Genomic DNA, 143,358 nt, shown 5'->3' with positions numbered 1-143,358 from the left:
CCAGCTGACAAGATTTTAGAATCCTCCAATTGCCCTCCCAAATTCCCATCAACAGTGGAAATCCATGGAATAACAGCATCCTTTTCATTGGGAATTTTGAATCCTCCAGCTCCCTTTCCAAATTCCCATGAAAGCCATGGAATAACAGCATTCCAGACATCAGGAATTCTGAATCCTCCCATTTCCCTCCCAAATTCCCACGAAATAATGGAATTCCAGGCATCAGGAATCTTGAACCCTACAGCTCTCCTCCCAAATTCTTATGCAAGAATGTCATTCCAGCCATTGGGAATTTTGAATTCTCCAGCTCCTCTCCCAAATTCCCATGGAATAACAGCATTCTGAGCATTGGGAATTTCAAATTCTCCAGTTCTCCTTCCAAATTCCCAGCAAATTCCCATTGAATAACGACATTCTGGACATCAGGAATATTGAATCATCCAGCTCCCCTCCCAAATTCCCATGGAATAACAACATTCTGGGCATCGGGAATTTTGAATCCTTCCATTCCCCTCACAAGCACTCATGGAATGAGAGCTTCAGGAATACAGGTAACACAGAATGTAGATGATTCGCTACTTTCTGGAGAGCAAGAATCCATTGTGAAATTGAGCACTATTCAATTAATGAATTTTCTAGGAAAGAATGGACTAAGGGTATCCAAATCTAAATTTCAATTTGTTCAACAAGAAGTAAAATATTTTGGACACATAATTAGTCATGGTACCAGAAAATTGAGTACCAAAAGGATAGAAGGAATTCTAAATGTACAACCTCCCCAAAAAAAGAGGGAGGTCAGACAATTATGAGGCTTAATTGGATATTATAGACTATGGATTGAGGAATACACACAAAGTGTCAAATTTTTATATGAAAAGTTTACTGAATCAGAACTTATTCATTAGACTTAAAAATATAATAAAAATTTAGAAAATTTGAAGCAAAAATTTATTTGAGCCCCAGTTTTATCCCTTCCTTCTCTAGAAAAGGATTTTCACCTGTATGTTAATGTGGAGAAAGGAATTGCCTACAGGGTCTTGGCCAAAGAGTGGGTGGCAATCCATAAACCAGTAGCCAAATTAATGGACCCTGTGTCCCAGGGATGGCCAGCATGCCTTCAATCAATTGCTGCAGCAGCCGTCCTAGTAACAGAGAGCCAAAAACTTACCTTTGGGGGAAATCTGATAGTATACGCTCCACACTCCATCCAGACTGTTATTAAACAATGAGCAGCTGAATGGCTAACAGACTCCCGCATTATCCAGTATGAGAGCACCCTCATTCTTTCCACCAATGTAACTGTCACCCTGAAAACTCAGCTTCTGAGCTTGCTGACATAGTTTTCTAAAGACTTTCCCAGAACAGTAACTGTAAACATAGAGATAGGCATACATTCTTTCTGTTACACGTCTTGTGATGGGCATCTCTCATGGCCAGTGCAGTGGGAAAGTGTTATCCTGACCATCCAATCCCCGGCCGTGGTCAGAAACCTATAAATGCTGGGAGAAGAAATAAACTCTCTCTTTCTTTCACCACACCTCAACCTGTGTCCGTGTGATCTATTCATCTTCAGCGGCAACATGTAACCTTGAAAACAACCATACATACCAATCCTGCACAGTTTTGATATGGAACTCCCCCAAAACAGGATCTCATGCACAACTGTATAGATATTACGAATTTACAAACAAAAATTTGAGAAGATCTCCTGAAGAGTCCATTAGATAAAGGAGAAATTCTGTTTATTGTTGGATCATCCAGAGTGGTAAATGGAAAGAGGTGCTCTGGCTACTCCATCATAAATGAGAAACAACTATGTGTGCTAGAAAAAGGAAAATTATCACCTTCCTGGCCTGCCCAGGTAGGCGAGTTATACGCCTTGGAAAAGGCATTGCACAGACTGGATGGAGCTACTGGAACAATTTATACAGATTCTAAATATACGTATGGAGTAGCCCACACATTCGGGAAAATCTGCGCTGAAAGAGGGTTTCTGACATCAAAAGGCAAAGACATTCTATGCAAAGAACTGATACTAAAAATTCTGGAAGCACTTAAGTTACCTGAAGAAATTGCAATAGTACATGTTCCAGGTCATCAAAAAGGGAATTCCAGAGAAGCCAGAGGAAACATCCTGGCAGTCCACGCTGCGAAAGAGGCTGCTCTTGAAGGAGAAGTGAAAGTATACTGTTTCCATCAATAAGATACGCCTGAGAGCATACCAAACACCCTTCCTCTCCCTATTTTTAAAGACAGTGAAAAACAAAAGCTCTTATTGCTGGGTGGGAAAGAAGATCCAGAGGGACGATGGCATCTCCCTGATGGCCGCCAGATGTTAAACAAGGAACTTACTAGGGAAATATTATGGAACCTCCACCAATCCACACATTGGGGACCTAAAGCTTTAGCAGACCACGTCCTTCGAACTTTCAGATGCCAGAAAATCTATGAATTAGTTAACCAAGTTACCAAAGGTTGTATAATACGCCAAAAAGTCAACAGGAAATTAACGAGGAAAACGAGACCTGGGGGAATCAAAATAGCAGTTAGACCCTTCCAATGTATTCAAATTGATTTCACAGAAATGCCCCAGGTCCAAAGATGGAAGTATTTATTAGTAATTGTAGATCACCTTACCCACTGGGTTGAAGCGTTTCCAACTGTCAGTGCCACTGCTCGAACAGTGAGTTAGGCAATCCTGGAACAGATAGTCCCAAGATATGGAATTATAAATAGAATTGATTCTGATCAAGGTACCCATTTTACATCATTAGTATTGCAACAAGTAGTTCATCAATTAGGAATAACTTGGAAACTACATACCCCCGGGCATCCTTAAAGTTCAGGGAGGGTAGAGCGCATGAACCAGACCGTCAAAACAACATTAACCAAATGAATGTTAGAAACTAAGTGGGCCTGGACAAAGTGCCTACCTCTTGCCCTTCTTAGAATCTGGACCCAACCCAGAGCACACTTAGGCTGCTTGCCTTATGAAACGTTATATGGATTACCCTACTTAATCACCCCACATGAAGTAACTGCTAAAGAATGTGGGAATGTAAACGTGCAAAAATATATTCAGGTGATTTCCCAGAATCTAAAAGACTTAAGGGAAAGAGATCTCTTATCCCAGAATCCTCCTTTAGACTTGAGTCTACATAACATCTCCCCTGGAGACTGGGTACTTATGAAATCATGGAAAGAACAGTCACTGACTCCATCATGGGAAGGTCCATTCCAAGTTTAATTAACCACAGAGACGGCCATCCAGCCACAAGAGAAAGGTTGGACCCATGCCAGATGAGTGAAAGGTCCAGTAACAGCACCGCAGGATGATGAAAAGCCACCATGAACCACTGTCTCCAACAACTCTCCTCTATTTCTCTTACAATTAACCTTTGTTATCCCTGTAGTTATTTTATCAGTTGTTGTTGTCTTACTGTTTTGTAATAGAGTATCTAACAATTATTATTCTTATTATTTAGAGAGTTATTAAAAAATCTAAAATCTCATTTCTCCATCAGTAAAAGCATCATTTTCCAGTGTAACAAACTTTCCTCTCCAACAACCGTCTCTTTTCTAAATTTCTTCAGGTGAATCAACATGAATAAAACCAAGGCCAGCTTCAGGTGGGCCTTGCCTGCGTCTAGGTACACTCCCATGACCACCAAGGGGTCTGAACCCAGAAGAAGGACCAGAGAACCTGAGAGGTCTATCTAAGAGTACCATGGTACTTCGACCTTCCCATTGACCCCTGAGTGAGAGAAGAGGAAGTGTGCCCTATTCCTCATACTCTTCCTCTGTATCCTGTGGCTCCCCCTTGCCAGAGCCCACGTCAAATGCTACCAATGCTATCATACAGTGTACCTGACCAAAGGGAACTCCTGCCTTATAAAGAACTCATTCCAAGCACAAACTTGTGTGAATCCCTCTTGTTATAACATAACAGCACTGAGTACATGCTCAGAATCAGGCACAAAATACTGGATTGGCAGAAATATTGGAAATTCGAAACCAAAAAGAAATGGAGAATTTCCTGATCAAGAAAATTGGCTATGTTTCAACTTTAATTATATAATCAAAAAGGAAGATTTGTTGAAAAGAAGAACTTAATGAACTTGGTTTGATCCAAGAAGTTGTAATAACTGAAAAGGAAAACCAAAAAGAAGACAACCCATTAGCTACTGATAAAAATTTATTGATCGATTTAGGACAACAAATTATCAGAAATCTAAATATAACAAATTGTTGGGTTTGTGGAGGGACTTTAACATCAGAAACCTGGCCTTGGCAAGGGATCAGTATTGGACCCCTCGAACTACTTAAACTAGACAATACCCCCTCCCAAACTCCGAGAGATCAAGAGAATTGGCTATTGAAAGATGCCATTCTTGGGGAAGAATGGATTTGGAGAAAGGGAAAAAGATACACTGAGGAAGTTGGAGAAACTGTTAGTAAAAGATACTTAGTAACTGAAGATCACAAAATTTGGTGGATACCAAGAGAACCAGATACTTTTCAGTCAAATAAAAGAATTAAAGCCAATAACTGTATGTTACATCCCAATGAACAACTTTATCAATGCTGGGACCCTAAAAGTCAGCCTTATTCAGTGTTAAAATATGTTCTCTGGAGAGTGGTGGAAGAAAGTCTTAATTATTTTTGGAATATCCCTAGTTAGTCTCTTGCTTCTCCCCTGCTTAATCCCATGTTTTACTCGTTTAATTATCTCAGTTGTACAAAGTATGCCCACTATTCAAAATCTTCAAACAAATCAGCCATCTACCCAGACTACCCAGAAAATCATGAATCTCCACCAACTAAAAAAGAGAGAAAGAATATAAAGGTCCAGCAAGTTTACACCAAAATTAAACAACTGAATACCAACAAAGAAGAGTTATCGACATTTACATGAATGCAAAAGCCAGTGATTGAAATAAGAGAAAAAGGGGGGAATTGTCATCTAGAAAACCCCTCAATTGGCTTTTGCATGTGGGATTGTTTGAAGCTGCTGTTTAGAAGCTGGTCATTGCAGAATTGTACTGGTTGGGTTTTTTTGTGTGTTCCAATTAAATGTTTGATAGTTCTGCCAACGAGATTGTCAATTGTCATAAACATTATCCTGATTTTTGTGGTCCCTTGCTCATTTATTTGTTGCTATTGATACATTATTTGTAAGTTTAATAATCCTTTTTAAGTTTGTCACTTTTGAGGGCTTCAAAGCAAATCCCCTCACCAGCAACATGCAGAATTGTACAAAAGATTTTTAACCTGCTCCAGAAGACTTGTAGCTTGACACCGCGGCAACAGTGCATATCAGTGAAGAACTTTCCCCCCAAAAACCTCAGTTACCCCAATGACAGCAAACTGTTGAAGGAGAACGCTTTACGAGCACCAGTCAACAGAAACTGTAGGGGTGGGACTGCCAGCAATAAGATGAGGGGACAGAGATTATAAAAGGAGCTATGAGATTTGAAGAACTGTCCTTTTAACTGTGGATTAGCTGCAGCAGAGGACCTGACACTGCAGACTATGGCCTACACCTCTTTTAGAGATATTTATAGAAATTTGAGTGCAGATTAGCTGCATTCACTGCAGTGCTGCTGAGTTCTTGCCTTGGGGCCAAATTGCCAGTTCGACGAGAAGATTCCTCAATCCTCAGACCCAGGCCCTTTTTGTTTTTTTTTCTTCTCTTTCCTTTCTTTTTTACTCCCTCATCCATTATCCCTTCCTTCCCCTTGTTTTTTTTCCCTTAATAAACACCCTAGTTTATTTGAACCCCAAAGCTGTGTTTTTTTCCTGACAACTTTTTGTTGCATTGGCCGGGAAATCCTTTTTGGCCATTTTACCTTTTTCCTTCTATCTTGGATTTTTGGGCCATAATCGGATTACACTGAGGAAGAGAGGACCTTCCCCAATGCAGGATCTCGGGTGAGTGAGACCGAATCCCATATGTAAGGGACCTTAAGTCAGGGAAAACCCATTTAAAGGACTATCTCCTTTTATTTTAGTTTTAAAGGGTGAACTCACAGTGGGACCTGTGTGCCAAGTGAGAGATCCATTCCTCCCCACGGGGCTCTGAGAGGGAGGGGATCAAAAGCTGTCACTCTTTAACAGGAGGAGGGACCATTTTGAGGGTGGGGGCGGTGTGAGCCCAATTTTAAAGTTATGAGTGTGCCCCTAAATGTGTGAAGTCTAGAACTCGCTCACCACTCTTAGAGTATTGCAGATATTGTATATTGTATTATATATTATATTATAAATATTATTGTGGAATACTAGATTCTTATATTATCTACTTGAACCTTTTATTTTATTATTTAAAGTATATTTAATTTGGACAGCTGTTAATTACTGGTGGGCAGTGCCACTATTTGTTGGGGTTAGGTGTCCTTTTTTAGTTCTTTTAGTTACCTGTGGAATTTTTACCCATTAGTTTTGGGGACAACCTAACTGTGGGTTCTTGGTGGGTGTTTGACAAAAGACAAAGAGTTTGGCCAGGCCCAGGGAGGGAAGGGGGCAGGAGACAAAGGAGGGTGGGGACAGTTTGGTGGGCTGTCTTCAGCTTCAGAGAAGGACACTTTGGGCGCAGAGCTGTTAGGGGTGGAGAGAAGGGAATTTCGCCATCACCCAGACAGAGCTGCTGCTTCTTCTTCTCCTTCTTCCCTCTTTGTTGGTGGCCTCGCACCCCATCCTGCCGGGATCTGTGTCAGTGCCAGCCAACGCTGTGGAGCTGCTGATACACCTCAGCCACCAGCCCGGGATCTCTGCTCATCCCTGCTGTTCCAGCCGAGTGTTCCTCAGAGCCCTGCAGGAGCATCGGGACTGCCAGCCCAAGGGGGTTTGTGAAACAAAGCCTCTCCTCCATCCCGTCTCAGCCGAGAAAGCTGTCACGGGGTCCCTGGTTCTGTTTTCTTGCTAATGCTGTAGTTATTGTTGTTTGTTTGCCTTGTTATACATACTAGTAAAGAACTGTTATTCCTATCCCCAGATCTCTGCCTGAAAGCCCCTTGATTTCAAAATTATAATAATTCGGAGGGAGGGGGTCTACATTCTTTCATTCCAAGGGAGGCTCCTGTCCTCCTTAGCAGACACCTGTCTTCTAAAACCAATACACTACTGTAAGTTACCCAAAGGTTGTATATGTGTATATATGTATATCCTGTTTTTGATTGGATTTTTATGGCCAGCTTTAGCCAGTACCTTTATTCTTTCAGTTGCTCCAGATAGTATAATTTATTGGATTATCATATTATCATGTGCTGTTCTTTTTAATACTAAAATACCAATTTTGTATTTGGTAATAATATTAATTATTCTTCTTTTAATTTTTGTATTTTAATAATTTAGAGTGTCCAGTATCTTAGGTGGGCAGAGCTGATAGTAAAAGGTTTTAAAATCTTAGGAAATTTGGGGACTTAGAAAGAAAGTTAGGTTTGCCAAGCCCAGGAAGAATAGGTCCTAGGAAATGTTAGGCCTTGTGCTTGCTAAAGATCAGGTGAAACTGCGCCTGTGTAATCAATATGTGATAAATGATACAATTGTTAGATGTGATTAGATATAATTATTGTTTAAAGAACATGAGAAACAATGTGAGGGGGCTGGGGGGGATCACGTGAAATTCATGCTTGGGTAAAAACAATGCTTACAATAGAACAATGTAAGTTTAGTAATTAATATGTAAGTTATATAATGATAGAGCATAAAAAAATGTCCAGCTCAAAACCAAATCGGGTCAGATTTGGGTATGTGTTGAAAGACCCCCGAGCTATTCACCAGTCTTCACAGAAGTAATTGTGAATGCCGTTTATTTCTATCTTTAGCAAACCTTTTATAGGGTTCTACAGGGTCTGCAGGCAGAGCAAGCTACTATTGGCTAACACACACAGTTTACATTTTTTCTCCTACACACAAGGATATTGTTTTACTTTACTCTCTCTTCTGCATGAAGGTTTCAAGGACTTTAGCCCTTAATATTATGACTGATTTCAAAGGCTGGTTTGTGCATACAGACCTTTACTAATATATAAAATATAGCAACAGGTCTGTGTACCCCTGACACCCAGAGCTCTTCCATAAAGCACCTTCATATAATCATTCGTGACTATGTGTGTTCATGAAGGCTAACATTGGGACCCAAAATTCAGGGATTGGGACCCCAAAATCTGGGATTGAGGACATGAAATTTTTCAGATGTTTCTTAGGGAAAACAAGGAAAAGTGGGAAGCCCCAGCCAGGCCGGACTCCCTGGACCCCTGGGGAGTGAGAGCCCCCCAGAAATGGGATCCTGAAATATTGAGAGATCCCAAATTTTTCTCCTTCCTAAAAAATGGGAGATCCCAAAAAATGGGGTCCTGAAAAGTCAGGAATCCCAAAAAATGGGATTCCAAAAAATTGGGAATCCCAAAAAACTGAGATCCCAAAAAATGGGATCCAAAATATTGGGGAATCCTGAAAAATGAGATCCCAGAAAAATGGGAGATCCCAAAAAACAGAGAATCCCAAAAACTGGGATCCCAAAATTCTCTCCTTCCCAAAAAATGGATCCCAGAAAAAAGAGGTATCCCAAAAAATGGAATTCCCAAAAATGGGATCCCAAAAAACCAGGAATCCCAAAATACGTAGAATCCCAAAAAATAAGAGATCCCAGAAAACAGGAGATCTCTAAAAATTGGGAAATCCCAAAAAATGGGATCCAAAATTTAAAAATGGGATCCCAAAAATTCAGGAATCCCAAAATACGTAGAATCCCAAAAAATAAGAGATCCCAGAAAACAGGAGATCTCTAAAAATTGGGAAATCCCAAAAAATGGGATCCAAAATTTAACCCCATCCAAAAAAACTGGCATCTGAAAATATGGGACACCCCAAAAAAATGGGTCATGAAAAATCTGGAATCCCAAAAAACTGAGATCCCAAAAAATGGGAAATCCCAAAAACCAGGATCCTGAAAAATGAGGCATCCTCAAAAAAATGTGATCTAAAAAAATGGGATCCCAAATTTCTCTCCTTCCTAAAAATTGGGGAATTCTGAAAAATGAGATCCCAGAAAAATGAAAGATCCCAAAAACTGGGATCCCAAAAAATGGGATCTTGAAAAATTTGGAATCATAAATTTCTTTCCTTCCCCAAAAAAAGGTGGATCCTGAAAAATGGGCTATCACAAAAAAAGGGGAATCCCCCCAAAAATGGGAGATCCCAAAAAATGGGATCCCAAATTTCTCTCCTTCCCCAGAGAAATGGAATCCTGAAAAATGGGGAATCCCAAAAAATGGGATCCCCATAAATGAGAGATCCCAAAAAATGGCATCCCAAATTTAACCCCATCACAAAAAACTGGAATCCCAGAAAATGGGATCCCAAATTTTTCTCCTTCCTAAAAAAAATGGGATCCCAAAAAATCGGAGATCCCCAAAAATGGAAGATCCCAAAAAATGGGATCTAAAAAAATGGGATCCCAAAAAGTGAGAGATCCCAAGAAATGGGATCCTGAAAAATCAGGAATCCCAAAGAAACTGAGATCCCCAAAAATGGGAGATCCCAAATTTCTCTCCTTCCCCCCAAAAAAGGGAGATCCCAAAAAATGAGAGATCCAAAAAAAATGGGACCCAAAAAATGGTATCCCAAAATTCTCTCCTTACCAAAAAAATGGGATCCCAGAAAAATGAGAGATCCCAAAGAAATGGGATCCAAAAAAGTGGGGAATCCAAAAAAATGGGGAATCCCCCAAAAAATGGAAGATCCCAAAAATTTGGAATCCCAAAAAACAGGAGTTCCCAAAAAATTGCATCCTAAAAAAATAGAATCCCAAAAAACTGAGATCCAAAAAAACTGAAGATCCAAAAAATATGTGAGATCCCAAAAAATGGGATCTTAAAAAAAATGGAAGATCCCAAAAAATGGGATCCTGAAAAACTGGGATCCCAAAAAATGGGAGATCCCAAAAAACAGGATCCCAAAAATTGGGAATCCCCCAAAACTGAGATCCCAGATTTCTCCCCATTCCTGAAATTCTGTGATCCCAAATTTCATTTCCGGAATTCCACAGCGCCTCTCCGGCCTCAAGGGAGACACCGGAGCCAAGGGGAAGAAGTTGAGCACCAAAATTCCAACCAAATTCCAATCAAATTCCCAAATTTCCAGGGTTGGGAAACCCCAAATCCCATTAGGAACCCTGAAATTCATCCCAGAATCCCCAAAATTCCCTCAGAAATCCCAAAATTCCCTCAGAAATCCCCAAATTCCTTCTGGGAATCCCCAAATTCCTCCTGCAAATCCCAAAATTCCCCCTGGAATTCCCAAAATTCCTCACTGGGAACCCCAAAATTCCCTCAGAAATCCCAAAATTCCTCCCAGAATTCTTAAAATTCCCTCTGAAATCCTCCCAAATTCCCCCTGGAATCCCCAAAATCCTCCCCAGAATTCCCAAAATTCCTCCCAAATTCCCCCTGGAATCCCCAAAATCCCTTCCAGAAACCCCAAAATTCCATCGGGAATCCCAAAATCCTCCCTGAAATCCCCAAAATTCCTTCTGGGAATCCCCAAAATTCCTTCCCAGAATACCCAAATCCCCATGGTAACCCTGAAATTCCTCCCAGAATTCCCAAAATTCCCCCTGAAATCCCTGTAATTCTTCCTGGAACCCCCAAAATTCCAAAATCCCAAAAATTCCTTCCCAGAATCCCTAAAATTCCTCCCGCAAATCCCAATATCTCTCCCCAGGAACCCCAAAAGTCCCTCAGGAACCCCAAAATTCCTCCTGGAATCCCCAAAATCCCTCCCCAGAATCCCAAAAATTCCTTCCAGGAAAGCCCAAAATTCCTTTGGGAACCCCGAAATTCCTTCCAGGAATCTCCAAAATTCCTTTGGGAACCCCAAAATTCCTCCTGAAATCCCAAAATTTCTCCCGAATTCCCCCTGGAATCCTTCCTAAAATCCCCAAAATTCCTTCGGAACCCCCAAAATCCCTTCCAGAAACCCACAAATTCTCCCTGGAATTTCCAAAATTGCTCCAGGAATTCAGTTTTTTTAATCTAATTCCCCCCTTTTTCCCCAAAAGTTCCATTTTTTTCCCCAAAAAATCACATTTTTTCCCCAAATCCCATTTTTTTTCCTAAATTCCTGATTTCTCTGCATTCCAGGCTCACCCCAGGCCCCTCGGCTTCCCTCAAATACCAACCCCCCCCCCCCCCCAATCCCCATTTTTTCCCCCCAAAAATCCCGCTTTTTCCCCCAAAATTCCCAGGTTTTTTCCCCAGTTCCCGATTTTTTCCTAAATTCCCGGTTTTTCGCATCATTCCAGAGCCAACTGAGGCTGATTTGTTCCCCCCTAAACCTCCAAAATCCCCATTTTTTCCCCAAAATTCCCATATTTTCCCCCCAAATTCCCAGGTTTTTTCCCCAAAATCCCATATTTTTTTTTCCGAATTCCTGTTTTTTTCTCCCCTTTCCAGGGCCATCCGGGGCTGTTGGGCACACCCGGGGAACCGGGGACAAAAGGGAGCACCGGAACCAAGGGGACACAGTGAGAAAAAATGGGAATTTTGGGGGAAAAATGGGAATTCTGGGGGGGGAAATGGGAAAAAATGGGAATTTTGAGAGCAGAAATGGAGAAAAATGGGAAAAAACGGGAAAACTAGGAAAAATGGGAAAAAAATGGCGAAAAATTGAAAAAATGAGGAGAAAATGGGAGAAAATTGGGATTTTGGGGGGAAAACCAGGATTTTTGGGTGGAAAATCAGGGATTTTGGGGGGAAATGGGAAAAATGGGAAAAAACGGGGGGAAAATGGGAATTTAGGGGAGAAAAAGGGAAAAATAGGGAAAGATGGGGAAAACCAGGGATTTTGGGGGAAAAATGATAATTTTGGGGGGGAAAATGGGAAAAGATGGGAAGAAAGGAAAAAAATGGGGGAAAATGGGAATTTTGGTGGAAAAAAGTGGGGTTTTGGGAAGAAAAATGGGGATTGGGGAGGATTTGGAGGGAAAATGGGAGTTTGGGTGAGAAATTTGGGGGGAAAATGGGAATTTGGGGGGGAAATGGGATTGGGGAGGGAAATAGGATTTGGGGGAAAAAACCAGGAATTTGGAGGAAAGAACAGGAATTTTGGGTGGGAAAATGTGGCTTTGGGGGGAAAATGGGAATTTGGGGTGGGAAATGTGGGAATTTGGGGAATTCGGGAGGTGGGAAATGGGAATTTGGGGGGAAAATCTGGAATATGGGGTGGGAAAAGGGAATTTTGGGATTTTGGGATGGGAAAAGTGGGAATTTGGGGTTAGGATTTGGGATTTTTGGGGATTTTGGAGTGGGAAAAGCAGGAATTTGGCATTGGAATTTTGGAGTTTTGGGGATTTGGGGGTGGGAAAAGCAGGAAATTTGGATTCCTGGATGGATTCAGGGTCAAAATTCACGATTTTCTGCCTTTTCCCGCAGCCCCCGGGTGGCTTGGGGTGGCTCCTCCTGGAATTCTTGCGGCCAGAGATACTCCCAATCCCAGATTTCCACCTGGAACTGGCCTGAATTCCCAAAAATTCCAGAAATTCGGGAATCGAGCTGGGACCCATCTGTTTCCTGGGATAAAACCCCCCATATTCCCACTTTTCCCAAAAAAATTCCCGGGATTTCACACACACACCCCCCCACATTCCCAGTTTATTCCTATTTTTCCTCTCAAATTACGGATTTTTTTCGCATTTTCCCTCCAAATTCCTGGTTTTCCCCCTGAATTCCTGATTTTCCCCCCAAATTCCCCCCAAATTCCTGAGTTTTTTTCCCATTTCCCGCCCAAATTCCCAATTTTTCCCTGAAATTCCCAATTAGTGACTCCAAAAAATGTCCCCATGTTCCCCTGACATCCCCCAATGTCCCCAAATGTCCCCAAGTGTCCCCAATGTCCCCATGCCCCAAATGTCCCCCTGATGTCCTGGTGTCCCCCCAGGGTCCCCGATGTCCCCCATGTCCCCAGTGTCCCCAGTGATGTCCCCAGTTTCAGGAGGCCACCATGGACAGCACGGAGATTGCGGTGTCCCCAGTGTCCCCATGGGGTGTCCCCAATGCCTCCAGGAGGTGTCCCCAATGTCCCCAATGATGTCCCCAATGTCCCCAGTGATGTTCCCATGCAGTGTCAGGGTGTGCCCAGGATGTCCCAGATGTCCCCAAGAGGTGTCTCTGATGTCCCCAATGATGTCCCCAATTTCAGGAGGCCACCATGGACAGCACGGAGATTGCAGTGTCCCCATGAGGTGTCCCCAATGTCCCCAGGGTGTCCCCAGGGCTGTCAGGGTGTCCCCAGTGTCCCCAGGAGGTGTCCCCAATGTCCCCAGGGTGTCCCCAGGGCTGTCAGGGTGTCCCCAATGTCCCCAATGTCCCCAGGGTGTCCCCAGGGCTGTCAGGGTGTCCCCAATATCCCCAGTGTCCCCAGTTTCAGGAGGCCATCATGGACGGCACGGAGATGGCAGTGTCCCCTCACTCGCTGCACTCGGAGCTGATGTGTCCCATCTGCCTGGACATGCTCAAGAACACCATGAGCACCAAGGAGTGTCTGTACCGCTTCTGCTCCAACTGTATCATCACCACGCCCTGGAGCGGGTGTGTGTCACCTGTGTGTGTCACCCGTGTCACCTCTGTGTGTCACCTGTGTGAGTCACCTGTGTGTCATCTGTGTGTGTCACCTGTGTCACCTGGGTGTGTCAACTGCATGTGTCACCTCTGTGTCATCTGGGTGTCACCTGTGTGTGTCACCTGTGTGTCACCTGTGTGCCACCTGTGTGCATCACCTGTGTCAGCTGCATGTGTCACCTGTGTGTGTCACCTGTGTGTCACCTGGGTGTGTCACCTGTGATAAACAGAGACCCTTTTGTTCGACTAAACATGTAGATATGATGTTCTGTAATGCTATGTTCTGTAAAATCAGGATTATATTGAAGGTTGCTACTGACGTTTGTATAATTATTATGGCCTTGCCGAGATTCCTTGAATTCCAGAAAGTTACTGAGCTAAGCCTCTAAAGAGAACAGTGAAGAAAGGTCAAGAAGACCTTATCAAGAAGATAAGACTTCCGATCTTCCTCTTACGACCACTAGAAGGCAGAGAAAGACCCCCTAAACCAATAGAGACGCATGTGCAGAAACACCCGAGAAAGGACACGTCATTGGAGAGCCGGACTGATTAAAAGGGGACGCACAGGAAATGGAAGCATGGCAGCGGCGAAGCAGGATCGCTTCCCGGCCATCCAGCGCTGTATTTTGCTTATTGCTTGCTTGCTATAATTAATAAAATTCTCTTTAATTAAGTCATATCACTCTGAGTGAATTTATAACAATTTGGTGCCGTGGCTCGGATGTAATCTGTAGGACGGATTCTTGGCACTTCTGGGAGGCGCCCCGCTATTTAGCGGCCCGGGGGGGAGCCGGTTCCTGCCTCGATTGCACCGACGAACCTAAAATTAAGGCAATAAGCAAAAGGGAGACTGGTCGACCCTTTAAATTCTGTGCACAGAGTCCGGACGAAGACGCGGGACCCGTGAGTATAACGGGGAGCTGTTCGGTCGGGGTCGGGGGGGACCCCGGAGTGTGGCGAAGTGTGTGTGTGTGCATGAGAGGGGGAGTGGTAGCCGGATTCCCCGAGCAAGAGCGGACCCTCTATCAGTGCGGTTCCCATTAGCCCGTGAGGGCTTGGGCCACGAACGAGGGGAAGCGAAAGGAATTGTGTGATTTGAAGGCACTCCGGAAGAATGGGACAGGGGAAGAGCAAGCCTCCTGTACCTGTTAAACTACCACCGGTACCTAAAGATAGTCCATTGGGTTTTATACTAGATAATTGGAAGTATTTCCCGGGGACAGAAAATAAAGATAGGGCAAAAATGATTCACTATTGTGTAGAAATATGGGGAGGAAAGGAAATTTCAATGAATGTATTTTGGCCAATATTTGGATCAACCTAAGATTGGGTTAAACAAAAGTTAAATTCCTGGGTAAACACAAAGATCCCCTTTAGTTCAGAAGAAAGTGCTTATGCAAAGATCTGGGTAGAAAATCCCGAGGTTTTTATATTTAAATTGACAGAGAATTCGGGGGAGGGGAAGGGAAAGAAAACGAAAGCCCGAAAAGAAGACACTTTGATAATACCCCCCCCTCCATTTGTACCTCCACAACCACGAGCGCCTCCCCCTCCCCCTCCGAATCCCAGGGAGGAGGATTTAGACATGCCAGACATGCCAGAGGTGGGGCCTGTTACCAGGAATAGAGCCAGAAGGAAACAGGAGAACCTATTCCCATTAAGAGAGATGCCAATGGGTGGCCCCCAAGCTGGAATAGGGTTTATATCTGTCCCTCTTAGTTCAGGGGATGTCAGAGACTTCAAAAAGGAGATGGGGCATTTGCTGGAAGATCCATTGGGGGTTGCAGAAAGAGTTGATCAATTCTTAGGACCCAATATATACACATGGGAGGAATTACAATCTATCCTGAATATTTTATTTACGGCAGAAGAGAAAAACATGATTAGAAGAGAAGGCATGCGCATCTGGGATGCTTAGCATGTCCAGGGACCACTGGCAGATGTAAAATGGCCCCTCCAAAATCCCCATTGGGATCATCAGAATCCAGCCCATAGAGTACACATGCGAGATTTGAGGACTATTATAATTCAAGGAATTAGGGAGGCAGTCCCAAGGGGTCATAATATCAATAAAGCATTTAATGAGAGACAAAAGAAAGATGAAACTCCTACGGAATGGTTGGAAAGGCTAAGAAAGAATTTTCAACTATATTCCAGAATGGATCCAGATACCCAATTAGGGCAAGCACTGCTTAAAGCACAATTTGTAGCAAAATCCTGGGAGGATATTCGGAGGAAGATAGAAAAATTGGATGGGTGGCAAGACAGGGGTTTGGATGAGCTTTTGAGGGAGGCCCAAAAAGTGTATGTTAGGAGAGAAGAGGAGGCTCAGAAGCGGCAAATTAAGATGATGGTGGCTGCTGTAAGAGAAAGTAGAGATCAAACCTGGAAAGGGAAACAACAGAGACCAATCAGAGATTCAAAGGAAAGGCAGAACACTAAAGCTTGTTTTTACTGCGGAAAGAAAGGACACTTTAAGAGAGAATGTAGGGTGAGGATCCAGGATGAAAAGATGTTTAAAGAAGACTAGGGGGGTCAGGGGCTCTTTATTATAGGGACCAAAAAACACCAGAAAGAGCCCTTGATAAAGTTAAAAGTGGGTTCCCAGCACCAAGAAATAACATTCTTGGTAGATACTGGAGCTGAGAGATCAACCATTCAGTTTTTACCTAAAGGATGTAGTATATCCAAAGAAACTGCCACAGTAGTGGGTGCAAAGGGGGAACCCTTTGAAGTGGGGGTTATTAAAGATGTGATGATAGAATCAGAATCAAAAATCGGGTTGGGAAATTTTTTGTTTGTACCAGAAGCAGATTATAATTTGCTGGGACGGGATTTAATTATGGAATTGGGAATACATTTAGATATAGTTGATAAGGAGTGGAGGATAAGACTATGCCCTTTAAGAGTAGAAGATGAAGACAAAATAAACCCAGAAGTGTGGTATACACCTGAGAGTGTGGGGCAGTTGAAGATAACCCCATTCTCGGTCACTATTAAAAACCCAGAAATCCCAGTTAGAATAAAACAATATCCCTTGTCACTTGAGGGACGAAGAGGGTTGAAACCAGAAATTGACAGATTGTTAAGTAAGGGACTATTAGAACCATGTATGTCACCTTTTAACACACCCATACTGCCAGTAAAGAAGCCAGATGGGACTTATCATTTGGTGCAAGATTTAAGAGAAATTAATAAACGCACAGTGGCACGATTCCCCGTAGTTGCAAACCCGTATACGTTATTAAGCAAACTGGGACCTGACAGTTTACGGTATAGTGTTATAGATTTAAAAGATGCATTCTGGGCCTGCCCTCTTGATGAGGCTAGTCGAGATTATTTTGCATTTGAATGGGAAGATCCAGACACGGGGAGGAGACAACAACTGAGATGGACAGTACTGCTCCAGGGGTTCACAGAATCTCCCAATTTGTTCCGGCAAGCATTAGAGCAGATTTTACAGGATTATCAGACAGACCCAGGAGTGACCTTGATACAATACGTGGATGACTTGTTTTTAGCTGGGAAAGAGGAAGAAGACGTAAGGAGAGAGAGTATTAAGTTGTTAAATTTCCTGGGTTTAAAGGGATTGAAAGTATCTAAGGCAAAGCTCCAATTTGTGGAAGAAGTAAAATATTTAGGCCATTACCTTAGAAAAGGGGAGAAAAAGATAGACCCTGAAAGAGTACAAGGAATTTTGTCACTACCGATTCCTAAAAATAAAAGACAGATACGTCAAATCTTGGGATTAACAGGGTATTGTAGACAGTGGATTGAAAATTATAGCAGCAAAGTTAAATTTTTATATCATAAATTGACACAGGAGGGATTAATAAAATGGAGTTTAGAAGATACAGAAAAATTCCGGGAACTACAAGAAAGTTTAATTCATGCTCCTGTCTTGAGTCTCCCAGATTTGAGAAGACCCTTTTACTTGTTTGTAAATGTGGAAAATGGAATTGCCTTTGGAGTCCTAACTCAGGAGTGGGCAGGGAGAAAGAAGCCAATAGGGTATTTATCAAAGATCTTGGACCCTGTGAGTAAAGGCTGGCCAGCCTGTCTACAAGTAGTAGCAGGATGTGCCCTACTGGTGGAGGAAGCTGGGAAAATCACCTTTAATAGCAATTTGAAGGTAATGTCCCCCCATAACATTCGGGGTGTGTTACAACAAAAGGCGGAAAAATGGATTTTAGATGCTAGACCTTTAAAATATGAAGGAATTTTAGTTGAGGCCCCAAACTTAATATTAGAAACCACAACTGTACAAAACCCGGCTGCCTTTTTGTATGGAGAACCTGAAGGTGAACCTTTGACACACGACTGTATAACCACAATTGAGGAACAAACCAAAATTAGACCTGATCTGGAAGAAGAGGAATTAGAAAGCGGAGAAAAGCTGTTTGTGGATGGGTCCTCCAGAGTAATAGAAGGAAGGAGGAAAACAGGCTATGCTATAATACGAGGACCTGATTTGCAAGTTCTAGAATCAAGTCCATTAGACCTGACCAATCTTGGTCAGCCCAAGCCTGTGAATTGTATGCAGTATTAAGGGCATTGAAATTACTAGAAGGAAAGGAGGGGACAATATATACAGATTCCAGATATAGTTATGGGGTGGTGCATACGTTTGGTAAACTGTGGGAAGAAAGAGGCTTAATAAACTCTCAAGGGAAAGATTTAGTTCATCAAAAACTCGTAATTGCAGTATTAAAGGCCCTGAGAAGGCCCAAGAGGTTGGCAGTGGTTTATTTGAAAGGACACCAGAAGGGAATAGACTTAAGGAGTAGAGGAAACAATGCTGCTGATCAGGAGGCAAAATGGGCGGCATTACGAACAATGGTCCTAAAAGAAAAGGGGGGGCATGAAGAAATTCTGGAACATAAGGATAGTGACTTAAGAAGTAGATTTACTGAAGAAGAGAGGTTAAAACTCCCAGAGACAGGAGCAATAGAAAACTTAGAAGGGAGATGGTTCCTTCCAGACGGCCGGGAAGTATTACCAAAAGCCATAGCCCAAAGAATATTAGAAAAAATACTTCAAAGGACACATTGGGGAGCACAGGGACTAATAGACTATTTTGCGGCAAAGTATATGAGCACAGGTATTTGAGACTTAGCTAAGCAAATTACTAGAAGCTGCCTCTCATGTTTAAAAACAAATAGGAAAAATCTCAGAAAATTACCTTATGGAGGGAGACCCTTGGCAAAAAGACCCTTTGCAAATATTCAGATTGACTTCACAGAACTACCAAAGGTAGGAAGACTTAAATACCTCCTGGTCCTAGTGGATCATCTCACCCATTTCGTAGAAGCTTTCCCAACATCTAGGGAAACTTCACAAACAGTTGTAAAGGTGCTGTTGGAAGAAATAAATCCCAGATATGGGGTACCAGAGACAATAGACTCTGACAAAGGTCCCCATTTTACATCAAAAATAACTCAAGAGGTATCGGAAGCATTAGGAATAAAGTGGGAACAACACACCCCTTGGCACCCTCAAAGTTCTGGGAGAGTAGAAAGGATGAATGGAGAAATAAAAAAGCAACTTACTAAGCTAGTGATGGAAACAAAACTATCATGGGTTAAATGTGTTCCACTAGCCCTTCTGAATATTCGAACCCAGCCAAGGGCAGATTTGGGAATTTCCCCTTTTGAGATGTTATATGGTATGCCCTATAATATAGAGGAAGTTCAAACACATCCAAATGTGAGTGATCAATACATCAATAAGTACTTAATAAAATTAATGAAATTCAAGAAGGCATTGTGGGAAAAAGGAATGCTAGCTCAAAGACCACCATTGGATTTTATATTACACCAGGTACAACCCGGAGAGTGGGTGCTGATAAGAAGTTGGAAAGAGAATCCTCTAACACTGAAGTGGGAGGGACCGTATCAGGTCCTACTAACAACTGACTCTGCAGTTCGAACAGCTGAGAAGGGATGGACACATGCCAGTCGAATAAAGGGACCTGTGGAACCACCAAAAACTAATAACTGGGAAGTGGCTAGCCCGGCTGGGGACCTGAGACTTAAGATAACCCAAACAAAATAACATCCAAGAACTATTAACCTGCTTAGAAACTTATGAATAGTAAATTCCATAAAGGTTTTTATATAGACTATAAGATACATCCATCTAGTGGTGAGGAAATATATAATAGAAGTGTTAAAATAGGCTGTGCTTTATGCCAGAATTGTTATCCTTTTGTTTGTTTTAAATGTATAATATGTGAAGAGCACTGGTGGACCCACTGTCATAGAGGCTACCCACCAAGAGGGGTGTGTAGATTTTGCTACACTGCCCAGAGGAGACTCACTAATTGGGCCCTAGTTACCAGAATACGAGCAGGAGAGTTTGAAACGGGATCAGATAAGTGGTGGTATATATATTCAAAAGGAGTAAACCCCTTGTATTATTGTTACCATCCAAACGAACCTGCGCCTTTTGTAGCAAATATAGTAGCTGGGTTGTGCAGACGGTGGCTCCAAGAATTGAGATGCAATACCCCTTTAGTAAAGCATAAAAATTGGGAACAGTACATACAAAGAATCAATAAAAGAGGGAGTAATTTCCCTCCTGAAGAGTACTCTTGCTGCCGAGAAGATGGTGCACCCCGTTCCCGCGGCAACCGGGTCGACGACGGGAGAGGCAGAGGAGTAATAAACTGTGGAGGGAAACACTCCAATATACATGGGACCAAAAATGCCACAAGAGTGGGAATAAGACAACCCAGCGAAATAATTTCTGGGGAATCCAAATTGACACTTCACAAAGGAAAAGCCTCTATAATAGCAGGGGAAGCAAATGCTCATTTAATAAGTCAGTAATATTTATAATCTTAATCAGCACATTTAACATTTGTATAAGTAAGACTCACGAACCCTTTAATTGGTCTTTAATCCGATGGGAAGACCAGGTTATTATTCAATCACAGATCACCTCTGGAGCCTCTAGCTTTCAAGTTACACTAGACTCTCTCATTAAGTGGAAGGGTACTAGTCGTATCCCCCCCGGCCGTAAGGTACTATATATGTGCCCAGCTTCTAATCCAGGCAGAGGGTATTGTAATTACCCTGGGGAATTTTACTGTAGATATTGGGGCTGTGAGACAATTTCCATGGGGTGGAAAGTACAGAACCCAGATAAGTATCTAAGGGTTGAAAGGGGTCCACACGGATGTATAAAGCCCTGGATAGGCCCCTCAGGGGAAGTAACATATGTTGGGAATTGCAAATTTCACTACATCAATATCACACAATCCCAAGACCCTGGGTGGTTATTGGGACGAACCTGGGGTCTCAGGGTATGGGAACCCGGAAAGGATCGGGGAGTGCACATTCTTATAAAGAAAGAGATGGTTCCCCATTGTCATGGGGTTACTTTACCTTTAAGAAAGTTAAAGTTGCTGGGGACTGCTGGGAGTCTTTTCTCATGACCAATTATCGGTCATTGCTGAGAATTGACAGCAGTTTTAGTCATTGAAAAGTGGAATTAACTTGTGAACCCCACCTTAAAGTGTACAACCAGAACTCTGAGGTTCTCTTTGTTTTCTGGCTGTGAAAGGTAGCAGAGCTTCGGCCTCTTGCTCTGCCCGGCCACGTGGCCGGGCGGGGGCCGGGCTGGGCCTGCCGTTCTCCCGGCCGGGAGATGGGGCCTGCGGGAGCTTGCTCCGAGCCAAGCTAGGCCAGGCCGGTTCCTGGCTTGGCTGCAGGTTTTGCCGTGATGGAATTTACCAGAAAACTGACGAGTAAAGAAGAAGAAGAGCTCTAAGCCTGCTGCAAGCAGAGACGGTGACTATGCTCTCCAGAGCAGCTATGAGGAACTTTCCATCGCAGACGGCTCCAGCTCCTGTTCAGCAGAGATCACCCAACCATCTACAAAAGCTTGAGCAAGATTTTAACTCTTTCTTATCCAGGTGAGACTTGCGGATTAATCTTTTTATCCAGAGAGAGAAAAGGAGAGTGATCAACATGAAAAGAGACTTTATAAACTACTAGTGGCAAGAAAGAAAAGAAACTTCAAGAAAGGTAGAGAATTAAGAAGATGCTTTAATTAAGCTGAAATATCTTTCTGTTAAAACTATGGGGATGGACAATAAAGTCCTGAAAAGAACTCCTTTAATTCATGATAGAGTATGGGGAGGAATAGAGTGTTCAAAGTGTAAATTTGAGAAAAAGTAGAGTAATTATGGTATAGTGAAGTGCTGGGAGATTTGAAGCCTTGAGAGGCAATGAGAAAACTGTTTTCTAGTAAAGCTCACAAAAACAGATGAAGAATACTTTTTGCCTTTGAATATCTTATCCTTAAAATGCTATCCCCAAACTAATGACCTATAACACATTTCAGAGTGATGTGGAATAGGAGGGGTGGGCTCTGATAACAGCAGCTCTGAGCAGCTGATATCAGAGAAATGGGAAACTATAACAAAAATAGTTTTCTTGTGAGAAACTCCATAAATTAACAGAAAGGAACTTCTGTTTCTCTACAGAGACTGATAAAAGACTATAGAAGGAATTAAGAATTGTTTAAACCATCAAAAATTCTAAAGTTCTTGTCTCTGTTGTCATGTGAACAAAAGAATAGTAAGCAGTGAGAAATGAAAAAGTTTTTTCTAAAAGTTTATTCTGGTGTTCTTATTCTTGTAGTTTGTCAATAAACTTTCTTTATTCCTTTTAAGTTTTATGCCTGGTTTGCTCTTGTTTTAATCCATATCTCACAGCAAAAAAATAAATAATTCTTTTTTTTCCCCTTTTTGTTAATTACTGGTTCAAAACCACGACACCCATGATTCGGGATCTGTTGGACCAAATCCAGTGGTGTGGGGAGCAGTAGACCCCAAAGTAAGAGATCAAAATAACCATTCAGAAAAACTAAAAAATAACACCCAAGTAACAACCACGGTAGAGACACCCCAAGAATATGGAAATGAAGCTCTTTGGAAAATTTTGCAAGCTACCTTTAAAGTATTAAATGATACACACCCAAATTTAACTAGAGAATGTTGGTTATGCTATAACATTAACCCACCCTTTTATGAGGCCATAGGCTCCATAGCTGAACCAAAAAGAGTAAACGGCACCAGTCCTGCTGCCTGCTTATGGAAATCGGGAAGGGAAGACACTCCAGGAATAACATTATCTCGAGTCACGGGAAAAGGGAAATGTGTGGGAAATGTGCCCCCAGATAAGAATCATTTATGTCAGACAAAAATACAGATTAATGACCCTCGCAAGCCAGCTCAGTGGCTGATTCCAGCACCTAATACTAAATGGGTTTGTAACACTTTAGGAGCAACCCCATGTGTTTCTATAACAGCCTTAAATGAAACCTATGAATTTTGCATACAGGTTATAATAGTTCCCCGGATTATTTATCATTCTGAAGAATATATGTATACACAATACCAAAACCCAGAACACCATTTAGTGAGGCGAGAACCCCTCACAGCACTAACAGTAGCTGTATTGCTAGGTATAGGAGGGGCTGGATTAGGAACAGGTGTAGCATCCTTAGTTAATCAACACCAGGGGCTTAGAGACCTTAGAATTTCAGTAGATGAGGATTTAAGGAGAATTGATAAATCTATAAAAGACCTCACAGACTCTCTAGACTCACTGGCTGAAGTGGCCTTGCAAAATAGAAGAGGATTAAACTTATTATTTTTACAACAAGGAGGCCTGTGTGCTGCACTTAAGGAAGAATATTGTGTATATGTAAATAAAAGCAGGATAGTAAGAGAAACCATGGCCAAATTACAAGAAGGACTGGAAAAAAGAAAGAGAGAACAAGAAATGCAACAGAGTTGGTACAAATCCTGGTTTAATTATTCTCCCTGGCAAACAGCTTTACTATCTACCATAGCAGGGCCGCTAATTTTACTAATCTTAGGACTTACTTTTGGCCCTTGCATTATTAATAAAATTATTAACATTGTAAAAAGCAGGTTAGAAGCAGCTTACCTTATGTTAATACAAACCAGATATGAAGCCTTAAATGGGGAAGAAACAGAAGATTATTTAGAACTAAGTAAAAAGGAACTACAAAGATTTAGAGAACAAAAGTAGGGAATAGAAAAAGGGGGGTTGTGATAAACAGAGACCCTTTTGTTTGACTAAACATGCAGATATGATGTTCTGTAATGCTATGTTCTGTAAAATCAGGATTATATTGAAGGTTGCTACTGATGTTTGTATAATTATTATGGCCTTGTCGAGATTCCTTGAATTCCAGAAAGTTACTGAGCTAAGCCTCTAAAGAGAACAGTGAAGAAAGGTCAAGAAGACCTTATCAAGAAGATAAGACTTCCGATCTTCCTCTTACGACCACTAGAAGGCAGAGAAAGACCCCCTAAACCAATAGAGACGCATGTGCAGAAACACCCGAGAAAGGACACGTCATCGGAGAGCCGGACTGATTAAAAGGGGACGCACGGGAAACGGAAGCACGGCAGCGGCGAAGCGCGATCGCTTCCTGGCCGTCCAGCGCTGTATTTTGCTTATTGCTTGCTTGCTATAATTAATAAAATTCTCTTTAATTAAGTCATATCACTCTCTTTGAGTGAATTTATAACATCACCTGTGTCACCTGTGTGTGTCACCTGTGTGTGTCACCTGTGTGAGTCATCTGTGTGTGTCACCTGGGTGTGTCACCTGTGTGTCACCTGGGTGTGTCATCTGTGTCACCTCTGTGTGTCACCTATGTGTCACCTGTGTGCCACCTGCATGTGTCACCTGTGTGTGTCACCTGTGTGTCACCTGGGTGTGTCACCTGTGTCACCTGTGTGTGTCACCTGGGTGTGTCACCTGTGTGTATCACCTGGGTGTCACCTGGGTGTCCCCCCACAGATATCCCACTGTGAGAAGAGCCTCAGCTGGAGCTCGGCCGCTGGTCTCAGCCCCGATCCCGCCCCCTGAGCCTGGGGCTGAGCCCGGGCAGCGCCGGGCTGGGGCTCCGTGTTCCAAGTGCTCGCAGGCAGGATTTGGGCTCTGTCCCTGGGGCCCAAAATGCAGGATTTGGGCTCCGTGTTCAAGGCCTGGGCAAGTCTCATTTTGCACTCCCAAAACAATGGGCTGAAGTTGCTGTTTCACAGCCCTCAGCCCGGCCAGACGGGTCCAGGACTTTGTCCCTGAGCCCTCCATACCTTCACCTCCACCAAAAAAGCCCACGGGACTTAACACTCCGATTCTGAGAGCAGAAAAATGCCCAATTTATTAATCTCAGTTCACAGGGTTGTGGATTTCACCGTGGACATCCCCACGGGTGCTGACAGGGAACGGATCTCTCACACATCTGATTCTGCCCTGAGAACTGCTTCGGACTAGCAACAAACCACACGTGGGTTTAAAAGGTTGGAAGCCTCCCCTGGAATGAAGGCACGTGTCGCCCATCCGCATTACCTTATCATTCTGCCAGTGTGCTATCCTGTTATCCCAACGCCGGCTCTGCGGGGCCGCCTCCAGCTCACCCAGTGACCCTGCTCATGGCTCCAGGTGCTCCCGAGGCACCGGGAACACACCCGGAGCTGCTCAGCCCCATGGAACTAAAGGGCTGAAGATGCCCAGGCCCGAGCAGGGGATGATCCAGGGGCTCCTCCCGTGTCCTGAACTCAGGCTGAGGCAGCTCCCCAGGGATGCCCACACTTCCTGCGCTGCCCGGCCCTCTCTTTGGGAGGAGGAGCTCAAGTCCCGGCGCTCGGGGTGCTGTTAACGAGATGTCAGCTTTTCTATGGATGATACGTGTTGCAGGCAGTCGATTAGTTTTATTTACACAATTAGTTGGTTTGTTCCTGTTGTCCCCCTGTGGTTCTGTGTTGGTTTCACCTACTTGTCAATTACTGTAAACCATAGCCCCTTTTTCCAGATTGTTCCCCATACATCACCCTGATCCTGCCCCCGAGCCCTATCAATCTATGTAAACCCAACCCTTTGTTCCAGCAAGTTCCCTGCCTTTCATCCCTTACTCGAAGCCCCATTGGCATTATGACTGCCGCCCCTCCCACGTGTTATCCCTAGTGGTCCCCAACATTGTAAACCCTCCTCCCAACTCCTCCCCTGAAATACCCTGATTGGTTCCTGAGTTTGTACCCTCCCCACCTTAAATTGTGGTGCACAGAGGTGCTCCTCGCTCAGTTTGTCCTACCTTTGACCTTTCCAGTCCCTTCCCCGTTCACTGTTCCTGTTTCCTACAATAAATCCGGTTTCTGGGAAGATTCTTGGACTCTGAGCCTCCTCCATTCCTCCACCGAGCACCCACGACGTGCTGAGACCGCAGAGCCTGAGGGCTTAAGAGCTCTGAAGGTTCGGTCTGGGACAAACAGCTCCCAGATCGTTCCCCACTCCTAACGCTGCCAGCGGTCAGTGAGGCAGGGCTAGCCGGAGCAGGAAAGGCCACGGCAGGGGCAGCGTTAGATATGGACACACACTAAAAGGAGCCCTTTACTTGTGACTTAATGCTATGGACTAGACACAAGTTACAAAACCATGGTTGAGGGAGACTGAGGAAAAGAAAAATAGAAGTGCGCTTGATTTAAAGGAGAATTTCTCATATTAAGATTAAGAATCAAATCTTTCCTGAAGCAGGAAATGCTGAAGCCTCTTGCCTATCGCTCTTCCAAATACCTGGTAAAAGCTAAGCATCATGTTAAATCAGAACTCTGAACTTCTGTAATGAGCAGCAAACCTCAACCCTGTTATGTTGCTCTTTCTCTGCTGATGCAAGCCTTGGAAGCTGCAAAGCAGAAAAGTATTTTTGCTGCTGTAATATAAACTACACGTGAGCATAGATGTACACCTAAGCATCACAAGGAGTACGATTCCTGGTTTGCCTGATTCATCATCCCAAAGAAACTGAGAGGGACAACAAGCTCATTAAGACAGTGTGAAACCTGGCAGCTGGACCACACTGGGGAAATATTCCCAAATATTTTAGCTCCTGACTTGTGGTCACACTGGGGAAGTCAACACACCGCAGTCGCACAAGCTTGCTAACCTTGCTGCTGCTTTACACAGCAGCAATTCAGACAGTCTGCATTGCCTTTGGTCACTGAGATGGACTATGAAAACACAGCTGACCTAATTTTTTTCCCTTCCTCCCCGATACCTCTCCAAAAGGAGGTCACCAGTGCCTAGACAGCAACTTCACACCAGGTCACATGAGAAAATACAGCCTTGGATAGGAATCAGGTTTGTGTACAACAGAAGAGAATAATGCTAAGTGAATGATTCCCAAAAAGGGATTAGAGGATTACTTTTAATGATCTGCATAGAAATGATTTGCTGCACACTACCAAGTCTCTCTCATTCTTGGGCAGCTCTTGTCATTTTACTAATGTTTGTGCTCATGTGAGCACTCAGATTTTGACACGTAATGACTCGATGCTCGGCTAAAACAGCTTAGTTCATGACATTGTCAGTATACAAATCCTCCTCTTCCATACACAGAGGATGAGGTGCCAAACACAAGGATTTGTGATACGCACTCAAAGACATCCCTCAGTCCTGCAAGAGGGAAAGATGAAGAGTGAGGAATAACTGGATGCCTATAACTCTAGGGAAATTTGACATCCCAGTGATTCAGAAGATCACTGCCGCCCGGGCTAAGCAATAATTGTTTTCTTGTACACAAACACCGACTCGTTTTCTGTTTAACACACATGAGGTTTATTCAAATTTCCCAAAGTTCTTCGAGCACTTTGCTAGAGAACATGAACACCTGGCTTGATCTCCCTCCATGCCTTCCCCAGCTGGGATTTGTAGTCCTGGGAGAGAGAGCCAGGTGCCGGTTTCTGTTCAGCAAGAGGGGGACTCTTGTGCTAAAAGAGATTTCAGCCTTGTACAGAATCTATTTGCTTTTCATCTATTCTCTGTGACCATTAGCGAGCCACAGCTCACAGACAAAGAAGGCAAAAAAACAGAATCTGGAAGTGAAGAGACGTAGCACGCAAAGCATTAGGCAGCTTTATGCATTTAGAGCCACCAGAAGGGGAACTAATTGCCTGCTCTTTTCATACATTTCTTAAATATTTACTTTGGTTGGGTGTTTGAGTATCCACAAGAAAGATGATTATGCTTGCAGCTGAGGGAGAAGAAAGGCGAGAAGGCCATGCTTTCCAAATGCACAAACCATAAATTTAGTATGTACAACAGGCACATACTGTAAATCTCCCATGTCTTCATTGAATTTTTCAGTCTCATGTTGTGTGCTACTTTGCAGTTCTTGTAAGTGGAAATTCAAAGATTATTTTCATCTCTTTACTGTAGCACTAACCTCAGATCAAAGTCCCTCAAAATTTCACAGAAATGCTGGTTTTAAGATTTTTGTGTTGTATTAACATCTGTAGAAAAACACCCACCTAACTTTTTTTATGAAGACTTCTTCCTTTGTCTTGTGTTGGAGAAGCCACCTGTCATCTGCCAAGTCTAAAAGGGACTTGGTTAACAAGCTAAAATATCCTGTTGCACTCAAAAAAGAAGTGGATGTTTGAGACCTTGGTAATGACAGGAGCTGGCAGCTTGTCATCTCAAATCCTTGCCACCAAAAATACTCCCCAAACCTAGAGAATTTTAATATTTCTTCTAATTCAGCCTTGGAATTTGACAACTGATCTATACCATTATCAGCAAGTGACATTCCATTCAGTTATACTGCTTGGTTGACTCGCGAGAGAGAAAAAGAAAAACTGCAGTAAGGGTTGAGGGTTCTTGAAATCGAGCCTGTAAGAGCAATGTTCATAAACCACCGATGAGCAAGCATTGTGAGACAGCTTCTCTGAACAGTATTTGGCAGTTTGACACTCACAAGCTTTGGTTTGAATGTGGAGGCAACATCTGAACACCAACAGTTTCAAACCTACACGGAACAGAGAAATAGAGAATCTGCAGAACAGGGCAAAAGAGAGCAAATTGCAAGGAGGAGAGGTCTCTAGATGTACTACCAAAGCAACGTGTCCAGCTTTCATCTTTCAAGAGTGTCCCTCAGAAATAAATCCATCAGCGGAAAATGCATAGGTAATTATTTATTCTGAACCAAAACACTGGGATTTTACCCCTGTCATCCTTCAAGTAAGCTTGTTCCTGAGCCAAGAGCAGACACTTGGGAATGTGTCCATCCTTTCATTCTCTTTGACACTGGCAGAACAGCAGAGTTCTCAGCAAGGACCTGTAGCCTATTCTGACTTCACTCCAGCAAAAACTTCATTATCCTGAGATTATTCCTATCACTCATGTAATATTTCAAAGAATTAATGAATCTGCTCCTGAGAATTTCCTGTGAATCCTTAAGTGTTTTGATGCACATTCGGCTTTTAAATTAAATAACTGATTATCATTAAATTAGACTATCAGACTGAGCATCACACATAACATACTAAAGCCTACCCTTAGTCTTTCCTACTCCCAAATGTATGAAAATCTCAAATTGGTAGATTTGTTGAGCTCTGTTACCAAAACAACATGCCAATACCCCTTCTAACCAAAATATTTGCCCAAATGCTAGATATTAACTAAGATATTAAAAAAGTTCCCTCCTTAATTATTCAGAAAATTTCTTGTGCAGTATTTTAACAGGTTAACTACTAAGGACGGCTATAATTTGTTAATGACTTACAGAAGTAGAATTGTCAATGCAAAAATTCAAATAGTTCAGTTGATAAAAATGCCAAGATACACCCATCCCATTCATCTATTGGAATAGTCTCAAGTTTTAAATTACAGGCAGCTGTCATCTAAAATAATGATGAAGTGCCATAATTTACTTGCCTGCACTTAACTGAAGCTGAGTCTGTTCAGATCAGTAAGCTGACTTGCCCTAAATCTAAAATACATTCTTACAAGTTGCTTTCCTTTCCTTCCTAGCAATCATCTACTGAACTCAGCATTCATAGATTCTCTTCTGGTTTCAGCTAAATGCCACCCCTGGAAATAGAGCTTTCTCCTTTCAGAGAAAGCAGACAGTGCTCACTAGTTTGTCTAAGTCAAAGACAGAAGTTTATTTTTAGCTAAAAAGAAGAAATCTTTGCCCAAATACTTTACTTTTGTGGGCAATACTTGAGGATTAATCATGACACGTTATTGACTCTGGTCCATTTTTGAAGACTCTTCATGTTACATTCTTTGGACTTTACATCAGCAAGATGAGGAGTTCCCATAAAGCCATTTAAGGAAGGCAGCTAAATAAAATCAGGCTGGTTGCATCATCCATGTAGTATTGGACCACACAACAGTATAAAAACAATCAAGGTAAGATGTGAGAAGAGGATACTATTTCCCTGAAGCCTGCCAGGACAGATAACAGAGTTTATGCCAACTTTATGTCACTGTTACGACAGCTGCGGGATGACAAATGATTCACGGTCCAGAACAAAATAAGGAGGGGTTGGGCAAATGCTACCCTGACAAAAACTCTGGACGAAGAAAACTAGTGCATAAAAACCACTGCAACATCTTGGAGCCTGCTCCAGTGAGGGTTTGTGTTGAAACAACTTTTGACTTCATTTCTTGTCTGATTCTGAGTGCTAATGCCAGATTTACTGTATGACTCGCTCTGAGGCCGTATGCAGAGAGATCTTAACCAGACTGAATGCATAAATATCCAAGCCTATTTCCTTTCATTCAACACCAGTGTCTTTCATGTCAGTAAGCATGAGAAATTTAGCACACAGGTTTATTCATCAAAGGCTCACAGAATAAATCAGCTGTGAAAGGACCTCTAAAAGGCATTTAGTCCAATGCCAGCCCTCAAAGAAATACTACCTAGCTGAGAAAGCTCAGGGCCTCTCCAACCCAGGTTTGATCTCCAAGGATTGAGGCTTTGAGTTTTCTGTCAGTGTCTGCTTTCCCTCAGATGAAAAAGTTCTGCCTTGTACTCTCCCATATTACAATTTTCAGAACTTTCTATTCCAAATTTTGTGGTCATTATCCAGTAATTTCAAATAAATTCAGCACAGAGTGACAGAAACTGATCGCTGGTCAGATCTCACAACTTGAATTTACTAGTCATGGTAAATTTACAACTTACTAGTCATAGTAGCTAGAAAACGATAGATTTAACAGTATGCTTTGGAAAGATTATTCATTACATTTAAAAACCAAACAGTAGTAGCTATTGTTGCTCAAAGACTCAGCAAACCCTGGGATTTAAGGTGCACAGAAGGTTGATACATATGAGTATGAAGAGCAGCAGGTTACTGTAAATCAAAAAGACTTTTTTAAAGTGTAGAAATCAGAACTGTCTTCTTACCTTGCCATATTTTATCAAGAGCTGGATGTCGAGGCCTCCGCAGACTCATCTCTTTCCACCTGTTGACCTCAATTCCTGGCACACAACAACGGTGCTTGCAAACCAGCACCCAAATTGCTCCACATCTATTTTTATCATCTCACAGTTCATTCACTTAATTTTCAAAACCTTGGCAAATAATCTGTACCAGCTCTAAGATATGATCTGAAAACCACAATATTCTCTTTTTGTTCAAAGACTTGCTGTGGATACAATGGGGGGGGGGGGGGAATAGAAACAGAACTTATGTATTCCATAACTTTCCATAAGATCAAGTTTGAATCATTAAGACATCCTGCCACAATTAAGTGTATTACTTGGCAATTAAGTGCTTTTAGATCATAGTTTGCTATTTTTTGTATAGGTGGGGTGTTCTCTTCCAAGTGTTCTCCCACAGTTGTACAGAAATTAAAAAAGTCCACGTGACTACTTTTGATAGTTACACAGGTGAACATTTTCCCGGGCTGAGTGGCCTCCAGCTACTGCAAGGGACTCCAGTGATTAGTTGTTAGAAATTGGTTATAAGGAATGAGCTTTTGTGTTCAGAGCTCCTTCAGCACGTTGGCATTTGTCAAACCTTTGATTATTAATAGGGTCAGAATTTCATTCCAAATACAACCGGGGAATTTGTGCCTCGGGCTTTGGCAGGACAAGATTTCACACGCTGAATTTCAAGGAAAAGGCCCATGTAAGGCTAATCAGAACAAACCTGAATGAGAAAGAAGTCTGAAAGAAAGCCATACCCATGTGCTAGTTCCCCTGGGGGTTTTCCTGAGAAAGTGATTAATACTTCTCTACTCATATGGAAAAAACACTGTTAAAAACCACTTTTCCCTTGCTCGAGTCAGAAAACGAGAACTGAAATCAAAGCATATTAGTGACAATAAAATATTAATGCTCTGGATTTCTTATGCAAACTTTTTCAACACTGCATTATTAATGACACCTAATTGTAGTGGAGATTGCTGCAGGACAAGCTAATTTTACTACACACTTTATATTTTTAACTATGAAATGCTTTCTTGTAAGACCCCTCCCCCCTCCAGGATCCTAGTAGAATTTCATCATGTCTTCTAAAAGTCAGTTGTTAGTACTGATTCAAAAGTTTTCACAAGAGCCAGTAACTTATGAAAGTATTGTGAAATGTGACAATTTTTGTACAATTTTCTTTGACGATAGAAAGAACAATTTATTTTAAATTGTTCTTGCACAGACTGCATTCAAAGAGTGCTATACTCAGTCTCAGTATTTTACCACAGCAAGAAATTTCTTAAAGTTAGTATTGCCCACACGTAGACACACATCTTTGGTTTAGGCTGACGTGGGCAGCACTGAACCACTCCAAGCTGCTGAAGCAGACCCTGAAAGCCAAGGGCCACCGGAGCAGCAGTACAGTTTAAACATGCCACCTTCCTCCTACAAGATCAAAAGGGACTGGAAGATCACGCAGGAGATCCTTTACCCCATGTCTGTGGCATGTAGGGACTGTCAGCTTCTTTCAGTGGCACAGCAACAAAGAGAGCACCTGAAGAGCAATATCATATTTATTTCAGGAAATTACATCCCCAAGAATGGGATCACTGAGCTACAATTAAGACAGATTTTAAATCAGAAGAATTTTACTCTCAGATACAAATTTTTCATGAGAGCCTCAAAACATCCAGCCCTCATCCCCTGCCTGGAGCCCCCGGGTCCTGATTCTAAATGACCATATCCCTTCTTTTAAAGGAGGACACATCTCCTGGAGCAAAAAATACATTCTTCTATTTGATAAAAAAATAAATCTTCTGAGGCACTTCAACCAAGAAAAAGACACCTCTGTAACTGTGTCTCCTTACTACAACCTTGGCACAATAAGTTTGTTTGACTCATCAACAAACAACAGCTTCAAATATCTGTGACTGGCAAGAAGAACAAGCAGGAAATAAATATATCCAGGGAAATCATGGCACAAACAGCCCTGCAAAACCAGGGAAATGAAGAAGGTACCGTATTGTAATGAGTCTTTTTCATTGCAGATCACTCAGTTTTTACTGGAATTTTACCATTCTCTGATGTGAGGCATAACTAGAAACAGTTGTAGATGAATGTTCAATTTCAGCAGGAATACAAACTTGTTCAACAGAACCTGACTTGTTTCATTATGCAGATTAATAATGGCTCTTTAATGCAGTGTGCTATGATGGATTTTTATTAAGCAGCTCCCTGTTTATTTCACATTGTTCCAAGAAAAAGAATAAATTCACTCAGGCTATTCTCAACCCAGTGGATTCATGACACACATCTTCATCTACTGCCGGTTGCTTTTCTCTTTCCAGTGTTCCAGTCATAACACTGTGGTGCATTTAGTTATAAAACAGAAGACTCAGTTCTCTTTAATTTGAAAACTCAGTCATTTGAACAGGATTTTCTTTGTTTGCTGAGAATGGGAACAGCCATGTAATCTCTTGTAACATCAGCCTCCGTGTTCCTTATTCCTACAGTGGATTTGCTTTCCCTTATGGCACTTCGGCAACACAAAAGCCGCTTTGAAGTAAAATACTAAATTATATATTATGGCTCTCGTCATTCAAGAGCACTACAATAATTATCTCTATTAAATAACTGGAAAGTACAACAGGCAAACCTAAGTGAAGCAAAAAAAAATATGGAGTCCAAGATAAAGCTGTTGGTTTTACCCCCATTATTCCCTGCATTATTCGTTCCTAGTAGGAAACTCCACGAGAAAAAAACCTGCTACCTATTACACTGATAATTAGTTGCTAAATACTCACATGACTAATAGCAACCAACTTAAAGAGAAATCATACATATTTGTGTTGTTAAACCCTAGCACGTCTGTGAGCCTAATGGAAAGGATACCTAGATTTAATAAAAAATGGCAGTTCTAAAAGAAAAAACAGTACAGAACTGAAAAAAAATCTGGCCTTTATTTTAATGAGAAAATAAGGGAAAAAATCAAACAAAGAATATATGAATAATACAGTCCTTGAAGTATATTTAAAATTTTCCTATTATTCCTATGAGAAACAGTACATTTTAGACCCTGAGTTCAAAATACGACTAAGACCATGACAAACTTTATTACAACCTTCCTTTTAACCATGTAAAAACTCCATTATTTAGGCATTCTAGAATTATTGGCTTTGTTGAAGAAAAATACCCAACAGCAGTAAGCAATTATGCAGATGCATTTGTACTATAGAAGTTAAAGGTTTATTATGCTTTCAGATTAATAAAATAATGCCCCTGTACAGAGCTAGCCAATTCCTTTACAAGTTTGCATTTCACATTTAATCTAGTCCCATAATTTAATCGTGATAGGTCTTGTGCATTATACCAGGGCTGAAAAAGTATAATGATCGGAAATCAGGCTTTTTATGCATGAGATAATTACAGTGTCACCAGCTAGCCCCACAATGTAGACAGGAATAGGTGAACCAATTATTTTTTTTTAAATGTTTTTATTTTATGCAACTCTTCCATGCTCCTAGGTAAATATAAGACATAATAGAGACTACCACGTTTATATGAATTTAAACCTCAGCTACTTGCCATCTCTGAGGAGAACCCACTTTGAATTTGATTGAAGTGTGGCAATGCTTTTTTAGGATCTGTACCCATCCTTTCCATCCAAGACAGCGACCTAAGTGGGATAACAAGGACACTCCCCATCGTAGATGTATGAGAATAAGGTTGAGTCTCTGTTACCACTGAAGATGAATAGATCACATGGACACAGGTTGAGGTGTGGTGAAAGAAAGAGCAGAGTTTATTTTTCCTCCCAGGATTTATAGGCTTCTAACCATGGCCAGGGATTGGATGGCCAGGATAACACTTTCTCACTGCACTGGCCATGAGAGATGCCCATCACAAGACGTGTAACAGAAAGAATGTACACATATCTATGTTTATAGTTACTATCCTGGAAAAGTCCTTAGAAAACCATGTCAGCAAGCTCAGAAGCTGAGTTTTCAGGGTGACATCTCACCCTTTTTGGTTTAACAAAAAGAAAAAAAAAAAAAGAAAAATGAACAAAGAAACTAGCAACATTATAAACAATCAAAAGGATAAATAATAGGAAAATGCAATACTCCATACAATCAGAAGGCTGTAATTTCAGGGTGATATCTCACCCTTTCATTATTACAAAAAAAAACCCCAAAAAACCCCAAAAAAACAGAAAAACAACAAAAAACCAAAAAAATAAATTAAACAAATGTCCAGCATCAACACCTGCTTGCGGATGGCTCTCAATTTGGTCACGGAGGCAGAATCCATGGCCAAATTCAGAGGTGCCTGGGAAAACCTATGAAATGCTATGACAGCAGCCTGTAATTCCATCAATTGGGCTGATCCAGCCTCATGACTCTCTAAAAAAGAAACCAAAAAAAGCAAAACAGCGACATCAATGGAAAGATTAATGTAATAAACTTGAGGAGCAGAAACTGCTCGCAGAACCTCCTCCAGCACCTATGTGCCTCTGGGGTCAGTGTCAGAGGTGACTTAAATCAGAGTCCCCCTTTAATAGACCAAACAAGGGAGACGGTTGTGTCATGGTCAATCCCATATAAGGACACAACCATGTAAAAGTCCATTAATATCTGGACTTCATTCATGCAGTGTCTGCACTGAATTAAAAAATAATAATTGCACCTCCAGATGAGGGACTGTTTTTCCCAAAATTATTTTGACCCTCAAATAATTTCAAGGAGGTTGTTTCTGGAGTCACTTGCAGCTCCATATCATCGGCAAATGCCGGCAAATTTTCACAAGCCTTACGGCAAAATCTCCATTGACTACTACTCTGTGTAGTCTCGGCATTAATGATAGCTGGCACCAGAAAGGCAAATTTTGGTCTGTCATCGGCATGCAAAGGAATTGTAAAAAGCAATCCTTCAGATCCATGATGAGGACTGATCATCAATGAGCCAATCAGCAGGAAGCATGGCAGGTGAAGGCATGCTAGCCTGCACCATCCCCATGCTTTCCATCATAGCATGAACTGTCTGGAGGTCTTGCAATAACCTCCATTTCCCAGACTTCTTCTTGATACAGGAAACAGGAATGTCCCAGGGACTGGTTGAAACTCCAGATCACTGTGATCCAACTGTACTTGCATCAAGTCACTGAGGATGTCTAGTCTATCATGAGAGAAGAAAACAGAATCTGCTGAACAGTCAGTCTCAAGTTCTTCTTTGCGTAGAATGTGTCAGCATTGGGTCCAAGGGTCACTCCGGGGCCCGTCAGCAAACCGGACAATCATGATGTCCATGCCAGTGTCAAGAAGCCCGCGGAAGCTAATCTCTGACAGCATCTCACCAAGGATGGACAGGGTGCAGACCCGTTCAGGATGATCCCTGGCTGTCAGGACAGCAGTCCAGTGACCCAGGGAGGTCCAGGGAACCCGCAGCCACCCTCTCCCCGCAGCCGGTTCTCAGCTCTGTGAACACAAGACTCAAAAGGCACAAGGTGAGCAAACCCGGGTCCCACAGGGACAGGAACAGGATGGGTGAGTGTGGAACCCATGGCAGAAATGCACCCCAGGAAATCTGAATCAACGTCCCCTAGGTGAGCAATGATGCCCTGAGCAGTGGTACTCAACCAAGTCCACAAGAAGAGCACTCATGCCCTCACCCACCGGACCAAAGCATTTGGAAGCATGTGGAAAGCCTGATACGCTCAGCTGCACCATCATCTGACAGGAGGACAAAGTCCACAGGCCAGCTGAAGAAGCTCCAACAGCCTGGGACCCCTGGCCCGTCAAGGCCACCAGCTTCTGTCCCGTGGCAGCACCACCGGAGCCAGTGGTAAACAGCGCAGGACCTTGGTCTGCCACAGCCATAGGAGGCGACGGGGGAGGGCCGGCTCCAGCCGCAGGCTCGGGCGATGCCCAGGAACCCAAGACGGGCTGGGTTGGAGCCAGATCGGCACGGCCCGCCTGCAGTGCCGGGAGGGACCGAGGCGCCGGTAGAGGCACAGCCTGCGAAGCCGCGGCACCGTCCTGCTCCGCTGCCAGGGGACAACCCAGGCTCACAGGAGAGGAATCCCGCAGCATGGGGCTGGCAGAACCACTCGCAGCACCCACCCCCATGCCCCACAAATCTGGCGTGGGGGGGGCAGCGCTCGGAACCACCCCTAACAGCGGTTTCTCAGGGGCGAAAGGCCCAAAAAGCAGCGCCGGCCACTCCTGCACTGGAACAGCGTGCACGGCCACTGGCACGGGGCCCGGGCCTGGCCCGTCCCCCACGGGGCAGGACATGGCCCAGCCACAGCAGGGACATGGGACCGACCCTGAGGTATCCCCCAGGGCTGACACCGCCCCCTGTTCAGGCACCCCCTCATCGGTCTGCACCGGGAGGGCACACAAAGGCGGCAACCCCGCCCCGGGCTTCCACTGCCGGGGCGCTGGCCAAGGCGGGGTCATGCCCACCAGTCCCGCGGCACCCTCGACAGCCCGTTGGCAAGGATCCAACCCCGCCTCAGGCCTACACCGCCAGGGTGTGGGCCGAGGCGGCGTTATGCCCACCGGTCCCGCAGCGGCCCCGTTCAACCCGCCAGGGGCCGCGGCGATCCCAGGGGAGCCGACCTTGGGACCCGACCTCAGAACGCCACCGCACCTTCGCCAGATCCCCAGCAGCCGGACCAGCCGGGGCTCATAACCGACCAGCAGAGCCTCGAGCAGGGAATCACCTAAAGCGTCCCAAGCTGACTGCGAAAAAATCGCTTCAACCACAGGGAAAAACCCCTCAATTCTCCCATACTCACACAATCGCTGAAAGTCAGTGTAATATATATACTTATGAATTAAAAATTCGTAGAAGTCTAAATAAATATATTTGTAATAATATAAAGTAAAACAGTGTGACAAAAAGTCCTTTCCCAGATCTAGTTGCGAATTCCCATCCAGGAGAAAACAATGTTAGCCGGTGCCCAGACAAAAACCCTAGCCTGCGCCCATCAACTGAAAAGAATAGGCAGGACACGGGCCATCAGGCTGACAAAGGAACTGGCTCGGAGCCGGACCTGAACACGAACACGCCCTGCAGACCACTGTTGGGAAACAAACGGGCTGACAAAAAGACAAGCTCAGAGGAGATATTCATCGCCAGACCTGAACACCCCACCTGTCAGACCGCTGTTGGGGAAGCAATCAGAAGGGACAAAGGGAAAAAGCACAGCAGAGATATTCATCGGCTCCGGCCTGGATCCCACCACTCCGTCCTGATGGCCCGAATCGAAATGAAATCAAGAAATATTCAGAATCTCTTTACATATGAGGAGATTCTGTCCAGACACCTGTTAACTCTATTTTCCAGTGCCAGGAAATCCATTCACCCGACAATCAAGGACCCTTGGTGAATGGTGCCTGCTTGGAATTCTAGCCTCAGGACACAAAATCCCTATAAAAACCCAGGCTTGAGAACCCTCAAGCGTGGATTTGGGAACTCCTATACCTTTGGTGTAGACCCTGTCCACCCAGCGCTGTGCTGCCCCCATTTTATTGTGGTTTTTCTCGCTGTTTGTTCTTTGTTGTTTTATAATAAATTTCTCTTTTTATTTAACCTGAATTTGCCTTTGCATTTATAACATCAGCATCCAAAACATCAATCCCTCTCTGATCAAACACCACATGCCATAGTTCCATAACCAGGCACTCCATAAGAGAAAGCCCAAAACCATCCATAGCCACAGGCTAGATAGTACCCTGTAACACACATGCAAGACACGTCGGGGTCACCAGATATTACCGCTGAAGATGAATAGATCACATGGACACAGGTTGAGGTGTGGTGAAAGAAAGAGCAGAGTTTATTTTTCCTCCCAGGATTTATAGGCTTCTAACCATGGCCAGGGATTGGATGGCCAGGATTACACTTTCTCACTGCAATGGCCATGAGAGATGCCCATCACAAGACGTGTAACAGAAAGAATGTACACATGTCTATGTTTACAGTTACTGTAACCCTGGGAAAGTCCTTAGAAAACCATGTCAGCAAGCTCAGAAGCTGAGTTTTCAGGGTGACAAGTCTCTGCTTCCTTTTCCTTCCTGGCTCAACCAAAACAGCTCAGCTGAGCTGTGCAAAGATGGTGGCTGCAGGGAAAAGGTCGCAAAGCCAGCACAGCTCAGATAAGGGAATAAAATAACAAGAATCCAAGACTACATATTTGCCATGAAAGACAAGAAAATATTTCATTTTGTGCTTTAGTCATGGGCAAGAAAGAATATAGGTCCTGTCAGACACCCCTCAGACAGAAGAGAAATACTAGGAACTGATTTCATTTCTGTTGTGTAATTTATTTTCTCAGCAAACAGATTATTTTTTTTGGTATTTACTCAATATAGAACATTTCCACTAAAGCAATTTCTTTTTCAAGTATCAATCTGAAAAAGCCTTTCTACTGGTTTATAAGTACGAAATAAACACTACCTTAATGTTTAACTCTTTCTGTCTTCTCTCCTTTAACTTAGGAGAATTAAAGCAGATAGAAATTCACCCTTATTTGATGTTGCCAAAACAAGTTCTGCAACACAGCATCAATTTCGTTGCATGCACAGACATTATCACCCTTCTGCCTAAAACTTCAGCTGAAAAATGGTGCTAAACCAGCAACACAACTTGCATCCTTTTCAGGGAGGAACTGTAATGAATATTAAGCATTACTAAATATCAGTGCAGAACAAAATTGTAACCATGAAGGATTTTATACTCCTCACGGTCTACTTCAGACTTAGAAGTCACTCATCACAAATCAGGAAGATGTAATGTGGTTCTGCTAAAATACATTACATGAAGAAAATGAGCTGATTTCCCTTACTGACTCACCAGTCTCCATTTCTGTCATAGACAAACTAGAGAGGTCTGGGTTTGCTTCAATGTATCTGAATAATTCTAAATTGATTTACAGTGAGACATAAATGGGTAAATACAATAGCCAGCATTCATTAAAGCTGTAGTTTTAGAGAGACTAACAAGTCTTATTAATGCATATTCTCTTTCTGAGAGGCACTATCAACCACGAGACAAATCTTTTCAAGCACCATAGGTTGACTGTATTCCATCACACAGCCAATACCATGAAAACTGGCATGCCAGAAACTCACACCCTGTAGTTAAATACCTAATTTGGGCCCCTGAATCTGGCACCTTTATAAAGGGAAGAACCAACCCAGTAACTGCTGAATGAGCTGTTCTAGAGAGTTTTTGAGCAGATGGTGGGCACGATATATTAATAAAGGCCTGTCTGCACAAACCAGCCTCTGGAATAAGTCGTAATATTAAGGGCTAAAATCCTTGAAACTTGCCTGCAGAAGAGAGAGTAAAGCAAAACAATATTCTTGTGTACAAGGGAAAAAATGTAAACTTGTGTGTACTAGCCAATAGTAGCTTGCTCTGCCCGCAGACCCTGTAGAACCCTATAAAAGGTGCGTTGATAATAGAAATAAACGGTGTTCACGATTACTTCTGTGAAGAGTGGTGAATAGCTGGCGGTCTCCCAATAAGCTGTGAATAAGCCTCTAACCTGGTGGCCCTGCTTGGAGCCTGCCACTTCCAGCAAGTTCCAAGCAGCTAACAGAAAAGTAAAACATGGCTGTAGGAACTATTAAAGTGCCGCGGCAATGGAAAGCCCGGAGCACCGTGACTTCTCTGGAGAAACAGCCCTGAGAAGGGCTGGGCCGAAGCGCGTGCGAGCAGGAGGGGAAAGCTTTTAAACCTTTGCCTTACCTTCCTCCTGTGCTAAAATGTAAGGCTTCTCCTGAGAAAATGCTGAGCTACAAACAATTCTCTATTCCTCAACAAAGCTACTCAGGTGCTCAACTTAGAGTAAAACTAAATGTGGTCAGAAATTTTGCATCAAAGCCCATTTGCAGAGAAACCCCACCATATGTGAGCAAATATTTATTAGCACCAGTTCACTCTACAGATTGCTCTTTTTCATCCCAGAGAGAATGTTAGAACCATTTGCTCTTGACAGGACTCCTTGGATGGCCCCTGGACCTGGCTCCTCACCATGCCTTACCTGGGCTGTTCAAGCAGCACCTCCTGACTTTACCACCCTGTCCAGACTTTGGGCACAGCTGGTGCCACAGTCCCCCCTGGTGCCACAGTCCCCCCTGGTGCCACGGTACCCTCTGGTACCATGGTCCTCTCCTGGCTCGTGGCGTGTCCCTGCTGCTGGAGGAGCCCTGCTCATGCTGCTGCCTGTGTTCAACAAGGCCGGTGCTACTTCGCAGCCAAAGAGGGACTAAAGTCACTGCTTTTGGCAGTTCATTGGAATGAGTTCAACACTTCCTCATCTCTATCACAGATAAAAACCCACATACTCCTAAAACCCACATACCAGCATTATAAACTCACCTCATCTATAGAGGTGAGGAGGCCTGAGTGAACAGAAGGTCGGCTTTCAAGCACATTTTTAATTTAGTGGAAGCACTCAGTCGTTCACAAGCCTTATTTGTCAAACTGGACTGTGCGATGCTATTCTCTTGCTCGTGTTAAAGAGGAGCCAGGGAGAAATTAGCTAAGAAACCTGAAACAGTTGAAGCTCAGGCCTGGCACACAAATGGAGCAGGGTGGCACCTGCCCGTTTTGCCTGCATCCCTTTTCCTGACAGACAAAAGGCAGACGTGGCTCCACTGGGGGCACCATGGAAAGGGTTCTGATCTGAGCTCCCGTCTAGATTGAGATCAGAACATGGATTATCTGGAAGCCCTGGCACATGGCAGTTTGAAATCCATGGAGAATGCTGGAGACAATTTCTCAATGTCCTTTTCCATGTAGAACAATGAGTGTCAGTGTGGGAAGAGCTCACTCACATGCCATTGCCTCTTGAAGATGCCACCTCCTGTAATGGTTAACAGTTCTGTTGTTGTGGTGTGTTTTGTTTGAATGGTTTCTCCAATTATTCCCCTAAGTCATTGGTTTGCTCCTAGTTTGTATCCTCCTACCCACCTATCAATCCTGCCTCAAGCCTAGCCCTTGTTTTCTCATATTCCCTGCCTGTCATTACACCCATTTGTCAGTCTTCCCTTAGGCCAGCCTCCTACCTGAACCACCCCTTTGGAAATCCCCTAATCTCCAATGCCCCATTGGCCCATGTGACCCACTCTGCTCCCCTTGTTTCCCCTATTGTATTGTTGAATGGAACCTTCCACTCCACCCATGGCTTCTTCCTATTGGTTAAAATTTTGTACCCTCCCTCTGGACTCCCCTATATAAAAACCCACACACAGTTGTGGTTTTGGTCTTCAGTCCCTGGACCCTTCAGTGGAGTAGAAGCCTTTGGAACCCATACTGGAGGTCTCCTCCTCATCCTTGCCTCCACCATGCGCCTAGCAATATCCTTGTGGTATAGAGCATTTGCTCTGAGCCACACCTTGGGTCACCCCATTCCCGAGTGTCACAATCCGCTAACACAAGTGGAAGTTGTGAGAGGTTCATTTGAGCTCAGTGTGCAAAAAGGACACCAGGGGATTTCAGTTTAAATCACAACAGCAATAATGCACCTTTATTTTAGTGCCAGCAACATGGGTTATGTGATAGATGAGAGGGGGGGAGAGGGAGAGATAGAGGGAGAGAGGGGTAAAGACTCATTGTAAAGGGAGAAAAGAGGGGGTTATAGCTACCAATGGATGAGACAGGGTCGATGGTGTCTTCTTCTGTGGGGAGATCTCTCTCAAAGAAAATAACTTGGAAAAGTCACTTTTATAGTCTGTTTCAAAGCAAGGGGCAGCTGGCCAAGAGGTGGGGAAATTCCTAGGCTATTGTGATGAGACCCCTTGCTCTGGGAAGCAGGTGTAAGGTACAGAACAGGCAGGTCCTTACAAATCCCTGCTCACCAGCAGGAATGAAGGCAGTGTACCTTGACAGCACAACAAGCACACCTGCAAACAATCATCTGGTAAGCTTCCACCTCAACCAGGCCAGAACCCCTGCACAAAGTGATGTGGTTAGATAGAGAAAAACCAACCGGAAGATCTCGCGATGTATGGGAAGGTAGGGCCCCTTCCTCTCCAAGTACGCTCACCAATAGCAATGTAGTAATGACGCAAGCATGCCATGGTTATATAAAGTCACGCAAACAGGAAATAAACGCTTTTCGCCATCCACCACATTGGTGTGCGACAGGCCTGTACGTTTTGCTGTCATGTCTTTCTCGAACTGGGTCGCCTTGCCTCAGCTGAGGCAACATAGTGGTGCCGAAACCCGGGACCGCTCCCCAGCACACAGGTACGAGCGGCCAGGATATCAGGAGACTCACTGGACACCGAAAGATGGCCAGAGTGGCAGGACCGACTTCGGCGGGGAGGACGCTCCAGTACCACCAGGATGGAAGCTCTTGGCAAGGTAGTTTCACAACTGCATAAGCAGTGGGGGATTGATTGCAAAGCAAAAAATTTTGAATGCACGGTTTCCAGATTATTAAAATTAGGTGCCATTGATCGTCCTGTAGACATTCTCCACCCAGAGTGTTGGGACAGATGCACTAAGGCACTTGCAGAAGATGTATTGTGCTTTAGATCCAGCAAGTGTCTTAAGAGCTGGGCGAGGGTTATGCAAGCATTGTGAAAGGCGCTCCAAGAGCAAGAAACTTGGAAGGTAGCCCAATGCTGTCTAAAGGTTACACCACAAGTGAGGGTTGGAGTAGCTACTCAGACCACGTTCACTGATTGCCCCACTAATTCTAACTGGCCATCCAGTAACAACAACCGCCCCGAGTTGTCGTCCTGATCTCCCAGCCCTACCCCTGGTTTGGCCGTAGAACATAATCAACAGTCAAAAAATACCGATGCCATGGAACCTCAAAGCACGCTTAATACCGCAGGCCCTAAAGATATTAGGGAAAGACCCCCACCATACGCGCTGCAAAATGGTGCCGGAGAAAGGAGTGAGGGGCAGGGCGAAGAGTGCATAACATGCACAGACATGCGCAATTGGGAGCTTAAGGGGAAGTGGGAGGATAATGCAGATGGCAAAGGGGAGGAGAGCCCACGGTCCAATCAGGAAGCACGCCCTAAAACATTCCGTTATAAGGAAAATAACCCTCTGGAAGGAAGGCGGAGAAAAGGAGGGGAGAAACCCGCCCATGGGAAAGGGAGAGGGAGGAGTCCCACCAAAAAGCATCGTAGTCCGGAAGCCCACTGCCATTCGACTTCCGCCTCTGATTCTGAAGGGGACTGGGGCCACCGACGGCGCGCATGGGAGGTAGAGTGGTACACATTCAGACGTACATCTAGCTCAAGCTCTGACTCAGACTCAGACTTTGAAAATATGTAAATAAGCTTTGATAAACCGAAAAGATCTGTAGCCCCATGTCCGCAAAAATCCACACCGCTTACAGACTGGAAAGAGATTCAAATGGCGTGTGCCGAATGGGCTTCTCCTGCAGTGTTAGCATTCCCAGTAAGAGAAGCGAATGGCCAAAAGACCTATTCCCCAGTTAACCCCAAGGACGTACAAGCAATTGTTAAAGCAATTTCTGAAAAAGGAATAAACTCTGCTATGGTTTCTACCTTAATTGATGGTGTCTTTGGTAATGACAACATGCTGCCTTTTGATATTAAACAACCATGCAGAATGATCTTTGATGGCGTGGGGATGATAGTGTTTAAACAGGAGTGGGAGGACAATTGCTCAAATGAGCTAGCAAAAGTAGCTGGGGACAACCATCCGCTACAGGGGTCCAGCTTACAGCAACTGACAGGCAAAGATCCAACAATGATCATGCCCCAAGCTCAGGCCCAAAACGTGAGAGCTCCAGAAGTCGTGGCCACAACTCGTGCAGCCAGAGAGGCTATTTGTACTGCAGAGTAGTTGCCAAACCTGCCCCATGGTCTACCATAAGACAAAGCGAGAACGAAAGCTTTACTCAATTTGTAGACTGGATCCAAGCTGCCGTAGACTCTTCCAACCTGCCGGCAGAGGCCAAAGGCCCAGTTGTCGCTGACTGCCTGCGCCAACAATGCAACTTAGCCACCAAAAAAACTTTGCACTCGATGCCACCTAACTCAAGTATTGCAGCAATGATTAAACATGTGACAAGAGAGGAACACCTAGCTCCAATCCATGCTACAGTGACCGCTGCTGTGGCTGAGGTAATGGCCGTTCAGAACCACCACGACCGTAACCGGCCGACCTCTGTCCCCCACCCCAAGGTAAACCAAGAGGACCGTGTTGGGCCTGCGGAAAGAAGGGACACATTGCCAGAGAATGTAGATCTAAGAAGCAGGGAAATGGGCAGGGGAGGAGACCAATGGGTTGCGTGAGGCCCCCTCCTAGTTGGGACATCCGGCGGCCCACCTATGCAAACCCCAAATGGGGCGAACACCTTCCGAACCCATTGCCTCCCCAAGAGGCAACCAACTTTATGGCCCAGCCAATGCCCCCACAAGAATCAGCCATGCCCATGGGACAACAAGGCAACGCGGGTAACGAAACCTTTGGGTGGCCCTGGCAGTGGAATGCAACAGCCCCCCGGTAGTATGGGGAATCTGCCAACAGCTCATTCGCCGTTCCATGATAGGCCCCTGGAAAAACTCATCGAGCCGCCTCACAATCAGCGTCCCTTTCTTGATAGACACAGGCGCCAATGTAACTGTTATCCCACAAACGTATTGGCCTCCAAGCTGGGAGGTAGAAGAAGCTCCAACCGTAGGTGGAGTTGGAGGTGTCTCCATCGCCAAAAGGAGCTTAGAACTCATAGCAATAACCTTGCATATGGAAGAAGGGCCTGAAAAGACTGTAGACCTTCATGTCTATGTCCTATCAAACGCCCCACCTCTATTAGGATGAGATGCCCTATCCCAGCTAAGAATCAGGGTGACAAATTTACCCTAAGGGCCACTGCAGCATACCCACCACCCCCAAGCAAGTTAACCTGGAAGTCGTCTGACCCAGTGTGGGTCAAGCAGTGGCCCATCCCAGAGCCTTGAATGTCAATCCTTTTACAATTACTCCAGCGAGAATTAAAAAGAGGACACATTGAACCATCCACCTCTCCATGGAACACACCAGTGTTCGTAATACCTAAGCGCAGCGGCGAAGGCTTTCGTCTGCTCCACAACCTGCGTGCTGTCAACAAAAAAATTCAACCCATGGGTCCGGTACAAACACAGCTACCTGCTAACTCTTTTGTCCCAACAGATCAACCGTGTGCAGTACTTGATATTAAAGACTGCTTCTTTTCCATTCCACTACATGGCCAGGACAAAGAGCGATTTGCCTTTTCTGTGGTATTCCCTAACGGTCAACAGCCTAATTTGCGCTTCCACTGGACAGTCCTTCCCTAGGGGATGGTTAACTCTCCTACCATATGCCAAATCATTGTAAGCCGAGCCCTAGCGCCTATTCGATCTGCAAACCCGGAAGCCACCATCATCCAATATATGGATGACATCCTTGTTGCAGTGCCAACGCCGGATCATGTAGACAATCTTGTGTTAGCCATTTCTGAGGTTCTAAAGACCAATGGCTTTGAAATAGCAGAAGCAAAAATAAAGAAAGGTCCTTCGGTCACATTCCTAGGCGTAAAAATCGCCAGCTCCTATGTGACACCCCCAACAGTCAAGATTCACCGCGACCTCAAGACGCTGCACGATGCACAACAGCTAGTAGGATCCTTGCAATGGCTACGCAATGTCATCCTCATCCCACCTGAAGTCATGTCTCCGTTGTACGCGATCCTCCAAGGCAAGCATCCATGGGAGCGTAAGACCCTCTCAAACAAAGCCATGCACTCGCTCTATTTTGTTGAACGACAGTTGTCCACGACAGTTCTTTCTAGATGGAACTCAAGTCTATCTCTAGACCTATATGTACATTTTACCAGAGAGGGGGGAGTAGGAGCATTGGCACAAGGACCTCCCGATAAAGCACAACCGGTACAATGGGTAACTCTTGGAAGAGCCTCAAGTGCGTTTACCCCGGGAGTGGAATGTCTCAGAAACCTCATCATGAAGGGCAGAAGGCTTGCCCTGAGCTAGCTAGGTTTCGAGCCTGCAAAAATATATTTGCCCTTCCGGAAGCAGATCCCAACATCGTCGGTAGCAATCTCAGAACATCTTGCTCTGGTCCTTTTTGGATTTGCAGGAGAGCTCTGCAAAAACCTCCGTGGACTCAGCTGCTAGCGATAGCAGACGTCGGCCTCCCACAGAAGGTCATGGACCGACCGCTCCCTGGGCCAACTGTTTACACTGACGCATCCTCAACCACCTCTGCCACAGCCGTGGTGTGGCGAACACAAGAACAATGGCAATGTGTGAAAATGTCTGTCCAACTTCTAGAAGCCTCGGTGGTGGTGTTGGCATGCGGGCTGTTCCAGTCAGAGCACCTTAACATCATAACAGACTCCATGTTCGTTGCCAGGCTCTGTCAAGCGATGTCTGGACCAGGCATTTCAGCATCCTCTGCTGCTGCAATGATAGAAGAAGCACTTTCCTCACATCGAGGCACCGTATCTGTGATACATGTCAACAGCCATAACCCCATTAAGGGATTTTTTCAAATCGGCAACGACAAGGCGGATGCTGCAGCAAAGGGGCTTTGGACTTTACAAGACACACGGCAACTGCATGAGTCACTCCATGTTGGAGCCAAAGCACTTGTCAAGAAATGCAACATCTCAATAGCGGACGCCAGGCACAGAGTGGCCACTTGTCCCCACTGTCAGAAAGCGCCTTTGTGGTCCAGCGGGATCAGGCCTAGAGGCTTCAAGGCCTCCAAGATTTGGCAAACAGACTTTACTCTCTGCCAAATATTAAAACCTCGAGCTTGGCTCGCTGTAACAGTTGACACATATGGTGGCATGATCGTTGCGACCCAACACGCGAAGACGAATTCTAAGGCGATGATTCAGCACTGGCTAACAGCTATGGCATGGCTCGGCATTCCAAAACAAATCAAAACGGACAATGACACAAACTTTATTTCCAAGTCAACTGAAGAGTTTGCTACTAAGTGGAACATTACCCTAAAGCAGGGCATTCCATACAGTAGCACGGGTCAAGCCATCGTGGAAAGAGCGTACCAAACCTTAAAATCTAAGTTAGAAACCTTAGCCAAAGCAGAAGGGTTTACCAATAACATCCCTCCACCAGAATAGCCACGCTTGCTAGCCACCGCCATGCTAGTGTTGAATCAATTTCCCAGGGAAGATCAAGCACCAGCCCCTTCCCAAAAGCACTGGGCCACTGAAGCACTGAAAGAAGGTCCACCAGTTAATATCTGGAATTAATTGGGAGATTGGGAACCAGGATGGAAATTAGTCCTAATGGGTTGGGGGTATGCAGCAGTAGAAAAAGACAACATTATTAAATGGCGTCCCTTAAAATCAATAAAGCCTGTATTGTGTAACTTAACTAATGAAACCTTGGAGTTTCTTTTGACAGGTTTACTGCTGTAATCCTCCTTGTTGACCCCGCTTCTTGCCCTCAACATGGACACTGACAATTCTACAAAAACGTCTGTGCTTTTGTGTTTTCCTGTTTCTAAGCCTGCTGTTGGACAGGGAGAACCGGATGCGCATCCCTACCGACCATGCACCTGGACACTTCGCAATCCTGTAGACAGTAGAGTAATTGCGCAAACTGTGTCTAACGCTCCTAGTTTCATTGTTCACATTAGTGAAATATTTAACTCCGATGGAATAGGAATTGATCCTAGTCAGGGAAAACCTTTTGCTTACGTTAATTGGGGAACATACTGATGCTCCAGTGTCAATCCCGGTAAAAGCTATTGCACCTACCCCAGGTACGGGTTTTGTGGGTATTGGGGCTGTGAAACCATCGTTACCAGTAACCAGTGGGCACCAGCAACAAGAGACAGTTTTCTAGATGTGAGTTTCTGGCCCAAAGACTGCAAGCGGCGCATGTTTGGTAAGAGTGGAATGATTGCTATTAAAGGAAGCTGTTCTCACCTAAATGTAACAGTCCTGCAACCTCAAGACACCAGCTGGTCACTAGGACGAAAGTGGTCAGTATTCCTCCATAGCTGGGATACAGACCCAAACACAATCGTTCAAATTATCAGAACTTCACCACTGCACCATACCGCTCTCGGGCCCAACCGAGTTGTAGCCCAACAATACAATCATATAAACAGCAATCCCACGCCCAGCCTCACTAGTGTTACACCAGCATTTCATAGTGCGCTTGAACTAACCTCTCACGCTCTTTTTCACCGTATGCTAAATGCCGCGTTTTTGTCGTTGAATGCAACAAAGCCAGACCTTACCCATTCTTGTTGGCTTTGCTATGACGCCAACCCGCCCTTTTATGAAGGAGTAGCCCTTAATGCCATGTTCAGCTACTCCAAAGAGAGCAACCCCAAGCGATGCTTATGGAACACCCCTCTCAAGGGAATTACATTAGAGCAAGTTTCTGGTAAAGGTATTTGTATAGGCAACCAATGCCATAAAGAAATTTGTAACACTTCTGTTATTCTGGATAAGACCCAGTCCTGAGTAGTTCCAGCAACCTCAGGAATCTGGGCCTGTAGCTCCACAGGTATTACCCCATGTATTTCCATCAAACATTTTAATGAAGCTAACGATTTTTGTGTTCAAGTGGTTGTTATCCCTGGGATCCTGTATTTTCCCGAAGATGAATTGCTTTACTGCCAAGAAGGAGGTTTTCCACGCCAAAGACGATAACTCATCACCGCCGTCAGCCTTGCGGTACTTCCAGGCCTAGGAGCGACGGGCACAGCGACAGGTGTCTCAGCACTGGTGACTCACAACCAAGGTCTAGCCCAACTGCAAACAACTGTTGATGAAGACTTACACAGAATCCAAGAGTCTAACTTGGAGCGATCCCTCAATTCCCTTGCTGAGGTTGTGCTGCAAAATAAACGTGGACTAGATATCCTACTTATGCACCAAGGGGGTCTGTGTGCTGCCTTAGACAAAAAGTGTTGCTTTTGCGCTAATTATTCTGGACCAATTAAGCAATCCATGGCAGAGCTTCAGCGAAGACTTGAACAACATAGGAGACAACGCTCCCAGCAAAGCTGGTTTGACTCGATATTTAACCAGTCCCCCTGGATTGTCATACTTATATCCACTTTAGCAGGACCAGTTATAGTTATTGTGCTTGCGCTCATACTTGGTCCCTGTCTCCTTAACAAGTTAGCCCAGTTTGTTAAAACCCACTTAAGCAAAATTGACATTTTGTACCTAGAACAAAGACAGTTAGCCTGATTTAGCATAATAGTTCGTTTAGAGTGCTGTTATAAGAAAGCTAATACGCCGTAGTTACATTTAACGTTCACTACTAACAAGTTTGCAGTTTGTTGCTAATACAAAAGTAACACAGTTATAAAGTTTTGTTCATGGAGAGGGGGGAGATGATGTGGTTAGATAGAGAGAAACTGACCAGAAGATCTCGCGATGTACAGGAAGGTAGGGCCCCTTCCTCTCCAGGTACGCTAACCAATAGCAATGTAGTAGTGACGCAAGCATACCGTGGTTATATAAAGTCACGCAAACAGGAAATAAACGCTTTTCACCATCCACCACATTGGTGTGCGTGTGTGATTAGCCCGACAGGCCTGTACGTTTTGCCGTCGTGTCTTTCTCGAACTGGGTCGCCTTGCCTCAGCCGAGGCAACAACAAAGTCCCTTGGTGTCTTAGTCTCTGTTCTTGCGTTGTGGGGCAGACGAGGGAAACTTTGGACTTTCTCTTACACCCTACTAACCCCAGATGACACCAATGAACCCAAATTACCACAAATAACCCCAAATTACTCTGAAGGACCCCTCTGACCCCTCACCTGACCCCAAATGACCCCAATGACCCCACACCTGGCCCCACAGGGCGCAGACATTTACCCCCTGCTGAGCTCAGTCCTAAACAGCCCCAAATCCTTCAAAAATCCCCTAAAGTTCAAACCTGGGAACTTCCTGGAAAAGCAGGGTTGGTTCCAGTGCAAGGAGGCCTTTGTGCCCTTCTTGGCTGGTGGGCACCCCAAAACCATGAAAAATCCCATAAATCCTTGGGGTGGGGCCCTAAATCCTTCTGGAATCCCAAAAATCCCCAAATTCCTTTGGGGTGGGGCCCTAAATTCTTTTGGAATCCCAAAAATCACATAAATCCTTTGTGGAGGGGCTCTACATCCTTTTGGGATCCCCTAAATCCCATAAATCCTCGGGGTGGGTACTCCAGACCCATTTGGGACCCCCACCCCTGAAACCCCCAGACCATTTTGGGACCCCAATCCCAAAGCTCCCAGACCCTTTAGGGACCCCCCCAGACTCTGAAGCTCCCAGACCCTTTAGAATCCCCTAGGCCTTTTTGGGCTCCCCAACCCCTGAAACCCCCAGCCCCTTTTGGGACCCCCAGACCATTTAGAGATCCCCAGCCCTTTTGGGACCCCCAGACCCTTTTGGGACTCTCGACCCTTTGGGCTGGGGCGATGCTGATGCCCCCTCCCCACAGGGCAGCGGCTGTGCCTGGGGGAGGCGCTGGCGCGGGCAGAGCTGTTCCTGTTCCTGACCTCGCTGCTGCAGCGCCTGCGGCCGCGACCCCCAGCACCCCCCAAGGAGCTGCCCACGGCCCCCCTTGAGAGTGGCTTTGCCAATACCATGACCCGCTTCCAGCTCCACCTGCTGCCCCAATGAGACACCCCCCAAATTCCAGACCACTCCCAAAATTCAGGAACCACCCCGGGACCAGGACCGTTCCCCATGGATGGAAAATCTCCCCCTAGATCCTCCCCAGATTCCACTCCCAACATCCCCCTCACTTCCAGCTCAGGATGGTGCCCCGATGAGACCCTTCCCCAAATCCCACCCCCAAGATGCCTCCCCATCGCTGGAAAATCCCCCCAAATTCACCTCAAACCCCGCCCTAAAATCGGGAATCCCCCCTGAGAGCCCTCCCCAGATTCAGGATGCCTCCCCAAAATGCCCCTCCCCATCAATGGAAATTCCCCCAAAACCCAAAAAATCCTCCCCAAATCCCCTTCCCAAAATCAGAACCTCTCCCAGGACCCCTGAATTTCCTCCAAAACCACCAAGTTTCTCCCCCAAAATCCCCCAATTTCTCCCAAATCCCCCTAAAAACCCCAAAACCCCCATACCCCCCCGAAAGTCCCAAATCCTCCCAAGACTCAACATCCCCCCACAAAACTCCAAATTTCCCCCAAAAAATCCCAAATTTTTCCCCAAAACCCCCAAATTTCTCAAAACCCCCAAAACTCTTCCCACTCCACAAATTTTCCCCCCAAACCACCAAAACCTCCCAGAATCCCAAATCCCCCCCCAAGACCCTCAAATTACACCTCAAATCGCCAAAATTCAACCCCCCAAGACTCCCAAATTCCTCCCCATAAATACAGGGGGTGCTCCTAAACAACCAAATCCCCTCTCCCCAAAATTCCCCTCTGGACTCCAAATTCCCCCCCAAAACCCCAAATTTTCCCCCCAAAACCCTTTTTTTTCCCCCCAAAACTCTGAATCCTCCCCCTAAAAAACCCAGAGTTCTCCCCAAAACCCCAAATTTCTCCCCCAAGCACCCAAATGTTAAAAAAAAATCCTAAAATTCCTGCCCTAAAACCCCAAAATTCCTCCCAGGACCCCTGAAGTTTCCCCCCAAAACCCCAAATTTCCCTCCAAACCCCCAAATTCCCCCCAAAAACTGGGAGAACCTCCCAAAAAACTAGCAACCCCTCTTCAAAACCCCCCCAAAATCACAACTCCCTCCCCAAGAATAAACAAAAAAGCTGAGAATGTGTATTTTTTTATTTCACATGTTTCACACCTTGGGCAGGGGTGTAGGGGGGGGAATCCCAGAATTCTCAGGATTTTTCACATTCTTTTGGAGAGAGGGGGTCTTCCCAACTTTTCCAGCAGCCCCCCAGGCAACCGCTCCCCAAAATTCCTGCCCCTCATCCCCCCAGATTAAGTGCACATAAATAAAAAAGAGGAAAAAAAGAAAAAAAAAAAGGGAAAAAAGTAAAAAAGAAAAAGAACAGAAAAAAAAGACACCCTCACCCCAATTTGGGGGTAGGGGGACGAAGGTCAAATTGTGGGAGGCGTCGAACCCCCAGAAAAAAATTGAGGGACCGCTAAAAAAATTGGAGGAACCACCACAAAAAAGCTCATTTTGAAAAATGAAAACCATTAAATAAATGGCAAAGAGGCAAAAAAACTGAAAAATTTGGGGAGGAACCCCCCAAAAATGTGTCAAAAATGCGGAACTCCCCCTTGAATCCAAGGGATTTGGGGGAATTTTTTCCCAAAAGCTGTGGGTTTTTGAGGGTGACAGGGGAGGAGCAACCCCCTCCAAATTCCTGGGGGTGTCCTCGAGATCCAGCAAAGGCATCTGGTCCTGGAGGGGGACAAAAAGGCCATTTTAGAAAAATTAAGGGAATTTAGGGGGATTTGGGCAAATTTTAGGGAATTTTGGGATTTTTTGAGGTCTAGGGGGGGGTCTTGATTTTACAGGGTCTTGCATTCTGGGGCCGCATGATCATGTCCAGGGAGGCCACAGCTACCAGAAACAGGCATGAGACACCAATGAGATGGGATTCTGCTCAGGAAACCATTTATTCAGCTCAGGAACAAACTCAGATCCAGAGACAGCCCAAAACAGAGGCAGGGAGATGGGGTTTGAGAACCAGGGTGGAGTTCAAGGTCAGGGACCACTGGGAACACAGCAAGGGAGAAACCCAAGGGGCCCAAACCCAATCAGAAATCCCTGGGTTGCCACCCCACGAGGAGTACAGGGTGGAGTTTCTTCCTGGGCTCACAGGGCCCATCCTCCAAGGCAGAGGGATGGAATTCCGTTTTGCCCATGGCACTCACTTTAACAATGTTCATTTGAACCTCAATCCTTGCCTCCCTGGGCAGGGGCACCTCACACAAAAACTCGCTCAGTAACAGGCTCCCCCTCCCTTCATCATCCCCAAACTTTGGGTGTCTCATTCCAGACCCCACCCCACCTCCCCAGTCCCAACCTCAACCCATCCCATCCCTGCTGGATATCAAGACCCCCTTCCCAAGCCCGATTTCCCCCATTTCACACCTCCCAAACTCCATCCCACCCATCCTGCCTCACCCAATGCCCATCTCACCCCTCCTGATCTGCATCCAACTTCACCCAATCCCCTTCCAACCCCATTCCACCTGATGCCTTCAGAAGGCTGACCTAGAACAGAGGCTGGACAGAGTTAAGAATAAAGTTTATTAAAAGGCCTTAAAGGACACACCTTGGGCAGTACAAGAGTCCGGCCAGGGCTACACCCAAGATGGACCAAAAATGGTCACAAAAATGGACAAATGATCATGAGGTCTCACACTTTTAGAAGTTTAGGTCCAACCGCATATTGGGGTTCATTGTCCAATGACAGCTTCAGATGATGAAGTCCCATCCTTCTTGTTTTCTCTCTTCAGTCCACCCTTGGTTATGCTTTTGGGCCTGGAACTTGTAATGACTGTCCTTGGTATCAAGCTAGAAAAGGAATTGTTTTGTCTACCTACACTGTGAAGAGAGCTCACTAACACTTAATATGAAGTTCAAAACTACAAACCAAGACAGTGCAGAATATGAAAAATATGAAAGCTAAAACTAAAGACATCACACCCTGAGGGGCTGTGGAATCCAGTAATTTTGGGTGGGACTGAGTAGAATTCAGTGGCATTGAGTGGTTTAGAGGTGACAGATCAAAGCCTCTAGACTCTTTGAGTGGCAAGAAATGGAGACAACTCCACCAAAATACCCCCAAAATCCCCAAATACTCCCAAGTATCTCCTTGAATACCAGATTCCCTTAAAGCACTACTGAAAAGTGAGGCTTTAGATGCCTTTGATGAATTCATAGATTTTGCCCCAATTTTGTCTGTTTTACAGGAATGCTGATGAATCAAAAGATAGAACCAAACCAGAATGACCACCAGCCCAGTGTGTTCCCAACACAGATCACTGGGAACGTGGGTCATCAGGGCTCTGCCCAATGTGAGTCCTCTGATGGGGGATGGAACTGGAGCAGTGCACAAAGCTTTTCCTGCACTTGAGGCACTCGCAGGGCTTCCCTTACTGGTGCCTCCGTTGGTGTTTGGTCAAGTTAGAGCTCCTGGAGAAGCTCTTCCCACACTGGGGACACTCGCAGGGCCTCTCCACAGTGTGGATGCGCTGGTAGATGATGAGGGTGGAGTTTTGCTTGAAGCCCTTCCTGCAGTCAGGGCAGTGGAAGTGCCTCTCATCCGTGTGAATCCGTTGGTGGACGAGGAGATTGGAGCTGGTCTGAAACTCCATCCCACATTCAGGACACTCGTAGGGCCTCTCCCCAGTGTGGATGCATTTGTGGGTATTGAGGCGGGAGCTCTGGCTGAAGCTCTTCCCACATTCCCCACACTCATAGGGCCTCTCCCCAGTGTGGATGCGCCAGTGGGTGACAAGGGTGGAGTTGTGCTTGAAGCCCTCCCCACAGTCAGGGCAGCAAAAGGGCTTCTCATCCGTGTGAATCGGCTGGTGCACGAGGAGTTGGGAGCTGCTGTGAAACCTCTTTCCACACTCACCACACTCGTAGGGCCTCTCCCCAGTGTGGATGCGCTGGTGGGTGACAAGTTTGGAGTTGCAGTAGAAGCCCTTCCCACATTCCCCACACTCGTAGGCCCATTCCCCAGTGTGGATCATCTGGTGGTGGATCAGGAATGAGCTCCGGCTGAAGCTCTTCCCACACTCCAAGCACTTGTAGCGCTTCTCCCCATCCTGAAGCCGCTCATGGACCACCAGCTCAGAGCCCCGGCTGGATCTCCGGCTGCCTTCCCAGCACAGGGTGGGTCTTTCCTCCTCAGAGCACCCTGGAATGGGTTTGGAGCCCCTCCTCCTATGAGATCTCTGAAGCTTTTCTTCCCTGTTGGTCTTCTGCGCTGTGGAGCTGCTCAAACTGGCCTCTTCCACGAGGTTCCGCGATGGGGCTTTGTCCTCCCTGGTCTCCATCCTCAGCTCCTTGTCTGGGGGAGGAAGGACGAGGAGAGGATGGGATTTGCCTCCGTGCCAGATGGAAGGGGAAGGAGATTCCCCCAGTGCGTCCCCGGCAGGATGGCGTCGGCAGCGGGGTTGTCCTGCAGCCGGGGGCCACGCTGGGCTGGGAGATGGAGCAGGAGAGAGGGGGAAAGGGGCACTGACTTCCTCCTCATCTGCCTGGGTGTCCCAGAGCATCTTCTTCTTCCTCACAGCGTCCTTCTCCGTTCAGCCAAGGTTTGGGAATGGGAAATCCTGGTTTGGGGAAAAAATACAATGCATGAGCACGATGGGTTAGGGGTTTCCTTCTCTCCAAGTCCATCCTCTAGAAGTCACCAGCTATCCATAAAAAGCACCCAAACACCAAGATTCAGCCATGAAAATGCCTCCCAGGAGTTCCCCATCTCTGGCCTCTCCTTTTTGGTGTTTACGGGTTCCCCCTTGTCCTCCCCAGGCTGCTGGGAGTGCCAGAAATCCCAAAAGTTCCCTGTCTCCATCTCCCTACTTAGGGATGCTGGGACTCCCCAATGTCCCCCCAAGGGGCATTTTCTGCTCAGCTTTGGAGTTCTTTATTCTCCACACATCCCCCCCAAAAAATCCCAACCCAGGGGACCCCCCAGGATATCTGGGCAAAGCTCCCCCTGTTAGCGTTCAGGAACACACATAATCGTGAATGATTATAAGAATGTGCTTCATTGAAGAGCTCTGGGTGTCAGCGGTACACATACCCAAATCTGACCCATCTTGGTTTTGAACTGAACATGTTTTATACTCTATCATTATACAACTTACATATTCATTGTTTAACTTACATTGTTCTGTTGTATGCATTGTTTTTACCCAAGCATGGATTTCTTGTGATCCCCCCCAGCCCCCTAACATTGTTCCTCATGTTCTTTAAACAATAATTATATCTAATCACATCTAACAATTGTATCATTTATCATCTACTGACTACACAGGTGCAGTTTGACCTGATCTTTAGCAAGTACAAGGCCTAACATTTCCCAGGGCTTGGTAAACCTAACTTGCTTTCTAAGTCCCCAAATTTTCTAAGATTTTAAGACCTTTTATACTATCACCCCTCCCCGGTCACCTGTGGGATGTGGGGTGATGATCCCATGGGTGGGGGCTGTGGATTCAGGGAGTGCTTCATCTGGTGGTTCCTTCTCCTTTCCCTGATCCTCTTTTGTCCCTCCTCTTCCTCCTGCTTCTTGTCTTCCATTCCTCTTCCTTCTCCTCCCTAACTCCACCTCCTTCTCCTACTTCCATCTCTTCGCTCTCCTTCATCCCTCCTCTTCCATTCCTCCTCCCCCAGGAGCAGCGAAACCCTCAGTGCCCATTCCTGAGCCCCTCACAGCCCACAGGAGGAGCGGGGATGGAGCCGAGACAGGTGGGGATGTGTGGAGGCCGAAGAACCAGTTAACCTCGAATTCCTAGCTCTCCCCTGGAGAGCTTCTCCCTAGGCGAGACATTTTATCTCATTAAGAGAATAAGTGTCACTCCCAGAGGCCTTTGAGTTGAACATGTTAATTTGTTACACCCCATTGGTTTCCCTCCCTATCAATCCACCCCAATACATCTATCCCAGTTTCCCCCGCCCTTCTCCTTCCCTATAAATACCCCAGTTTTTCCCCAGTTCAGAAAGCTGCTGTCACTGGCTCCCTTCACTGAAGGCCCTGCTATAATAAAGGCTGTTTCTCAGTGGAATGCCATACAGCTCTCTAGTCTCTCTCTCTGTGTCGCCTGCACGCTGCCGCTGAGCTGAAATCACTCACCGGGCAGAGGATGTGCCTGTGCCCCTGGGCAGTCCTTTCCAGGACGGCTTCTTCAGGGTAGTCGCGGCACTCCTGCCATCAACCCCGCCGCAGCAGGGATGGGCAGCGCGGGGCTCTCCACTGCTCCCACCCGCTGGGGGCAGGGGGAACCTGGCCCAGGGAAAAGGAGAGGGAAACTGGGAAAATTGGGGGCTGCAGATCCAACCTGGGGCTGGCTGGGGACCCTGGCTGGGGACTGCCAGCCCTTGGGGCTCCTCTGGGGAGATCCAGTGGGGGGAACGCAGAGAGGGCAGGGGGATCCCAGGAATGGCAGCACTGGCAGGGACTGGGGAAACTGGAACCTTAGTGGGGTAAATGGGAATCATTGGGAATGAGCACAAGCATGCTGATGGTAGCTGGGATATACTGGGAGCATCTGTGACCATACTGGGGGGACTAAAATCACACTGGGAACAACGGGAACTGTGCCGGGGACAACTGGGAGTGAGTGGGAGTGACTGGGTCTGCACTGGGGGCAGCTGGGCATGACTGACACCATGCTGGGAGGGGCTGGGATCATCTGGGGAGGGACTGGGACTATACTGGGGGCAACTGGGTGCAACTGGAATCACACTGGGAGGAACAGGGAACAACTGGAACCATCCCAAGGGCAACTAGAATCCTACTGGGATCACAGTGGGAGCAGCTGAGCCATGCTGGGCAAGACTGGGACCATACTGGCAGCAACTGGGACTGCACTCAGGGTGACTGGGAGTGGTTGGGAGCAACTGGGATCAGGCTGGAAGGTACTGGAACCATGCTGAGGGGACTGAGAACACAACTGGGATCATACTGGGAGAAACTGGAAGTAACTGGGAAAGAATGGGATCATTCTGAGGTAACCAGAACCTTGCTGGGGCAACTGGGATACACTGGGAGTGTCTGTGACCACACTGGGAACAGCTGGAACAATGCTGGGGGCAACTGGGAGTGAGTGAGACTGTGCTGAGATGGACTGGGACTGTTCTAGGGACAAGTGAGATCATACTGGTAGCAACTGGGAACAGCTGGAACTATTCTGGGATCATACTCAACTGGGATCATACTGGGATCACAATGGGAGCAGATGGGTCCATGCTGGCTGAGACTGGGATCCCACTGAGGGTGACTGGAATCATACTGGGATTGACTGGGAGTGGCTGTGAGCAACTGAGATCATGCTGAAAGCAACTGGGAGGAGCTGGGAATGACTGGGAGCGTGCTGGGGGTGATTGGGATATACTGGGAGAGACAGGGAGTCCCAGGGATCACACTGGAGGCTACTGGGGTCATACTGGTATTGACAGGGAGCAACTGGGGGCCACTGGCCTCATACTGGGAGTGACTGGGATTAGACTGGGAGTTACTGGGATCATACTGGGAGTGTGGTGGAAACTGGAAAATTGGGGAAAAATGGGAAAAAACCAGGATAAATTAAAGGAAAATAGAAGGGGAAAATCAGGGGAAAAACAGAAAAAAAATCAGGGTGAAATAAAAAAAATGGGGGAAAAATCAGGAAAAAAATCGGGAAAAATTTCAGAAAAACAGGGAAAAATTTGACAGAAAATTGGGGAAAACCAGGAAAGTTTGAGGGGAAAAAAGGAGAAAACTCAAGGAAAAAATGGGAAAAATTGGGGAAAAAAATCAGGAAAAGAAAGTGGAAAAAATCTGGGAAAAATCAGGAAAAGTGGGGGAAAAAGGGGAAAAAAGGGGAAAAAATCAGGAAAAAAATAGGAAAAGAAGGAAAAATCAGGGAAAACCAGGAAAAGTTGGGAAAAAAATGGGAAAATCAGGAAAAATCTGGGAAAGAACTTGGAAAAATCAGGGAAAATCCAGAAAAGAAAGAGGAATAAAATGTGGGAAAAAATGGGAATATATTGGGAAAAAAACACAGGAAAAATCAGGGAAAACTTAGGGAAATTTGAGAAAAAACTGGGAAAAAGCTAGAAAAAATTTAGGTAAGGAAGAGAGAAAAATCAGGAAAAAATGGGAAAGGCATGAAAAAATTGTGAAAAATCAGCGTGTAAATTTTTCTCTAAAAAATTCTTTTTTTCTCTCTCTGATTCTCCTGCACTTCTATATTTTTCTTTCTCCACCTGGATTTCTCAGTCTCCTTTGGGCCAAATTCTTTTTGGGATCCTCCCTTGTGGGGAGTCCCACTTATCTCAGTTCTTCAGGTTTAAAGAAAACTCCTGGGGTCATTAGCATCTTGTTTCTCGTGTTTATTAGAAGGTCAGTACAAAACTTGGCAGGCCTCTCCAGACTGACTGCACAAGCTCAATTCACCACACCCTGGCTCATTTTGCTCTGATGGTACAAAATGGCCCCGAACCCCACGGCCTCTTCACCTTTATATCTATTTTTACCCTATTAACTACAGACACGTGTATTGTTATTATGTTTTAACAAATAAGTTTTCTGTATCTACTTACGTAATTAAAACTGTGACTAACTCTAAACCAACAATTCTTTATGCTCCCAAAAACTGCAGAATCATGGAGAAGGAAGAACTAAAAACCATACCTTTTTTCCTCCATCTTTACTCCATGTATGAAACCCCTCTAAAATCTGTATTTTTCACCTCAGTGACATATTAAACATTTTACTACTTTCTACTTAATCTTTTATAAATCTTAGTTTGCCCAGGGATATTTGGAAGCCCTTCTGTCAATAGCAAATAGGATTGATACTTTTTCAGAGAATAGAATAAACAGAGAAATGCCTCTACGTTTCTGGACTCCTACACAGAGAAAATATCAGGAAAATAAAGCCGAAAAGACCCTGGGAAAAATCAGGAAAAAATTGGGAAAAATATTGGAAAATTGAAGGAAAAAACAGAAATATTTGAGAAAAAATGGCAAAAAAATCAGGAAAATAATTGGGGAAAAAATCAGAGAAACAAAAATGTGAAGAAAAAAGGAAAATCAGGGGACAAACAGGAAAAGGATAAAAAAATCAGGAAAAAATAAGAAAAAATAATGAAAAAAAATCAGGAAAAAATTGGAGAAAATCAGAAGAATCGGGAAAAATCAGGAAAAAAAATGGGAAAAAAACGAGAAATACCAAAATAATCAAGGAAAAGTTTGAAAAAAAAATTGGGAAAAAAATGGAAAAGAAAAATCAAAAAAAGAAAAAGGAAAAAAATAATGAAAAAAAAATCAGGAAAAGTCAGGAAAAAATGGGGAAACTCAGGAAAAAGACTGGGAAAAGACTGGGTAAAATCAAGAAAAAAGGGAGGGAAGAAACCTGGAAAAAATCAGGAACAATCAGTAAAAAAATTAGGAAATACAGGGAGAAATCAGCAAAAGATTTTGGAATAACCAGGAAAAAATTGCCAAAAGGGAAAAATCAGGAAAAAATGGGGGAAAATCAGGAAAAAAAAATCAGGAAAAAGATTGGGAAAAAAAAAAGGGAAAAATCAGGAAAAGAAAGAGGAAGAAGGCTAGGAAAAAAATGGGAAAAATCAAGGAAAAAAATCAAGGAAAAAAATCAAGGAAAAAATGATGAAAATAAATCGGGGGGAAAAAACCTTGGAAAACTGGGAAAAAAACTGGGAAGAAAACAGGAAATATTTAGGAAACAAACAGGAAAAAATTAGGTAAAAATGAGGAAAAATAGGGGAAAAACTGAGACAAATCAGAGGGAAAAATCAGGAAAAAATGTAAAAAATATGTGAAAAAAATTCTGAAAAATGAGGGAAAAATCAGGAAATGAAAAACTGAATAAATCCTGGAAAAAATCAGGGAAAAAATCAGAAAAAAAAAAAAAAGAAAAAAATGGGGGAAAATCAGGGAAAAAAATAGGAAAAACAGGGAAAAAATAAGGAAAAATGGGAAAAAACAGAAACGTTAGGGAAAAATTTGAGAAAAAGACAGAAAATTTTGGGAAGTGAAGAGAGAAAAATCAAGAAAAACTGGGAAAAATTTAGGGGAAAATCAGGAAAATCTGGGAAAAATCAGGGGAAAATCAGGAAAATTTGAGAAAAAACTGGGAAAAAAACAGGAAAAAATTGGGAAAAAAAGGATGGAAAAATCAGAAAAAAATGGGGAAAATCAGAAAAAAACTGGGGAAAAGTCAGGAAGAATGTGGAAAAAAAACTAGGAAAATTGGAAAAATCAGGGAAAAACCAGGATGAAAATCCCCCAATCCCATTTTTCCATGGAATTTTGGGAATTGCCTACCTGGGAGGTTGTAGAAGAATTTCCAGACCTGGGAATCCTGGGAGTGGGGAAGGGTGAAATTGTGGATGAGCTGCTCCAGATTTTTGGGAAGGTAGATGGCCTGGTCCTCTTCCAGCTTCCAAAATGTTCAGATGAATCCCACGCCTCCTGGCTGGAAATCATGGAAAAATAATGGAAAAATCATGGGAAAGCTGTGATTCAAATGCATGGAGTTCTGCCCCCAAAACACCGTTTTATCCTGCCAAAATTTCTATTCCCCACCCCCCGCCCCCAAAATATTAAGTTTTAAGATAATTAAATGGGGACTATATGGGGTATTGGGGAAAAATAGATTGGAAATGGAGGAAAAATGGGGAAAAAATGGGATAAAATATGGAAAAATGGGATGGAAATGGAGGAAAAATAGGAAAAAATGTGAGAAAGGAATGGAAGAAATTGCAGATAAAATTGTGAAAAAATGATATAAAACCAGGATAAAATGGGGGGAAAAAATGGGGGAAACTGGGAGAAAAATGGAGGGAAAAAGGGAATAAAAATGGTAAAAAATGAAGCAAAAAATGGGAGAAAAATGGAAGAAAATGGGGAAAATAGGAGAGAACATGGGGAAAAAATTTGGGATAAATGGAGCAAAAGTGGCATAAAATGGGAAAATTGAGAAAAAGTAGATTAAAAATGGGAAAAAAATGGGGAAAAATGAGAAAACATGGGAAAAATAAAGGGAAAGCAGAGGAAAAATGGGGGAAAATATCAGAAAATCTGGGGAAAATGGAAATGAAATTATATAAAAAAGGGGGAAATGGAGGAAAGAAGGAGAAAAATGGGCGAAAAAATTGGGGGAAATAGAAAAATAGGATAAGAATGGGGGAAAATGATATGAAAATGGGAAAAATGGGGAAAAATTGGATAAAAATTTGGGAAAACGGGAATAAATTAGGGGGAAGTGGCAACAAATTGTACCCTAATTGGGAATGTCCGGGAGTGACTGGTCTCATCCTGAGGTGCTGAGGAAACTGGAATCACACGCAGGGAGCAACGGGGCTCATGCTGGGAGCAGCCACTTCTGGCACCGGGAGCCCCGAACCCCTTTCCCGGCCATGCCGCGCCTCCAGCCCCAGCACCCCCGTCTCGGGGTCCCCGCTTTGCGGCCCTGGGGCTCTCCTCTCTCTGGGGTCCCGCTCAGGGAAGCCGCGGCTCTCCCGGGGCTCCCCAAAACCGGGGTCCCCCCGGCCCCGGCAGAGCTCGGGGGGCCCGGCCCGGGAAGCCAAACCCGCACCATGGGGGGACCCGCATCACCCCGGCCCCTTTGCCAGGGCTCTGCCGCCACCGCCCCCGGGGACCCCCGGTGTTCCCCCGAGAGGCATCTGCGGCTCGGCTCTGGAGCCCTGCTATCCCCAAACATCCCCCCCAAAAACCCCAAACCCAGGGACCCCCGGGGTATCTGGGGTGAGCTCTCCCTCCCCGGGCACCTGTGGGATGGGGGAGATTTTTCCAGGGGGCTGCGAATTCAGGGATCGCCGGAACCGCGCGGTTTCTCCTCTGCTTTCCGCTCCCGCTTCCCGCTGCCGCTCCCATCACGCTCCACGGTGCACATCGAGCACTATTCTGGCCGGGACTCCATCTCCCGTCATGCTCCGCGCCTCACCGGAATCCATTGGAGCTGCGTCTACAACTCCCGTGATGCTCCGCGGCCCCATGTAACCGTATTATACCGGCGCCTACAACTCCCATAATTCCCCGCGCCTTAGAGAGCCCTGTTACAGCCCCCCAAGTGCCCGCCCAGACCCCGAAGGGCCCCCAGATTCCCCTCCCTGACCTCCAAGTGCCCCCCTGGACCCTCAGGTGCACTCCCGGACCCCGAATTGTCTCACAGAATCCCTAAGTGCCCCTCCAAGTGCCCACCCGGCTCCCCCAAGTGTCCTCCAGACCCCCAAGTACTCTACAATTCCCTCCCCAGACCCAAAACTGCCCCAAATGTCCCCCAGAAAAGTCTCCGTGATCCCCAAAGTGGCTCCTTTTACCCTGTCTGAGAACATTGTTATAAATGCAAAGGCAATTTCGGGATAAAATTAAAAAGAGAAATTTATTAATAAACAACAAAGAACAAACAACGAGAAAAACCACAATAAAAATGGTCAGCGCAGCGCTGGGTGGACAGGGTCTACACCGGAGGTGCAGGGTTCCCAAATCCACGTCTGAGTGTTCTCAAGCTTGGGGTTTTATAGAGATTTTAAGTCCTCAGGCTAAAATTCCAAGCAGGCTCCATTCACCAGGTGTCCTTGATTGTCCGGTGAATGGATTTCCTGGCATGGAAAAATAGAACTAACCAGTGTCCGGACAGAGTCTCCTCATATGTAAAGAGACTCTGTATGTATTTCAATTTGGGTTATCAAGGCAAAAGTGGTGTGATCCGGGATCGGTGCCGATGAATATCTCGGCAGAGTCTTTCCTTTTGTTTCCGTTGATTGCATCTCCAACACTGGTTTGACAGGTGGGGCGTTCAGGTCTAGCGACGACTACTTTTTCCGAGGCTTGTCTTTTGTCGACCTGATTGTTTCCCAACAGAGATCTGCAGGGACGTTGGTCAGGTCCGGAGATGGATATCTCCTCCGAGCTAGTTCTTTTGTTTTCCTGATGGCCCTCGTCCTGTCTATTTTCCGAGCTGATGTTCGTTATCTGGGTGTTGGCTGCAATCCGTTGCCTTTGGGAGGAAACTCCCGGCCAGACTTGGAGAAAGGTTTTTTTGTACATCTTGGATTTTATATTATTACAACACATACATATCTTATTTATACTTTTACGAATTTTTATTTACAGATTAATTTATTACAACATGATAAAATAGATGATCAAAGGACTAAAAATAGGATGAATTAACATAAAGAGGGAGAAATAATGGTCAATTAATTAATGAAGGGAATTGTGGTACTTAGAACCAAAGACCGATAATGTTTTTAGTTGCTAAAAATGTATCAATTCTTTTATATAATTATAAAAATTAGGTTATAAAAATACAGAATAATATTATTATAAAAAATAAAATTTTATTTTTGTTAATTAATTAGATTTTAATTATGAAGAAAAATTGATAAAAGTTTTCAATGTTTTGGGATGTCAGTCCCAGGTGGGCGATGTCAGACATGCTGAGGCTCGGGGTGAGGAGCAGGTTGTCCAAAGAGGGGCAGTCCACAAGGGGCTCATTCTTCTCCCTGACCAGACCTCCTAAGGAGACATTCAGCATCAGGATTGTAAAGAGTAAATCGTGACCTCCTGATCAGTACACAAAGATGTTTTACAGTTTGAACAGTAGAATGTTGTCACCGTAAGGTGCCTTCTTTGTTAATATACCTCATGTTGTGTCATGTTTGGTAAATACCAATGTTGTTGTACCAGCCTTCTTTGTTAAAATATTGTTATAAATTAAATTAGAATTTTGACAACTTGGTCCCTTGGCTTAATGGCAGTTTAATTAAAAATTAATACAATTTACTAAATTGAATAGTAATGAGTATAAAAGAATACAGTTTAGTAAAATAATACAGTTTAATAAAAAATTAAAAAATATATATATAATCTGCTAGAAATTAAGTATGATTAAAGCATAAGCAAAACCAACCAGGGTACGGAGGCTTCCCACCCTGCCTCACATTCAAAACAAAGCACTTCAGGCTAAATTTATATACTGTATGCTTATACATATTCATTAATGTTTCCTGTAAATTTCCTCCTATTTCTGATTTTTCTGACTTTACGCCACTTTTCTTTACAGTCCGTGCCTCACTTGTTGTTAGGGGGTCTTCAGTCTTCTTTTGGTGGTCTTTTGGTGAAGGCTTCTCCTTTCCTCATTGTCTTTTGGATAACCTTACAGGTTTGCGTGTGTGTACTAATCCTTGTGTTATGTTAGTCTACTAATTAGCTTTATATTTACTAATCTTTACGCCCAATGCCTAAATTTGTTCTAATTTTGGTCCATCTCAAGGCCATTTTGGTCTTGAGACACCATTTATCTTCTAAACTACATCCTCTACCTTAATTTTGACATGTAACATCTGCAAAGGGGTACATCTGCTTTGTAATACTGATTCTTGATTGTTACTAATAATAACTTTAATAACAGTTACAATTTAGTTAGCACGAACCAATTCCATTTATTACAACAGCAAATACCCCTAATGTCCCTTTTTATTGGTTTCCATGCTAACGGCCTTGCTTTCTTCCTTGCTATGGATAAACTTGTATTTTCTCAATTTCATCTTTTGCTAACTCAATTGTTTGGCCTGCAGCCCAGTTGCTAAGCCCATCCACATTCAGCTCTTAGTCTTCAGAGGGAAACTTTGAGCACAGTGAGAATCTCCCAGTGTGCAAGAGGGTCCCTGTGTGCCAGCTCCAGCTGGGGCCTCAGCCATCTCCTCTCTCAACAGGTTCCCTTCTGCAGCTTCACAAGTCCAGCCAAACACCTCCCTCAGGGACACCTGCACCAAACATTTCACATCTTCATGCTCATACGTGATGTCCCTGCCACAGCTGCATTACCAGCTTGCTGCTGTGCAGATGCTGCCACCACCCAAAGCAAGGCCCTGTGTCCCTGAAGGGACCCGCCCTGCTCTGTGGCCTGGACTGAAGGTGGGTCCCTCCTGCCAGGGAAGGGCCCAGCACAGCTCTTCTTTTCCAATAAAGAGATGGAGCTGTCACCTCAGTGTCTGGCTGGTACCACCAGCAAAGCCCACACAGCACCAGCCCTGGCTGAGCTCCATGTCCAGGAGCAGGCAGGGCTGACCATGGTGTGGGCAGGCAGGAGCCAGGCAGGGGCTGCTGTGACCAGCAGCGGGGCACTGAGGAGCTGGGGGAGTCCGTGTTGAGCGTCCCTGGGATGAGGGCACATTTCTTTCAGTGGCATCTTCTGGGCCTGGACCTCCCCCAGTGCCATGCCCAGGAAAAGAGGCAACCATCAAGAGCATCTCCTGGGACACCACCTGACCAGCAATGTCAGCAGGCAAAAACAAGGTTTTGTTTAGCAATGACCCTTTGATGAAGTCAAAGATTTACAGTCAGGGCAGTCCTCTAGTACAGACGGGAGTACACTTGGACACCTAAGGCCATGAGGTCACAGCAGCCTGTGGGGTGACAGCAGGCTGAGGTGACAGCAGGCTGAGGTGACAGCAGGCTCTGAGGTCACAGAGGTCCCAGAGCCCCGTGGTTGCACAGCACCACGAGGACCGAGCAGTCAGTCCTTGACCACGACTGTTGCAGCAGCAGCGGCGGCGGCAGCAGCGATGCTGACATTGGGACAGCGGTGTCAGGACAGTGGTGACAGCAAGAGCTGCAGGACTGGCAGAGGGCAAGGCACCATGGCCTTTGCTCTGCGCCTCCTCCTCCTGCTCCTCCTGGCAGTGGCCCTGCCTGACAGGGCTGCCCAGGCTGCTCCATGGCGAGCACAGGGAGCAGGTGAGCCGGTGGCCTCGGTCCCCATTCCCAGGACAGTGCTCCCTTCTCCCTGGGAAGCATTGGGGATGGTTTTCCCCAGGGCTTTAGGGAGGGTTTCCTCTGTGGGAGGGAGAGAGTCCCCAGGGGCCCTGGGCTGGTCCCACTACCCCTCCAGGGATGTTGCACGGGGCCTGCAAAGAGAGTGGAGAGTGACCAGAGCCAGCCCAGAGCTACCCAGGCCCCTCTGCAGCTTTGGCCATGTCCATTGACATCTGCCTCCCACGGCCTTACCCAACCCCCTCTCAGTTCCCAGTTCCCTAAAGCAGAAGGGGATCCCAGTGCATCATGGACATGGTTCTGATCTGTACTTCGTTGTAGATTGGGATTGTAACTTGCATTATCTGGATGCCCTCTTGGATAATGGCTCGAAACACTTGGAGAATGCTGGAGGCAAGTTCTTAATGTGCCTTTCCTGAGAGAATAATGGGTGTCAGTGTGGCAAGAGCTCTCTCGTGTACCATATCTCTTAACATAATCTCAAACTTTATCGATCATGGAAAAGTTGCCCTGCTCTCTTCTGGAGCCCTGAGTGATTGCACAGCATTGCTGTCAGTGGGAGGAAGGAGCATTTAGATGTCAATCTTCTTCCACTATGCAATGCCAGTGTCTCCTTCTGTGTGCTCTGTGCAGCCACAGAGAAGAGCAGAGAGGGAAGGGCTGGGCCCAGGGCTGTGCCCCAGGGCTGTGCCTTGTGTGGCTCTTTTCTGGCCCCAGGGAGCCTGAGCTGCTCCAGCTGCCAAGCCCTGGCCCTGCCTGGTGCTCAGTTCAGAGCTGATGGCAGTTCCAGGGTGTCCTCTCTCCCCTGACTGCCATTCAAGAAGCTTCTTCTATCACGGTGTGGTGCAACTGCAGGCATGTGGTCTCCCTGCCCCTGCTCCTGGGTGGAAGGCAGAGATGAGGGAGTGCCTTGGAGGGCAGCAATCAGCCAGGTGCACTCAGTGTCACTCCAGACTGAAAAATAATCTTGAGCACTGTCCAGGACCTGTTCTGTCCTGCCTTTCCTTGCAGCTGAACCTATTGATGAAGGCAATCCAGCTTCCCAACCCATGTCCAGGACTCAGCCCTTGGGAGATGGTGAAGGTAGGTGAAGGCCTTTCCCCCTGGGAAAGCTGCCAGCTCAGAACCCAAAAGTTGTCCAGCTGGCAGCGATGACAGAAGCTTCTGTGGCTGTTGAGTTACAGGTATGTCTGCAGGGAGGACTCTCCCAGCTCCTGGGTTGGTTACTGCACACAAGCCCAGCGCCCATCTCAGGGGTGAGTAGTGTGTCCCTGCTGACCCCACAGGCTGAGCATTGCTTTTCTGGGGTCCATTTCTGGGAAATGGAACTACTTGCTGTCATGGTCCTCTGAGGAGGAGGAACAAAACTACAGGAGTTATGAAACCCCATGAGCCATCCAAACCCATGAGGCAAATTCTGAAGGAAATGCTGCAGGGAGTGCAAAGTGGGTCCATGTCCCTCAGCCTTCACCTGAGACTCAACAGCTGGAGACTTTCTCTGCACATTTGGACACGCAGTGCCCACCACAGCAGGAAGGGATCCATGTCAGCCTCACTGCCCTGCTGCTGCTTTCACACACTGCAAGGCTGTTTCCCTGCTTGGCCTGGCTGCAGCTTCTCCCCAGCCTCTGCAGGAAGGCATTTGGCATCAGCTGACAGGATTCCCAAACTGCACCACTGGCCATGCCCACCCTGAGATCTTCTGCACTTTCCCAGTCTCAGGTTGGACCAGAAATGGTGTTTGTTTGGAGAAAGGAGGGAGCTGGCCAATCCCAAAAGTTTATATGATTTCCTTTGATAAGCATTGCCTCCTGAAGATGCCACCTCCCCAATGGGGAAAGGTTCCATCTGATTTAGGTGTACAATTTATTTTTTTTCAGAGAAGGACCAAAGAGCTTTGCTGAAGGCAGCGTTTCCTGGAGGAAGCAGTGGCTCATGGGCAGCCTCTGCTGCAGGAAGGGAGGCCATGCCAGGCACAGTCCCAGGAGGTAATTGCTGTGCCTCTGGGCCTGAGCCCTGCTGAGGCTTGAGCTGCCATCGCTGCTGCTTGCCAGTGTGGACACAGCACAGACAAGACCGGCACAGCCCAGAGGAATTATCCCCAGCAGGCTCAGGGCACTCAGCTACTGAGCAGTCCTGCTAAGGTCCCTCTGTGGGAGACACGTCCAAAAACCTGGCAGCAGCTGCAAAGGAGTGCCCATGGTGGGGAATAGGCAGTGGGGGTGGGCAAGGATCCACTGTGACCTGAAAGAGCCTGGCTCTGTCCCTATGGGATGGGAGAGCTGTCCCAGCAGAATGTGGGCAGGAGGGACAGAGGGCCTGAGGGATAGTTGTGGCACTGCCTGCTGTAGCTCTTCCCCGTTGCTTTTACAATTCTTTCAGCTGTGGCAGAGAGAGGGCCCCAGTGGGGCCTGGGCTGCTCCAGCCACTTCTCCCAGGGATGCTGCACAGGGCCTGCAAAGAGGGTGGAGAGTGATCAGGAGCCAGCCCAGAGCCCCCAGGCCCCTCTGCAGCTGTGGCCGTGTCCACTGACATCTGGCACCCACAGCCTTAGCGCGACTCCCTTGCGCTGCCCGTTCCCTAAGGTAGAAGGGGATCTCAGCACACCATGGAAACAGTTCTGATCTGTGCTCCCTTCTAGATTTGGAACACAACCTTAATTATTTGGAAGTGCTACTGAATGATACTTTGAATATCTTGGAGAATGCTGGAGGCAAGTTCTTCTATTCCCTTTACTGACAGAACACACAATGACAAGGTGGCAAGAGCTCACTCATGTGCCATATCTCTTAACATAATCTCAGGCTTGATGGGTTCTGGAAACCTTGCCCTGCTCCCTTCTGGAGCCCTGAGGGATCCCACAGGTCACTGCCAGTGGGAGGAAGGTGCATTTAGCTGTCAATTTCTTCCCGTGTGCAATATCAGTGTCTCCTTCCGTGTGGTCTGAGCAGCCACAGAGAAGAGCAGAGAGGGAAGGGGCTGGGCCCAGGGCTGTGTCCCGGGGCTGTGCCTTGCACAGCTTTTTTGCGGGCCCCAGGGAGCCTGAGGATCTCCTACCACGGGAGCTCTTCTGTCCTGCCTATCTTTGCAGCTAAGCCTCTTGGTGAAGGTGATCTGGCTTCCCAACCCACACCAAGGACTGAGGCTCTGGAAGATGGTGAGGGTAGGTCAAGGCCTTTCCCCCTGGGAAAGCTGCCAGCTCAGAGCCCAAAGCTCGGCCAGGGCGGCATCGATCGCTGCAGGTGCCAGGACAGAGCCGTGCACATGTGTGCCCTCGCCCTGCGCTATCCCCTCACCGCTCCTGCAGCTCAGTGCTGCCTGTGCAGATGAGCAGAGATGAGAGAAGCTTCTGTGGCTGTTGAGTTACAGGTGTGTCTGCAGGGAGGACTTTCCCAGCTCCTGGCTTGGTTGCTGCAGGCAAGCCCGGCTCCCATCACAGGAGTGAGTGGTGTGTCCCTCCTGACCCCACAGGCTGAGCATTGCTTTTCTGGGATCCATTCCTGGGAAATGGAATTATTTTGTTCTAAGGTCCTCCAAGAGGAAATACCAAAGCTACAGGAGTTATGAAACCCCATGAGCCATCAAAACCCATGAGACAAATGCTGAAGAAAATTCTGCAGGGAGGACAAGGTGGGTCCCTGTCCCTTAGCCTTCTCCTGAGACTCAGCAGCCGAGGGCTTTCTCTGCACCTCTGGACATGCAGTGCCCAACACAGCAGGAAGGGATTCATGGCAGCCTCACTGCCCCACTGCTGCTTTCATGGCCTGCAGGGCTGTTTCTCAGCCTGGCCTGCTGCAGCTTCTCCCCAGCCTCTGTAGAAAGGCATTTGGCATCAGCTGTCAGGGTTCCCAAACTGCACTGTAGGCCATGCCCACAATGAGGTCTTGTAGGATTCCCCGGTCTCTGGGTAGATCAAAAATGGCAGCTGTGTGGAAAAGGGAGGGACCTGGCCAATCCCAAAAGTTTATATGATATCCTGGTCCTTAACCAAGTCTTTGACAAGCATTGCCTCCTGAAGATGCCACCTCACCCAGTGGGGAATGCTGTCATCTGATCCAGCTGTCCCTTTCCACAGAAGTAGATGGAGAGGCTATGCTGAAGGTGGCATTTCCCGGAGGAAGCAGAGGCCCATGGGCAGCCTCTGCTGCAGGAAGGGAGGCCATGCCAGGCACAGTCCCAGGAGGTAATTGCTGTGCCTCTGGGCCTGAGCCCTGCTGAGGCTTGAGCTGCCATCTCTGCTGCTGGGGAGTGCCCACCCTTCAGGGATGTTGCACAGGGCATGGAAAGAGTGACCAGGAGCCAGCCCAGAGCATTCCAGGCCCCTCTACAGCTTTCCCCATGTCCACTGACATCTGGCTCCCATGGTCTTACCCAACCCCCTTGCAGTGCCCAGTTCCCTAAGGCAGAAGGCGATCCCAGCACACCCTGAAAAAGGTTCTCATCTGTGCTCCCTTCCAGATGAGTTTCCTGGGATGGCTTCTCCATTAGATTGGCTGCATAAAGTTTTGAAACCCTTGGAGCCTCCTGCAGGTATGTTCTCAGTGTCCCATCAAGGAATAATCATCGACAACCTGGTAGGACCCAGGTGACAGAAGCTTCTGTGGCTGTTGAGTTACAGGTGTGTCTGCAGGGAGGACTTTCCCAGCTCCTTTGCTGATTACTACCCGCAAGCCTGGCTCCCATCGCAGGGGTGAGTGGTGTGTCCCTGCCGCATCCACAGGCTGAGCACTGGTTTTGTGGGATCCATTCCTGGGAAATGGATTTTTTGTTAAGGTCCTCCGAGAGGGAAGAACAAAGCCACAGGACAGAAAGAATCACTTGAGTCACACCATATCCTGAAAGAAATAGAGAAGGAACTGCTCAAAGGGCATGGTGGGTGCATTTCCCTCAGCCTTTCCTGAGATGCAGCAGCTGGGGGCTTTCTCTGGACATGCCATGCCCTGCATCATGGGAAGGGATCCAGGGCAGCCTCACTGCCCTGCTGCTATTTTCAAGCTCTGCAGCGATGTTTCCCAGCCTGGCCTGGATACAGTTTCTCCCCAGCCTCTACAGGAAGGCATTTGGCATCAGCAGGCAGGCTGCCCACACTGCACCATGGGCCATGCACACCTTGAGATCCTCTGTAACTTCCTGGTCTCTGAGCAGATCAGGAGAGGTGGTGGTTTGGACAAGAGAGAGCCTGGGCCTTTTCCTGATCCTCTTCCATGTCTTTGACAAGCACTGCCTCCTGAAGAGGCCACTTCCCTGCTATGTAATGGTTCCATCTGATCCAGCTGTGCCTCTTCCTTTCTCAAGGGATGGACAGAGAGGCTCTATGGAAGGCGGCATTTCCTGAAGGAAGGGAAGCAATTGCAGGCACGGGCCCAGGCACAGGAGGTAATTGATGTGCTGGGCTCAGCCCTCGGTGGGGCTGTGTGCCAGCAGCTCTTCCCACAGGGCCTCTCCTTGCACGGCCTAGCAGCAGCCAAAGCTGGAGGCACCTCAGCTTCCAGGCCTCTGGAGCTCATTCCCAGCCCCTGGGAAATGGGACTCCTGCACCAACATCCATCCCACTGCAGTTGCTCCCAGAGCTGGCCCTAAGCATCCAGAGGCCAAAGACACAGGAGCAGCCCCGAGTGGGAGCCCTGCCACGAGCCCAGGGCCACAGCCAGCCCTGGCTCCCAAGAGGGCAGGCGCTGCACTGGCCCCTGACAGGGCCTGGCTCTGTCCCCTTGGGCTGGGGGAGCTGTCACGGAGCAGGGAGGGTCAGGGGCTGGCTCAGGGATGGGTTTGGTCCGTGTCCCTGGAAGGAGCCACTGCCCAAGAAGCTGTGCTGTCCCCAGGTTTTCCTCTCAGCTTTCTGGGTTTTATTGGGTGGCACAGCCTGTGCCAAGGGCTGGCAAGGTGCCTTCAGGCCCCAGCTCTGGGGGAAACAGGGAATATCCTGGACGTACCCACCGTGCTGCCAGCTCAGCAGTGGAGCACAGCACGGGCTCACGCTGCCCATTGCTCCCGCAGATGAAGCCAGCACAACACGTGTTCCCAATTCCCAGAAGGGCATTGGAAGAGGTTTCTGTCAAGGAACACGCAGGTGGCTAGAATTAATGTCAGGCGTGCTTTCTTTGGTGCTTGTCTTCATTTTATGCTGTGTTGGAATCTGGTATGTCTGGAAGACAAAAGGGTGAGTGTTTCGTTCATCTTTCCTTCAAACAGCTTCTTTTGAAAGTCTATTGTAGACAGGAAACATTCTCAGTGAGGCTGCTGTGGACCTGTAGGTAGTCAGTGGTTGTACAAATAACCCTGACGAGGGTTCTGCTGCTGCCCAGGGCTTCCATTGGCCTTTTTTAGCAAGGCCTTGTCCTGGGGAGCCCGCTGGGGCTGCAGCCAGTGCTGGCTGCCACTGAGGCTGCCTGGGCAAGAGCAGCCCCAGGAGCAGCGGGCAGAGGCAAAGCAAGGTGGGCAGGAGAAAGAGTGGGGATGAGATTGCCCTTAAAAGGCAGAGGTGCTCCGGGGCCTGGTCCTGGTCAGAGACCCTGCCCAGAGCCATTCCCTGCTCTCCAGAGCCTTGAGGGGCAGCTGTCGAGCTTGGCCAAGGTGTGCCAGCAGCTCCAGCCGTGCTGGGGAGCCTTGGCAGCTCTGGGCCCTGCTGTGCAGGAGGGTCCCTGTGTGCCAGCGGCAGCTGGGAGCCTCAGCCACCTTCTTTCTCTCCAGGAGCTCTTCTGCAGCTTCAGATGTCCAGACAAAGAGCTCAGTGTGAACCTAAACCTCTACACTCAGTCAGCGAGAACTGCACCTTGCTTCCTGCATCTCCAAGCCCGTGTCTGTTTTCCTTGCCAAAGCTGCGTTATCAGCTTATTGCTGTGCTGCCACCACCCAGAACAGGACCCTCTGTCCCTGAAAGTGCTGGCCCTGGTGTCTGGCCAGGACTGAAGGCGGGACCCTCCTGCCAAGGCAGAGCTTGAGCAACACCTTTGGGCTTCTGCTCTGGTGCCTGCCTGGTACCACCAGCACTGGCACAGCTGCTTGGCTGGCCACAGCCTTGGCTGGGCAGGCAGCAGACAGGCTTGGGGAACTCACCTTGTTATCTTTAATTTTTATTTTTAAAAATTAGAAATTTTTGGAAATATTTAGGATTATTTTTAGTAGGAAGTAATCCCCAAATGTTTCTTCCCTTTTGCCATATTAATAACATAGTTTTCAAAGTAGTTTTAGAATTCTGGAACATTTTTCCACTTCTGCAATTAAACATGAAGTTGCATTTAATTGGTAATGTTTATCCTAAGAGGGATTAAGACACCCTGTTGGGGGTTAGGTGTCCTTTTCTTTTTAGTTCTGGCTTGCCTGTGGAATTTTTACCCATTAGTTGTGGAGACAACCTAACTGTGGGTACTTGCCGGGCCCAGGGGGGGAAGGGAGGGCAGGAAAAAAAGGAGGGTGGGGACAGTTTGACGGGTTTTCTTCAGCTTCAGAGAAGGACACTTTGGGCACAGAGCTGTTGTGGTGGGGAGAAGGGAATTTCGCCATCACCCAGACGGAGCTGCTGCTTCTCCTTCTTCCCTCTTTGTTGGTGGCCTCGCAGCCCCTGTCCTGCTGGGACGTGTGGCAGTGCCAGCCACCGCCACAGAGCTGCTGATCCACCTCAGCCACCGGCCCGGGATCTCAGCTCATCCCTGCTGTTCCAGCTGAGTGTTCCTCAGAGCCCTGCAGGAGCACCGGGACTGCCCGTCCGAGGGGGTTTGTGAAAACAAAGCCTCTCCTCCATCCCGTCTCAGCCGAGAAAGCTGTCACAGGGTCCCTGGTTTTGTTTTCTTGCTAAAGCTGTAGTTATTGTTGTTTGTTTGCCTGGTTATAAATACTAATAAAGAATTGTTATTCCTATCCCCAGATCTCTGCCTGAAAGCCCCCTGATTTCAGAATTATAATAATTCAGAGGGAGGGGTTGTTCATTTTCATTCCAGGGGAGGCCCCTGGAATTCCCCTCCTCTTTGGTGGGGCTGGCAGTCTCCCCTTCCCCCTCTGACTTGGTGGCCGCTCTGGGCTCCATCCATCTCTTATTTTGGGCAGGGGTGGGTATTTATCTCCCTTCAGTTTGGGGGCCCAGGGATCGTCTCCATCCTCCTCCAGTTTTGAGAGGCCTGGGAGTAGTCTCTGTCTCCCAGCGATTTGGGGGGACTGGTGCAGGCTCCACCTCCCTCTGATTTTGAGGGACAACCTGGAGGAAAGGCATCAAAAGCTTGACAAAGGCTGAAGGGAACGCTCTGATTACCCCTTTTGCCAAGAGGTTCCCTTAGCTGAAGTTGCTAACAAGGACCAGACTCGCCAGCCTGCCGTGGGTTTCGGGTTGTTTTATTTCCTGGGCCCTCAGTCCTGCGTGGGACACAGACACTGGGTGCTGCAGAGGCTGCGGCAAGGCATCAGAAATGCCCGTCCAACACCCAAGGGTGGTAGAAGATCTGCTCCAGCACTGGCCAGTCCATGGGGTGCTTGGACAAACACCAGTGGATCAGATGTTGGCACTCTGGGGAGAGAAGGCAGAAAGTGGTGCTCACTTGCAGAAGGCTCCTGCCCAGCTGCTCCCAGCGCCTGCAGAAGCCGGGCCACGCTGCGTGTGCTGGGAGCTGCCCTTGGCGGGAGAGCAGCACGGCAGGACAAGCGTCCCCTCCTTCAGCCAAGCGTGCCACAGCCAGCCTGCCACGGGCCACCTGCTGCAGCCGGCCCTTGAGGGCACATGGACGTCCCGCGCAGCTGCGGGAGGGCCGGGCTGGGCTGCGCGGTGCCACCTGCCAAAGCCTGCCTTCTTCAGGCCACGTACCAACCTGGAGAAGCCTCCTGCGGGAAGAAGAGCTGCCCCAACACGATGTCACGCTTGTTCTCGAAGGGCAGGAACCCGCACACCATCTCAAACAGCAGCACACCTAGGGACCAGATGGTCGCCCCATTGCCGTGGCAGCAGCGCAGGCCGATCCACTCGGGCGGGCAGTACGTGCGTGTTCCTAGGGGAGACGGGCAGTGCTGCTCAGGCGCAGGCTGCTGCCTTCCAGAGCCTGGTGCCAGCCTCTTGCCAGAGGCAGGGGCTGCAGCCGTGGCCACAACTTCCCCCCAAGGCCTGCCTGCCTCCCCCTGACAATGGGCCAAAGCCAAGAAACCATTCTGCAAGGCTGACAAGGCCAGCTGAGCAGCCCAAGGCCTTGCAGGCCTGCCAAGCCATGGAGCCAGGGCTTTTGCAGCCCCTTTCTGTTGGCAGGGCCGGCAGCCGGCTCCTGGGGCACAGCACCTGCCCCGTACCACAGGGCAGTCGGCAGCCGGCTGAATGCTGCAGCCCGCGGACCAGGAGGGAACGGGGCCGTGCAGTGCCTGGCACTGGGAGCAGGGCCCGCGCTCTGGGCTCACCGGCAAGCTGTGTGAAGGCTCGCTCCTTGAGGAAGGTGCAGCAATCAAAGTCGATCAGCTTCAGCTTGACAGTCTCCGGGTTGACAAGGAGGTTCTCTGGCTTGATGTCCCCGTGCAGGACGCCGCAGGCGGTGCAGTGCCACATGGCCTCCAGCACCTGCCAGAAAAGCCAGCACGCCGCCTCCTCGCTCTGGATCTCTTGCTCCAGCAGGATGTGCAAGAGATCCCGAGATTGCTCCGGACGCTCCATCACCAGCATGAAGCTGTCAGGCAGCTTGAACCAGTCGAGGAGCTGAATGATTCTGCAGCAGCCAGAGCCCACCTTCTTCATCAGCACGATCTCCTTTGGAACACAGGTGCCGTTGTGCTGTGAGGACGAGATAATGCCTCAATCACAGGGCCTGATGCTGCCTTGTGGCTGCAATGCCCCTGCCCGGGATGCCCCAGTGATGCCTTGGGCAGCCTCTCTGCTGCTTGGCATTCCTCCCACCCGGGGGGTTACTGGGAGGTGGCCCCTGCCTGGACCCACCACCCCTGTTTGGCATCCCCGGGCCCGCGATGCCGGGCCTCTCACACTGAGCCCACACCCGCTGCCCCCGGCCATGCCCTGCCCTTGGCCCCGGACTTATCCCTGCTTGCCATGGCTTGCTCTGTCCCGCTGGCCCTGCTCACTCACCAGCTCGTCCCACTGCAGGACCGTGTCCCAGGCCACACACTTGATGGCCACCTGCAAGCCATGGAGAGAGGGGGGCTGAGCTCAAGCCTGTGTTGTTGAGGTCCAAGGGTCCAAGGGAGCTGGGAGACGTGTCCCTGGGCTCTGCACCTTCTGCAGGCTGACAGGTCTGGCTGAGCCTCTCCGAGAGACGGAGGCTGTCAGAGATAGTGGAGGCTCCTGGCACCATGGACATTCTCTGACAGCCTGAGCTCCTTGCATGGATGGTGAGTCTTCTCTGCAGTGCCATCCTTGCAAGGCTTGAGGCTCTCCCACGGATGGCCAGTCTTGCTGGGAGCAGCCTCCTGAAGGGATGGCGGCTTCTGGAGAAGCTGGGCAAACCACAGCAGGGCAGGTGGCCTCACTTCATCAGCTTCTCCAGTTCTTTCCACAACGTCCGCCACATCCCAAAGTAGCATGGCACAGATGTCCCATTGCGTGCCCAGTGCCGGATCATCACTTCCTGCAGCTCTTGGGCCACTGCCATGCAGGGACTGCAGCTGCAGGAGCTCTCCAGAGGGCTTGTGGGAGCACCTGGCCACTGGCGAGGGGTCGCCCAAGGCCTGGAGAACCTGGGAGCCGCAGGAGCTGCTCAGTTCCTCCATGGGCCTCTGGGCCTAACCCTGGGGCGCTTCCTCGTCTGCTGCCTCCATGGTTTCTAGTGGCCAGCGGCACACCAGACAGCCACAGCGGCCAGCAGCAGGACAAGGGCAGCCATCAGGACGCCACTGTCACCCATCGCTACAGCACGTCCCATGGCGACTGCACTGGCAGCTGTGGGGGCTGGCCCGGTTTATATAGGGCTGGTGCGGTGATGTCACAGTGCTGTGGCCAGGACAGTTGTGTGACATCATGGCCCTGCATCACCCCAGCCCTCACCAGTTCCACAGGAGCAAGGAAGGGGCTCCCTGTGGGCACTCAAGCACCCTCTGCAGCAGAGGAGAAGGAAGATTCTTGTCTAAATAGAGCACAGGGATGAGGAGGGGAACGGTGATGGTGTCACCTCCTTGCTGGCTGAGCACGGGACATGGATTGTCCAATCGGGGATTGCAAAGTCCATGGACAGGACAAGCCCTGGTCAGCAACATGGAAACCATCGGTGTGCTATCCATGATATTCCCATGCTGAGTCGGAAGTTGAATTCACATCCAGCTCTGTTCCTCTTATGGGGATTTAAATGGTTTCTATCCCATTGAAAACCAGTACCTTTAAAACTTTAGGGTTCTCTGACTTCAGGGAATTGAGGCACAAATAAAAGGAAAGGGTATGATGGAGTTTGTGTCTGCCTAAAATTAACACTTTAATGAGAAATAAAATTTGGACGATGCCCATAAACCGTGCGCAGTATAGGGACAAACTCCAAAGACCAGGACTGCGGGCAGACACAAAAATAGGGTAGGTCTGAGGGCAGAGTCTGAGGGCATGGGTCCAACCACAAACTGGGGTTAGAAATATGCAAAATACTGCAACAAATAACAACCAATCAGGGGAGAGAACCGGGAACATTCTAGAAACATTACCTTATAAGGGGTGAGATGATTAGCATATTAACTGCCATAATCCCTTTCTCTTTGCCATAACTTAAAGAAATGCTTCCCAAGGCTTGAACTTAATGCCTCTTTTTTTTTCTGGGTGAAATTCGGTGGGCTTGGATCCCCAGCAAGGCACATTCCCATATCACATTAGCGTGTTCTTCACCCAACACTCCCTGTCCCCGTTCATTTCACACTGGGATTTCTGCTCCAGAAGGATTCTCTGAGGGACACAATTAAAAGTCTCTCATGGAATGGGAGGATCCAGAATTAAGAAGTGGGAAAGAGTTTAACCCCACTATCTGTTTAACTGGCCCCGAGGGTGGAGACCTGAAGGAAACTCATGACTGGATTCAGATCATAGATCTACAGATGCCAAGGAGATATTAAATTATCCTCCTTGGAATTAAAGCTGGGAATTTTTCTTTCTCTGGAGCAGTAAATTAGGATGTTGATGGGGCCCCCTTCTCTGCTCACTCTGACCCTCCTGCCCCAGCCTTGCTCGGTTCCATTCACGTTCCTCCTGTCAGGGACACTCTCCACACAGATCATGGCTCTGATTCCTTGGATCCTCAGCACCGTTTTCCTTGGATTTTAGCCAGGGCTTCCCCTGGTTTTGGGGCTGGGGTATGCAGGCTGGAGTGTGTGGAGCTTTCTGCAGCCACCATTAGGGGTGTGTGTCTCCCTTTTCCCCAGCAATTTCCCTCTGTCTTCTCCTTCCCGACGTTTCTCCTCTCCACCTCTTCCAGCTCCATGCCATGTTGACAGGAGCTCAGAAAGAGCAGGGAAACAGAAACAAGCTCCACAGTGAATTCCTGGAAGAAAAATCCATGGATGGCCAGGAGGCTGCTGTGGCTCCTTCCTGAAAATTGGGGCTGTTGGGAACACGGCACAGGATGTCCCAGGACTTAGAGCTGGACACTGAACCCTCCTGGATCTCCTTGGCACCCGTCCCAGGCCAGGATGGTCCTGGATATCCTCCTGGATCTGCCCCAGGAAGGTCCCTGCACCCTGGGGCGGGATGGGTAGAGGACAAGAAATGAAGGTCAGGAGAAGAATACAGAGATGCTTCTTGCCACTGCAGCCAAGAAATTTGGTGCACTGAAAGCTCAGCTGGAGATGAAGGTGGCCAAAAATGTGAGGCACAATAAAAATTGACTTGTTAAATACATGAATAAAAAAAAATTTGTAGAAATTACATCATCCCCTTCCAGGATGTGGATGGTCACCTGACAAACATGGACAGAGACACGGTGCAGGTTTTCTAATGCATTCTTTGCATCTGTCTTCAACACTCACCCTCCCTTCCCAGAGGAAAACACGCATTGTACCAAGGGACACTGCGAAGTCCTTGAAAAGGGCAAGCCCTGCTCAGCAGACACCAAAGCACCCCTGACTGAACCACAACATTCCCATCTTGAATCCAAACCCAGCACGTGCCAGCTCTTAGGAAGAGAGGAACCCTATTGCAGTCCAAACCAGAGCAGTGGGACAAGCATGAGCGCTCTTTGGAATATCCGGATTTATTTAGAACGGAGGCTCGGCAGAAGTTGGTGAGGTGCTAAGAAAAAACTCTTGCAGTCCTCGCCAACCATTTCAGAAGAGTTCCCCAGAGACAGAGGAACTTCACCTCCCTTTGTCTCTGGGGAATCTTCTCTGGCACAGGGTAGTGGTTGTTTGAAGTTGGTGCCGCTGCAGCGTCCTGGGAGCCGGGGCTTGACACAGGTGGCAGCAGCAGTCTTCCTGATGTGCTGCCACTTGCTCCAGGGAAGGACTGATTGCAAGGGACTGAGCTCCGGTTCTTATTTCCAGGCTTTTCCCAGCCATGTTCATCTTCAGGGATGAGCCGGTGCTGTGATCCCTGAATAGGGTGGGGCTGTGATGTCACAAAGGGGCTGAGCGCTGGGGTGATGCACTGCACGGCCCCATTCCCTCCTGGTCCGCGGGGTGCAGCATTCAGCCGGCTGCCGGCTGCCCTGTGGCACGGGGCAGGTGCTGTGCCCCAGGAGCCGGCTGCCGGCCCTGCCAACAGAAAGGGGCTGCAAAAGCCCTGGCTCCATGGCTTGGCAGGCCTGCAAGGCCTTGGGCTGCTCAGCTGGCCTTGTCAGCCTTGCAGAATGGTTTCTTGGCTTTGGCCCATTGTCAGGGGGAGGCAGGCAGGCCTTGGGGGGAAGTTGTGGCCACGGCTGCAGCCCCTGCCTCTGGCAAGAGGCTGGCACCAGGCTCTGGAAGGCAGCAGCCTGCGCCTGAGCAGCACTGCCCGTCTCCCCTAGGAACATGCACGTACTGCCCACCCGAGTGGATCGGCCTGCGCTGCTGCCACGGCAATGGGGCGACCATCTGGTCCCTGGGTGTGCTGCTGTTTGAGATGGTGTGCGGGTTCCTGCCCTTCGAGAATGAGCGTGACATCGTGTTGGGGCAGCTCTTCTTCCCGCAGGAGGTCTCTCCAGGTTGGTATGCGGCCTGAAGAAGGCAGGCTTTGGCAGGTGGCACCGCGCAGCCCAGCCCGGCCCTCCCGCAGCTGCGCGGGACGTCCATGTGCCCTCAAGGGCTGGCTGCAGCAGGTGGCCCGTGGCAGGCTGGCTGTGGCACACTTGGCTGAAGGAGGGGACGCTTGTCCTGCCGTGCTGCTCTCCCGCCACGGGCAGCTCCGAGCACACGCAGCATGGCCTGGCTTCTGCAGGCGCTGGGAGCAGCTGGGCAGGAGCCTTCTGCAAGTGAGCACCGCTTTCTGCCTCCTCTCCCCAGAGTGCCAACATCTGATCCACTGGTGTTTGTCCAAGAACCCCATGGACCAGCCAGTGCTGGAGCAGATCTTCTACCACCCTTGGGCGCTGGGCGGGCATTTCTGATGCCTTGCCACAGCCTCTGCAGCACCCAGTTCCCGTGTCCCACGCAGGACTGAGGGCCCAGGAAATAAAACAACCTGAAACCCACGGCAGGCTGGCGAGTCTGGTCCTTGTTAGCAACTTCAGCTAAGAGAACCTCTTGGCAAAAGGGGTAATAAGAGCATTCCCTTCAGCCTTTGTCAAGCTTTTGGTGCCTTTCCTCCAGGTTGTCCTTCAAAGTCAGAGGGAGGTGGAGCCTGCACCAGTCCCCCCAAATCGCTGGGAGACAGAGATTTCTCCCAGGCCTCTCAAAACTGGACGGGGATGGAGATGATCCCTGAGCCCCCCAAACAGAAGTGATATAAATACCCCCACACACACACCCCACCCCAAAATAAGAGATGGATGGTGCCCACAGCAGCCCCCAAGTCAGAGGGGGAAGGGGAGACTGCCATCCCCACCGAAGAGGAGGGGAATTGTCCCTGCAAATTGCAAGGGGACAGAGAACACCCCTGGCCTGGGAAAGGGCAAAGAGCGGCCGGGGGCTGCCGGGATGGTGACAACACTGACAGCCCCCAAATCAGAGAGGGACACAGAGCCCGCACAGGCTTCCCAGAAGCAGAAAGGGGGCAGCAAATATCCCCTGTCCCCCTAGGTCGGAGGGGCACAGACACAGAAGGCCCCACAAAGAGCATGAGGAACCAAGAGCACTGCCGGCCCCACAAGGGTGAGGAGGATGGAGAAACTCCTCATCTGTCTTTGTTTTGGAAGACAGGTGTCTGCTAGGGAGGGCAGGGGCCTCCCCTGGAATGAAAATGAACAACCCCTTCCTCTGATTTTTCCTCCCTGGTCTCCATCCTCAGCTCCTTGTCTGGGGGAGGAAGGACAAGGAGAGGATGGGATTTGCCTCCGTGCCAGAGGGAAGGGGAAGGAGATCCCCCCAGTGCATCCCCGGCAGTGTGGCGTCGGCAGCGGGGTTGTCCTGCAGCCGGGGGCCATGCTGGGCTGGGAGATGGAGCAGGAGAGAGGGGGAAAGGGGCACTGACTTCCTCCTCACCTGCCTGGGTGTCCCAGAGCATCTTCCTCTTCCTTGCAGCCTTCTCATCCATCCGGCCAAGGTTTGGGAATGAGAAATCCTGGTTTGGCAGAAAAGAAGGAATGAGCACGTTGAGTTTGAAGGTCCCTCTACCCAAGTCCCTCTCAAGAAGTCACCGGATATTTGGGGTGTCTTGGTTTGAAAGGAAAGGTGTTTGCTAAGGAAGGCAGAACCTGCATTGAAATTGATAAAAATATAAGCAACAATCCCCTCCGAATTATTATTAACTTGATATCAAAGTGATCTCAGATAAAGATATAGGAATAGGAATAATAGGTGTTTTCTGAAGAAAGGAAATTGAAAATTCAGCAGTACAAAGAGAAAAACAACAAAAAACCAATCAGAATACAACCTGACACCCTGTTGGTCAGCAGTCCGATTAAATGATGGCTGCAGTCCTCCTGGAGTGACAGATGTGGTTCTGTTGAAGCAATGATCCCATAGAAGATTGTAGCTTACCTCTGAAGTTCTGGTGCTGTAGATGGGTCTGGTCTCTCCTCTGGGAATCCAGTGGAGAAAGACTGCCCGTGGTGTTCTGATGCTCTGATTATATCCATGCAGGAATGCTTGGCTCCTCCCCCTGGGTGGAGCATCTCACAATGGGATGATGTCATTTTATCAGTCATGCAGTGAGACTCAATGGCCCATTAACAGAAGATATCCCCCTGGAGGGAGGATGGGTGGTGGAAGAGATAAAGAACACTGCCCTACCCGGTTTTAACGGCTGGCCTATTAAGAGAAATATTCCCCAGTTATGAGGGAATAGGTGATGAAAGAGATAAAGAAAACTGCTCTACCAGGTTTTAACAGATGGTGATAGAATACATACTTTTGGTTACATCTTGCATTGCAACCCAAGACAAGGGGTCCATGAAAACCTCCCAAACACAAGATTCAGCCCTGAAAATGCCTCCCAGGACTTCTGAATGTCTGGTCTCCCTCCTTTGGTGTTCAGGGGTTCCTCCCTGTTCCGGCTGCTGGGGGTCCCACTTGTACTGTGCATCCCCTGTCTATTTGGTCCCTTATCTCTTCTGGCTGCTGGGAGTGCCAGGAATCTAAAAAGTTCCCTCTATTTCCATCTCCCCACTTAGGGCTGCTGGGACCCGCCAGTATCCCCTCAAGGGGCATTTTCCACTCAGCTTTGGAGTTCTTAATTTTTCAGACATCCCCCCCAAAAAACCCAAGCCAGGGACACCCCAGGATATCTGGGCTGAGCTCCTTCTGTCCGGTCACCTGTGGGATTGGGGGTGATGATCCCATGGGTGGGAGGCTGTGAATTCAGGGGGTGCTCAACCTCGTGGCTCCTTCTCCTTTCTCTGATCCTCCTTTGTCCCTCCTTCAGGCTGAAGAAGCTGCTCAAGGAGTCAGAAGCAAAACTCCAAGTCTCTTGGAGCTTCAATCGGCCCCACTAAGGGCAGGGACTGCCAAAGGCTCCCCAGGGACCAGTGAGAGCAGATCCTGGAGGCCAGAATTGCCGGGAGCCAAAGGCTCTGAGCAGAGAACTGCAATGCTGAGCAAGCCCTGGCTGGGTTGGAGGAAGCAGAAAGGCCAAGCCCTGAGCCCAGGCCTGGCACAGCAGGGCCTGTCCCTCATGGGTGGCTCAAGGCTCTTTGTGGGGCAGTGGGATGTGAGGGGCAGCAAGGACAAATGCCATAAACCTGTGTGACACTCCAGATCCTTATGGAACCAAGGGGCCAGTGAGACACTGTGGGGTCTCATGGAAACAAGAGGCCACTGTGAACCTGCAGGGCTGTAATACCCCAGAACACTTCAATGCTGGTGGTAACCAAAGCTTCCTGTGCTTGAGTTTGGTGCACAGGAGAAACACCAACCAGATCTTCTCATTGTGGACAGATGCAAAGAATATTCTTGGTAGGAAGGGACCCACAAGGACCATAAAGTTCAACTCTCAAGTGAATGGCCCCACAAGGATTGAACCCACAACCTTGGTGATACTGACACCATGCTCTGACAACTGAGCTAAAAGGTCAAAATGACACAAAATTTAACTGGCAAAATATAGACAATCAAGGAATTTTGGCAAAGGGTTTAATACAACATCCAACTGAACAATAACTCTTACCATAGCATTAACTTTGTTAGCTTAGCTCATTTAACCTAAAAAGTGTTAACCCTTAAGGTTTTGGGTAACATTAAGATATCCAAAAATGTTCCAGGTACATAGGATAAGAAGGAGAAGAAAAAGAGACCAGAAAGACAGAAGATCTACATAAAAATACTTTCCAGGATGATCCCAGTCACTCCCACTACAATTGCAGTCACTCCCAGTATGAGCTGTTGCACCCAGTCACTCCCAGTATGGTTCCTGTCACTCCCAAATCCTCCCAGCATGATTCCAGTCATGGCCAGAGTGACTCCCTGGCACTCCCAGGATGGGCCCAGTTGCTCCCAGTCACCTCCACCATGGTTCCAGTCCTAGCCAGCCCCTTTTCAGTCACTTCCAGTATGATACCAGTTAGTTCCACTAGGATCCCAATATGACCCCAGCATGGGCACAGCTGCTCCCAGGATTATCCAGTGTGGTTCCAGTTGCTCCCATTTACCTGCACTGTGGTTTCAGTCTCTCCCAGTCTATCCCAGTTGCTCCTAGTCACTCCTCAGGTGCTTCCAGGCTGATCCCAGTTGCTCCCAGCCACTCCCAGTCACCCTGAGGGCAGTCCCAGTTGCTGCCAGTATGGTCCCAGTCTTGCCCAGCTGCTCCCACTGTGATCCCAGTAGGATGCCAATTGCCCTCATCATAGTTCCAGGTACTCCCTGTTCCTCCCAGTGTGATTCCAGTTGCACCCAGTTGCCCCTAGTATAGTCCCAGTCCCTGCCCAGATGATCCCAGCCCCTCCCAGCATGGTCCCAGTCATGCCCAGTTGCCCCCAGTGCAGACTCAGTCACTCCCAGTTGTTCCCAGTTGTCTCCAGCATGGGGTCCCAGTTGTCCCTTGCACAGTTCCCATTGTTCCCAGTGTATTCCCAGTCATCCCCAGTATGGTCACAGACACTCCCAGTATATCCCAGTTGCATTAAGCATGTCCATGTTAATTCCCAGACACTCCTAGCAATCCTAGTCAAGTGCTTGTTTTCCACTATGATCTCAGGCCCAGTATATCCCAGTCGAGCTGGGATTCAGTCCCTGAATTCACAGCCCCCATCCGTGGGATCATCACCCCCCTCCCACAGGTGTCCAGGAAGGGGGAGCTCAGCCCAGATATCCTGCGGGGAGTCCCTGGGTTGGGTTTTTGGGGGTGATGATTGAAGAATGAAGAACTCCAAAGCTGAGAAGAAAATGCCCTTTGGGGGACATTGGGGGTTCCCAGTGGCAGCTGCTGGCAGAGGCAGCCTGGAGGAGCAGAGCCCTGTGTCCCCCAGGACCCCAAAGTGGGGAGCCCAGAGAAGGGGAGCACCATGATTTGCGGGACCTTCAATTGCCTGGAGAGGGGTAGGGGGGTATCCATGGAACCCCTGCACCCCCAAGAAGAGAATAAGCGGAGCTGGGAGCCCAGGATCCCAAAAGCTTCCAGCATTCCTAAGTGGAGAGATGGAAACGGGGGAAACTTTTTAGACTCCCAGCAACCTGGGCAGGGCAGGGACCGAGTAGACAGGGGACCCCCATACACACGTGACCCTCAGGAGCTGGGACGGGGGGAAACCCAGAACACCAAAAGGGAGAGAACAGAACTGGGAACTCCTAGATGGCATTTTCAGGGCCGAATTTTGGGGGTGTAAAAATTTTTGTGGACCCCATGTCTTGGGTTGCAATGCAAGATGTAACCAAAATAATGTATTCTATCACCATCTGTTAAAACCTGGTAGAGCTGTTTTCTTTATCTCTTTCATCACCCATTCCCTTATAACTGGGGGATGTCTTCTGTTATTGTGCCAGCTGTTAAAACCGGGTAGGGCAGTGTTCTTCATCTCTTCCACCACCCATCCGCCCTCCAGGGGGATATCTTCTGTTAATGGGCCATTGAGTCTCACTGCATGACTGATAAAATGACATCATCCCATTGTGAGATGCTCCACCCAGGGGGAGGAGCCAAGCATTCCTGCATGGATATAAACTGAGAATCCGAACACCACAGGCAGTCTCTCTCCACTGGATTCCCAGAGGAGAGACCAGACCCACCTACAGCATTGGAACTTCAGAGGTAAGCTACAATCTTCTATGGGATCACTGCTCAAACAGAACCACATCTGTCACTCCAGGAGGACTGCAGCCACCATTTAATCGGACTGCTGCCAGCACCCTGACCAACAGGGTGTCAGGTTGCATTCTGACTCTCTCAGCAAGTTGGTTTTCCATTGGTTTTATTTCTGTACTGCTGCATTTTCATTTTAATTTCTTTAGTAAGAAACTAATATTCCTATTCCTGTATCTTTATCTGTGAGCACTTTGATTTCAAGATTATAATAATTCAGAGGGGTTGGGTTGCTTACATTTTTATATATTTCAGTGTAGGTTTCTGCCTTTGTTTGCAAACACCTTTCCTTTCAAACCAAGACACCCCAGATGCCCGGGTGACTTCTAGAGTCAGAGTTGGGTAGAGGGACCTTCAAACTCAACGTGCTCATTCCTTGTTTTCTCCCAAACCAGGATTTCCTAATCCCAAACCTTGACTAGATGGAGGAGAATGCTGCGAGGAAGAGGAAGATACTCCAGGACACCCAGGCAGGTGAGGAGAAACTCAGTGCCCCTTTCCCCCTCTCTCCTGCTCCATCTCCCAGCCCAGCCTGGCCCCCAGCTGCAGGACAACCCCGCTGCCGACGCCGCACTGCCGGGGACGCACTGGGGGGATCTCCTTCCTCTTCCCTCTGGCACAGAGGCAAATCCCATCCTCTCCTTGTCCTTCCTCCCCCAGACAAGGAGCTGAGGATGGAGACTACGGACGACAAGTCCCCGCAGCAGAACCTCATGGAAGAGGCCGTTTTGAGCAGCTCCACAGCACAGGAATCCAACAGGGAGGAAAATCCCCAGAGATCCCGCAGGAGGAGGTGCTCCAAACCCATCCCAGGGTGCTCTGAGGAGGAAAGACCCACCCTGTGCCGGGAAGGTGGCCGGAGATCCAGCCAGGGCTCTGAGCTGGTGGTCCATGACCAGGTTCAGGATGGGGAGAAGCGCTACAAGTGCTTGGAGTGTGGGAAGAGCTTCAGCCGGAGCAACTGCCTGATCTGCCACCAGATGACCCACACTGGGGAATCGGCCTACGAGTGTGGGGAATGTGGGAAGGGCTTCAGCTGGAGCTCCCAACTCATCACCCACCAGCGCATCCACACTGGGGAGAGGCCCTATGAGTGTCCTGAGTGTGGGAAGAGGTTTCACAGCAGCTCCAATCTCCTCCTGCACCAGCGGATTCACACGGATGAGAGGCCCTTCCTCTGCCCTGACTGTGGGGAGGGCTTCAAGCACAACTCCACCCTCATCACCCACCGGCGCATCCACACTGGGGAGAGGCCTTATGAGTGCCCCCAGTGTGGGAAGAGCTTCTCTGTGAGCTCTCACTTGACCAGACACCAACGGAGGCACCCGTAAGGGAAGCTCTGCAAATCCCCCAAGTGCAGGAAGAGCTTCGTGCACTGCTGAAGCTTCATCCCCCCTTGGAGGACCAACTTTGGGAAGAGACTTGGTGATCCATGTTCCCTGTGATCCATGCTGGGAAGACGCCTGTACCTTTTCCTGCCCGTGGCAATGTCATGATGTGGGATCAAAGAATGTGAGAGTGTGATCATGGCCCATTATATTCAATCCCATCTCAGGTCATAGCCAGGGGCAGGAAAAGGACTCCCTCTCTCTCACCAGAGGAGGAGAGTGTCCTTTCTTGTCAGGAGGAAATACATGTCCCGGAAGAGCCAGTCGGTGGTATTTTAGTTTTCCCTGTGAATGGTTTGTCTTATCCTTTCTGTTACCAAAATTGTTTCTGTGTCTGGTTGTTCCTTATCCCGTTGCTGTTCTCAATAAATTTTTCTTATCCCAGCCTGGGGTCTTTGCCTTTTGTGCTTTCCATGGGAGGCAGGAGGGAAGAGAGCAGTGGTGCAGTTTTAGTGGGAGCAGGAAATTGGGGAATGCCATTCCTGAAGCCCAGCCTGTGGAAACCGAGCATCCCAGCTGGTGCCAGGCCTTGTTGCCACAGCAGCAGCCTTGAGAGCGGGTCCCTGGCTGAGGGCTGTGGGAACCTCTTCCCTCTGGTGCCCAGGGACAGGAGTGGAGGGAGTGGCTGGAGCTGAGGCGGACAGGTTTAGGCTGGATGTGAGGAAAAGGTTTTTCCCGCGAGGCTGCTGGGCCACTGAACAGGCTCCCCAGGGAAGGCTCCCAGCTCCAGGGCTGTCTGAGCTCCAGCAGCGTTTGGCCAGCGCTGCCAGGCCCAGGCTGGGACTGTTGGGGTGTCCTGTGTAGGGCCAGCAGTTGGACTGGAGGATCCCCATGGCTCCCTCCCAACTCAGCCAATTCTGTGGCTCTGGGATCCCATGAGCCTGGGAATGGGACTGCAAGTGGTTGCCATTGCAATGGACTCTGGCTCCAGGCCTGAGCTGGTGTACATGGCAACCACCCCTGGCATGGGGTCTCCATGGAGCTGCCAAGGGACTGACCGTAGCAACAGGGGGCTGTGCTTGTTGCCATGGAAACAGAGCATAGCAACAGGGCTGTGACTGTTGCCATGGAAACAAACCATAGAAACAGGTAGTGGTGATGGTTGCCTACCAAGGATCAGATATGTTGCAGGCCCTCAGAGGGGCTCCATGGGGACATTCCAAAGTTCTCCAGGTTGTTCAGGAGCTGGAATGTCACAGGCAAAGACAGGGACTCCACAGAGACAACAGGGTTTTCTGGGGATGCTGAAGAGCCGTGTGGTCAGATGCAGTCACAGCAATTCCATGGTGACATCCCAGGGACCTTGGGCTGCAAAGGCACCGCTCTGTCACAGGCACTCACGGGGGCTCCACAGTGACATCCCAGGAGTCCCCAGGCTGCCAAAGAGCTGAGACGTCACAGACAGTCCCGGGGCTTTGTTTCATGGGCAGAGTGGGAGCTTCAGGCAAAGGCTTTATTTCTTTATCGGGGAAAGTCCTGCTGAGTCATGAGATGGAGAAATGACACCCAGCAGCCACCAGGGATCCTCAAACCCCTCCAGGTCACCTAGGCTTTTAAATTCCTTCTAAGAGAGGAGACTGGGAGCAGGTGGATTCAATCCCAGCCCCAGACTTTGTCAAAGGTTTATGTGTAAGAGACTAGACTGGTGGAACTGAAGCATAATACAATTTGTCCCACAGGATTAACAATGGAATATGAGACATATTTCTATAAATACAGCTATGACTGTTTCGGATCATGATTAGACAGAAAAAATTATTTTCACCAGAGAGTAAGTTAAAACAAAAGAGTGATTTACTCCACAGTTTAAGAGATGTAAGAATTATTAGACTGTGGTGCTTCAGGAAGCAATTTTGACGTAAACAGGGCCTTGCTGGAGTTGTTTGAGCCCATTCCAGGAACAGCCTCCTGCTCCAGCAGGAACTGCCTTTCCTGTGCCATGGCCAGGGCAGATCCCACTGTAGGAAAAGCCCCAGGCCACCCCAGCCCAGGGAAGGGCTCAGGAACAAGTGCAGAGTACCGTGCTGGGAGCTGTGCCAGGGACAGCCTGAGGCACCAAAGGCACCTTGGCAGCAGCAACTGCTTCCAGAGCATGGCCAGAAGGCTCCCTTGGCACCCCGGCCTGGTGGCCAGCACTGCAGAGCTGCTGCTTCAGGGCTCATTTCTGGCTGGGCTCTGAAAAGCCACTTCTGCTCCAGGAGCCTGACAAGCAATTGGCCCCAGAACCCTGGGGACAAGATAATAATGAAACAACTCTTCATGCCATCAGAGACAAGGCAAGGGCAGAGGAAAGGAGAGAGCCAGGCCCAGGGGACATGGCTGCAATGGTGAAGGCTGTGAGGTCAGTGCCACTGCAGCAGCCTGGCTGGCCCTCAGCAGACATTCTGGCCAGGAGCGTTGTGAGGGCACCCAGCACATCAGAGAACCCACATAACAGGAATTCCATCCTTGGGGAAGGGCTTTCACTGTGTCAGGTTGCACAGAGATCCTGCTCTTGGAGCAGTCCTGGGATGGGGCATCCACTTCTCTGGAAAAACAATTGCAGTTTTGTGCCACTCTCATTGTAAAATATTTCCTCCTTCTAACAAATCTAAATCCATTCTTGTTCAGCTTAATGACATTGATCCTTTTTCTGTCACTACAACATTTGTGAGAAAATAACTTTGACCAGTGTTCCCATTTTCACAGACCATGGAGAAGACTAAAACATCTCCCAGGATGGGATTTGGAGGCCTCATCACATAAGCAGCAGGTGGAGGCTGAGGGCCCTGGGCTGTGAAGCTGAAAGGCCCTGCCAGAGGCAATTTGTGCAGCCCTTTGTCCATGGCTGCTGGCCCTGGGCCTGAGGCCAGCAGGGGACAAGTGACCCTGGCAGCCCTGGGGCCTCATTGCCTCCTTGTCCCTGCTCAACAGCCTGGCAGGGGCCGCCCCATGGTGCTGCCCTTGGCATTGCACATCCCCACATGCCAGTGCCCCGGCAAGAGCCCTGAGCAATGAGGGAGGGACAGCATCTGCCTTGCCAGGGGCTGGGGCTCAGCCCTTGGCCCTTGGCATTCCTGAAACACATCCAGCTTTGCTCAGCACCACAGACACCTTTCCCTTGCTTGTCCCCAGCTGCCATCAGGGCCTCCAGTCTTCTGCTCTACCTGGAACCCGGGGACACTTTCTCACTCGTGTCTCTCATTTCAACTACAAGAAACTTCAGTGTTTCAATCTAACTTGGAGTTCTTGAGAAGGTTTTGGAGCACACTCTGAGGGACTGAGTGTGATGCAAAGAGCCCCAAAAGCCCGAGAGGGTGATGAAAGTGCTGGAGCTGTGTCTGTGCTGCTGAGCTGGGCTGGGCTCCTGGCCCAGAGGCAGCTCCTGGCAAGGGCAGCGCTGCAGAGAGACAGCTCTGGCCAGGAGCAGCTCCTGAGCACAGCCCAGCAGGGCTGGGGCCCTGCCAGGGCATCTCAGGGACACGAGCAGGCCCAGACAGAGCTCCCAGGGGCTCAGCACTGGCAGGGGCTGTGGGATGTGCCAGAGGGGGCTGTGTCACAGCAGCACCTCTGTGGCTGTGTCCTGGAGCCCCAGAACAGCTGTGATGTGAGACAGGGGCTGTGTGACAGCTCCGAGTGGATTGTGTGAGGTCACAGATGGGGCTGTGACATCACAGGGCTTGTTGTGTGAGGTCACTGAGCAGCTACGGCATCAGAGGGGATTCTGTGACATCATAGAGCAGGCTGTGACATCACAGTGTGGGATGGGTGATATCACTTAGTGGGCTGTGAGGTTGAATGCATGACATCACAGAGTGGGTTGTGACATCACAGAGTTTCTGTATGACATCACAGAGCCACCACAGGGTGGGCTGTGACATTACTGAGTGGGCTGTGAGGTCACAGAGCAGACACCACAATCTCAGAGGGCAGTTCTGTGACAACAGACAGCAGGTTGTGACATCACAGTGTTCCTTGGGACATCACAGAGAAGAGTGTGTGACATCACAGAGAAGGCTGTATGACATCAGAAAGTGGATTCTGCCATCTCAGAGGGACTGGGACATCACAGACCAAGCTGGGACATCACAGAATGGCTCTGGGACATCCCAAGGGCTGTGGGGCCTGGGACAGGGGGACAGGGACCCCCCAGCAGTGTCCCCGTGTCCCCCAGGGCCAGAGCCTGGGCCAGGGCTCCTTCACCCTGTCACCAACGAGGGCTTGAGAGCGCTTAAAAAATCCCCAGCAAGGGAGCAGCAAAAAACAGATTTAACATTACGCACCAGCAGCACAAAGTTCCTTGGCAAGAGTCACTCTGCTCCCGAGTGGACACTTCAGGCACAGGAAGGAAACAAAGCAACAACAAAACCAAACAAAATCCAGGCAATTCAACCAGAAATTAACCCAGAACTGTCCGTGTGTGTGTTTGAGCTTAACAGAGCTCAAACTTAACAGGACTTTACTTATACCTTAATTTATACCTCAAACATCACAATTTAGCAAAAGCACTTAACAGTATTTAAGCTAACTTATAACATATGACTTCAGGATTTAACAGTGGAATAATACTTAACAATATTCAACTTAGTTTACTGTTGTTGTCAGAGGCACTGAGAGTGTGCCCTTATCTCTGATACCTGGCTCTGATATCCAAGAAAACTCTGAATTTCATATAACACCCTGAAAAAAACTGTTAAATAGAAAACTTAGGAGTGTGTGTAGATTAGAGAGATTTCTTATGTCACTGCATGAAAAAGTTCAAGTTTGGAGTTTAAACTTTTTTAGAAAATAGAGGACAAGATGGAGGATTCAAGGTGTTGTCTATTTTCCTTCTTTCTTCTTCATCTTCTTCTTCTAGAGATTTTTGGGTAGTAGTAAGTGATTGCATAAAGAATGCTGCAGTGCAGCACACAGGTGTTGGATCATTGGGTCACTAAGAAAAATAATTTACTTGGCATTTGTTAATTGGGTAAATGAACATATAAAAATCCTTGAAGAAGATCTTTGTTAGTCATTTTGCACCTTTCTATCTTAGTGCACATAGCTGCTTGTAGCTCCTTGTACCCTGTATACATGTCATGGAGATAAAAGAAGAATAAACAACCAAGTCCAAACAAGAGAAAACTGCCTCTCTCTCGTCAATCTTCAGTCCAAGGAGGAAAAAGAACCCAACCACAAGTGTCCCATCAGGACACCAGGGTCACACTGCACCACTGCAGATGGGAGCAAACCCTCGTGAACTGCGTGCCTTACAAATCTGCTAAACCCATGTCACACATCCCTGAATTTAGACATTTAAAATATATACACTTATCCATAGATACCTTTTCATCAGCAGTATGTGCTATAAAACACACAAGAAAAAAGGGTCAGGATGCCATTGCACACTGGCAGTCAGCCTTTGCTGTTTTGAGCATCCCTCATAGCATCAAAACAACACACATCTCACAGAAAACAAAACATTTCCTACAGCCCTGGAGTGTAACACACCACACTGGCGTTCCTCAAATAACAATAAAACAGGCCATTGTGGAAAGAGCACATGGCACTTTAACAGGAATTATTGAAAAACAAGAGGGAGGAATGTGTGGTGGGACCCCAGAAAGCAAAGTAGCTAAGGCTGTTCATACAATAAATCATTTAGCAGTATCAGAAGATCCCCAAACCCAGGCTCGACTGAACCCCGCAATTCTAACACAAGTGAAAGACTTAGCAATGTGAGCTCTAACAAGAATTACCAACTTGTCAGTGCCAACCCAAAGCTATTCAAGTAGAAGACAAAACCCCCATGAGCTCTATATACAATTCATAGAATGTCTGCAGGATGCTATGGAAAAGCAAATCGCAAACAGTGAAGCAAGGGGTCAATTAATGCTACAATTGGCACGAGACAATGCAAACCAAGACTGTAGAAAAATTATAGCTGCATTACCTCAAGAGAATCCATCTCTGGAGGAGATGATTACAGCATGTGCTAAGGTTGGGACTGGATCTCATCACATGGATATGCTAGCCAATTCTATTACAGCTGCTGTTAAACTCACACCCCATTGCTACAAGTGTGGACAACAAGGCCATGGGAAAATAAACTGTCCACACAAGCCCATTCCACAGGGGACAGCTCAGGGACAAAGAAGTGATAATGCAAGCTGCAACCGATATGAAAGAGTCAAACATACAGCCAAAGGACACAAACAACACCTTTCTGACAGTACCTCTACGGATGTGATGGAGCAGATTGAAGAAGAGTAACCAGAACAACTTATTCACCATGAAAATCAGACTCTTGAAAAGACAGTTCATTTAAAAACTGTTTGTTTACAAATTGTTTTTCTGCTAAGCTGGGTTTTTCTCACGGTTCTAAATGCTGAAGGTTTTTTGTCTCTTGTTTATAGAGTTCAGGTATAATCTCAGTTCTAAACAGTTTCTTGTTTTTTAATGTTAAGTTGTAGCTTTTAACTATAAGTAGTTAACCTGTGGCATGTTAGCTTGAAGGATTGTGATCCTGTCTGCCAGCTCCTGGAAGTGAGTGTTCCAAACTCAGTTTAGTACACAAAGCATATTGCTAGCTGAAGAGAATTAATTGTGTCAAATTAATTAGAAAACTTCATTCAAATTAAACCCATGCTGTCCCTATTATCATGTCTGCAAAGGGCCCTTGCAGATAGGATAACAGAGAGCATTTTATATTTTTTAATTTAACCAAAAAGGGTGAATTGTCACAGTATGGTCACAGTACAGCTGGTCAGGACTGGACAAAGTAAATCTAGATGTAACACAAATCTAATTTAGCAGTAAATCTACTTTAGCCATAACACAAATCTAATTTAGCGAGCCTAATTCATGTCTAAACCACTGCACACCACTGGCCAAGATGCAGGGCAGGGAGAGAAGTATCAGCCAATGGCTGTCTAGCCTGGGAAATTTGAATTTGGTATTCAAGTGAGTTCTGAATAATAAATGAGGCTGTTTTGTCTGATGAGCAACTGGAGCACGAGTCATGGATTTTGTCTCCCCACCCACGACCAGCACGCTACAGATACACCTTGGGCAGTACAAGAGCCTGGCCAGGGCTACACCCAAGATGGACCAGAAATGGTCACAAAAATGGACAACTCATCACGAGGTCTCACATTTTTAGAAGTTTAGGTCCAACCTCATATTGGGGTTCATTGTCCAATGACAGCTTCAGATGATGAAGTCCCATCCTTCTTGTTTTCTCTCTTCAGTCCACCCTTGGTTTTGCTTTTGGCCTGGAACTTGTAACAATTGTCCTTGGTATCAAGCTAGAAAAGGAATTGTTTTGTCTACCTACACTGTGAAGAGAGCTCACTAACACTTAATAGGAAGTTCAAAACTACAAACCTAGGCAGCATAGAATATGAAAAATATGAAAGCTAAAACTTAAGGAATCACACCCTGAGAGGCTGTGGAATTAAATAATTTTGGAGAGGGATTGAGTAGAATTCAGTGGCATTGAGTGGTTTTGAGATGACAGATCGAACCATCTCATCTCTTTGAATGCCAAGATATGGAGACAACTCCACCAAATAAGTCCACAACTCCCAAAAACTCCCAAGTATCTCCCAGATTCCCTTGAAGCACTAGTAAAATGTGAAGCTTTAGATGCCTTTGATGAATTTGTTGATTTTTACCATTATTTGTTGGTTTTAAATGGATGAGGATGAATCAAAAGATGATTGAAACCGAAATAAAATGACCACCAGCCCAGTGTGTTCCCAACACAGATCACTGGGAACGTGGGTCATCAGGGCTCTGCCCAACGTGGGTCCTCTGATGGGGGATGGAGCTGGGGCAGCGCACGAAGCTCTTCCTGCACTTGGGGCACTCGCAGGGCTTCCCTTACCAGTGCCTCTGTTGGTGTCTGGTCAAGTGAGAGCTCACAGAGAAGCTCTTCCCACATTCCCCACACTCATAAAGTCTCTCCACAGTGTGGATGCGCCGCTGGGTGATGAGGGTGGAGTTGTGCTTGAAGCCCTCCCTGCAGTCGGGGCAGCAAAAGGGCCTCTCATCCGTGTGAATCCGCTGGTGCACGAGGAGATCTGAGCTGGTCTGAAACCTCTTCCCACATTCCCCACACTTGTAGGGCCTCTCCCCAGTGTGGATCATCTGGTGGCAGATCAGGCTGTTGCTCTGGCTGAAGCTCTTCCCACATTCCAAGCACTTGTAGGGCTTCTCCCCATCCTGAAGCTGCTCATGGACCACCAGCTCAGAGCCCTGGCTGGATCTCTGGCCGCCTTCCTGGCACCGGGTGGGTCTTTCCTCCTCAGAGCACCCTGGGATGGGTTTGGAGCCCCTCCTCCTGCAGGATCTCTGCAGCTTTTCCTCCCCATCAGATTCCTGCGCTATGCTGTCACTCAAAATTGCCTCTTCCACGAGGTTCTGCTGCAGGCATTTGTCCTCCCTGGTCTCCATCCTCAGCTCCTTGTCTGGGGGAGGAAGGACAAGGAGAGGATGGGATTTGCCTCCGTGCCAGAGGGAAGGGGAAGGAGATTGCCCCAGTGCGTCCCCGGCAGGACGGCATCGGCAGCGGGGTTGTCCTGCAGCTGGGGGCCATGCTGGGCTGGGAGATGGAGCAGGAGAGAGGGGGAAAGGGGCACTGACTTCCTCCTCACCTGCCTGGGTGTCCTGGGGCATCTTCCTCTTCCTCACAGCCTCTTCCTCCATTGGCCAACGGTCTGGGAATGATAAATCCTGGTTTGGGGAGAAATACAATTCATGAGCACATTGGAATAGGGGGTTCCTCCTGCCCAAGTCCATCTCTAGAAATTACAAGCCTTCCATAAAAAGCTCCCAAACACCAAGATTCAGCCATGAAAATGCCTCCCAGGAGTTCCCCATCTCTGGTCTCTCCCCTTTGGTGTTCAGGGGTTCCCCACTGTCCCAGCTGCTGGGGGTCACACTTGTACTGAGGGTTCCCAGTTTGCTCGGTCCCTGCCCTCCTCAGGCTGCTGGGAGTGCCAAGAATCTAAAAAGTTCCCTCTATTCCATCTCCTCACTAACAGATGCTGGGAACCCTAGTGTCTCCACAAGGGGCATTTTCTGCTCAGCTTTGCAGTCCTTAATTCTTACATATCCAACCCCCCCCCCCCCCCCCCCCCCCAAAATCCAACCTAGGAATCCCCCAGGATATCTGGGTTGAGCTCCCTGTCCTGGGTCACCTGTGGGATGGGGGGTGATGATCCCATGGGTGAGGGGCTGTGAATTCTGGGAGTGCTTGACCTCATGGTTCCTTCTCCTTTCCCTGATGCTCCTTTGTCCCTCTCCTTCCTCCCTCTCCTCCCCTTCCATCCATCATCATCCTACTCCCTAATCCCACCTCCTTCTCCTTCTTCCATCCATTCTCACTCTCCTTCTTCATCCCTCCTCTTCCATCCCTCCTCCTTCTCCCCCAGGAGCAGCGACACCCTCGGTGCCCCATTCCCGAACCCCTCACAGCCCACGGCAGGAGCGGGGATGGAGCCGGGACAGGTCGGGATGGGCAGCGTGGGGCTCTCCGCTGCTCCCACCCACTGGGGACGGGGGGAACCTGGCCCAGGGAAAAGGAGAGGGAAACTGGGAAAATTGGGGGCTGCAGATCCAACCTGGGGCTGGCTGGGGACCCTGGCTGGGGACTGCCAGCCCTTGGGGCTCCTCTGGGGAGATGTGGGAGGGGGGGAACACAGAGAGGGCAGGGGGATTCCAGGAGTGGCAGCACTGGCAAGGACTGGTTTGTACTGGGGTAACTGGAACCTAACTGGGATAACTGGGAATTATTGGGAATGAGCACAAGCATGCTGCGGGCACATGGAATATACTGGGAGTGTCTGTGACCACACGGGGGGATTGAAATCATGCTTGCAAAAACGGGAACCATGCTGGGGACAAGTGGGAGTGACTGGGAGTGACTGGGTCTGCACTGGGAGCAACTGGGAATGACTGGAACTGTGCTGGGAGGGGCTGGGATCATTCAGGGAGGGACTGTGACTATACTGGGAGCAACTGGGTGCAACTGGAATCACACTGGGAGGAACAGGCAGCAACTGGAACCATGCTAAGGGCAACTGGCATCCTACTGGGATCACAGTGGGAGCAGCTGGGCCATGCTGGGCAAGACTGGGACCATACTGGCAGCAACTGGGACTGCACTCAGGGTGACTGGGAGTGGCTGGGAGCAACTGGGATCAGGCTGGAAGCACCTGAGGAGTGACTAGGAGCAACTGGGATAGACTGGGAGAGACTGAAACCACAGTGCAGGTAAATGGGAGCAACTGGAACCACACTGGATAATCCTGGGAGCAGCTGTGACCATGATGGGGTCATACTGGGATCCTACTGGAACTAGCTGGGATCATACTGGAAGTGACTGAAAAGGGGCTGGCTGTGGAGGCTAGCTTTAGAGCAAGCTGCAGGCCCCATGGCCTGCCAGACCTGCCTGAGAAGCTAACCTGGGAATTTCATGGGAGGATTCAAAACAATCCTCAAAGACAGAAAACAGCCTGCAGGTGCTGTTTGTCTGTTCCCGTGTTTTCCTTGCAGGAGAAAGTCAGGGGGTGGTGAACCCCACTGCCAATGATGGTAATGTAGCACTTTACTAACCAATAAGAGTTTCCTTTCTGTACTTTCCACGAACTAGTCTATATAACATGACTGAAGCAATAAACTAGAGATTCTCTCCTGTTCAGACTCCCTTGAGAGTCCGTGTCGTTCTTCCTGCCGTTCCCAATTAGAACGACAGCTGGCTGGGACTGGAACCATGCTGGAGGTGACTGGAAGCAACTGGGCCCACCCTGGGAGAGACAGGGAGTCACTCTGGCCATGACTGGAATCATACTGGGAGTATCTGGGGTACAAAACCTGGGAAAAATGGGGGAAAAAAAAGGGAAAAAGCCAGGAAATATATAGGAAATGAACAAGCAAAATTTAGGAAAAATTTGGGAAAATGGGGAAAAATTGGTACAGATCAGAGGGAAAAATCAGGAAAAAAATGTGAAAAATGAGAGAAAAATCAGGAAAAGAAAAAGGGAATTAAACCTGGAAAAAATCAGGAAAAAAATGAAAGAAATTGGGGGAAAATCAGGGAAAAAATTGGGAAAAGTCAGGGAAAAAATGGGGAAAAAAATGGGCAAAACCAGAAAAATCAGGGAAAAATTTGAGAAAAAGTTGTGGAAAAGACAAAAAATTTTGGTAAAAGAATAGGGAAAAATCAGGGGAAAATCAGGAAAATTGATAAGAAACTGGAAAAAATTGGGAAAAATTGGGAGAAAAAGGAGGGAAAAAATCAGAAAAAATCAGGAAAAAAAAGGAGGGGAAAATTGGGAAAAAACTGGGAAAAAATCAGGAAAAAATGGGGAAAAAAAAGAGTGAAAAATTAGGAAAAAAAATTGGGAAAAAATGTGAAAAATCTGAGACAAAGCGAGGAAAAGAAAGAGGAAAATAATCTGGAAAAAATCAGGAAAAATCAGGAAAAAATGGGGATAAAAAATGGGGAAAAAAAGGGAAAAATCAGGAAAAAATGGGATGAAATCCCCCTATCCCATTTTTCCATGGAATTTTAGGAATTGCCTACCTGGGAGATCGTAGAAGAATTTCCAGACCTGGGATCCAGGGAGGGGGAAAGGTGGAATTGCGGATGAGCTGCTCCAGGTTTTTGGGAAGGTTGATGGCCTGGTCCTCTTCTAGCTTCCAGAATATTGGGATAAATCCCACACCTCCTTCCAGCTGGAAATCATGGAAAAATAATGGAAAAATCATGGGAAAGCTGTGATTCAAATTCATGGAGCTTTGCCCCCAAAGCACCCATTTTTCCCACCAAAATTTCTATTTGTTTTCCCCCAAATTTCAATTTTTGGGATAATTAAATGGGGAAGATAGGGGGAAATGGAGAAAAATAGGATGGAAATGGAGGAAGAATGGGGAAAAGTTGGGGAAAACTACAAAAATATGGGGGAAAGGTGAGAAAAATGGGAGGAAAAATGGAGCAAAAATGGGGAAAAATGGAGCCAAAACGAGGGAAAAATGGGAAAAAGATTGGATAAAAATAGGGAAAAATTGGGGAAAATGGGATAGAAATGGAGGAAAAATTGGGAAAAATGGGAGAAAGAAATGGAAGAAAATTGGGATAAAATTGTGTAAAAATGACATAAAACCAGGATAAAAATTGGGAAAATAATGGGAAAAACTGGGGTAAAAATGGGAATAAAAATTGTAAAAATGAGGCGAAAATGGGGAAAAAAGGAGAACATGGGGAAAAAACTGGGGAAAAATGGAGCAAAATTAAGGTAAAATGGGGAAATGGGGAAAAAATAGATTAAAAATGGAAAAAAATGGGTAAAATAGGGAAACATGGGGAACAATTTGAGTAAAAATGGATGAAAAATAGGAAAAAATCATAAAAACTGGGAAAAAATGAAGAAAAATGAGATTAAAAAGGGGGAAATTGAGGGAAAAAGGAAAAATATGGGGAAAAAATTGGGGAAAAATAAAAAATAGGATAAAAATTGGGAAAAATGGTATGAAAATGGGATAAAAATTAGAAAAAATAGAGCAAAAATGGAAAAAAAATGGGGAAAAATGGGGAAAATTGGATAAAAATGGGGAAAAATGGGATAAAATGGAGACAAATTGTACTCTAATAGGGAATGACTGGGAGTGATTTGGCTTATCGTGGGGCACAGAGGAAACTGGAGCCACACGGGGTGAGCAACTGGGCAATGCTGGGAGCAGCCACTGCCGGCACCGGGAGCCCCGAACCCCCTTCCCGGCCATGCCGGACCCACATACCCCCGGCCCCCCGGGGCTCTGCCGCCACCGCCACCAGGACCCCCAAAAACACCTCCCGGGGACCCCCGGTGTCCCCCCGAGGGGCATCTGCAGCTCAGCTCTGGAGCCCTGCCATCCCCAAACATCCCCCCCAAAAACCCCAAACCCAGGCACCCCGGGGGTATTTGGGGCGAGCTCCCCCTCCCCGGGCACCTGCGGGATGGGGGGCGATGGTCCCGAAGGAGCTGCAGATCCAGAGAGCGGGGAGCGCACGTGGAGCCTCCTCTGCCTGCTCCAGCTCTTCCTCCTCCTGCTCCTCCTCTTCCTCCTTCTCTGTCCCTCCTCTTCCTCCTCCTCTGTCCCTCCTCTGTCCCTGTGCGTGGTTCGGAGCCCTCGGGTGAGCGGGGCTGGGCCGGGACACGATGGGAAAGGGCTGGGTCCCCCCCAAGCCGAGCTGGGGGCAGCGGAGTTTTGGGTGGAACAATGGGAACCGAGGGGGACAGGGGGAGGTGGGAGCACTGAGGGTCCCCCAGTTCACCCCAGGACCCCCAAGCCCCGTCCCAGCCCCCCCAGTTCCCCCCGCAGCCCCGGCTGAGGGGGGGCTCAGCCCAGGACCCGCCGTCGTTCGGGGCTCCCCCGAGTGCAGGAACGGGAGAGTTCCCGGCTCGGGGAGGCCCCAGCAGAGGAGGGGATCTTGTCCCTCTTCCAGGGCCTTTCAGGGTCTTCAGGCCCCTCTGAAGAGGAGTTTTTCTCTTTTTCAGGTTTTTTGGGGGGGATCCCACCACTACAGGGATGTTTTTTCCTCCCCATTTTAGGGTGTTTGTGCGGCCGTAGCCCCACAAGCCCCTTTTGAAGGGGGGATCATGACGGCTTGAAGTGACATTTTTAGGGGTGCCCCCACCCCAAGCCCCTGTAGGGGATGTTTTGTCCCCCAGGGTGGATTCTGGGGGTTCTCTCTACCATGGCCGCTTTAAGGGCCCCCGCTATTGTCAGGTCCCACTGTAACTCCTCTTAAAAGGGCAACACCACTCCCGTTGGTTCCGGCAGTGGAGCCCCGGGAGGGGTTGGGGGTCCCAGGAGGGGTTGGGGGTACCAACATCCATGGGGATCCCGTGCTGGGTGTAAACCTTCGTGAGGGGTTCCTGAGGGTTTTCAGAAGTTCTGGGTGTTTTTGGGGCCACAGTGTTTTTTGGGGAGTTCTCCAGGGGGTTTCCAGGGGTCCCGACGGGCGAATTTGGGCGATTCCAGGGATGGAATTGGGAATCTCAAGGCTGTTTTGGGGAACCTGCTGGTGATGGAGATGGGGACCCCATGCCAGGTATGAACCTTCTCAATGTCTGTATGGGGTTTTGCGGTCTTGGGGAGTTTTTGGAGCATCCAGGGATGTGTTTGGGATCAGGGAACGTTGGGGTGTCCCGGGGGGTTTGGGGGTTCTCGTCAGGTTTGGGGGTACCTGGGTGATGCAGGTGGCAGTGCTGGGGACCCCGTGCCGGGTTTGAACCTTCTCACTGCGCACGGGCAGCGTCAGTGTGTTCAGAGAGATCCTGGGGGGCCGGGGGGTCACCCCAAATCCCAGGAACCCCAAATGCTGAGGGACCCCCTGAATTGCCCTCACCACTGGATCTGCTGCAGGCAGGGGGGCACCAGCACTCGGCCCCCACCCTCCACCATCACAGGGGGGCTGTGGAAGAAATCTGGGGGTGCACGGACAGGTCGGGTGAGACCCCCAAAGTCCTGGGGGAGGGGACACAGGGGGACTCCCAGGAATTCCCGTTGTGGGGGGATGAGGGGGGATCCAGGATAAGTTTTGGGGGGCTGGGGAGGGCAGAGAACAGGGCGACCCTCTGGATGGGTTTGGGGGGAATCGGATTGGAGTTCCCAAGGCAGTGGGATGGGGAGATCTGCCCATGGAATTCCATGGGAATGGCATGGCAGTGAGATTCATCCGGGTAATTCCCATGGGAATGGGACAGCAGTGGGATCCATCTGTGGAGATGCCACGGGAATGGGATGTCTGAGATCCATCCATGGAATTTCCGTGGGAATTCTCACGTTCCCAAATTTTGCCCTCTCAAATGCTACATTCCCATATTCCCATGGGAATTCTGCCCTCCCCACCTTTACACTCCAGCGCCTCCCGCCCATATCTGACATATTTCCGGACACATTCCCTGCAGCTGTGAGCCAAGGAATTCAATAATCCCTCAGCCTGGATCTCAGGGATCCCCGTGGCGGTGCCACAGTTGCCATCACAGCCCCACAGATCCCCCAGCCCCGGCTCCCCCCGCTCAGCCCCGCTCTGGCTGTGCCACTGCTGCAGCATCTGCAGCTCCCCGCTGGCCCTGTGCCGGTGCCGCCCCTTGTGCCGCCTCTGGCTATCCCAATATCCCAGCTCTGGCTATCCCAATATCCCAGCCCTGGCTATCCCAATATCCCAACCCTGGCTATCCCAAGATCCCAGTTCTGGCTATCCCAAGATCCCAGCCCTGGCTATCCCAATATCCCAGCCCTGGCTATCCCAATATCCCAGCTCTGGCTATCCCAAGATCCCAGCCCTGGCTATCCCAATATCCCAGCCCTGGCTATCCCAATATCCCAGCTCTGGCTATCCCAATATCCCAGTTCTGGCTATCCCAAGATCCCAGCCCTGGCTATCCCAAGATCCTGGCTCGGCTCTGCCTGGCCCCGCTCGCTGCGGCGGCGCTGGAAGGGGATCCCAGCCAGGGACCCCATGGACATGGACTGCGGGAAGGCCGGGCCGGGCTCCGACAGCGCCGCGTGCAGGGAACGCAGGGAGAGGAGAACTGGGGGGACATTTGGAGATTTGGGATCGGGGGGGACACGGCTGAAGGAAAGGGGGAAAGGGGAGAGCCGGGAAGGGCATTTGGGGATGCCAGGACTAACAAGAGGGGAGGCGGGGGCTGGCTAGATGTGGCATGGCTGGAGTTCAGGGCGTTCCTGTACCCAGGAAAGGGAGCTCCAAGGGTCCCCGGTGTCCCCATTGCCAGGACAGGGCAGGGAAAGCCGGGATGGCTGGGAATACGGGTCCCGGGTGTCCTCAGTGCTGAGGAAAGGAAGGGCTGGGTGCTGGAAGAGGCAGGAATAGGGGTCCGGGAGGTAAATGGGTCAAGGAGAAGGGGGCTCTGGCGGCTGCGGGAGGCGGGATGGCCGGGAAAGGGGTGCAGGCGTTCCTGGCCGGATAAGGGGGTGCAGGGTGGGACCCATGGCCGGGAATGGGGGTTCGGTGGGATGGCGGCGCCCAGGAATGGGGGTTTAGGGGCCCCTCGGCGCTCCGGAATGGGCGATCAAAGAGTCCCGGTGCCGGGCTCCCCCTCACCTCTCCACCTCTCGCCGCCCCCCGGGAGCGCCCCCAGCCCCAGCGCTGGAGCCATCGCGCTGCTCCGCTGCGGCCCCGCCCACAGCCCCGGCCCCGCCCCCAGAGCCGCCTCCGGCCCCGCCATTGGCGCCGCTCTTTGCTGCCCGCCAGTGGCAGCCCGAGGCTGCAGTGACGTCACCGGTCGCCGGGCAGATCCCGGCCGCGCAGGGCGGGCAAGGCCAAAGCGAAAGTGCCCGAGGGAGCGCGGGGGGAGGGGACGGGGCAATTCCAGGGAATTCCCCTGGATCCCCTCCCGGGATCCCCCGGGACCCTCCTCGGCCGCGCACTGCGGGACCCCCGGGACAAACTGGGCTGAACTCCCGGGCCCTGCGCTCAAACTCTGCCTGGAACCCGCCGGCTTCGGCCCAAAGCGGGGGAAGCCCCGGGATCCGCGGATCCCATTTTTCCTGCGGCTGCGGCTCCCCAGCCCCGGCGGAGCAGGACCGGGCGCTGGGAGCCAGAGCCCCGATTCCCAATCTCCTTCTCTCTCTGCTGCTCTCTCCCTCTCCTTTGGGTGATCAGAAATCCCAGAGCGGCTGGAGAGCCCCGTGCCCAGCTCGGCTTTCCCTGGAAAGGGAGGCCTGGGGGTGCGGTGCCCCGGGATGGCCGGGAATGGGGCTCCGGGGGTCCCCGGGCTGACGGAACCGGGGGATCCAGGGGCTGGCAGGGGAGGATCCCCGGGAAAGGGGGTGCAGGGCGCTGTTGGTGCAGGAGAAGGGGGTGCAGGGGGTCCCGGAGCTGGGGAAGGAGATGCGGGGGGGTCCCAGGGCCCAGGAATGGGGATCCAAGGGGGTCCCAGGGGGGCTCCCCAAAGCCCCTCCCAGGGCACAGCAGGAGCTGGGTCAGGAGCTCTGGCAGAGACAAAAGGGGGTGAGCCCGGCATGGGGGGGACATGGGGGAGTCACAGGTGCTCCCGAGGGGGGACACGACCCCCGGGGACCCCTCCTCACCTTCTCCCGCGTACCCCAACAGAGCCCCTAAATGGATGAGCAGAGCTCGGAGACTACAGTATGAAACTTGTTCAGTGGCACAGGAGGATTTAGAATTGAGGACAGGGCAAGGGTTTAACCCAGCCTCCTGTTTGAACAGCCTGGAGAGGGGGCTGGGAAGAAACCCATGCCTGCATTGAATTGAGAGAGATCCAGACCCCGGCTGGGAGAGATTTGAGACACACCCACCTTTGGACTTTGCTGTCCACAACACCCTGTCACATAAAGGTAAAACCTTACAAAAGAAAGGACTTGTAAAGTCATGGTTTAGGATTTGTTACTTGGGTTAAGTATAGCTAGCAGCTAGCCTGATAAGTTCCCAGGCAAAAACATCTTGAGAGTGATGTGTACATTCACCATTACCAACCAGTGAACTGAGTTCCCAACCAACTGGAATTAAGCACGGTGCCTTCTGATAACCATGTAAATATAAGCCGTGTGCAATAAAGATTTGGCTATGATGGAAGAAGAAACAGGTGTCATTGTCCATCTCTACTACGACACACCCAACCAGGACATCGGGTCCTGCCGAAGCAGTGGAAAGAAGCAGCTCTGGTGGCCAAGTGGCATGGCCCATTCCAAGTGTCCCTGAGCACAGAAACAGCCCCAGCACAGCTGAACACGGGGGGATCCCTCAGCCTCGGCTCAAGGGCTCTGAAGCCCCGGAGATTTGGATTTCCCGGCTGCAGTAGGAGGATGGGAGGCTGCCCCTGAGCCTGCACTGAAGGCAAGGCAGCAGCAGCCAGGGCTCCCCAGCGGGGGAGCCCCTGGGCCTGTCCACAGATCCTCTGCTGAAATCCTCGGCCTGGGCACCCTCCTTTGGCATCTCCAGCCACTGCGGGACAATCCTGGCTGGCACTGCTGGAGCTTCAGGGCTTTCTGTGCCTGCCCTCGCCACAGCTGCTGGGGAAGGGACCGTGAGAATTCCACTCTGGCTCTCAATTACACTCACACTCTGGGCTGGCTGGGATTAGATTCTAGGAAAATATACCAAGTGTAAAATTATTTTTCATTTGATTTCTTCAGTCAGGCTTGGATTGCATTTGCCTTGGGGAAAGGAATTTTAAAGGGTTTTTCTTTTAAGGGATGTTCCACCACTCAGCAGAGATGAGCTTAACATCTCAACAGACTGGGAAGAGCCCAAAAGATTCCCACAAAGACAACGACCATCAACAAACCATCAAGGCCCAGCAGCAAACATCAACCAACATCTACCCCAGACACTGCCCCAGCACAGCTGGAGACACCTGGTCTGGAAAAGGCTGAGCAGGAAATGCAGGAGTGCAGACCTAATTAATATCAGAGGCACAGAAATCCGGGTGCAACAGGAAACCAAACAATAAGAACTCCACAACTTGGAAACAATGAACACAAAACTAATGAATTTCAGACTGTATAAAGTTTAGGAAAAATCTAGTAAAACTCACATGTCATGGAATGATTTTCTCTGCACATGCAGACTATGTGAGGTTGAAATGATTCTGTTCAGAATCAAGTAATGCGTTATTTCTCTAAAGACATTTTGGAGAGTTTTTGCTTTTCACAGTTTCAGTGAAAGGATTACACCATTAGAAGAATTTTTCATAATAATTCTACTTTTATACTGGCAGTTTTGTTTGGGCCAGGGGTGTGAGAATCAGTTTTTAGTCAGAGGAGAAGAAAAAGAAAACACTTGATTGCTTTCTTATTTTTATTTTTATGTCTGTGCATGGCTCTTAGTGATGGCAAAATTATGGTATGGATTTTTCCATGTTCACCTTTAAGCTGCATTTTGAAAAGTAGAAGAGCTTGAAAGGAGACCCTTTAAAATGTAAACAGTTAATATAAAAATGTTAAAAAAAAAAAAAAAAAAAAAAAAAAAAAAAAGCAGATGGGAGAGGGAGCCTTCCATGTGAGTCATCCCCTGGCTGCCCTGGAAGAGAAGCTTCATTCCAGGCAGCCGGGAGAAGAGCTTTAGAAATGCAAATTAACACCTCTGGGGAAAAGCCTGGACAATGTACCAGGGTCTTCCTGCCTGGGGGAGGAATTGGGCTGAATTCCTCTGCCCCTCACCCCAAGCTCTGCCTGCTGGCACAGATGGAATTTACACAGCTAAAGGCAGAGCCCATGGTGAGGATATCTGACTCTGCAGCAGAAATTGGTTAAGCTGAAAAGGAAAACTGCAAATGGACAATGCTGTGAAAACTTCACTACAAAAAATGGGGGGGAGTCATCCCACTCCCCACCTCAACTTGTGCTCTCACTTTCTATGTTATCCAAGGTGAATTAGAGCACTGGGGTTTTTTTGCTACCCCAAGTTAAGGGAAATCAGTTGGGAATCCAAGTATGTGCTGATTTAATTAGAGAAAAGCCAAAAATTGACACAGCCCTGGCTGGAGGGAGCACCCAAAAAGGGGGAAAAGATGAACAGCCACCAGAACAAGTCCTGCAACACCATGAACCAGGCCCTGGGAACCCTGACAAATTCATATCAGGAGCCAGAGAACCCATTTACCATTTCCATGGCATAATTAGATTACAGGATGTCCTCAAAATAATACCCAACCAGACAGCTCCAGTTCCTGACTTTCTTCCCAACCAATCCACTCAGATGAGGAACACAACATTTCACCAGGGGATGGGATCAGATTATCTTTTAGCAGGAAAAGGGGGCAGAGTTTGTGGAAAACTAAATGACTCAAACTGCTGTTGGCAAAGAGATCACAGAGGAAAAATGGTGAAACAGATAACAAGGAAATAAGAAAGCAGCTCGTGTACTGGTCCAAACATGGAACAGATGGGAATGGAACACATGTCCATGTTTCCCTGGCACACCATGGGTTAAACGAACACAGTTTCTCCTCTTATGTTCTACAGCAACTCTCATTTTTCACCATGCACGACACCTTGCTGAGTGCAGCTCATTCAGCAGCTGAGCAAGGGGATGCAGGGGGCAGCCAGGCCTCCTGAGCCAGAAACAGCTACAAAAGGACAGCGAATGAGGGCACTGAGAGCAATCCCAAAACCAAAGAACACCCAGGAAGAAAAAGAGTCAATGAGTGAATCTGCTTGCAGATAGGGCCAGGGACTTGCACACACGGAAGCAATGGGAAAAAGCATCAGTTTCAGAAAATGTTACTAATTGACAAGGACCGCTGCTCTGACAAAGTCCCGCTAAATCCCTGAACTTCCAGAAGAACAAAGACTTAACAGAGCCATCAATATCGGATGTTACACAAAAGTGGGGGGTACATATTAACCGGGACATGCAGGAGGCAGATCGGGAAGTCTGAACCTTCCAAGCACCTCCGCCAGTGGGGAAAGGGACAGGGACACGCGGCCCGGAAAATGAGGACAAAAATGAGGCTGCGTCCTCCAGCAACTGGAGAGAGCGCATGGCAAATGCCCCATGGCCTCTCCCTTTGGGCAGCAATAAAGTCACTTGCACACCACTCCTCTGGCTCCTTTGGGGACACAAACCTCTGGCGCCGGGAATTTTCCCGCCCAGCCCCGGGCACAGCGCAGCCACCTCCGGCCTAGCGACACGAACCGGGACGAGCCAGCGCTGCTCCGCCACCGCCTCCTGCCGAAGCCCCAGCGGGAAGGAGACCGCGGGCAGCCGCTCCCGCAGCGCCCTCAGCCCAGGGCCAACACGGGCCGGCCACGGCACAACCCACCCACCACAGCCCCCTGCCGCCCCCTCCCGGGCCTGCAGCGAGCCCCGAGCCCTCGCAGAACCGAGCGCGGCTCCCACCTGCGATGGCTGGGGCCGCCCCCGAGCTCCGCCGCCGCCTCACCGGGCTCCGGCCGCTGCCGCCGCTCCCGGGCCCGCACAGACGCTCCGGCAATGGCGGCTCTCCTGCCCCACGGCCGCCCTGGGGGCGCCAGCGGGGCCGGGCTTGTCCCCGCTCTGCCCAATCAGCGTGCGTCAGAACCACGAGTGACGGCAGCAGCAGTCAATCGCAGCCAGCAGCGGGCTCTGCACACGGCACAGCCCCGCCCCCGCTCTCAAGGCCCCCCGGGCTGTGTGAGGGGAAAGGCGGGGATGAGGAACAGCCCTGGAACAGGCCCGGCCCGAGCCGCCATTGAGCTCCCAACACAAACGAAGTTCTCCGCAGCTCCCGGCCCGCCTTGCCCTGCCCTGGGTGTTCGGTGGCTCTGGCTCAGCAGGAAGCCCTGGAGCCTCACTTCTCCCACCTCCAATTAGGAGCATAAGTGCATCGCTCGGATTTCCCCCAAAAAGGGAAAACTGCCCCAAACCCCTGTGGATGAGTGGGGGAGGAGAGAGATTTCTGGCAGAAAACTCCACAAGCTCAGAGCAGGATCATGAGAAGTAAATGAAGACCCTTAAAACCAGCTTCCCCCCACCCCTCCCTCCTCCCAGCTGTGCCTCCTCCCCCGGCAGTGCAGGGACACAGGGAATGGGGCCATGGTCACTCCATCCCCCGGGGCTTTTCCCGCTGTTCAGGGACAGGAGTCATTCCCCTGCTGCACCCTGGGCTCTCTCCCACCAGAGACTTCTCCAAGCTGAGTCCATCCCATGGGGAACAGCCCCCTCACAGTGCTGCAGCGTGGGTCACTCTGCCACGGGGTCAGTCCTTCTGAAAAGAACAGGCAAGGAGAGCAGCTCCTTTTTAATGCCTTTATTTATTTATTTATTTAATGTCCCCATCTCTAGGTGGGGGAGCTCAACCACTACTGCTCCCAATGGATGACCCAGAGAAGGAGATCTTCAGCTGTGCCACAGGGCAGAGCTGGGGATTCCGTCTTCAGGAGAGTCTCTAGGAAGACCCTGCCTCATTGCAGATCTTGGGTAGTCACGGATGGCAAGCGTTGTTGTAGTTACGGCGATGAGGTCCAGAACATCAGTCAGTTGCTCAATGTTCTCCCTTGCTCCTCGGTGTAGTTTGGAGTCCAGTTTGTGCCATCGTTCGCTGATTCTAGGGGTCTTTAGATGTTAATCCCACTTCCCCTGGGTCCTACCCCCCATTGGAGTTGGGCTCATCTACACACTGGGTGCTGCCATCGGTGCCATTGGGGGATGCCGGGAGCAGCAGAGGCAATAGACAAGGTGGCATTTAACAAGGCTGGTACAACAACATTGGTATTTACCAAACATGACACAACATGAGGTATATTAACAAAGAAGGCACCTTACGGTGACAACATTCTACTGTTCAAACTGTAGAACATCTTTGTGTACTGATCAGGAGGTCACAATTTACTCTTTACAATCCTGGTGCTGAATGTCTCCTTAGGAGGTCTGGTCAGGGAGAAGAATGAGCCCCTTGTGGGCTGCTCCTGTTTGGACAACCTGCTCCTCACCCCGAGCCTCAGCATGTCTGACATCGCCCACCTGGGACTGACATCCCGAAACAATGAAAACATTTATAAACTTTTCTTTACCATTAAAATCTAATTAATTCATAAAAATAAAGGTTTTTTTTTTCTAATAATATTCTTCTGTATTTTTATAAACTAATTTTTATATTTAAATGAAAGAATTTATACATTTTCAGGAACAAAAAACATTATCGGTCTTTGGTTCAAAGTACCATAATTCCCTTCATTAATTAATTGACCTGTATTTCTCCCTGTTTATGATAATTCATTCTTTTTTCAGTCCTTTGATCATAATTTTTAAACTATTCTCAGACAGGGTAAAAGGAGCCACTTTGGGGCCCATGGAAACTTTTCTGAGGAACATTTGGGGCAGTTTTGGGTCTGGGGAGGGAATTTAGAGAGAACCTGGGGGTCTGGAGGACACTTGGGGGAGCCGGGTGGGCACTTGGAGGGGCACTTACAGATTCTGTGGGACAATTCGGGGTCCGGGGGAGCACTTTGGGGTCCAGGGGGGCACTTGGAGGTCAGGGAAGGGACGCCGGGGGCCCTTCGGGGTCCGGGCGGGCACTTGGGGGGCTGTACCGGAGCTCTCTGAGGCGCGGGGGATGATGGGAGTTGTAAGCGCCGGTATAATACGGTTCAATGAGGTCGCGGAGCATCACGGGAGTTGTAGACGCAGCTCCAATGGATTCCAGTGGGGCGCGGGGCATGACGGGAGATGAAGTCCCGGCCAGAATAGCGCTCGATGTGCGCCGCGGAGCATGATGGGAGCGGCAGCGGGAAGCGGGAGCGGAAAAGCAGAGGAGAAACTGCGCGGCTCCGGCGATCCCTGAATTCGCAGCCCCCCGGGACCATCGCTCCCCATCCCGCAGGTGCCCGGGGAGGGAGAGCTCGCCCCAAATACCCCGGGGGTCCTTGGGTTTGGGGTTTTTGGGGGGGATGTTTGGGGATAGCAGGGCTCCAGAGCCGAGCCGCAGATGCCTCTCGGGGGGACACCGGGGGTCCCCGGGGGCGGTGGCGGCAGAGCCCTGGCAAAGGGGCCGGGGTGATGCGGGTCCCCCCATGGTGCGGGTTTGGCTTCCCGGGCCGGGCCCCCCGAGCTCTGCCGGGGCCGCGGGGCCGGGGGGACCCCGGTTTTGGGGAGCCCCGGGAGAGCCGCGGCTTCCCTGAGCGGGACCCCAGAGAGAGGAGAGCCCCAGGGCCGCAAAGCGGGGACTCCGAGAGGGTGGGACTCCTGGGATTGCCGGGACCCCGGCGGGGGTTGCTGGGGCTGGAGGGGCGGCACGGCTGGGAAGGGGGTTCGGGGCTCCCGGTGCCGGCAGTGGCTGCTCCCAGCATGAGCCCAGTTGCTCACCCCGTGTGGCTCCAGTTTCCTCGGCAGCAGGATGAGCCCAGTCACTCCCACTCATTCCCTATTAGGGTACGTCTTGTCTCCATTTTTCCCAAATGTTATCCCCTTTTCCCACATTTTTATCCCATTTATCCCAAATTTTTCCCATTTTTATCCAATTTTTTCCATTTTTCCTCATTTTATTCCATTTTCATATATTTTTTCCCCATTATTATCCTATTTTTTAATTTTTCCCTAATTTTCACCCATTTTTCTCCTTTTTTCCTCTATTTCCCCCCTTTTTAACTCATTTTTCTTAAATTTTTTCTTAATTTTTCTGATTTTTTTCCCTATTTTTTCCCTATTTTTTCCTGCATTTTTACTCATTTTTTTCTCCATGTCCTAATTTTTCCCATTTTTTTCCCCATTTTTAATCTATTTTTTTCCCCATTTCCCCATTTTACCCTCTTTTTGCTCCATTTTCCCCCAGTTTTTTCCCCATGTTCTCTCCTGTTTTCCCCATTTTCTTCCTTTTTTTTCCCACTTTCACTTCATTTTTACCATTTTTATTCCCATTTTCTCTTAATTTTTCTCCAAGGTTCCCTTTTTTTTTCCCCCCATTTTTATCCTGGTTTTATCTCATTTTTCCACAATTTTATCCCCATCTTCTTGCATTTCTTTCTCCCATTTTTCCCAATTTTTCCTTCATTTCCATCCCATTTTTCCCTATTTTTATCCCATTTTTTCCTTATTATTTTCCCATTTTGGCTCCAATTTCCCCCATTTTTGCTCCATTTCCATCCTATTTTTCCCTATTTCCCCCTAATCTTCCCCATTTAATTATTCAAAAAAATTAATATTTTGGGGGGGAAAAATAGAAATTTTGGCAGGAAAAAAGGGTGCTTTGGGGGCAAAACTCCATGAATTTGAATCACAGCTTTCCCATGATTTTTCCATGATTTTTCCATGATTTCTAGCTGGAAGGAGGAGTGGGATTCATCTGAACATTCTAGAAGCTGGAATAGGACCAGGCCATCTACCTTACCAAAAATCTTGACCAGCTCATCTGCAATTCCACCTTTCCCCACTCCCTGGATTCCCAGATCTGGAAATTCTTCTACGACCTCCAAGGTAGGCAATTCCCAAAATTCCATGGAAAAATGGGATAGGGGGATTTCATCCTATTTTTTTCCTGATTTTCCCCATTATTTTCCCCAATTTTTTTCTCTCTTTTTTTTTTTATTAATTTTCTGATTTTTCCCTCATTTTTCCCTGAATTTTTCCCAGTTTTTTCCCCATTTTTTCCTGATTTTTTTGTTTTTCCTGATTTTTCCCTTATCTTTTCCCAAAATTTTTTGTCTTTGCCCAACTCTTACTCAAATTTTTCCATAATTTTTCTGTTTTTTCCCATTTTTTCCTCATTTTTTCCCGTTTTTCCCATTTTTTTCCTGATTTTCCCCCAATTTTTTTTTTTTTTTTTCTGATTTTTTTCCCTGATTTTTTTCCTGGTTTTATTCCCTTTTTCTTATTTTTTTCCTCATTTTTCACAATTTTTTTCACATATTTTTAAAGTTTTTTTTCCTGATTTTTCCCTTTGATTTGTCCAAATACTTCCTTTTTCCTAATTTTTCCTGATTTTTTCCTGTTTGTTTCCTTGATATTTCCTAGATTTTTCCCAATTTTTTTCCCAATTTTCCAAAGTTTTTTCCCCGCTTTCTTGTCCTCATTTTTTTTTTCATTTTTTTCCTTGATTTTTCCCATTTTTTCCCAGTCTTCTTCCTCTTTCTGTTCCTGATTTTTTCCTGTTTTTTCCCAATTTTTTTCCTAAATTTTTTTCTTGATTTTCCCCCACTTTTTCCTGATTTTTCCCTCTTCTTTTCGCAATTTCTTCCTGGTTATTCCCCATTTTTTTTCACAATTTGTCCCTGATTTTTCCCTGTATTTCCTAATTTTTTTACTGATTTTTCCTGATTTTTTCCAGGTTTCTTCCCTCTTTTTCTCAATTTTACCCAATATTTGCTCAATATTTTTCCAGATTTTCCCCATTATTTCCTGATTTTTCATGATTTTTTTCATGATTTTTTTCATGATTTTTTTCATTATTTTTTTCATGATTTTTTTCATGATTTCTTTATTTTTCTGATTTTTTCTTTAATTTTTTCCCATTTTTTTTCTCAAACATTTCCTTGATTTTTGTGATTTTTCCTGTTTTAATCCCATTTTTTTTCCTGATTTTTCCCTTTCCCTAATCTGTCTGGTTTTCCCCAGTTCTTTCCTGATTTTTTTTCATTATTTTTTTCTGATTTTTCCAGATTTTTTTATCCTTTTCCTGTTTGTTTCCCTGATTTTCCCGATTTTCTTTTTTTTCCACATTTTTTCTCTGATTTTTTCCAAATTATTTTCCTTATTTTTTTGTAGTTTTTTCTCAAATATTTCTGTTTTTTCCTTAATTTTTCCAATATTTTTCCCAATTTTTTCCTGATTTTTCCTGATTTTTCCCAGGGTCTTTTTGACTTTCTTTTCCTGATATTTTCCCTGATTTCTCACAATTTTTTACAATTTTTTTCATGTATTTCCCATTTTTTCCTGACTCTTCTCTCTTCCTTTCCCAAATATTTTCTAGCTTTTTCCCAATTTCTTCTCAAATTTCCCTAGTTTTTACCTGATTTTTCCTGGGTTTTTTCCTATTACTTTCCAGATTTTATTCCTCTTTCTTTTCTGGATTTTCCCCAGTTTTTCCAAGTCCTTTCCCAGTTTTTTTCTTAATTTCCCCAATATTCTTTCCTATTTTCCCTGGTTTTTCATGATTTTTCCATCTTTTCCTATTTTTTCCTAATTTTTCCCCCATTTTTTTCTGATTTTTCCCAGATTTTTTCTGCTGTCTTTTCCTGACTTTTTTCCCCATTTTTTTCCCATTTTTTTTCCTTGAGTTTTCTCTTTTTTCCCCCCAAATTTTTCCTGGTTTTCCCCAATTTTTTGTCAAATTTTCCCCTGTTTTTCCCAAATTTTCCCCAATTTTTTCCTGATTTTTCCCTGATGTTTTTGAATTTCACCCTGATATTTTTGTTTTATCCCTGAATTTTCCCTTCCATTTTCCTTGAATTTATCCTGGGTTTTTTCCCATTTTTCCCCAATTTTCCAGCTCCTTACACACTCCCGGCATGCTCCCAGTAACTCCCAGTCTGATCCCAGTCACTTACAATGTAATCCCAGTCACTCCCAGTATGAGGCCAGTGGCCCCCAGTTGCTCCCTGTCAATACCAGTATGACCCCAGTAGCCTCCAGTGTGATCCCTGGGACTCCCTATCTCTCCCAGTACATCCCAATCACCCCCAGCACGCTCCCAGTCATTCCCAGCTCCTCCCAGTTGCTTTCAGCATGATTCCAGTTGTTCACAGCCACTCCCAGTCAATCCCAGTATGATTCCAGTCACCCTCAGTGGGATCCCAGTCTCAGGCAGCATGGACCCATCTGCTCCCACTGTGATCCCAGTATGATCCCAGAATAGTTGCAATTCTTCCCAGTTCCTCCTGGTATGATCCCAGTTGCCCCTGGAATAGTCCCAGTCCATCTCAGCATGGTCCCATTCACTCCCAGTTTCCCCCAGTGTGGTTCCAGGTGTTCCCAGTATGGTCACAGAAACTCCCAGTGTATCCCAGTTTCCCCAGCAAGGTTCTGGTTAGCTCAGAATAATCCAATTCTTTCCCAGTTACTCCCAGTTGCTCTCAGTATGATCCCAGCTGTGGTCTCAGTCCCCTCAGCATGGTTCCAGTACCTTCCAGTTGGTCCCAGTTGCTCCCAATGTGTCCACATTTTCCTCCCAGCATGGGCCCAGTAGCTCCCAGTAACCCCCAGTCAGGTTCCATTCACACCCACTGTAATCCCAGTGGTTCCCAGTGCTATCCCTATAGGAACTATACTCACTCCCAGTATGGTTCCAATCCCTCCCATATCCTCCCAGTCTGATTCCAGTTATGGCCAGAGTGACTCCCTGTTACTCCCAGGGTGGGCCCAGTTGCTCCCAGTCACCTCCAGCATGGTTCCAGTCACAGCCAGCCCCTTTTTCGTCACTCCCAGTATGATCCCAGCTAGTTCCACTAGGATCCCAGTATGACCCCAGCATGGGCACAGCTGCTCCCAGGATTATCCAGTGTGGTTCCAGTTGCTCCCATTTACCTGCACTTTGGTTTCAGTCTCTCCCAGTCTATCCCAGTTGCTCCTAGTCACTCCTCAGGTGCTTCCAGGCTGATCCCAGTTGCTCCCAGCCACTCCCAATCACCCTGAGTGCAGTCCCAGTTGCTGCCAGTATGGTCCCTGTCTTGCCCAGCATGGCCCAGCTGCTCCCTCTGTGATCCCAGTAGGATGCCAGTTGCCCTCAGGAGGGTTACAGTTGCTGCCTGTTCCTCCCAGTTGTCCCCAGTGTAGTCTCAGTCACTCCCACTCGCTCCCAGTTGTCCCCAGCATGGTTCCTGTTGTTCCCAGTGTGTTCCCAGTCATCCCCAGTATGGTTACAGACACTCCCAGTATATCCCAGTTGCCCTCAGCATGTCCATAGGCATTCCCAGACACTCCCAGTGATCCCAGTCAGATGCTTGTTATCCCAGTATGATATCAGTCATGCCCAGTATATTCCTGTCCAGCACTCCCTGAATTCAGAGCCCCCCACCCATGGGATCATCATCCCCAATCCCATAGGTGCCCAGGGAGGGGGAGCTCAGCCCAGATAACCTGGGGGGTTCCTGGGTTGAGTTTTTTGGGGGTGATGTTTGAAGATTTAAGAACTCCAAAGCTGAGCAGAAAATGCCCCTTGGGGGGGACATTGGGGGGTCCCAGCCTGCCTAAGTGGGGAGATGGAAATGGGGGGAACTTTTTTGATTCCTGGCACTCCCAGCAGTCTGAGGAGGGCAGGGACCAAGTAGGCAGAGGACCCCCAGTACAAGCGTGACCCCCAGCAGCTGGGACAGGGAGGAACCCCTGAACAGCAAAGGGGAGACACCAGAGATGGGGAACTCCTGGGAGACATTTTCAGGGCTGAATCTTGGTGTTTGCGGGTTTATATGGGCACCAGCTGCCCAGTGACTTCTCAAAATTGACTTGGAGGGAAGAAACCCCTTAATCATATGTGCTCATGCATTGTATTTTTCTCCAAACCAAGATTTCCCATTCCCAAACCTTGGCCGGATGGAGAAGGAGGCTGTGAGGAAGAAGAAGATGCTCCAGGACACCCAGGCAGGTGAGGAGGAACTCAGTGCCCCTTTCCCCCTCTCTCCTGCTCCATCTCCCAGCCCAGCATGGCCCCCGGCTGCAGGACAACCCCGCTGCCCACGCCGTCCTGCCGGGGACACACTGGGGGGATCTCCTTCCCCTTCCCTCTGGCATGGAGGCAAATCCCATCCTCTCCTTGTCCTTCCTCCCCCAGACAAGGAGCTGAGGATGGAGACCAGGGAGGACAAATCCCCGCAGCAGAACCTCTTGGAAGAGGCCGTTTTGAGCAGCTCCATGGCACAGGAATCCAACAGGGAGGAAAATCCCCAGAGATCCTGCAGGAGGAGGGGCTCCAAACTCAGCCCAGGGTGCTCTGAGGAGGAAATACGTATCCTGTGCCGGGAAGGCGGCCAGAGATCCATCTGGGGCTCTGAGCTGGTGGTCCATGACCAGGTTCAGGATGTGGAGAAGCCCTACAAGTGCTTGGAGTGTGGGAAGAGCTTCAGGTGGAGCAACTGCCTGATCTGCCACCAGATGATCCACACTGGAGAATGGGCCTACGAGTGTGGTGAGTGTGGGAAGGGCTTCAGCTGGAGCTCCCAACTCATCACCCACCAGCGCATCCACACTGGGGAGAGGCCCTATGAGTGTCCTGAGTGTGGGAAGAGGTTTCATACCAGCTCCCATCTCCTCAGGCACCAGCGGATTCACACAGATGAGAGGCCCTACGAGTGTCCCAAGTGTGGGAAGAAGTTTCAGACCAGCTCCAATCTCATCCAGCACCAGATGATTCACACAGATGAGAGGCCTTTCTGCTGCCTTGATTGTGGAGAAGGCTTCAAGCACAACTCCCACCTCATCAGGCACCAGCGCATCCACACCGGTGAGAGCCTCTGTGAGTGTTCTGAGTGTGGGAAGAAGTTTCAGACCAGCTCCACTCTCCTTGTGCTCCAGCAGATTCACACGGATGAGAGGCCCTTCCGCTGCCCCGACTGCAGGAAGGGCTTTAAGCAAAGCTCCCGCCTCATCACCCAGCCGCGCATCCACACTGGGGAGAGGCCCTATGAGTGTCCCCAGTGTGGGAAGAGCTTCTCCAGGAGCTCTCACTTGACCAAACACCAATGGAGGCACCGGTAAGGGAAGCCCTGCGAGTGCCCCAAGTGCAGGAAGAGCTTCGTGTGCTCTTCCAGCTCCATCCTTTATCAGAGGACCCACGTTAGGCAGAGCCCTGATGACCCACGTTCCAGTGATCTGTGTTGGGAACACACTGGGCTGGAGGTAATTTTATTTTGGTTTCAATTATCTTTTGATTCATCTTCATCTATTTAAAACAGAGAAATAGTGGTAAAAATCAGCAAATTCATCAAAAGCATCTAAAGCCTCACATTTTACTAGTGCTTCAAGGGAATCTGGGAGATACTTAGGAGGATCTGGGAGTTGTGGGGTTATTTGGCGTAATTGTCTCCATTTCTTGGCACTCAAAGAGATGAGAGTCTTCTGTCTGTCACCTCAGTGCCACTGAATCCTACTCAATCCCTCTCCAAAATTATTTCGTTCCACAGCCCCTCAGGATGTGATGCCTTAAGTTTTAGCTTTCACATTTTTCATATTCTATGCTGCTTAGGTTTGTAGTTTTGAACTTCCTATTAAGTGTTAGTGTGCTCTCTTCACAGTGTAGGTAGACAAAACAATTCCTTTTCTAGCTTGATTCCAAGGACAATTGTTACAAGTTCCAGGCCAAAAGCAAAACCAAGGGTGGACTGAAGAGAGAAAACAAGAAGGATGGGACTTCATCATCTGAAGCTGTCATTGGACAATGAACCCAAATATGCGGTTGGACCTAAACTTCTAAAAATGTGAGACCTCCTGATGAGTTGTCCATTTTTGTAACCATTTTTGCTCCATCTTGGTGTAGCCCTGGCCAGGCTCTTGTACTTCCAAGATGTATCTGTAACATGCTGGTCGTGGGTGGGGAGACAAAATCCATGACTCGTGCTCCAGTTGCTCATCAGACAAAACAGCCTCATTTATTATTCAGAACTCACTTGAATACCAAATTCAAATTTCCCAGGCTAGACAGCCATTGGCTGATACTTCTCTCCCTGCCCAGCATCCTGGCCAGTGGTGTGCAGTGGTTCAGACATGGATTAGGCTCGCTAAATTAGATTTGTGTTATGGCTAAAGTAGATTTACTGCTAAATTAGATTTGTGTTACATCTAGATTTACTTTGTCCAGTCCTGACCAGCTGTACTGTGACCATACTGTGACAATTCACCCTTTTTGGTTAAATTAAAAAATATAAAATGCTCTCTGTTATCCTATCTGCAAGGGCCCTTTGCAGACATGATAATAGGGACAGCATGGGTTTAATTTGAATGAAGTTTTCTAATTAATTTGACACAATTAATTCTCTTCAGCTAGCAATATGCTTTGTGTACTAAACTGAGTTTGGAACACTCACTTCCAGGAGCTGGCAGACAGGATCACAATCCTTCAAGCTAACATGCCACAGGTTAACTACTTATAGTTAAAAGCTACAACTTAACATTAAAAAACAAGAAACTGTTTAGAACTGAGATTATACCTGAACTCTATAAACAAGAGACAAAAAACCTTCAGCATTTAGAACCGTGAGAAAAACCCAGCTTAGCAGAAAAACAATTTGTAAACAAACAGTTTTTAAATGAACTGTCTTTTCAAGAGTCTGATTTTCATGGTGAATAAGTTGTTCTGGTTACTCTTCTTCAATCTGCTCCATCACATCCGTAGAGGTACTGTCAGAAAGGTGTTGTTTGTGTCCTTTGGCTGTATGTTTGACTCTTTCATATCGGTTGCAGCTTGCATTATCACTTCTTTGTCCCTGAGCTGTCCCCTGTGGAATGGGCTTGTGTGGACAGTTTATTTTCCCATGGCCTTGTTGTCCACACTTGTAGCAATGGGGTGTGAGTTTAACAGCAGCTGTAATAGAATTGGCTAGCATATCCATGTGATGAGATCCAGTCCCAACCTTAGCACATGCTGTAATCATCTCCTCCAGAGATGGATTCTCTTGAGGTAATGCAGCTATAATTTTTCTACAGTCTTGGTTTGCATTGTCTCGTGCCAATTGTAGCATTAATTGACCCCTTGCTTCACTGTTTGCGATTTGCTTTTCCATAGCATCCTGCAGACATTCTATGAATTGTATATAGAGCTCATGGGGGTTTTGTCTTCTACTTGAATAGCTTTGGGTTGGCACTGACAAGTTGGTAATTCTTGTTAGAGCTCACATTGCTAAGTCTTTCACTTGTGTTAGAATTGCGGGGTTCAGTCGAGCCTGGGTTTGGGGATCTTCTGATACTGCTAAATGATTTATTGTATGAACAGCCTTAGCTACTTTGCTTTCTGGGGTCCCACCACACATTCCTCCCTCTTGTTTTTCAATAATTCCTGTTAAAGTGCCATGTGCTCTTTCCACAATGGCCTGTTTTATTGTTATTTGAGGAACGCCAGTGTGGTGTGTTACACTCCAGGGCTGTAGGAAATGTTTTGTTTTCTGTGAGATGTGTGTTGTTTTGATGCTATGAGGGATGCTCAAAACAGCAAAGGCTGACTGCCAGTGTGCAATGGCATCCTGACCCTTTTTTCTTGTGTGTTTTATAGCACATACTGCTGATGAAAAGGTATCTATGGATAAGTGTATATATTTTAAATGTCTAAATTCAGGGATGTGTGACATGGGTTTAGCAGATTTGTAAGGCACGCAGTTCACGAGGGTTTGCTCCCATCTGCAGTGGTGCAGTGTGACCCTGGTGTCCTGATGGGACACTTGTGGTTGGGTTCTTTTTCCTCCTTGGACTGAAGATTGACGAGAGAGAGGCAGTTTTCTCTTGTTTGGACTTGGTTGTTTATTCTTCTTTTATCTCCATGACATGTATACAGGGTACAAGGAGCTACAAGCAGCTATGTGCACTAAGATAGAAAGGTGCAAAATGACTAACAAAGATCTTCTTCAAGGATTTTTATATGTTCATTTACCCAATTAACAAATGCCAAGTAAATTATTTTTCTTAGTGACCCAATGATCCAACACCTGTGTGCTGCACTGCAGCATTCTTTATGCAATCACTTACTACTACCCAAAAATCTCTAGAAGAAGAAGATGAAGAAGAAAGAAGGAAAATAGACAACACCTTGAATCCTCCATCTTGTCCTCTATTTTCTAAAAAAGTTTAAACTCCAAACTTGAACTTTTTCATGCAGTGACATAAGAAATCTCTCTAATCTACACACACTCCTAAGTTTTCTATTTAACAGTTTTTTTCAGGGTGTTATATGAAATTCAGAGTTTTCTTGGATATCAGAGCCAGGTATCAGAGATAAGGGCACACTCTCAGTGCCTCTGACAACAACAGTAAACTAAGTTGAATATTGTTAAGTATTATTCCACTGTTAAATCCTGAAGTCATATGTTATAAGTTAGCTTAAATACTGTTAAGTGCTTTTGCTAAATTGTGATGTTTGAGGTATAAATTAAGGTATAAGTAAAGTCCTGTTAAGTTTGAGCTCTGTTAAGCTCAAACACACACACGGACAGTTCTGGGTTAATTTCTGGTTGAATTGCCTGGATTTTGTTTGGTTTTGTTGTTGCTTTGTTTCCTTCCTGTGCCTGAAGTGTCCACTCGGGAGCAGAGTGACTCTTGCCAAGGAACTTTGTGCTGCTGGTGCGTAATGTTAAATCTGTTTTTTGCTGCTCCCTTGCTGGGGATTTTTTAAGCGCTCTCAAGCCCTCGTTGGTGACAGGGTGAAGGAGCCCTGGCCCAGGCTCTGGCCCTGGGGGACACGGGGACACTGCTGGGGGGTCCCTGTCCCCCTGTCCCAGGCCCCACAGCCCTTGGGATGTCCCAGAGCCATTCTGTGATGTCCCAGCTTGGTCTGTGATGTCCCAGTCCCTCTGAGATGGCAGAATCCACTTTCTGATGTCATACAGCCTTCTCTGTGATGTCACACACTCTTCTCTGTGATGTCCCAAGGAACACTGTGATGTCACAACCTGCTGTCTGTTGTCACAGAACTGCCCTCTGAGATTGTGGTGTCTGCTCTGTGACCTCACAGCCCACTCAGTAATGTCACAGCCCACCCTGTGGTGGCTCTGTGATGTCATACAGAAACTCTGTGATGTCACAACCCACTCTGTGATGTCATGCATTCAACCTCACAGCCCACTAAGTGATATCACCCATCCCACACTGTGATGTCACAGCCTGCTCTATGATGTCACAGAATCCCCTCTGATGCCGTAGCTGCTCAGTGACCTCACACAACAAGCCCTGTGATGTCACAGCCCCATCTGTGACCTCACACAATCCACTCGGAGCTGTCACACAGCCCCTGTCTCACATCACAGCTGTTCTGGGGCTCCAGGACACAGCCACAGAGGTGCTGCTGTGACACAGCCCCCTCTGGCACATCCCACAGCCCCTGCCAGTGCTGAGCCCCTGGGAGCTCTGTCTGGGCCTGCTCGTGTCCCTGAGATGCCCTGGCAGGGCCCCAGCCCTGCTGGGCTGTGCTCAGGAGCTGCTCCTGGCCAGAGCTGTCTCTCTGCAGCGCTGCCCTTGCCAGGAGCTGCCTCTGGGCCAGGAGCCCAGCCCAGCTCAGCAGCACAGACACAGCTCCAGCACTTTCATCACCCTCTCGGGCTTTTGGGGCTCTTTGCATCACACTCAGTCCCTCAGAGTGTGCTCCAAAACCTTCTCAAGAACTCCAAGTTAGATTGAAACACTGAAGTTTCTTGTAGTTGAAATGAGAGACACGAGTGAGAAAGTGTCCCCGGGTTCCAGGTAGAGCAGAAGACTGGAGGCCCTGATGGCAGCTGGGGACAAGCAAGGGAAAGGTGTCTGTGGTGCTGAGCAAAGCTGGATGTGTTTCAGGAATGCCAAGGGCCAAGGGCTGAGCCCCAGCCCCTGGCAAGGCAGATGCTGTCCCTCCCTCATTGCTCAGGGCTCTTGCCGGGGCACTGGCATGTGGGGATGTGCAATGCCAAGGGCAGCACCATGGGGCGGCCCCTGCCAGGCTGTTGAGCAGGGACAAGGAGGCAATGAGGCCCCAGGGCTGCCAGGGTCACTTGTCCCCTGCTGGCCTCAGGCCCAGGGCCAGCAGCCATGGACAAAGGGCTGCACAAATTGCCTCTGGCAGGGCCTTTCAGCTTCACAGCCCAGGGCCCTCAGCCTCCACCTGCTGCTTATGTGATGAGGCCTCCAAATCCCATCCTGGGAGATGTTTTAGTCTTCTCCATGGTCTGTGAAAATGGGAACACTGGTCAAAGTTATTTTCTCACAAATGTTGTAGTGACAGAAAAAGGATCAATGTCATTAAGCTGAACAAGAATGGATTTAGATTTGTTAGAAGGAGGAAATATTTTACAATGAGAGTGGCACAAAACTGCAATTGTTTTTCCAGAGAAGTGGATGCCCCATCCCAGGACTGCTCCAAGAGCAGGATCTCTGTGCAACCTGACACAGTGAAAGCCCTTCCCCAAGGATGGAATTCCTGTTATGTGGGTTCTCTGATGTGCTGGGTGCCCTCACAACGCTCCTGGCCAGAATGTCTGCTGAGGGCCAGCCAGGCTGCTGCAGTGGCACTGACCTCACAGCCTTCACCATTGCAGCCATGTCCCCTGGGCCTGGCTCTCTCCTTTCCTCTGCCCTTGCCTTGTCTCTGATGGCATGAAGAGTTGTTTCATTATTATCTTGTCCCCAGGGTTCTGGGGCCAATTGCTTGTCAGGCTCCTGGAGCAGAAGTGGCTTTTCAGAGCCCAGCCAGAAATGAGCCCTGAAGCAGCAGCTCTGCAGTGCTGGCCACCAGGCCGGGGTGCCAAGGGAGCCTTCTGGCCATGCTCTGGAAGCAGTTGCTGCTGCCAAGGTGCCTTTGGTGCCTCAGGCTGTCCCTGGCACAGCTCCCAGCACGGTACTCTGCACTTGTTCCTGAGCCCTTCCCTGGGCTGGGGTGGCCTGGGGCTTTTCCTACAGTGGGATCTGCCCTGGCCATGGCACAGGAAAGGCAGTTCCTGCTGGAGCAGGAGGCTGTTCCTGGAATGGGCTCAAACAACTCCAGCAAGGCCCTGTTTACGTCAAAATTGCTTCCTGAAGCACCACAGTCTAATAATTCTTACATCTCTTAAACTGTGGAGTAAATCACTCTTTTGTTTTAACTTACTCTCTGGTGAAAATAATTTTTTCTGTCTAATCATGATCCGAAACAGTCATAGCTGTATTTATAGAAATATGTCTCATATTCCATTGTTAATCCTGTGGGACAAATTGTATTATGCTTCAGTTCCACCAGTCTAGTCTCTTACACATAAACCTTTGACAAAGTCTGGGGCTGGGATTGAATCCACCTGCTCCCAGTCTCCTCTCTTAGAAGGAATTTAAAAGCCTAGGTGACCTGGAGGGGTTTGAGGATCCCTGGTGGCTGCTGGGTGTCATTTCTCCATCTCATGACTCAGCAGGACTTTCCCCGATAAAGAAATAAAGCCTTTGCCTGAAGCTCCCACTCTGCCCATGAAACAAAGCCCCGGGACTGTCTGTGACGTCTCAGCTCTTTGGCAGCCTGGGGACTCCTGGGATGTCACTGTGGAGCCCCCGTGAGTGCCTGTGACAGAGCGGTGCCTTTGCAGCCCAAGGTCCCTGGGATGTCACCATGGAATTGCTGTGACTGCATCTGACCACACGGCTCTTCAGCATCCCCAGAAAACCCTGTTGTCTCTGTGGAGTCCCTGTCTTTGCCTGTGACATTCCAGCTCCTGAACAACCTGGAGAACTTTGGAATGTCCCCATGGAGCCCCTCTGAGGGCCTGCAACATATCTGATCCTTGGTAGGCAACCATCACCACTACCTGTTTCTATGGTTTGTTTCCATGGCAACAGTCACAGCCCTGTTGCTATGCTCTGTTTCCATGGCAACAAGCACAGCCCCCTGTTGCTACGGTCAGTCCCTTGGCAGCTCCATGGAGACCCCATGCCAGGGGTGGTTGCCATGTACACCAGCTCAGGCCTGGAGCCAGAGTCCATTGCAATGGCAACCACTTGCAGTCCCATTCCCAGGCTCATGGGATCCCAGAGCCACAGAATTGGCTGAGTTGGGAGGGAGCCATGGGGATCCTCCAGTCCAACTGCTGGCCCTACACAGGACACCCCAACAGTCCCAGCCTGGGCCTGGCAGCGCTGGCCAAACGCTGCTGGAGCTCAGACAGCCCTGGAGCTGGGAGCCTTCCCTGGGGAGCCTGTTCAGTGGCCCAGCAGCCTCGCGGGAAAAACCTTTTCCTCACATCCAGCCTAAACCTGTCCGCCTCAGCTCCAGCCACTCCCTCCACTCCTGTCCCTGGGCACCAGAGGGAAGAGGTTCCCACAGCCCTCAGCCAGGGACCCGCTCTCAAGGCTGCTGCTGTGGCAACAAGGCCTGGCACCAGCTGGGATGCTCGGTTTCCACAGGCTGGGCTTCAGGAATGGCATTCCCCAATTTCCTGCTCCCACTAAAACTGCACCACTGCTCTCTTCCCTCCTGCCTCCCATGGAAAGCACAAAAGGCAAAGACCCCAGGCTGGGATAAGAAAAATTTATTGAGAACAGCAACGGGATAAGGAACAACCAGACACAGAAACAATTTTGGTAACAGAAAGGATAAGACAAACCATTCACAGGGAAAACTAAAATACCACCGACTGGCTCTTCCGGGACATGTATTTCCTCCTGACAAGAAAGGACACTCTCCTCCTCTGGTGAGAGAGAGGGAGTCCTTTTCCTGCCCCTGGCTATGACCTGAGATGGGATTGAATATAATGGGCCATGATCACACTCTCACATTCTTTGATCCCACATCATGACATTGCCACGGGCAGGAAAAGGTACAGGCGTCTTCCCAGCATGGATCACAGGGAACATGGATCACCAAGTCTCTTCCCAAAGTTGGTCCTCCAAGGGGGGATGAAGCTTCAGCAGTGCACGAAGCTCTTCCTGCACTTGGGGGATTTGCAGAGCTTCCCTTACGGGTGCCTCCGTTGGTGTCTGGTCAAGTGAGAGCTCACAGAGAAGCTCTTCCCACACTGGGGGCACTCATAAGGCCTCTCCCCAGTGTGGATGCGCCGGTGGGTGATGAGGGTGGAGTTGTGCTTGAAGCCCTCCCCACAGTCAGGGCAGAGGAAGGGCCTCTCATCCGTGTGAATCCGCTGGTGCAGGAGGAGATTGGAGCTGCTGTGAAACCTCTTCCCACACTCAGGACACTCATAGGGCCTCTCCCCAGTGTGGATGCGCTGGTGGGTGATGAGTTGGGAGCTCCAGCTGAAGCCCTTCCCACATTCCCCACACTCGTAGGCCGATTCCCCAGTGTGGGTCATCTGGTGGCAGATCAGGCAGTTGCTCCGGCTGAAGCTCTTCCCACACTCCAAGCACTTGTAGCGCTTCTCCCCATCCTGAACCTGGTCATGGACCACCAGCTCAGAGCCCTGGCTGGATCTCCGGCCACCTTCCCGGCACAGGGTGGGTCTTTCCTCCTCAGAGCACCCTGGGATGGGTTTGGAGCACCTCCTCCTGCGGGATCTCTGGGGATTTTCCTCCCTGTTGGATTCCTGTGCTGTGGAGCTGCTCAAAACGGCCTCTTCCATGAGGTTCTGCTGCGGGGACTTGTCGTCCGTAGTCTCCATCCTCAGCTCCTTGTCTGGGGGAGGAAGGACAAGGAGAGGATGGGATTTGCCTCTGTGCCAGAGGGAAGAGGAAGGAGATCCCCCCAGTGCGTCCCCGGCAGTGCGGCGTCGGCAGCGGGGTTGTCCTGCAGCTGGGGGCCAGGCTGGGCTGGGAGATGGAGCAGGAGAGAGGGGGAAAGGGGCACTGAGTTTCTCCTCACCTGCCTGGGTGTCCTGGAGTATCTTCCTCTTCCTCGCAGCATTCTCCTCCATCTAGTCAAGGTTTGGGATTAGGAAATCCTGGTTTGGGAGAAAACAAGGAATGAGCACGTTGAGTTTGAAGGTCCCTCTACCCAACTCTGACTCTAGAAGTCACCCGGGCATCTGGGGTGTCTTGGTTTGAAAGGAAAGGTGTTTGCAAACAAAGGCAGAAACCTACACTGAAATATATAAAAATGTAAGCAACCCAACCCCTCTGAATTATTATAATCTTGAAATCAAAGTGCTCACAGATAAAGATACAGGAATAGGAATATTAGTTTCTTACTAAAGAAATTAAAATGAAAATGCAGCAGTACAGAAATAAAACCAATGGAAAACCAACTTGCTGAGAGAGTCAGAATGCAACCTGACACCCTGTTGGTCAGGGTGCTGGCAGCAGTCCGATTAAATGGTGGCTGCAGTCCTCCTGGAGTGACAGATGTGGTTCTGTTTGAGCAGTGATCCCATAGAAGATTGTAGCTTACCTCTGAAGTTCCAATGCTGTAGGTGGGTCTGGTCTCTCCTCTGGGAATCCAGTGGAGAGAGACTGCCTGTGGTGTTCGGATTCTCAGTTTATATCCATGCAGGAATGCTTGGCTCCTCCCCCTGGGTGGAGCATCTCACAATGGGATGATGTCATTTTATCAGTCATGCAGTGAGACTCAATGGCCCATTAACAGAAGATATCCCCCTGGAGGGCGGATGGGTGGTGGAAGAGATGAAGAACACTGCCCCACCTGGTTTTAACAGCTGTCCCATTAATAGAAGACATCCCCCAGTTATGAGAGAATGAGTGATGAAAGAGATAAAGAAAACAGCTCTACCAGGTTTTTACAGATGGTGATAGAATACATACTTTTGGTTGTATCTTGCATTGCAACCCAAGACATGGGGTCCACAAAAATTTTTACACCCCCAAAATTCGGCCCTGAAAATGCCGTCTAGGAGTTCCCAGTTCTGTTCTCTCCCTTTTGGTGTTCAGGGTTTCCCCCCTGTCCCAGCTCCTGAGGGTCACGTGTGTATGGGGGTCCCCTGTCTACTCGGTCCCTGCCCTGCCCAGGCTGCTGGGAATCTAAAAAGTTTCCCCCGTTTCCATCTCTCCACTCAGGGATGCTGGAAGCTTCTGGGGTCCTGGGCTCCCTGCTCCGCTTATTCTCTTCTTGGGGGTGCAGGGGTTCCATGGATACCCCCCTACCCCTCTCCAGGCAATTGAGGGTCCCGCAAATCATGGTGCTCCCCTTCTCTGGGCTCCCCACTTTGGGGTCCTGGGGGACACAGGGCTCTGCTCCTCCAGGCTGCCTCTGCCAGCAGCTGCCACTGGGAACCCCCAATGTCCCCCCAAAGGGCATTTTCTTCTCAGCTTTGGAGTTCTTCATTCTTCAATCATCACCCCCAAAAACCAAACCCAGGGGCCCCCGCAGGATATCTGGGCTGAGCTCCCCCTCCCTGGTTACCTGAGGGAGGGGGGCTGATGATCCCACGGATGAGGGGCTATGAATTCAGGGACTGAATCCCAGCTCGACTGGGATATACTGGGCCTGAGATCATAGTGGAAAACAAGCACTTGACTAGGATTGCTAGGAGTGTCTGGGAATTAACATGGACATGCTTAATGCAACTGGGATATACTGGGAGTGTCTGTGACCATACTGGGGATGACTGGGAATACACTGGGAACAATGGGAACTGTGCAAGGGACAACTGGGACCCCATGCTGGAGACAACTGGGAACAACTGGGAGTGACTGAGTCTGCACTGGGGGCAACTGGGCATGACTGGGACCATGCTGGGAGGGGCTGGGATCATCTGGGCAGGGACTGGGACTATACTAGGGGCAACTGGGTGCAACTGGAATCACACTGGGAGGAACAGGGAGTACCTGGAACTATGATGAGGGCAATTGGCATCCTACTGGGATCACAGTGGGAGCAGCTGGGCCATGCTGGGCAAGACTGGGACCATACTGGCAGCAACTGGGACTGCCCTCAGGGTGACTGGGAGTGGCTGGGAGCAACTGGGATCAGCCTGGAAGCACCTGAGGAGTGACTAGGAGCAACTGGGATAGACTGGGAGAGACTGAAACCACAGTGCAGGTAAATGGGAGCAACTGGAACCACACTGGATAATCCTGGGAGCAGCTGTGCCCATGCTGGGGTCATATTGGGATCCTAGTGGAACTAACTGGTATCATACTGGAAGTGACTGAAAAGGGGCTGGCTCGGACTGGAACCATGGTGGAGGTGACTGGGAGCAACTGGGCCCATCCTGGGAGTGCCAGGGAGTCACTCTGGCCATGACTGGAATCATGCTGGGAGGATTTGGGAGTGACAGGAACCATACTGGGAGTGACTGGGTGCAACAGCTCATACTGGGAGTGACTGCAATTGTAGTGGGAGTGACTGGGATCATCCTGGAAAGTGTTTTTATGTAGATCTTCTGTCTTTCTGGTCTCTTTTTCTTCTCCTTCTTATCCTATGTACCTGGAACATTTTTGGATATCTTAATGTTACCCAAAATCTTAAGGGTTAACACTTTTTAGGTTAAATGAGCTAAGCTAGCAAAGTTAATGCTATGGTAAGAGTTTTATGTTCAGTTGGATGTTGTATTAAACCCTTTGCCAAAATTCCTTGATTGTCTATATTTTGCCAGTTAAATTTTGTGCCATTTTGAACTCTTAGCTCAGTTGGTCAGAGCATGGTGTCAGTATCACCAAGGTTGTGGGTTCAATCCTTGTGGGGCCATTCACTTAAGAGTTGGACTTGATGGTCCTTGTGGGTCCCTTCTTACCAAGAATATTCTTTGCATCTGTCCATGTTGAGAAGATCTGGTGGGTGTTTCTCCTGTGCACCAAATTCAAGCACAAGAACCTTTGGTTACCAGCATCGTTTAAGTGTTCTGGGGTGTTACAGCCCTGCAGGCTCACAGTGGCCTCCTGTTTCCATGAGACCCCACAGTGTCTCACTGGTCCCTTGGTTCCATGGGCCCAAGAGTGCCACACTGATCCCCTTGGTTTCACAACTTCCCATGGTGTCACACTGGCCCCTTGGTTCCATAAGGATCTGGAGTGTCACACAGGTTTATTGCATTTGTCCTTGCTGCCCCTCACATTCCACTGCCCCACAAAGAGCCTTGAGCCACCCATGAGGGACAGGCCCTGCTGTGCCAGGCCTGGGCTCAGGGCCTGGCCTTTCTGCTTCCTCCAACCCAGCCAGGGCTTACTCAGCATTGCAGTTCCCTGCTTAGAGCCTTTTGCTCCTGGCAATTCTGGCCTCCAGGATCTTTTCTCACAAGTCCCTGGGGAGCCTTTGGCAGTCCCTGCCCTCAATGGGGCCGATTGAAGCTCCAAGGTACTTGGAGTTTTGCTTCTGACTCCTGGAGCTGCTTCTTCAGCCTGAAGGAGGGACAAAGGAGGATCAGAGTATGGAGGCTAGCTTTGGAGCAGGCTGTAGGCCCATGGCCTGCCAGCCCTGCCTGAGAGCTAGCCTGGGAATTTCATGGGAGGATTCCAAACAATCCTCAAAGACAGAAAACAGCCTGCAGGTGCTGTTTGTTCTCTTGTTTTCCTTGCAGGAGAGGGTCAGGGGGGTGGTGAACCCCACTGACTAATGATGGTAATGTAGTACTTTACTAACCAATAAGAGTTTCCTTTCTGTACTTTCCACGAACTAGGCTATATAACATGGCTCTAGCAATAAACCAGAGATTCTCTCCTGTTCAGACTCCCTTGAGAGTCGTGTCGTTCTTTCCCGCTGTTCCCAATTAGAATGACATCAGAGAAAGGAGAAGGAGCCACGAGGTTGAGCACCCCCTGAATTCACAGCCTCCCACCCATGGGATCATCACCCCCAATCCCACAAGTGACCAGACAGAAGGAGCTCAGCCCAGATATCCTGGGGTGTCCCTGGGTTGGGTTTTTTGGAGGGGATGTCTGAAAAATGAAGAACTCCAAAGCTGAGTGGAAAATTCCCCTTGAGGGGATACTGGAGGGTCCCAGCAGCCCTAAGTGGAGAGATGGAAATAGAGGGAACTTTTTAGATTCCTGGCACTCCCAGCAGCCAGAAGAGATAAGGGACCAAATAGACAGGGGATGCACAGTACAAGTGGGACCCCCAGCAGCCGGAACAGGGAGGAACCCCTGAACACCAAAGGAGGGAGACCAGACATTCAGAAGTCCTGGGAGGCATTTTCAGGGCTGAATCCTGGTGTTTGGGAGGTTTTCATGGACCCCATGTCTTGGGTTGCAATGCAAGATGTTACCAAAAGTATGTATTCTGTCACCATCTCTTAAAACCTGGTAGAGCAGTTTTCTTTATCTCTTTCATCACCCATTCCCTCATAACTGGGGAATATTTCTCTTAATAGGCCAGCCGTTAAAACCGGGTGGGGCAGTGTTCTTTATCTCTTCCACCACCCATCCTTCCTCCAGGAGGATATCTTCTGGTAATGGGCCATTGAGTCTCCCTGCAGGACTGATAAAATGACATCATCCCATTGTGAGATGCTCCACCCAGGGGGAGGAGCCAAGCATTCCTGCATGGATATAATCTGAGAATCAGAACACCACGGGCAGTCTTTCTCCACTGGATTCCCAGAGGAGAGACCAGACCCACCTACAGCACTGGAACTTCAGAGGTAAGCTACAATCTTCTATGGGATCATTGCTTCAACACATCTGTCACTCCAGGAAGACTGCAGCCACCATTTAATCAGACTGCTGACCAACAGGGTGTCAGGTTGTATTCTGACTCTCTCAGCGAGTTGGTTTCTTGTTGTTTTTCTCTTTGTAGTGCTGCATTTTCAATTTCCTTTCTTCAGAAAACACCTATTATTCCTATTCCTATATCTTTATCTGAGATCACTTTGATATAAAGTTAATAATGATTTGGAGGGGATTGTTACTTATATTTTTATCAATTTCAATTGAGGTTCTGCTTTCCTTAGCAAACACTTTTCTTTTCAAACCAAGACACCCCAGATATCCAGTGACTTCTTGAGAGGGACTTGGGTAGAGGGACCTTCAAACTCAACGTGCTCATTCCTTCTTTTCTGCCAAACCAAGATTTCTCATTCCCATACCTTGGCCAGATGGATGACAAGGCTGCAAGGAAGAGGAAGATGCTCTGGGACACCCAGGCAGGTGAGGAGGAAGTCAGTGCCCCTTTCCCCCTCTCTCCTGCTCCATCTCCCAGCCCAGCATGGCCCCCGGCTGCAGGACAACCCCACTGCCGATGCCGCCCTGCCGGGGATGCATTGGGGGGATCTCCTTCCCCTTCCCTCTGGCACGGAGGCAAATCCCATCCTCACTTTGTCCTTCCTCCCCCAGACAAGGAGCTGAGGATGGAGTCCAGGGAGGAAAAACCCCCAAGGCATAACCTCGTGGAAGAGGCCATTTTGAGCAGTTCCACAGTGCAGGAATCTGATGGGGAGGAAAAGCTGCAGAGATCATGCAGGAGTAAGGGCTCCAAACCCAGCCCAGGGTGCTCTGAGGAGGAAAGACCCACCCTGTGCCGGGAAGGCGGCCGGAGATCCATCTGGGGCTCTGAGCTGGTGGTCCATGACCAGGTTCAGGATGGGGAGAAGCGCTACAAGTGCTTGGAGTGTGGGAAGAGCTTCAGCCAGAGCAACAGCCTGATCTGCCACCGGATGATCCACACTGGGGAATGGTCCTACGAGTGTAGGCAATGCGGGAAGGGCTTCAGTTGCAAGTCCGACCTCGTCACCCACCAGCGCATCCACACTGGGGTGAGGCCCTACGAGTGTCCCGAGTGTGGGAAGAGGTTTCTGACCAGCTCCAATCTCCTCGTATACCAGCAGATTCACACGGATAAGAGGCCCTTTCGCTGCCCTGACTGCAGGAAGGGCTTCAGGCACAATTCCACCCTCATCACCCACCGGCACCTCCACACTGGGGAGAGACCCTACAAGTGTCACCTGTGCGGGAAGAGCTTCACCTGGAGATCTAGCTTGTCCCAGCACCAATGGCGGCACCAGTAAGGGAAGCTCTGCAAATGCCCCAATGTGCAGGAGGAGCTTTGTGCACTGCTCCAGCTACATCCCCCCTTGGAAAATTCAAGTTGGGCAGAGACCTGGTAATCCATGTTCCCTGTGATTCATGCTGGGAAGACACCTGTATCTTTGCCTGCCTATGGCAATGACATGATGTTGGATCAAAGAACGTGAGGGTCTGACCATGGCCCGGTCATTATATTCAGTCCCATCTCAGGTCGTTGCCAGGGGCAGGTGTTGAAAATTAGGTTTTTTGGTTTGTTTTTTTTTTTAATTCTTGCTTGCCTGTGGAATTTTTACCCATTAGTTGTAGAGACAACTTAACGGTGGGTACTTGGTGAGTGACTGACAAAAGACAAAGAGTTTGGCCGGGCCCAGGGAGGGAAGGGGGCAGGAAAAAAGGAAAGTGGGGACAGTTTGGTGGACTTTTCTTCAGCTTCAGAGAAGGACACTTTGGGCATGGAGCTGTTGCAGTGGGGAGAAGGGAATTTTGCCATCACCCAGACAGAGCTGCTGCTGCTTCTCTTTCTTCCCTCTTTGCTGGTGGCCTCGCACTCCCTGTCCTACCAGGATGTGTGGCAGTGCCAGCCACCGCCGCAGAGCTGCTGATACACCTCAGCCACCAGCCCGGGATCTCAGCTCATCCCTGCTGTTCCAGCTGAGTGTTCCTCAGAGCCCTGCAGGAGCACCGGGACTGCCTGCCCGAGGTGATTTGTGAAACAAAGCCTCTCCTCTATCCCATCCTGTCTCAGCCGAGAAAACTGTCACAGGGTCCCTGGTTCTGTTTTTTTGCTAATGCTGTAGTTATTGTTGTTTGTTTGTCTGGTTATAAATACTAATAAAGAACTTTTATTCCTATCCCCAGATCTCTGCCTGAAAGCCCCTTGATTTCAGAATTATAATAATTCAGAGAGAGGGGGTCTACATTATCATTCCAGCGGAGGCCCCTGCCCTCCCTAGCAGACACCTGTCTTCCAAAACAAAGACAGATGGGGAGTTTCTCCATCCTCCTCACCCTTGTGGGGCCGGCAGTGCTCTTGGTTCCTCATGCTCTTTTTGGGGGCCTTCTGTGTCTGTGCCCCTCTGACTTAGGGGGACGGGATATTTGCTGCCCTTTTTCTGCTTCTGGGAAGCCTGTGAGGGATCTTTGTCCCCCTCTGATTTGGGGGCTGCCAGTGTTGTCACCATCCCGGCAGCCCCCGGCCGCTCTTTGCCCTTTGCCAAGCCAGGGGTGTTCCCTGTCCCCTTGCAATTTGCGGGGCTGGCACAGGCACAATTCCCCTCCTCTTTGGTGGGGCTGGCAGTCTCCCCTTCCCCCTCTGACTTGGCGGCCACTGTGGCCTCCATCCATCTCTTATTTTGGGCAGGGGTGGGTATTTATTTCCCTTCAGTTTGAGGGGCCCAGGGATCGCCTTCATCTTCCTCCAGTTTTGAGAGTCCTGGGAGTAGTCTCTGTCTCCCAGCGATTTGGGGGGACTGGTGCAGGCTCCACCCCCTCTGATTTTGAAGGACAGCCTGGAGGAAAGGCATCAAAAGCTTGACAAAGGCTGAAGGGAACGCTCTGATTACCCCTTTTGCCAAGAGGTTCCCTTAGCTGAAGTTGCTAACAAGGACCAGACTCGCCAGCCTGCCGTGGGTTTCGGGTTGTTTTATTTCCTGGGCCCTCAGTCCTGCGTGGGACACAGACACTGGGTGCTGCAGAGGCTGCGGCAAGGCATCAGAAATGCCCGTCCAACACCCAAGGGTGGTAGAAGATCTGCTCCAGCACTGGCCAGTCCATGGGGTGCTTGGACAAACACCAGCGGATCAGATGTTGGCACTCTGGGGAGAGAAGGCAGAAAGTGGCGCTCACTTGCAGAAGGCTCCTGCCCCGCTGCTCCCGGTGCCTGCAGAAGCCAGGCCATGCTGCGTGTGCTCGGATGTGCCTGTGGCGGGAGAGCAGTATGGCAGGACAAGCGTCCCCTCCTTCAGCCAAGCGTGCCACAGCCAGCCTGCCACGGGCCACCTGCTGCAGCTGGCCCTTGAGGGCACATGGCGGGTCTTCTCTGCTGTGCCATCCTTGCAAGGCTTGAGGCTCTCCCACCGATGGCCAATTTTGCTGGGAGCAGCCTCCTGAAGGGATGGCGGCTTCTGGAGAAGCTGGGTGAGCCACAGCAGGGCTCACCCAGCTTCTCCAGTTCTTTCCACAATGTCTGCCACATCCCAAAGTAGAGCGGCACAGATGTCCCATTGCGTGCCCAGTGCTGGATCATCACTTCCTGCAGCTCTTGGGCCACTGCCATGCAGGGACCGCAGCTGCAGGAGCTCTCCAGAGGGCTTGCGGGAGCACCTGGCCACTGGCGAGGGGTCGCCCGAGGCCTGGAGAACCTGGGAGCCGCAGGGACTGCTCGGTTCCTCCATCGGCCTCTGGGCCTAACCCTGGGGCGCTTCCTCGTCTGCCGCCTCTGTGGTTTCCAGTGGCCAGCGGCACACCAGACAGCCAGAGCGGCCAGCAGCAGGACAAGGGCAGCCATCAGGATGCCACTGTCACCCATCGCTACGGCACGTCCCATGGTGACTGCACTGGCAGCTGTGGGGGCTGGCCTGGTTTATATAGGGCTGGTGCGGTGATGTCACAGTGCTGTGGCCAGTACAGTTGTGTGACATCATGGCCCTGCATCACCCCAGCCCTCACCAGTTCCACAGGAGCGAGGAAGGGGCTCCCTGTGGGCACTCAAGCACCCTCTGCAGCAGAGGAGAAGGAAGATTCTTGTCTAAATAGAGCACAGGGATGAGGAGGGGAACGGTGATGGTGTCACCTCCTTGCTGGCTGAGCACGGGACATGGATTGTCCAATCGGGGATTGCAAAGTCCATGGACAGGACAAGCCCTGGTCAGCAACATGGAAACCATCGGTGTGCTATCCACAATATTCCCATGCTGAGTCGGAAGTTGAATTCACATCCAGCTCTGTTCCTCTTATGGGGATTTAAATGGTTTCTATCCCATTGAAAACCAGTACCTTTAAAACTTTAGGGTTCTCTGACTTCAGGGAATTGAGGCACAAATAAAAGGAAAGGGTATGATGGAGTTTGTGTCTGCCTAAAATTAACACTTTAATGAGAAATAAAATCGGGACGACGCCCATAAACTGTGCGCAGTATAGGGACAAACTCCAAAGACCAGGACTACAGGCAGACACAAAAATATATAGGGTAGGTCTGATGGCAGAGTCTGAGGGCATGGGTCCAACCACAAACTGGGGTTAGAAATATGCAAAATACTGCAAGAAATAACAACCAATCAGGGGAGAGAACCAGGAACATTCTGGAAACATAATCTTATAAGGGGTGAGATGATTAACGTATTAACTGCTATAATCCCTTTCTCTTTGCCATAACTTAAAGAAATGCTTCCCAAGGCTTGAACTTAATGCCTCTTTTTTTTTCTGGGTGAAATTCGGATGGCTTGGATCTCCAGCAAGGCACATTCCCATATCACATAGTCAGTTCTTCACCCAACACTACCTGTCCCCGTTCACTTCACACTGCGATTTCTGCTCCAGAAGGATTCTCTGAGGGACACAATTAAAAGTCTCTCATGGAATGGGAGGATCCAGAATTAAGAAGTGGGAAAGAGTTTAACCCCACTATCTGTTTAACTGGTCCCGAGGGTGGAGACCTGAAGGAAACTCATGACTGGATTCAGGTCATAGATCTACAGATGCCAAGGAGATATTAAATTATCCTCCTTGGAATTAAAGCTGGGAATTTTTCTTTCTCTGGAGCAGTAAATTAGGATGTTGATGGGGCCCCCCTTCTCTGCTCACTCTGACCCTCCTGCCCCAGCCTTGCTCGGTTCCATTCACGTTCCTCCTGTCAGGGACACTCTCCACACAGATCATGGCTCTGATTCCTTGGATCCTCAGCACCGTTTTCCTTGGATTTTAGCCAGGGCTTCCCCTGGTTTTGGGGCTGGGGTATGCAGGCTGGAGTGTGTGGAGCTTTCTGCAGCCACCATTAGGGGTGTGTGTCTCCCTTTTCCCCAGCAATTTCCCTCTGTCTTCTCCTTCCCGACGTTTCTCCTCTCCACCTCTTCCAGCTCCATGCCATGTTGACAGGAGCTCAGAAAGAGCAGGAAAACAGAAACAAGCTCCACAGTGAATTCCTGGAAGAAAAATCCATGGATGGCCAGGAGGCTGCTGTGGCTCCTTCCTGAAAATTGGGGCTGTTGGGAACACAGCACAGGATGTCCCAGGACTTAGAGCTGGACACTGAACCCTCCTGGATCTCCTTGGCACCCGTCCCAGGCCAGGATGGTCCTGGATATCCTCCTGGATCTGCCCCAGGAAGGTCCCTGCTCCCTGGGGCGGGATGGGTAGAGGACAAGGAATGAAGGTCAGGAGAAGGATACAGAGATGCTTCTTGCCACTGCAGCAAGAAATTTGGTGCACTGAAAGCTCAGCTGGAGATGAAGGTGGCCAAAAATGTGAGGCACAATAAAAATTGACTTGTTAAATACATGAATAAAAAAAAAAAATATAGAAATTACATCATCCCCTTCCAGGATGTGTATGGTCACCTGACAAACACGGGCAGAGACACGGTGCAGGTTTTCTAATGCATTCTTTGCATCTGTCTTCAACACTCACCCTCCCTTCCCAGAGGAAAACACACATTGTACCAAGGGACACTCCGAAGTCCTTGAAAAGGGCAAGCCCTGCTCAGCAGACACCAAAGCACCCCTGACTGAACCACAGCATTCCCATCTTGAATCCAAACCCAGCACGTGCCAGCTCTTGGGAAGAGAGGAACCCTATTGCAGTCCAAACCAGAGCAGTGGGACAAGCATGAGTGCTCTTTGGAATATCCGGATTTATTTAGAACGGAGGCTCTGCAGAAGTTGGTGAGGTGCTAAGAAAAAACTCTTGCAGTCCTCGCCAACCATTTCAGGAGAGCTCCCCAGAGACAGAGGAACTTCACCTCCCTTTGTCTCTGGTGGATCTTCTCTGGCACAGGGTAGTGGTTGTTTGAAGTTGGTGCCGCTGCAGCATCCTGGGAGCCGGGGCTTGACACAGGTGGCAGCAGCAGTCTTCCTGATGTGCTGCCACTTGCTCCAGGGAAGGATTCATTGCAAGGGGCTGAGCTCCGGCTCTTATTTCCAGGCTTTTCCCGGCCATGTTCATCTTCAGGGATGAGCCGGTGGTGTGATCCCTGAATAGGGTGGGGCTGTGATGTCACAAAGGGGCTGAGCGCTGGGGTGATGCAGGGCCGTGATGTCACACAGCTGTCCTGGCCACAGCACTGTGACATCACCGTGCCAGCCCTATATAAACCAGGCCAGCCCCCACAGCTGCCAGTGCAGTCACCATGGTACGTGCCGTAGCCATGTGTGACGGTGGCGTCCTGATGGCTGCCCTTGTCCTGCTGCTGGCCACTGTGGCTGTCTGGTGGGCCGCTGGCCACTGGAAACCACAGAGGCGGCAGACGAGGAAGCGCCCCAGGGTTAGGCCCAGAGGCCGATGGAGGAACCGAGCAGTCCCTGCGGCTCCCAGGTTCTCCAGGCCTCGGGCGACCCCTCGCCAGTGGCCAGGTGCTCCCGCAAGCCCTCTGGAGAGCTCCTGCAGCTGCGGTCCCTGCATGGCAGTGGCCCAAGAGCTGCAGGAAGTGATGATCCAGCACTGGGCGCGCAATGGGACACCTGTGCCGCTCTACTTTGGGAGGTGGCTGGCGTTGTGGAAACAACTGGAGAAACTGATGAAGCTTCCAATCAGCCCCCAGGCAGGAGGAATGTCAAGCAGTAGGGAGGCTGCCCAAGGTGGCACTGGGGCGTCCCGGGCAGGAGCATTGCAGCCACAGGGCAGCATCAGGCCCTGTGATGGAGGCATTGTCTCCTCCTCACAGCCCGACTGCACCTGTGTTCCAAAGGAGATCGTGCTGATGGAGGAGGTGGGCTCTGGCTGCTGCAGAATCATTCAGCTCCTCGACTGGTTCGAGCTGCCTGACAGATTCATGCTGGTGATGGAGCGTCCAGAGCAATCTCGGGATCTCTTGCACGTCCTGCTGGAGCAAGAGTTCCTGAGCGAGGAGGCGGCGCTCTGGCTTTTCTGGCAGGTGCTGGAGGCCGTGTGTCACTGCACCGCCTGCGGCGTCCTGCACCGGGACATCAAGCCAGAGAACCTCCTCATCAACCCGGAGACTGTCGAGCTGAAGATGATCGACTTCGGTTGCAGCACCTTCCTCCAGGAGCGGGCCTTCACACAGTTTGCCGGTGAGCCCAGAGCGCGGGCCCTGCTCCCAGTGCCAGGCACTGCATGGCCCCATTCCCTCCTGGGCCGCGGGGTGCGGCATTCAGCCGGCTGCCGGCTGCCCTGTGGCACGGGGCAGATGCTGTGCCCCAGGAGCCGGCTGCCGGCTCTGCTGACAGAAAGGGGCTGCAAAAGCCAGGCCCCGGCTCCATGGCTTGGCAGGCCTGCAAGGCCTTGGGCTGCTCAGCTGTCCTTGTCAGCCTTGCAGAATGGTTTCTTGGCTTTGGCCCATTGTCAGGGGGAGGCAGGCAAGCCTTGGGGGGAAGTTGTGGCCACGGCTGCAGCCCCTGCCTCTGGCAAGAGGCTGGCACCAGGCTCTGGAAGGCAGCAGCCTGCGCCTGAGCAGCACTGCCCGTCTCCCCTAGGAACATGCATGTACTGCCCGCCCGAGTGGATCGGCCTGAGCTACTGCCACTGCAATGGGGCGACCATCTGGTCCCTGGGCGTGCTGCTGTTTGAGATGGTGTGCGGGTTCCTGCCCTTCGAGAACGAGCGTGACATCGTGTTGGGGCAGCTCTTCTTCCCGCAGGAGGTCTCTCCAGGTTGGTATGCGGCCTGAAGAAGGCAGGCTTTGGCAGGTGGCACCACGCAGCCCAGCCCGGCCCTCCCGCAGCTGCGCAGGACGTCCATGTGCCCTCAAGGGCCAGCTGCAGCAGGTGGCCCGTGGCAGGCTGGCTGTGGCACGCTTGGCTGAAGGAGGGGACGCTTGTCCTGCCATACTGCTCTCCCGCCACAGGCACATCCGAGCACACGCAGCATGGCCTGGCTTCTGCAGGCGCTAGGAGCAGCGGGGCAGGAGCCTTCTGCAAGTGAGCGCCACTTTCTGCCTTCTCTCCCCAGAGTGCCAACATCTGATCCGCTGGTGTTTGTCCAAGCACCCCATGGACTGGCCAGTGCTGGAGCAGATCTTCTACCACCCTTGGGTGTAAGGCAGCAATTTCTGATGCCTTGCCACAGCCTCTGCAGCACCCAGTGTCCGTGTCCCACGCAGGACTGAGGGCCCAGGAAATAAAACAACCCGAAACCCACGGCAGGCTGGCGAGTCTGGTCCTTGTTAGCAACTTCAGCTAAGGGAACCTCTTGGCAAAAGGGGTAATCAGAGCGTTCCCTTCAGCCTTTGTCAAGCTTTTGATGCCTTTCCTCCAGGTTGTCCCTCAAAATCAGAGGGAGGTGGAGCCTGCACCAGTCCCCCCAAATCGCTGGGAGACAGAGACTACTCCCAGGCCTCTCAAAACTGGAGGAGGATGGAGACGATCCCTGGGCCCCCAAACTAAAGGGAAATAAATACCCACCCCTGCCCAAAATAAGAGATGGATGGAGGCCACAGCAGCCTCCAAGTCAGAGGGGGATGGGAAGACTGCCAGCTCCACCAAAGAGGAGGGGAATTGTGCCTGTGCCAGCCTCGCAAATCGCAAGGGGACAGAGAACACCCCTGGCCTGGCAAAGGGCAAAGAGTGGCCAGGGGCTGCCAGGATGGTGACAACACTGGCAGCCCCCAAATCAGAGGGGGACAAAGATCCCTCACAGGCTTCCCAGAAGCAGAAAGGGGGCAGCAAATATCCCCTGTCCCCCTAAGTCAGAGGGGCACAGACACAGAAGGCCCCACAAAAAGAGCATGAGGAACCAAGAGCACTGCCGGCCCCACAAGGGTGAGGAGGATGGAGAAACTCCCCATCTGTCTTTGTTTTGGAAGACAGGTGTCTGCTAGGGAGGGCAGGGGCCTCCTGTGGAATGAAAATGAACAACCCCTCCCTCCGAATTATTATAATTCTGAAATCAAGGGGATTCTAGGCAGAGATCTGGGGATAGGAATAACAGTTCTTTATTAGTATTTATAACCAGGCAAACAAACAACAATAACTACAGCTTTAGCAAGAAAACAGTAACAGGGACCCCATGACAGCTTTCTCGTCTGAGATGGGATGGAGGAGAGGCTTTGTTTTCACAAACCCCCTCAGGCGGGCAGTCCCGGTGCTCCTGCAGGGCTCTGAGGAGCATTCGGCTGGAACAGCAGGAATGAGCTGAGATCCCGGGCTGGTGGCTGAGGTGTATCAGCAGCTCTGCGGCAGTGTCTGGCACTGCCACACGTCCCAGCAGGACAGGGGCTGCGAGGCCACCAACAAAGAGGGAAGAAGGAGAAGAAGCAGCTCCATCTGGATGATGGCGAACCCACTGCAACAGCTCCGTGCCCAAAGTGTCCTTCTCTGAAGCTGAAGAAAACCCGCCAAACTGTCCCCACCCTCCTTTTTCCTGCCCCCCTTCCCCCCCTGGGCCTGCCCAAACTCTTTGTCTTTTGTCGAGCACCCACCAAGTACCCACAGTTAGGTTGTCCCCGCTACTCATGGGTAAAAATTCCACAGGCAAGCCAGAACTAAAAAGAAAAGGACACCTAACCCCCAACGGTATGTCTTAATCCCTCTTAGAATAAACATTACCAATTAAATGCAACTTCATGTTTAATTGCAGAAGTGGAAAAATGTTCCAGAATTCTAAAACTACTTTGAAAACTATGTTATTAATATGGCAAAAGGGAAGAAACATTTGGGGATTACTTCCTACTAAAAACAATCCTAAATATTTCCAAAAATTTCTAATTTTTAAAAATAAAAATTAAAGATAACAAGGTGAGTTCCCCAAGCCTGTCTGCTGCCTGCCCAGCCAAGGCTGTGGCCAGCCAAGCAGCTGTGCCAGTGCTGGTGGTACCAGGCAGGCACCAGAGCAGAAGCCCAAAGGTGTTGCTCAAGCTCTGCCTTGGCAGGAGGGTCCCGCCTTCAGTCCTGGCCAGACACCAGGGCCAGCACTTTCAGGGACAGAGGGTCCTGTTCTGGGTGGTGGCAGCACAGCAATAAGCTGATAACGCAGCTTTGGCAAGGAAAACAGACACGGGCTTGGAGATGCAGGAAGCAAGGTGCAGTTCTCGCTGACTGAGTGTAGAGGTTCAGGTTCACACTGAGCTCTTTGGCCGGACATCTGAAGCTGCAGAAGAGCTCCTGTAGAGAAAGAAGGTGGCTGAGGCTCCCAGCTGCCGCTGGCACACAGGGACCCTCCTGCACAGCAGGGCCCAGAGCTGCCGAGGTTCCCCAGCACGGCTGGAGCTGCTGGCACACCTTGGCCAAGCTCGACAGCTGCCCCTCAAGGCCCTGGAGAGCAGGGGATGGCTCTGGGCAGGGTCCCTGGCCAGGAGCGGGCCCCAGAGCACCTCTGCCTTTTAAGGGCAATCTCATCCCCACTCTTTCTCCTGCCCACCTTGCTTTGCCTCTGCCCGCTGCTCCTGGGGCTGCTCTTGCCCAGGCAGCCTCAGTGGCAGCCAGCACTGGCTGCAGCCCCAGCGGGCTCCCCAGGACAAGGCCCAGCTAAAAGAGGCCAATGGAAGCCCTGGGCAGCAGCAGAACCCTCGTCAGAGTTATTTGTACAACCACTGACTACCTACAGGTCCACAGCAGCCTCACTGAGAATGTTTCCTGTCTACAATAGACTTTCAAAAGAAGCTGTTTGAGGGAAAGATGAACGAAACACTCACCCTTTTGTCTTCCAGACATACCAGATTCCAACACAGCATAAAATGAAGACAAGCACCAAAGAAAGCACGCCTGACATTAATTCTAGCCACCTGCGTGTTCCTTGGCAGAAACCTCTTCCAATGCCCTTCTGGGAATTGGGAACACGTTTTGTGCTGGCTGCATCTGTGGGAGCAATGGGCAGCGTGAGCCCATGCTGTGCTCCACTGCTGAGCTGGC

General features: G+C 48.9%; 2 protein-coding genes and 1 long non-coding RNA gene across 3 annotated transcripts; 2 read left to right on the top strand and 1 right to left on the bottom strand.

The window, feature by feature from the left end:
* Nucleotides 1-54,191: 54,191 nt before the first annotated feature.
* Nucleotides 54,192-55,832, bottom strand: LOC131581203 (zinc finger protein 239-like). Its single transcript, XM_058843259.1, has 2 exons — nucleotides 55,785-55,832; nucleotides 54,192-55,394 (listed from the first exon to the last, which is right to left on the bottom strand). Exons 1-2 carry the CDS (start codon nucleotides 55,830-55,832, stop codon nucleotides 54,924-54,926), a joined length of 519 nt encoding a protein of 172 aa, XP_058699242.1. The 3' UTR covers nucleotides 54,192-54,923.
* A 31,942-nt stretch (nucleotides 55,833-87,774) lies between these two features.
* LOC131582074 (zinc finger protein 586-like) lies at nucleotides 87,775-122,819 on the top strand. Its single transcript, XM_058844893.1, has 2 exons — nucleotides 87,775-87,851; nucleotides 117,754-122,819. The coding sequence occupies exon 2, from the start codon at nucleotides 117,944-117,946 to the stop codon at nucleotides 118,544-118,546; it is 603 nt and encodes a 200-aa protein (XP_058700876.1). The 5' UTR covers nucleotides 87,775-87,851; nucleotides 117,754-117,943; the 3' UTR covers nucleotides 118,547-122,819.
* On the top strand, nucleotides 111,570-117,437 carry LOC131582106 (uncharacterized). The gene is made up of 3 exons (XR_009278278.1): nucleotides 111,570-111,746; nucleotides 113,182-113,335; nucleotides 117,360-117,437. It is a non-coding gene; the product is annotated as an uncharacterized LOC131582106 (long non-coding RNA).
* Nucleotides 122,820-143,358: the final 20,539 nt, after the last annotated feature.

The sequence above is a fragment of the Poecile atricapillus genome, chromosome 1 (genome assembly GCF_030490865.1).
Source record: "Poecile atricapillus isolate bPoeAtr1 chromosome 1, bPoeAtr1.hap1, whole genome shotgun sequence".
In the NCBI taxonomy this organism is placed as follows: Eukaryota; Metazoa; Chordata; class Aves; order Passeriformes; family Paridae; genus Poecile; species Poecile atricapillus.
This window is presented reverse-complemented; position numbering and strand designations above follow the sequence as displayed.

What these genes read in the sequence shown, in the direction of transcription:
- LOC131582074 (XM_058844893.1), top strand. Translation starts at nt 117,944, where the DNA reads ATGATCCACACTGGAGAATGGGCCTACGAGTGTGGTGAGTGTGGGAAG.
- LOC131581203 (XM_058843259.1), bottom strand. Translation starts at nt 55,832, where the DNA reads ATGGAGACCAGGGAGGACAAAGCCCCATCGCGGAACCTCGTGGAAGAG. An exon ending in CGCGGAACCTCGTGGAAGAG is followed by an intron (nt 55,395 to 55,784) that starts GCCAGTTTGAGC and finishes GAGTGTGGAAAG; the next exon opens with AGGTTTCACAGCAGCTCCCA.